Below are 120313 nucleotides of genomic sequence, written 5' to 3'. Positions count from 1 at the left end.
TTCTTTCTCTTCACTTGTTTTCTTTCTCTTCACTTGTTTTCTTTCTCTTCACTTGTTTTCTTTCTCTTTACACCTTTTTCCTTCTGTTCACTTCATTCACTTCTCTGTCGTTTCACTCTTTTGTTTTCTTTTCTTCCTGTCTCTTCTTTCACATCTTTTCCCTCATGTCTTTTTTATTCGCATGTCCTTTCTTTTCACTACTTCTTCTTTCACTACTTCTTCTTTCACTACTTCTTCTTTCACTACTTCCACCTTTTGTTTGTGCTTTTTTCCATGTTTTTTCATGACTTTCAGTTCACTACTCCTCTTTTTTCATTTTTCTTCACTTTCCCTTTTATCTCACTTTTTTCCTTCCTTTCACTTCCTTTAATGTACCTTCTTCTCTTCTTGTCATTTCCTTCACTTTGACTTTTCCCTTGCTTTCTCTCTTTTCAGCCCCTTTTCTTTTCACCCCCTTTCACCCTCTTTTTTAAATTTACGGAACAGCAAGACAGGACCTTTTTTCTCTGGTTTCCAGTTGGCATTACCTATGTTTTAGAGAAATTTCCTTTAAATGAAATATATATGTTAACTATTTTTTTTCATACCTACTATATAGAATAAATTCTTGTCAATATAGATTTTGGTCTCATTAACCAAAAAGAATTATTATTTTTTGTTTTAGGATGAATTTTGTTATTTTTACTCTAAATAAGAAGCTGGAAAAAACCTATTAATCTTCAAAGCAACTTTTAAGAAATCGCTTTTTGCTCATTGCCAAAATAACAATTAGGGGAAAACAAAACTAACAAAAAGCCCCCTCCATGTTTTATAGTACTTTTAGTGCACAGGGCCATTGTTAATATGKTTAGTTTTCCCTCTAGATATTCAGCTTCTTACAATATCTGTCTAATGCTACATTTTGGCATGTCTTATTTCAGATTGGCATATGTAATTGCTCATCTCTAGATAGTAATGGCCTTGCAAGATTTTGCATGATCCTATGCTGGATTCTGGTCTGTGACCTTTCTTCTTTTGTCAGTTCTCTTCCCCTTCATGGTGATAAAGTTCTCAGGCACGTCAACTGACATCTACTTGGCCCTGCTGTTGCTATCTTTTTTACCCTGTTGGAATTCCCTGCCAAATACACACCATAGATAGCTTAGGTAGTGAGTAGAGTATGAAACCAGTTGCCTTCAGCTTTTACTTAAATTTTTTAGGGGACATCACTTGGTTTTATTTAATTTTAGGCAAATATTTGCATTTTATTTTAGATATGTGTGTGTGTGTATTTGTGTTTATATTCATTCATTTTCTCTTTCTCTCTCTCTGACACACACACACACRCRCACACACACACACTACATATAAAATACGTTTTCATATATAGGAATTACTGCATTGATACTAGCTGTGTCTACAGAAGGTGAGATATACCCTCGATGTTGAGGCTTCTTATACAAACCCGAATGTCTGTGGATTTTCTCCTTCTAACTATCCCTGTCTTCCCACCCCACTCTATTTTTTTTTTTTTTAATGCATGGGTTACAATCAAACTAATAGGTAGAATTACTGAGTTTACTGATGAATATTTAAAAGATGTTTTATTGAAATAATTTAATATAGTTTAATATCTGATATAACTTGAGATACAGTAATCTTAAATAAAATTATTTTATAATTTATAAAATAGTTTATATTCCCATCTGCCATCTAATGTCTGATCTAACTGGCACAGAATTCAGTAGATATCTAAGGAAATAAGCTCCCAAATTTGGAGAGGAGTTGGGTAGAAGGAGAAGGAGGGAGGAAAGGGGAGAAGATAGAGTTTGTTGCAGAGACTTTCTCACTAATTTAGAAGGAAAAATCATTCTGAAACATCTAGTCCACTTAAAATTTCAAGACCTAGTTTAACTTTGCTGCTCTGTATTGGAAATTAAGGTTGTGTGCTTTGTTGCTGGTGTACAATTCATGCAGAAGTTCCCTCAGTTATTCCAGTGTGCAAACCTTCCAAATAAATTCAGTACAAGACACCAAAACAGGAAATTTATAGCTCACACCGAATAATGCGTCAGGTGTTAAGTGTTTTTGCTTGTCTGTGACAATGATTTATCACAGGCAAAGAAAGTGTGAATGCAAGCATAAATTCCTTCCTTAAAAAAACTTTTAAAACAGGAGGCATGTTGGAAACTTTTCTACTTCTGATGTCAAACAAACAAAAAAAACACTAACCAAAACCCCTCTAATTGTCTTGCTCAAAGTGTGAAGTTCTATTTGCAGAAAGAAAAAATAGGGGAAATTAATATACCAAAAATAAATTCTTCCCTTCCACATCTAACTGTAGATAGACTTTGTTTGTCTCACGTAACTGAAATCTGAAGTATATGTCCAGTAACCTCATCAAAAACACCTTCTGTGCCATTTGTCGTGATAATCTACAACGTCTCTTTTTCAAGGAAAGGGCCCTTTTTGGTCATTTGTCATTCAAGAATTTGTCATTCAAGTTTCCAGTAATCAACAGTCCACTTGACCTCTCTAGTGGGATTCAGTATGCAGAAAAGAGAATAAAACACACTGATACAAATGAAGTGTGATAATAATGAAAACTTCAACTTTGTCACTTCGATATTTCAAAGCTATTGCCGTGTTTTTCTCTTTCTTCAGGTAAGTTCATTTCACTAACTGGACTGTAATAAGGGGTTGACTCCGTCAGAGTCAGAATGCATATTGTAGTTTGCTGCATAACAGTAATGTTTATAATTACAGATTTTGCAGATTGTGACACATGGGGAGTAAAGGTCTGATATAGTTAATGAACCATTTCATCCTCAAGTAAAGCATTCACCTGAGATTTCAGAGATGTGGGGCTCTAATCTGTCCTGTCCATTTCATAAACACTTACCAACAACTTGCAGTATTGCTGCTGTTTCTGTAATTGTAGTAGGAATGTGATTTATTAGCTGAAAAATAAAATAATACCTTGGTAGGCAGAAATATTTGGACACACTGAAAAATTAATCTCATGCTAGTTGTCTATCATCACAATATTATCATCAGTTCTCTGGTTGCTAGGCTTTTACCATGTTAACATGGTATTTGAGCATCACACAGTGTCTACAATACCCCCGATGTCATGTTCTCAGGTTTATAATTTCTTCATGGGAAAGTAAGGACAAAAGCATTAAGCCATGGCTTCCAGGTGATTTTATGACAAATTGCAAAAAGTAGCCAGCAATGAAACAGCCATAAGATGTATTTGTTTATGCATTATATATATAGATATAGATATACACACACACACACATACATATAGGAAGCAATGGATCAATATAAACATGATATAGGCCTTGAATGATATTAGTGTCAGTTTCAGAGTAAAAGCTTGAATCTGAACCATAAATTGAATGGAAGAAGCATGAGAGACATGAAATAAGGAAAACTGTAAGAAATACAAAGAAGTAAAGAAGCAACCTGAAATGAAGAAAAATGGAAGAATTATTTGTATTTTAAAAATAGGCAACACTACTGGGAAAGTAGGAAGCCACACACAGAACTACAACAAAATGAAAGCATTTGAGACAGAACAGGGTAGAAAAAAGGCAAAGACTCCAAAAAGAGAGAAATGATATGTGAAGAAACATTAATGGGAAAGTACAAGGGAGAAGGAGCTCTGTGAGACCCTGTCTCCACCCTGATTCTTGAGACTCATCAGTTCTTAGTCTTGCAAAAGGGAGGAGCAAAGAACGAAGGGAAAGGAGCAGGACAGGGATGACTTTGTTTTAAATGTCCTCCATTTTTCTCATTGTCTGTCTTGTTACTAAAAAAAAGGCAAGGAGCAAGAGAGGCTTGTCATTACGGATAATGTGTTTAAAATGGAAAATTTTCAACCTGTGGAAGCCTGTGAACTGCTTAAAGATTTGTAAAGTTAACTATTGTCAGTAAGTCAAAATTCACTTTTTCTAGTCTGCAAAAAGTATAGGGATTTGGGGCAAAAGATGATATGATCTAGTATCATCAAAAACCTAAATTTAGGACCTGATTCCCACGGCTTTTTGAAACATGAGATGGAAACATGAGATGAATTTGAGAACTTCAACTTTAATTTTTGAACTAATACCATTTTTTTTATTATGTTTTGCTATGTTGGGTTTATCTGGAAGAGAGCACTGCCAAGTGGTTGTTGAATTATTACTCTAGCTTTCTGCCCTTGAAGTTTAGATTTATAATCTGAATTACTGGTAGAATACACTGGAGGATCCTGTTATATTTCCAGTGAATATTTACCTACCTTACAACACTATCCTGCAGTTTTTCTTCTGATGGGATATCTACCAATGAAGTGTAATGGCCTTAAGAAAGTCCGTTATTTAGGTATATTGGTAGAATAACTTTAAAGGTAATTTTAATGTTTACATTATGAATCGACAGTGCAAGGCTGTATTAGTTCAAATTGTGGTTTGTGGTCTGTGTATTGCTGGTGCTTTGTGCCTTCCACCATCCTCCCTTGGTTTCAGTCTTTCAACGAAAAGTACAGCTTTCAGCAATGCGTGTTGCTGCAATAAGGGAGATGCCGAGATCATGTAGAGTTTTGTGGCCCACCACCAGCACAGAGACATCACTGCAGCTTGCTTAACCTTGAAGGTCCATGGGAGCCTATGAATTCGTAAGGGGATTTGAAGCAGTGTTATTCCTCCCCCCGTCGTGCCTGCCTTCTCTATGTCAGCACAGGATTTCACTCTTTGCCTCCACTTGAGGCGCGTGAAGACTTCTGTCCTGCCTCTGCAACCCTATCCCTGATGAGCGACAGGGTATTATCCCTGATAAGATGAATATTCACACACCTTGTGTGAATACTTGAGCACGTGGTCATAAAGCTTGCTTTCTAGGAGCACCTGTGGAAAGTAATGTGGTTGCTTGGATGTTTGTGAGCAGCAGACACAAAAGTGGCCTCAACACGGGTGGAATGAATTCTCTGCTCCATTCTAACAAACACTGATGAAAAGTCCCTGTGGGATTTATGCAGTTCTCATTATTCTGATTGATTTAAATGCGTTATATCTCTCATCAAAGGCTTTTGGCATCTATGGTAAATCCATTTTATTTTAGATTTTTCTTTCCTCTCTCATCTTTCTGTACCCTCAGGAGGTGAACATATCTTGCCTTTGTCTTTCTGAAAGTGAATCTGCCTATTCACTATTTCTTTATGTTGATGTTTCTAATAATAAATGTTTTTAGTGGTTTTTCTTGGTAATGGTGAAAGGCTGCTTATGCCAAGGTTCTTTACTCTAGCTACTTTACACCACATGCAAAGCAGCTGTAAGACCAAAGTATCCAGAAATGGGATCATACGGTTTTAGAGATCAGCCTCTGGAAGGGATGCCTGCATATTGTTCTCATCCAAATACCGGTTGGGTATTTAATGGTTAAATCCTATAAGTAGTTTCAGAAAGATATTAAAAATGTTTCTTTAAACAGAAGTTATTGATTTAGAAGAACCAAATCAAATATAACACATTTTTAGCACATATTGCTAATATGACTGTAACTTATAACTGTATACTGACAATTTACCATTTAGCACTTGAAGAGATTTTTATTAAAACAACCTTGCTTTTCTTTTCTGATAGCTGTTTTAATCTTCTCCAATGTGCCACCTAGAGGTTGCTTTGGTGAAACAGTCTGGCATACTTTGGGGTGGGGAGTAAAGCAATAATTTCCATGAGCAGAAAGTAGCATTTGACTCTTACCTTCTTTGAGTTGTACAGTGAAAGACCTGGTTGTGAAACAAGAAAATAAATATATTTTTTGTTTTAACTATGATGCACAATTTTCCCCATTGTGTAGCTGCTTATAAACACAAAACTCCTCATGGATTAAAAATGATAACAAAGATGGTTACACAGAAAAGAAAATTTAATGCACTGTAGCATGATCCTCCCCCAAAAACCTGTGCTCTACTGCAATCATATTTCTGCATTCCCATCTTCCTCCTGGTTACTATAATCCTCGGAAGTCTGTCTAGTCCCTCTGTCCACTACTTTGTTCCCTCTCTGCAAAGGATTCCTCTTCTCAAGATTTTCTAGTTCTGGCAGAAGACGAGAAGTGGAAGGGGACAGTGAACCCGTTTACCTGAGTGCTCCAGTTTCGTTTTTAAGGATCAGTCATTGTGGAACCAAAGTTCTGAGGGCAGCACAGGAAAGGAGGAAGAAATCAAGCAGTTAATCATTAATTGCATTATAGCTTATCCATCTAGTGGCCTCTCTTTCATGTTACTGTGATACTGTGTGTGTGCCACACTGCCTGTGTCCAAGATTATGAACTCGTGATAAAAAGTGTGAAGAGACTGACTGATATACCTGAAAACGATCACTACAGGAGGAGCGGTCAGGCAGATACCTGGTCCTCAGGGCCCTTCCCAACCAGCTGACACTGCTGAGGATCTCTGCAGCCCCCTGGGCTGTAACTTTACCCCTTTTATAGCCCAGAGGTCCCTCCTGTCCCACATACAGGTCCTGAAAGTTTTTCTGAAGGCCTTTTGCAAGGCAGCTACCTGCAATGTCTGCTCTGGGGGGAATCTTCTCTGCAGGACATGGCGCACTTGGCATCCTTCCATCTGGTGCAGAAGGGCCCTCTTGAGGTAAGGCTCTTCTCTTGAGACTCCCCATTGGTTTCTTTCAGCATTAAACACCCCTTTGGTAGCCTAGTGAAGAGATTTCTTCAGCCTGTGGAAATAAAAGTCATAGTGTGCTGATGGGGCAGCGTGTGAAAACCTAAGAGCTCTGACCAAAGTCTGCCGGTGAGTCTTGTCACAGCAATTTAAAGATGGTGCCGCCTCCAGCTGCCAACTAGGTGTCTCTGCCAGATGTTACTGCTCCTGGGGCAGAACTGGGCAAAGGGGGTGTTTGCTCCAGAGCAAAGCTTGCACCTTTGCTCATACTGCTGATGCAGGCCTGCTTAAGGGAAGAGCTGGAGAGTAAACCACAGTGGCTGAGGCACGGGCACGTGGTCCCTTCTGCCGTGCCAGCTCTGGCAGAGTTGGGACAGAGAGCCGAGGCGAAGGCACTTTGTTGCTGGTGTAAGATTCTCTGGAATTTAGCTGTTTATCCATCAAAGCTAACAGTTCTACACTGCAGGACCTTTTCCAGAGGAGCTTTATAATATAGTTTGTATTTCTGCTGGCGTTTTTTGTGAGATACTCCAGAAATATGTTAGGAAGTGCTCTAAATGAAGAAACAGATTTTAAGCCAGTACTTCTGGGTTTACAACTGTTGAGCCCATAACAGCTCACTGTGTTATCTGTGACCACATGTGGAAGGGAGTCTAAAAGAAGTCTAAAATAATAGTTTCTCTCCTGCTATAAGATAAACGTGACAGTTGGAGCCATTCAGTATCTTTACAAAGTCTTTTATCTTGAAGAGTGAAAGTCCTTTCTAGTCTTTAAAACCTCTACTACAAGCAAGAAATTGATTTACATTTCTTAAGGTGGCCTTTCTTATGGCTGTTGTCACCAGCAACTTTGCTTTTTGACAAGATCATTGCCAGCAAAAACAATAAAATAAGAATTCTAGAATAAATTTTGAATCCTTCAAATGGTACAAAGTACTTCCAACCAGTCTTTAGAAAAATTGGATTATTAAGCAAAACAAATAGTTTCTTTTTAAATTCATTTGTAATTTCCAAGAATAATTACAGTCATTAAACCACTTCTTAAGAATTCCAGACAGACAGGGGTGAGACAGGATGAGAATTAGGAGGACAAAAGAGGAACAAGTATATCATTCATCAAATTTTAAAGTTAGAAAAACAGGCATGAACACAGTCCCAAATTCCATTTGTTATCAATTCTTTTGAGGTAACATTTTATTTTGCTAAGTAAATAAAAACCCATGGTGGCCATTGTTTTATAAAGTGCATGTTTTCCGTCTTTGTTGCAACTGATTGTTGGACAGAGATGTTGTGGGGAACCTTCCTGTCTCGATTAGTTTGTTTCATTGGTTTTTTTCTGAAAAGGAATTGTGGATGTCAGAATAGAGGCTTGAGTCTTTGAATATGTAGCAAGCAGCTTTGCAAGGGACTGAGAGAAGTTCTGGCTGCAGCTTGTTAAAAATACTGAATCTTAGTTCACAATGGGTTAGTGTCACTATTTATTCTAAAATAAGAATTCATTCTAAATTCAAAAGTCGTGTTGTGCATTATTTTCTATCTGCAGATTATTTTGGGATTATGAATTATTTTCTGATCATAATTATGCCAAAAATAAAAAATATGATCCTTTATGGAAAAAAGGCAGCAGCTGCTCCTCTCTTAAGCAAAAATATCAGCCAATCACAAGAAATTAAGAGCAATCTAACATTATGCTGTCTTCCCTCCCTGTTGCCAAAAAACTGTGTAAATAGTAAGCTTTGCAGTGGACTCTGTAGTGAAAAATGTCAGACTTGACCCTAAATCACATAGAAAGACTGTCAAAAATAAGGGTAGATTCCAAGCAGATTCTATTTGATGGTTATTTAAAGTACTGGATTTCAATGACAACCTACAAAGAATGAAGATCTCTTAATATCACTGAGCTGTGCCTCATCTTCTATCTCTAGCTTCGAGTCGAGTCCATTACAGCGATCTGACAAATCTTGATGCAACCAGATCAATTCAGCAAAATCTGCTTCTGAAAGTACAGATTGTGTTATTGTTGCCAGCCACAGACAGGATAATACATTCTGATCTTACTCTTCATAAGGTTTTCATTAGTGGATTTGCTGCTTTGATCAAAGTCCCAGCATAATTATGGGTCTACAAAGCAAAACTGGGACCTACAAGATCCCAAGGCATTTTGCTTTGTTGTTTGTTTGTTTTTTTCCGTTTTCTGCTTTTATTTAACACATGTGTGGGGACCAATAACATCACTGTCGTATTACAGCTGCAGAACGAAGTTGAAAGCTTGTGTATACTATATGCAACATGGTCTGGCACAACAAACACAAAGTAGCTTGCAATGAGTCAGGTGAGGCAGGTTGTAATGTGTGTCTGTGACCTGTTGTGCATGCTGAGCTGATCAGATTTACTGCATTTGCACAGGTTGTTTCTACTTTCATGTGTATCACATGTGCAGTGCAGGAAGCATCAGCTCCACAGCATGTGCACCATGCAGTTAATTTCTGCACGCACAGTAAAGCTGGGGACATCCAGAATGCATCAGACCTGCTGCTTATGCAAAGACTGACCATATTGCATGTGCTGTGATTGCTTGTGTGCACTGGCTTCCCTGTGCATGTGCTGCTCTTTGTATACGCTTGCCATTTCTGTTGGATTTCTAGAAATTCTGTAGATTACCGCTAAAAGTGGTTGTCTGTCACCCAAATCTGTAGAGTTAAAAGTTAAGCAAAGGCAAAAGTAATTCCTGGAAAGTAATTTTTGCATTGATAACAATCGCTCCATTTCATCACAGTGAGAAAATAAAGATAATAATTACTTATGTACTAATTGTTATCATGAAGCTATCCGAAGATTACTATAAGAAATTCTAAAAATCTTGTTTCTAATAGAATTGTCATGAGAAAGCAAGCTTTGACATCCAGACAAATGCACTTTCCTACTCATTTCTTCAGAGAAAGGAGCAAATGTCCTCTTTTCTCAGTACATGGGCACTTGTGCTGTCCTGAGCTCAACCCTCTCCATGCCCCTGCCTCTCTCTTTTCTGCTCATTAGTTTTCAAGTATCAGAGAGTAGCTGATGCTAGGTGCAGTTAGTCAAGGAAAGAAAATGGAGTGTGGTACCAGTTAAAAAAACCAAAACCCAAACTGATGGAGAGAGGAGGTAAGTGGTAAACCAAATTGTAGTGTTTGGTAATAGAGCGAATAATAATGAAAGTGCTTTGAACTTCTCCGATTAATAGAAAGTTGAGCCACAAGCACCATGTTTTTGTTAAAATGCAAAGAAAACAAGCAGTATTTGTGACAGAGAAGTGTAGGCCTTTTGCTCTGCTCCATTGTCTAGAAAGCAAAGGGAATTGGGTGATTCCTGCTCTGTTTGCCTAACTCTGACCATGTAAAGAAGACTCAGAGCTACCTTAAAAGGTTCTTGGGATATTCCCTTTTCATAAGAGGAATTATGAGCAATCTTGCACCATCTGCTTATTTGGTTTCCTTTCTTGAGGAGGGATGCCATGGGAGCCTGGGGCAGGGAGAGACAGTAGAATGCTGCTTTAGAGGATAAAAGTTGGAGCTGTGCAGATGAAAGCAATAGCAATATTTGGGGTGGCATGTGAAAGGTTAGCATCTAAATCCTTGCTGGAGATTTGGAAACAAGGTGAGAAACACAATGGCAAATTCTGTAGATGACACAGGATGGCAACCCGGGGCAAAGTTCATGAAAACCGTGAGAAGCTTGGGTGGAAGTTCACCAAGCGGGGGAATTCATCGGGGGGCCTGCTGGGTGCAGGTGGGTATCTGCAGCTCAGGAAGAAGATCTGGGGGAAGGATTCAGAGAGGAGTGAGAAGGAGAATTAGAGAATTAAAAAGCTTTCACGGAGGGAGACTGAAAAGACTCAGACTGTTTGGTTAATAAGAAGGGGCAATAAGCATGCAGATGAATAAAAATATGCCTCAGCATGGCACAGTGAACCTTCTATTTACCTTTTTATTTGTAAGGTGAAATATCATGAAATTGTTTTGCTTGGTTAAATCGAAAGTGGCAAAGTCAAAGCTTTTCTATTCTTTGTGCTGCTAAGCCAATATAACTCTTTACTGTAACTTTCATTGGAACCAAGGACTGAAAAGAAAATGTTGGATGATGGTTAGTCAAAATGAAAAACAGATACTTAAAAGGAAGAACCTTCAACCTTAGAGGCATAAATCAGTCCTAATTACTGAAAGTTAGGGAAAAAAATTCCTACTTCTTCTTGGTACAGAAAGCTGCCTGTATTGCTTTCTGCTGTAGCTACTCTCTTTGAAACATTGGTGTTTGCTATAGTTAGGGACAAGATACTGAAGATCTGTGACCATGTAAGGGCTTTATCAAAGCCTGCCTGTCCTGCGAGCTTCTCCTTCATCACCGAATCTTTTTACTTCACTTGTATTACATAAAAAGCTCCTTGTCCCTTTTTTGAATGTTGGCCAAACTCACACAGCTGTGAGTTCAAGAAGACATGTTTTAAAATCCAAATGAGAGAGAGAAGGATTTAGGAGGAGTAATAGGAGAACCAGGAAAAAGTAGATCTAAGCATGCACTTTTCTACTGGTTAGTTTTTTCCAATTTAAAAAAAAAAAAACCCTGAAAAGGTAACAAACTCTTTATAATTCTCTGAAGTAGATTTCAGTCAAACTCGGTAAAACAGCTCACTTAAGAAATATTTGATTTAAGGCAGGTTCTTAATACATCTGAAGTGGTTTGCTCACATCTAATTACAACTGCTGCTCTGTGTGTGTTTGATTTTGCAGCATGAACGGCGTAGCTGTTTCACTTGGCAGTATGTGTTTGTTGGCCTGTAACCCTTCTCTTCATTCACCGAATTTTAACACTATGCTTAGAAGTACCAACTACCCAAATTCTAGAGGGTATCAAACTTTGCAGGCTGCAAAAGTTAAAGCCAATTAAAACAACTGCATCAGTGTTTGATTCTTCATTTTTAAAATTAAATTCAAGATGCTCTCTTAAGGGGAATTTTTAATGAAATCTATTTTGGTGCGGTACACTGAAGATGATTTATTGAATAGGCCTATATTTTTATCTAGTACATTTCTCATGCGTTTGATGCAATTTCCCCTCAAGTACCAATTTAACAGAAAAAGAGGATATCTCTTAAGGACAGGTTTGAGGGGGGAGGGAAGGCAATATCTTCAGACAGGTAGCCTCTTCATTCTCCCATTACGGCTGTTTGGAGCTGTAAGCCCCTCAGGTCATGTGAGGGGAAAGTAACTTGGCGTGTGGGCGGCCCCCTCCCCGCCTGCCCTGCAGCTACGCGGACCCCTGGTTACTCTCTGTAGCGGTGGTGCAAAGGTTAAGGCCCTAAGCCGATTCTTGAAAATTAGGGTCTATAGCCAGCTCTGTGACAGATTGGCATGGTAGCTTTAGACAAGCTGCTTAACTTCTGTCTCTTGGCTGCTCACCTTGCAAAAGTCTGTGATAAAGCAGTGTTTTGTATTAAATCGTTTTGGTGTCTTTCTTTTTGTTTGCTTACAATTGCTTCATGAAGCTTGAGTAATTTTTCTTAGGGGCACAAACTGATATAGGAAATAAGGCAAAATATTGTATTTGTTCTCCTGAATCTCCTCTCTTCATTTGCTCTGGAAACAGGGAGAAAGAAACACTATGTAGTTTGTGGCTAGTCTCAGGTACGCAACCCAACAGGCGTTTAGAGTCCTCTGTCAGCCGAAGAAGTGAGGAAAGCAGTGAAGGACTGGGGAGTTGAGCAGCTCTGGAATTTGTATAGGTGTATTGCGAGCAAAAAAATCAAAAAAACCCTCTCCACTTGAGAAAACTAAATGGATATTTTGACATTCTTTAAAGAATTTTAAAAGCCTTTTGCTAGAAAGCAATGAAGATGAAAATTGTGCTGTATTTCTAGGAGAAAGACAGAAATTCTAACCCACACTAAGATGTTTTGGGAGAACATATTTCAAGGAAGGAAAGATGTATGCTGTAGACTAGATAAAATGCAGAGACTGCAACTGTCAACACAGAAATAACTGAAAGTGAATTTGAGGTAAGAGATATGAAGGATGAACAGCTATTAATAATAGTGGGACATTGAAATAATCCCACAGCAGTCGATGGAAGAAATCTGAGAGCATAATGCTATTAAAAGGATTTGTAAAAATAGTAAGTTATGTTTGCAGGGGATGTTTCTGAGTCAAGTTGGTGGAGTAATGGAACATAAAATGAAAGTTTCTAGAGCTGGAGCACCAGGGATCCATAAGCAAGTTAGAATTCTGGAATAAACCAAAATCCATGCCAGAGGAAAAACATTACGGAAATAGCTGAACTGCTGTATCAGATAACTACAGGAAGACTACATTTGATATAGCACGGAAAGCAGAAACACTTGTACACATCAGTCAGGAGAGGAATGTGAAAAGAAGAAAGTAGAGTGGACAAAGAAAGTAAGGAATTTAGGCTAACTTAAAAAAAGAAAAGAAAAGAAAATGCCCATGGCATCCATCTTCTGTTCTGACGCAATTATCATATGCAATGGGCAGGAACCATTTTTTCCAGTTACTGAGTCTGGACAAGAATATGTTAAAAAAAATAGTGCAGGCTAAGCAGAAAAGGTAAGGCGCAGGCTTTACTTGAGTGGTAACATTTCTTCACCAAGTACAACTGAATGAAGAGCTCACTGATAGCTCCCTCTTTTCTTAAGAGTAAAAGTTAAAGGAAGCTGTACATGTTTGAGCAGCTCTGACCTGATTTGTAGCTTGTAAGAGAAACATTTATATAAAAAAAAGCAAAAACAAAAACCCTCCTGCTTTTCAGGATTACTATAAGAATATATGATGCCATTATGTTAAATTGTTAATCAATAATAGTATACGTAGTTGGCATAGAGTAGCAAACACTGCTTTCCTGCATGTCCCTTGGATCTTCAGTTTTCAAGTAACCTACAGTCTCAAGAAATTTAAATGACATCATGAAGTTTCATGGATTATAGTATCATGACAAAAACAAAGCAAAATGAAAACAAGCTATTAAATGGATTATTTCATATGAACGTATTTGTATTTGCTTCTATTTGGTGAGAACTAGAAGACCCTTAGTAAACCAGTGATATATTTCTTTTTGTTTGTGTTAACTTTCAAACAAAGCAAGTTAGGCTAGAGAGAGTTTGGCCAGCTGTGCTGATGGCTACTGGTCCTCGTGTGTGACCAGCCATCACCTGGAGGGCGATGTGGCTCTCCTGCCTGATCTCTCACAGATATGCTCTTAAACAACACACACAGAGCTACAGATAGAGGGTTAAGTGCATCTCTGGAATTGGACTGGTATGCTTATAATAACTCGCATGCCCTAGTTATTATTGTTCAATGAGGAGTAAATATAACAGCTTTACAGCCCGCCATGCTAAGGGGAATTTAATGATCTGTCATTTACAAGACCAAATGGTTTAATAATGATCCTACAATGTGCTGAGTAGCTCCTATACCATTCATAGATTCTAATTTGGGAAAGATATTTGTGCACACCCATGGCTTTAAGTGCACTGCTCCATTCCTTTGCTTCAAGTTAAAATTTTCCCAAACTGGTGTCACGATACCTTCAATTTTCATTTAAAAATTTCACAAAATTAACCCCTGAGATGAAAATGTTACCCTCTTGCTCTTCTTCTGGCACATTTTATCAAAACACAAACAGCATAATCAGTGCACACCATTGCACTAATAAAATATACATGTTGTTTGGAGGGTGTATTCTTGATTGGTTTGTGTAACAGCAACTGTTTTTTCTGTTTTGTGCAAGGCAATAATTTTCTCTGAAGATTTAACACATGTTTTTATGTTATCCTTAGTCCTTTACACAAGTTATCTAATGTAATGTGAAAGTTGTCTATTGGCATGATACAAAACTATATCTGAATATATTCAGTTCTTTATTGCCAGCATGGGATTGAATTACGGATAATGCTTTTTTTCCTCTTTGTTTCCATAACAAAATAAAATCATAGGAACTGTTTTTCAGTTATTTGCCAACCTAAGAAAAACCTGTGTATTAGAAGTCAGTTGTGGGACTTGGTAATGATTCACATTCCCAGGATTATTTTTTGCTTCTCTATTTGTTTTAGTTCATTTAATTTGCTTAAATTCTTACCTACTTTTTTTCATGATTTATGTAAAACATTTGAATCCATTCATTCAATTTGAGTATTCAGTTTAGAGGGGATATTAAGCTATCCTTGGAGTCCACTTCTCTGTCATACGGTAAGGAAATACGAACTAAACATTTGCAAAAAGATGAAAAAAGACAGAACTTTGGGGAACAGAAGCAACAGCATATGGCCACAGTGGAAAGACCTTTGCTTTTCTTCTTCCCCTTGCCCCAGAAAGGGCTCCTGTCCCTGCTCTTAGGCACATTTCTGTTCCATCTTTCCTTCTATTCTTCTTAACTGCTGTTTTTTGATTTTTTTTGTCACAGCATGAGTGCTCTCCCCCATCTTCCTTCTCCTGTTCATCTCTAACCTCAGTAAATGCACTCTTTATGGTCATAAATTTTTTCTCTTTCTGTCCTGTCAATCTTCTGACCCTCCCACTGTGGCAGAACCACCCTTGCTGAGATTTTGGGAGATTGCTTTCTAGGGAGATCCCAGAAGCTGTTACCCCATCTGCATCCCGCCTTCACAGCCCCTCATCACGGCCTTTGAAACACCCAGCCATGATGTTTTTGAATTCTCCCTTCCATTAGATTTCTTCTTCTGGGGCTCCTGCTATCTCTGGAGTATCTAGAAATGCATCTTCAACACTTCTACAAAGTTTTACCTCAGTCCCTCCAGGATTTCTGTGGGAGTTTAACAGACCTTTGCCCTCGGACCCACTCTCTTGTCCCTATCCATTCTTATTTCTGTCTCGTCTCTTAAACAAAAATTCAGCAATCATCTATGTGAAAAGCTCTGCCGTCTACTTCTCTATTCCAGTGCTGCCATGTCTGTCCCTAGGGTCATTCTCAACTTCATTAAAACAGAGTAATGTAATTTAAATGTATATTTAAATACTTTTTTTTTATTATAAATTTAAGGTTAAATTTTCAAAAGTCTTTTGGCCTTCTCTATGTTTTTTCTTTTCATTTGAGAATAACTCCCCATAAATTGTAACACAAAGGTTTTGTGCATAGCTTTAATTTCCTCTTTGCAGCTTCTACTTTTTGTAATACTTACAAAAACCTTAATACCGATTAACCTACATGTTCACTGATATTGAAGTCTTACCTCACTTAACAGTAATGTTGCATTGTTTCTCTTTCTATTCATATTTATCTGTTGTCTCTAGTTTTACAACTGGGGCTTTTCTAACCAGGAAGTTAATCCAAATTAGCTAAAGGTATAATTTAAAGTAGATTAGTTTGATTGCACTGAATCATTTTATAGCACTCGCTCGAAATTTAGATGGCTTTAATTGGATTCAGTTTATTTCACTCTCCAAGGAGTGATCAAATAAGGTTGAGTTGGAGTGAATGCGTATGGGCTTTTTTCTAAAGTTTTTTCTAAAGAACTTGAACAATGAGAAGCAAGATCTGCCGTGGGACGTGGTGCGATAGGGGTTCAGAATTTGGTCTAGCAAAATAACTTATGAGACAAGGGGCAGGGTACAGAATAGAAAGCTGAGTTGTCATTGAGAAAACTGAATTCTATTAAATTGAAATTTGCTTAAATATAAAACATTTAAAAATCTATTAATTTTGAAATCTGATTATACTTTGTTACATGTGTCATAACATTCAGATAAAGTATAAAGGAATATATTTTGATATAATGTGAAAAAGTGTCACATGAAACTGAAAATACTGAAAAAAAACTTCAAAGTGTCTCATAGACCCAGCATTGCTTAGGAAAACCCCTTATTTAAAATTCTATATTTGCAGTTTATTGGCTGCTTCTCCCACATAAATCAGAGCACAACTCCACAGATACATAAGCTGTCGTAAATACCTTCATTCGGTTGTCCTATAAACTAATAGATCATTGTTTAATTTCTAGTATCCTAGTAATAATAACGAAGCTTGCAGATAAGAAAATGTTTGGAACTGTTCTTACTGATTTAGGAGCATAAGAGCTATTGAAAGGTATCTTACCATTTTAAAACTTTATAGTTTATAAATCTTATATTTTATAAATATTATATTTATCACTATAAATCTTAAATTTTGTAATTTTTTATGCTGTTGAACACGAGTTTCGTAATGCTGGATGATCCAAAAAACACCTTTAGAGACTATATTTTGTCTACTAGAAAGTTACTGCACTCTTAAGTATTAGAGGAACAGTAACAGCTTTTTTTTTCTTTTTACTTTTAAAAACTTTTTTACATTCTTAAGTATTAGAGGGAGAGTGACAGTTTTTTTTTTTTTTTTTTTTTAAGTCAGCAAAAGATCAGTGTTCATCCGAAATGGTAGGACCCCAATAGCTAACAATGAAGAGTTGTGTTCAGAGAAGAAATGCTATCTGGAAGCACGAGACACAAACCTCATCAATTCTGGCCGTGTATAGATTCCTGACAGATAATTTCTGTGACCGAGTATTGGTATCTTCAGTTTTTCGGCTAATTTTTTGCATGTTTGCCATAAAAGTGGTGACTGCTGTATGCCTATATGGCCAGCCTGAGTACTGGGCAAACCACCTGCCTGAACACGTTCACGGAGTCCTCTGCAGTTGGGCAGTTTGTGTTTAAGTCTTACACGCTGCAGGTCCACTAGTATTTGCATGCCAGATTAAGGGGCGATTACTGGCAAATCAGGCATGTTTATTCAGACAGCATTTTGCCAGTTCTCCAGTAGCACAATCGCCAAGTAAAGTGAGAGTTAACACAGCCTACGGGCAAGGACTTTTGTTTGCCTTTTGCCGAGGTGAGTCGCGTGCGACTCCATTAAAGCACCCAGCTACAGCTCACTTTAAAGCTCGAGGTCGAAATGAGATCGGTGTTCACGCACACCTGCGAGGACACGGAAGTGCAGAGCCCGGGAGCTACACCACCTGCAGGGGAAGGCCAGCTTGCAAAGCGGCGGGTTGTTCTGTGACAGAAATGGGAAGAAAACCCAGGTCCAGTCACACTCGCGCCAGGTCTAATTAATACTGCAAAGAGTCAAAGCCCAGTGAAAATAGCATTCAAAATGCGTGCGTGTATTTTCTTCCCCTGGGTCCTAGAACTGTATAAAAATATTCTGGAAAACCAAAGAAGCAAAAATCACAGTTTGAATTCTTGGCCATGAGCTAAGGAAAGTAGATCTTAATTCTAAATTAGTATCAGTGGCCCCTTCTACACAAAAGTAGTCCATTCTGTTAATAGCACACTAGTATTTTAGTGGATTAAATGCAGGCAAATTAAATCAAGACAATGTCTAAAGTTGTTTCTTGTTCCAGAAGAAAGAATTTATTTATTACTCAAATGAGGAAATCTCTTTTTTTAAGTAGGTAAACACTTCTCCTGGAACAACTTTCATATATTTTTTATTTAAGAATTAAGTTGTCTAAATACATGGGTTTTTGTGCCTTTTTAATAATACTTTCACCATTACCCCTTTACAGGCATATTGAGATTGTATCTAGGGAAATACAAGCCTACTTTCAGTGCTTTTGTGAGCCAAACTATTACTTTTGCATACCTACCTCATATTTTCTCCTCTTATCTGATGGAATAATGATATAGACACTGCTAAGAGAGCAAGTAGGTAATTGCACCTTCCACAGAAGTCTTTTTCTGATTCCTTCTTATTTACTAAGATGATTTATGTGTGTGTATGTGCAGTTTTACTAAATTATTCATAAAATTCAACATATGTGTTTTAGGGCAAATTCAATTTCCTCATTTGCTAATCTAATTGTATAATAACCAGCTTCCGAGATCTATGTAGAAATGCAGACAAAATTTGTTTGATATTTGAATAGAATGATAGTGGACTGTGTCTTGCAGTGATTTGGAAAAAGGGTCTTTACCAGTTCTGCTGATGAGTGAAAAGCTTTGGAGAGTTACAAATATGTCTTAAAATGAGGAGGTGTGGGAAAGATTTCACTTTTAACTGAATGAAATTTTCACCAACATCATGAGACCAAAATTGTGATTGTGACTATTATTTCTTACTCTGCTGGGAATGATACAGCAGACTTGAGTTTTTGAAAAAATTGGTATTTGTTACTACTGTTAAAGCAGTTTCTAAACTAAGATCAAAAATCTTCAGTTGTCTTTATCTCAGCCTAGTTGCTTTAATTTATAGTTGTCCATTTGCTGAATTAAATGATTGTCTCTCGAGCTCTAATTCCAGCTGTGATACCAAAATGCAATGTTACTTACAGGAAACTGCAAACCTTCAAAATATTGTCATTTGGTGGTTGGATTAGCAGTTAAATCACTTTAGCATCTTCAGATTCAAAATTAAGTTTTAGTTAATTTCTGAAAAATGTGGAACCTAAATAACAGAAAAGTGATTGTAGGCTTTTTAGTGTGTCAAGTGGACATTGTTGATTAATACCATGAAGTTTTTTTTAGGCACATCATTTTGGAAGTGTTTGCTTTTGTCCTTACCGTAAGCATTTAAAGTTTGTTTTGTGTCATGTGTAAAACTTAACAGTAAGGCAACTTTGAGGGCTTGTCAGCCAGCTGTCTGCCTGCAGTGCAGATTACTGAAGGACCAGCAAGTCTAGAGGAAAATTTTCACTGTTTTGAGAACTCTGTCTATCCAGGGCTTCCAAGAAGAGTTTTGATTATTTGATATTAGTTAGTTGAAATGTCAAAAAAAAATCTGGACAAGAAATTTTTAACTATTGCTGAGGCTTATAGGAGCTTTCTCTAAGGTGCTCTAAGGTTGCAGCATTCGCAATCAATAGGGTGCTCCTTCTGTAGGAAAAGAAGACTTCTCACATTTTTTATCAAGAGCAATATAGCACAATTACCAGGTTAAGTTTTTTCTTTTTTTAAAAAAGTATGCTAGTTAGTTGGATATTCAGAAGGTCATTTGGAGAAAAGGGACCAAGCCTATTTTTGTCCTTTTTTTGGGGGGGATGCACATTCAAAAGCCACTTAGCTTTGCTATCAAAAATGACTGTTCTCCTTGAGAAAAGGATAAAGGATGGGTGGGAATGGAAAAGAGCAGTAACAGCGGAGACCAAAATTCTTTTATCCCAGAACAGCCAGAAGGCAAAAAAGCAGTACCTTGGTGCTTCCTCAGTATTTCAGATGTGACTCTGAAAAGCCATCGCTAGAAGATGCAAGTCCGTCTGTCTCAGTACTCATACAAACCTTCTCCTTTCTCTCACCGCTCACAAGCTGTCAGTTATGGTGATGTTTCTATCATTCATTGCTTTGACTGCTATCCACTCATTCCAGGTGGAAAGATTGCCTTTCAGTCTTTATTGGCATGGCTCCAGTTTTAAACAGTGGTTAGAGAAAGTCTTTGCATATTATTATGAAACTTTTGGTAGATCTGCTCAGAATTTTTCAATTTAACTTGCTTTTTTTTGGGGCAGCTCTTCAGAGATGGCAACAGATTGACTGATAATTTATAACCTGGTGGGTAGAAAGCTGCCAGAGGAGGCAGAAGATCTGGTTTGAGCATTTGCAATTCCTTATTTAAGATGATCTGAGATTAAAAAATTGGGTCTGAGTCAGTTACAGAAGGAACTTCAGTCTGCATTTCCCAAATCCCAAGTGGGTCATTGACATTTTGGTTCAAACCCTTCACAAGTCCGTTTTTGTGAAAATGCTCAGAATGTCATATTGAAAATAGTTTAATTTTAGCTGTAATCAGAGTTGTGACAATAACTGACTCATATTCTAAGGGTGAGTTTGGTGGCAGATCCCTGCAATATTAGACATCTTCTGCAGTGTGTTTAAAAAAAAAAAAAAAAACCTATTCATTTTTACTGTAGGTAAACTGACATTAATTTGATGGTGTGAATTTGTTCATTTTCTGCAAAGATGAGCAAAAATAGATATTTCAACATCCTTCAAGGAAAACTCCAGTAGAATTGAACATTTTCTTGTAACATCAGAATGCTTCATTATGCTATTTTGGAAATGTTCCCTTCAGATTTGTCAAGTGATATATTTTAATTTTTGTGTATTTTTTCTCTGAAGCAGTTCACTATATTGATGTAGTAGTAATTATCAGTACTAATCCACAGATTACTCAGTAATTAATAATGAAGCAACAAGCTAAATTCTTTCTTTATGAAACTAAAGTTCCCTTTGAAACGTCCTATTTTTATGGCCATGCAACTATTCGGCAAATCAGAGTGCTGCTACAAAGAGAGAGCAAGTGCTGTCATTGAAAAAGAAAATTCTTATATAAGTTAATGATATAAAACTGCATTTTCCTCTGCAATTTCTCAGGAAAAAGAAAAAAATCTATGTTTTTCCTTCTTCTGACATTTTTTTCCTTTAGAGAAAGTTGTTTCTTCTCTGGGAAATGAGGCTAAGCAGAAGTTTGACTCCTTTTACATTTATTAGTTGTGATGTTAGGTGATCTTGCTGAGATTTTTCATCAAGTTCATTTTGAATTCATGTAATTCATATCTCTCAAAGGATAAAAGCTTTTGTACAATCAGTAGTGTAGGTAGTAGTAGACACCTAATTTCTTGCTTGCCATTAGGGGAAAAAGGCCCTAAATTGAAGGTGCACAATGATATTTTAACAGGAACGTTTTCGCTCTTTCTTTCAAATTCAGTCCATTTATAAGCAATACCATCTCTTGTTAGTATGACTTTAACACATCTCTCAGGAAAAAAAAGTGCTAAAATGTGATTTAAATGTCAAGTTTTTCAAGCAATGACTTGATTATGCTTTGCTTTATTGTATTTATTGATAATAATTTTCTGCATGTCAAGGAGATGAAACGTGTATAAAAAGTAAAAAAAAAAAAAAAAAAAAAAAAAAGTCTAGCAGCACCTGCTTAGCTTTGAACTCTTGATTTCAGTGGCTCTGTCCTTTGGCCAAAACTTTTTTTTGGTTTCATCTGTATGATTATATACTTATTTGAATTCCTTCCTTTTCCTTTCCAGGAATCTTGTGTGTTTGTTATGAACCATTTTACCTCTTGATTAGAAAGTGGGTTATCTTGTTTTCCTGTGTTTGAGGTAATGAGCTTACAATCGATGAGAATTGCTGGCTTGCCTGCTAAGTGAAGCCTTACTTTTTTCCCTACAGAAGATACAGCACTAGTGCAGCTGCAGCAAGCTGTGCAGGTTCCTTTTCTTGCCCCACTGCTGTGCCTTAACCCCATTTCAGATAAATTGCCTTTGAGAGAGTCGAATCCACTTTCTCTCTCCTTTGATAGTCTTTAGCACATTTGACAGTGCCTTCAGTGTTCACTAGTGCCTACATATGCGAAAATGTGTGCCTAAAACCTACTGCAGTACTCAAGTATGTGAATACTCTCCTTTGGCTTCTTTAAGACTTTAGCATGTATTTGACACTGATGGCATTGCGGTGAGGCGGAGGCCTGATTCCATCATCTCACGAAGAGAATTTAAAAACTGGAGAAAAAAGGAGCACGAAGGTCTTCTGTAGTGACCTCAGCAGATGGTCTCTTTTGTGGAGAATGCCTGCTAATTCCCACTGATTTTAGTAAGAACTGTTACACGTTCAGCAGTTCTGAAAATCACAAATAGAGATTTAGGAGGTTAGCTCCAGCGTCCCCTCCATATAAGCCAATTGTTGCTGTCAAAAGGAAATAACTTTCATCATGGCCTGAACAAGATTCATTCCAATGACTTAAAAGTCTTAACAGTTTCGGTTCCCTACCCCCAGATTTACTGGTATTTTCAAATTAGAGATTTCACATTAAGAGATTTTTTTTTTTTTTTGAAAAGGGTATTTTTTACTTTGACTTTAATTTGATTAGAGTTATGTTCTTGGGAAGATTTCTCATGCATCTAAAGAGCTTTGCTAATGATGCAATATTCCCGCTCCATTTCCTCACCTCAGCAGAAGGGCTGGCTGTGATGTGCTGCACGTGCCAGGTGGATCAAACATCACATTACTGTCATTCCTGAGCTAGAACATGACTGTCTGAAGCACCACATCACACGTCCTTTAATATGGATGTATCAGTGAGGAATTTAGGTCCTCATGGTCCTGATGGTGGGGAAGAGGCAAGGGAGGGTGGATGTGAGGATTGTTGTCTATGTGCTAGGTACTCTCCTTTCCATTAGCTGGAAAAAGTCCATGAAGACTCCAGTCTAACAGGCTGTGGAAAGTGTGTGGGTAAGTGTTGTGGAGTAACAGTTCCCCATCAGTTCGTCTGGGTGGAACCATCCAGAAAAGTTGGTGTGAGTGATTGCTAATGAAGCCTATAATCATTTGAGGGGAAAGAGCTGTATGAGTTAGAAGCCTCGCTGATGAAGACTGCAAAGACAGCTTTTAGCAGGATGGTACTCTCAGCTTTCAGAGGATTGCCCATGAGCTGCAGCTGTGAGTTGGGGGCTCCTGGCTGCTGCCTTTGATTTAGAAAAAAAAAAAAAAAAGATTGGGGAGGTCTATCCCCAGGCCTGCCCTCTGAGAAAAAAATTCAAAGCATTTGGTATAACTTGAAACTCTTGGGTTTTTATTCTGTGCAGATAATACACAGGTTAGGGAGGATGAGGGAAGAAATGTGGTTTATACTTGTGAATTTGCTTAAAAAAGGAAACGGATTTCACACTGGAGATGAAATAGCAAGATATTTAGATCTTTTTAGAAGATTATCTCTGGATATGATGTCTGTAGTCTATCAACATGAAAGTATATTAGAGTATCAGTATATAATAAATAAATGGAAGAGTGGCAAGTGGCAGAATAAATACTCCATAATACTGAAATTACCACTACATTATGATTTTTAGAAATCCAGGGGAGCTGAAAAAATGGAAATGGGTGGAAGTGATCTTGAACTAAATACACTGAATAAAATGTGCTCTAGAATGTCTAACAACTCCCCTCCCTTCCCCCCAAAAAACCAAATACAAGATGTTTAAAATTTACTCAGGAAGCATAAAAAAGCATCATTTAATATGAATAATAAATAGCTTTCAGATCTTGTCTTTAAGAATTATTAACAGCACAAAGCCCAAATCTATGTGTGCTTTACAAGTGAATGCTGTAGAAGGAACATCTGAACATGAGGAAATACTTTTTCACTGTGAGGGTGACAGAGCACTGGACCAGGTTGCCCAGAGAGGCTGTGGAGTCTCCTTCTCTGGAGATATTCAAAACCCGCCTGGATGCGATCCTGTGCAATGTGCTCTAGGTGACCCTGCTTGAGCAGGGGGGTTGGACTAGATGATCTCCAGAGGTCCCTTCCAACCTCAGCGATTCTGTGATTCTGTGAACAAGAGTGTAAGGTAAGTCAACTTTAGTTGTTTTGTCATGCCAGATTTATAGCCTAAACAGTATTTGAGTGAGGTAAAGTCATTGTCAAGGTGGCTGATACTTTGAAAACACAGTTATTTTGATAGATGGAAAGTACAGTAATAGTAAAAAGTTGATCTTGTTTCACATTCAGAACCTCTGCCTTTAGCTACTAAGAAATGTCCTACCCTGGGGTGCTTGACTCTCCCATCACCACATGGGCAAGTTATGCTCTGATTGACATCTGTATTAAATATCTGAAGCAGGTGGTGTAAATTTTCCTTCAATTCAAATCTACAAAAGATGTAAGTCCCAGAAACCCCTTACGTCTTCCAGGAAGTATTTCTGGGTGCAAACATCTGTCCTGTCAGGTCTGGGCAGCTCTGTACCTATCTCACAGAGAAGCTGGAGCGAGATAAAATGACTTGGCGTTGCTCCACCTATACATCCCAGGAAGGTTGCTTTGGCAGATGTGTTCAAAGCACATCAAGCCCAAACCTTACAGGAATCAATTCCCTAGGAGACACAGTAGCTACTTCCATTCAGAAAGATAAGCAAAAGACATGGTGATACACCTTTGCAGCTGACTGCTGAAAGTGCTTGTCCAGGATGTGAGAAACTTGAAATCTGTGCCTTTTTCAGCCTCAGATGTTTTGCACCCATACCTGCCACATAGCAAGAGAGTGCCCCAATCAATAGGATATAGGCTATTATGGATGGAAGGAATGAGGAATTTTCCATTCTTCTGTTAAAAATGCATCACATCTAAGTGATTTAAGGATTTAAAGTTTCTTTGGGCTAGTGGGAGAATTCAAGAGCTTGTCTGATTTTGGCATAATGGTTGGGGCCCCAATGGTGTTATGGCTGGGTTAATATCTTGGGAGAAGTGGGATGTGGCTTTGAACCTCCCTGGGCTGAAGAGAACACTGAATACAAGGTCTCCCATCTCCTCCTAAGTAGTGTAAATACCATGCAATTGAGGGAAATGGGAACTTCTGCCCTGTGGTTGAGAAGAGAAAAGAGATTCCTTCCTCGTTTTTGAAAGACTTGAATGTAGTATTTAACTCCAGTGGAGGAATATGGGGGATGCCAAACTAATTGGGTGCCTCTGTGTACCAGAGTTAGATATGTAAAGCCAGAGCCTGTCTTGAAGTTACCTTCAAACCATCTGTCTTGCATTTTCGATCCACCTAGTTCAACAACTGCTCGCTGGGGACCCTTCTCTGACACCCCTCCTGCTTTCTCTCCATGGTGGAAGATGCTCAGACCTCTAACGTGGGGCTGTGCAATTCATCCTGCGGATGCGGCAGGTGTAGATACCTCCAACTTGCACAAAGGCCTTTCGTAAAACCAAGTATGTGACTGTGATCACAGAAGTTAAATTTATTGGGATGGCTCACATCAGCACCAATGCCCATGGTTTTGTAGGACAAAGTTCTAGATCAGAACTGTCATATTCCTCTAAGAGAATTTTTGCATTTTTGTGATGTTAAATTTTAAAAATTATTTCAAAATAATTTTAATGCTGTTAAGATGGTATTTATTGCTAAATAGCCAGAAGTTGAAGCATTTGCAGAAGGTCAAATTCTCACCTGCTACAAATTTGAGCTGCTCCATTAAAAGTGATATGTCTGTGTCTACTATCACCAGCAGAAAGATCTGGTTTGGAAACTGGAGGAAGAAACCTTAAGTATGCTGTCTTAAAAAAAAAAAAAAAAAAAAAAAAAAAAAAAAGGCAAGAGAAAGATTGGGAGAGAGAGGATTGCATAACAGTGTGCATGAAAGTATCTCTGTGGCAATTCTATCCATTGAAGAAGAACAAAATGAACACTGCAAGGGATTACTGCAAACTCTCATTTATCTCTCAAAATTCTCTTGCTCCTGAAAATCACAAGATACTCTAAGAAAATGACCTCAAAATATATTAGTGAAATATATAGAGATGTAATGGATCTTGATTAATTATGTAGTCAATTATATAAAAATATTACATTATTCATGTTCCTTAAATGTGATTTGTCAACAATATGCCTTCAGGGCCCTGATATTTCCAAGTATCTTGTTTAGGACTAGGAGATAAGTTTTCAAGATAAGATATTTACTCTAATAATGAACACACCACTCGGTATATACGGCTTGAAAATCCATTGTTAATGAACAGCATTCAATTCTTAATTGTCTTTTTACCAGTTCAGTTGAAATCATTTGACACAAAATACATTGTTAAACTGCTTAATCAATCATTGTAGAAAAATAGAGGTGTTTGATAGGGACATTCTAGTACAAAGTTTATGTGAAGCTTCCTGTTGAAAGCTCTGGAGGCTTCTATTTTTTTTTAAGCTTATGTTACAAAAATGAGATTTCATAAACTTTACAGTCCATACTACATTAATACTAAAGACAATAAAATACAGGGGGAGAGAGAAAGAAAGAGACAAACACACACACCTTAAGCTTAAAGTGCCCTATTCACAAAAATATAGCTTACACATGCACATGCCCCAGTGGCGTAAAGTCTATTTTTTTGTGCTAAAGGACACAAAAAAGTTTAGTTAGGGCCCTGAGCTGCTGTTTTCATTAACACCAACTTTTGTTGAACTGCAGCAATGGATTGTAGAGTGGCCCAGGAAATGACAAGAGTAAAAAGCACGTTTATCCTCAGAGGAATGTTTTGCTTTCAGCTCCTGCACTTTCTGCTCAGACGACAGAGCGGCACACGTGGGCTGCTCTGCTCCTGACCAAGCGTTGCCCGTGGGCTCTCTGGTATAAGGCTCTGTCATCCTGAGGAGCTCTGGAGCGATCCTTCCCTTAAAAAGTGCTCCTCACCCCTTTGGGTCTCACGAGTAGCCTCATGGATGTGTTGTGGTGCATGAACTGGAGTCCTCGGCCACCTCTGGTGCTGTGGCAGAAGGCCAAGAACAACAGGCTATTTTCAAAGGTCTGTAGCCAAACGAGTTTCATTTCACAAAAGTTAAGTGTAGGTAACCTTTACTTAGTTGCTAAAATCAGCCATCCAGGTGGAGGGAACCAAAATCCATATGCTGCACCATTACTTACACCGTGCTGCTTTGAGAAAGCCTTTTAGAAAAGTGTGTGGAGCTGAAGCAGAAGACACCTTTCAGCCAGTTCAATCTGTCAGGCCCTGGCGTGCAAACCTTTTTCCCCACACCTTACGCTTCCCGCCTTGATATTCAGCACAGCTAGAGGACCTGCAAAAACCCCACTGATTAGCCACACTCGGTGAAAATTAGCAAGGGGCTGCTGTTTCGGCAAAAAGTAGAAAATAGGTGTGAAATTCATGTGAAAGCTATATCACAGTGCAAAACTTCCACCTGCCCACTAAGTGTCTCCTGAGGTTTTCTTTTTTCTCTTCTATTTTAATGTAAATGTTTCTGTACAAAAATACATTGGATTCTCTTCAGTGTATTCTTCCTGTCCAGAATAGGCAGGCATAAAACAAAATTAAGGCTGCAGCTTGTTTTCCTTTGCTGACAGACATGCTGTTCCTCGTGGGCCCACGGTGAAAAGCTCACGGCGAGCAACACAATCTCTTTTGAACAGGTAGTATTTTATGCGTGCTGGGCCTGCCCGAGCAGTCCTTAGCACTGGGCAACACTGTGCTGTGTGAGCAGCCCCGTACAGAGCATGGCCATGAAATTTTATAACAACACAAATCCGCTCCCCTACTAATGTGAGTTTTGCAGTGTAAGCTACGTAAAATATCACTGTCCTGTTAATTTTAAAGTTGTTAGGTCAGGGTTTACGTACAGGATTTACAATGATTTGCAACAGCCAAGGAGCTAACCTAAGGTAAGAAAATAGTTAGGGAACTGCTCTCCTGAGTAAAGATGGCAGGAACCACGTGTTTAGCTGAGAAACCTGGCTGGAGCATACCCAGGGATGTCACGTGTTTTGTGACTCTGCAGGGCCAACAAAGTACCAGTGCTGCTAACAAGTGAATGTCACTGATTACAGCTTCAGGTGAAATCCAGCTATTTCTTTCCCAGCGGAGTAGGTAAAGTCTACTTACCGTGATACAACATTTGGTTTTCAATGGCTTGTGCTGTTTATGTAGCAAACCACACACTTTTAACCCAACGGTTTGGATGGGGAGAAGGGAGAAGTTTCCTTAGATATTGCACGTAAAGGAAAATACCTCAACATGAAATATTCTTATTATGTTAAGAGTACACAGGACATTCTTGTTTGCCATGAGTTTGCTGCAGTCTAAGTTTAGGTTGAACTGCCAAAGAAATAACCAGGAATGGTTTACCTTATACGTAAACAATTTCACAGTATGTCAGTAATTACGTTACAATTTCTCTACCCTGCCCTCTCCCAGACTTATGGCTTTTTAGAGTCAGTAAAATGATCTGTTTGGGAAACAGTGAGGTACTCTAAATAGCTGCCAGTCTGGTACACTGAAGAAAATGTCATGCACTAGAAGAGCCATAGATATAAGGGGAAAAAAAATCAATATTACACTCCAAGTATTAGAACAGAAATGCCTACTTAATGGGTAGTTTGTTTTTGCATCCCAATATTTCTAGAATTCTGTTTCTAAACCTACATTAATTACACATCTATGTACATTATTTAGAAGTTCTTTACTACAGTACTTTTGTACATGCTGTCTTTATTACTAAATGTAAAGAGAAAGTAATTACATAAGGCATATGTACAGTATCTTGTTGGATTGCAGAACCCTCTGCTCACCTTTGCCTTAAAGCTGCAATGTCCATTTTATGGAGGCTTGTCATCCAGTTTATGAAACTGTCTTGAAATTTATAAAAGCTGGAGCCAAGCCCATTTGCTTGATGAGCATGAATGAGTCTTTCCTTTTAATATCCCAATTATATATCCCAGTTGCTTTTATTTGTTCATTTGGACGAATCTGGAGGTTTGAGCTCAGACATAGGCAGAGGAAGTCAGTAGTTGTTACTGGGGTGGGGACCAGAGATTCCGTTATAAGAAATGGGTATTGCAGCTTTAACCTGTGTCTTTGCTTAGTCTATGAATGTCTTGATTTTAAATTGTGCAGGTTGATATTTCACGTCTTAAATATTTATTTTCCCAAAATTAAGAATTACAAGGAAGAAAAAAGTGTGTGGGAGGGACAGAAAGAAAAGGGGAGCAAAGAGGGAGAAGAGAAAGAAGGTTGCATGGTCCTTATCCCTCTGGTCTTCCTAAACTTTGGACTCATTCTCTAAGTTTGCCACATCACCATTTCTTTCGTTTTGGTCTTCCTGGTTCTTTTCCTCCTCTTCAGTTTCCAGTTCAGCGTGCTGGTCTAACTTGCTGGAAACGGACCACGTCAGGGGCAGTTCTGCTCGGCTGGCCATCTCTGCCAGTTCTTTGGCACTGTAAACTGGTGTGTTGGTCTCATATGTTTCGTGGAAACTGTTGTAGTCAACTTCATAAAATCCATCCTCCAGCGTGAGGACAGGGGTGAAACGATAACCCCACAGGATCTCACTGGTGACATAAGAACTTCGAGCTTGGCACGTCATTCCTGTAACAGAGAAGGAAGAAGGGCTGTAATAAGGACAGATTGCTTTCCCAAATCCCTAAATATTTTTTCATATAGCCAGAGAAGTGCATGTAAAAAGGCACATGCCAGAAAACTAATAGGTAATTTTACAGTGTATAACTTATTGATGCCTTTTCCTTCTATGTCTGTGCATGATAACATGTGGCGAGTCAGTGAGCAAATTCTAAACATCTATTTGTTAAATGCAGTTCTTCTTCCTGTATTTCATCAGGGAGTAATTTGCCTGCTGATGAATCTCAGATTGCTTGTTGAGAACGCACGTGACTTGGGTTGTGTCATCCTTTTGTTCCCTGGTGGATGATCTGTGCAACTAACCCACATTCAGCAATTGCCCAGGCTAACCGAAGGACTTGTGCGAAACCTTTTCTCTAACTCTTGAGCCTGGCGTCCCCAGGTGGACTTTGCTGCCCTACAGGCTGGAGCCTTCTTTTAGTTAAGCTAATTTGAGTTTTGGGCTGATGGTCAATGCACAAATATTAGTGAAACTCCCAGGACATGTTGTGATATTGCAGGGCATTGACTTCAGGTGGCTGTGACTGTCTTCCTTGTTGCCTTCTTCTACAGCTCTGCTGAACCTCACTCTGTGAACTGCTATAGGGAAAAAAACATCCTGTAAGATACTATATGTTAAGAGACATTGAGAGGGGCAGCCATTCCATGTTCAAAGAGTAATCCAGCATGTCCTCTGGATGAAGAAATGCCCGGCCATAGTGGGGAGCTGTGACTTGGAGAGCCTCTCGCATCTCAAACAGGCAACTCAGGGAAGCACTATAATGAAAGATTAATGCTCAGTTGTGGAAGAGGGAAACCCAGCAGACTGAAAAAAAGGTCAGGCATAGTGGATTGAAGAGGCAAAATGGGTTTACGTGGAGAGGATGTAATGGTTTTCCTTTTATTATTTTCACGTTATTAGCTATGTGTTACTAAGCAAAGCTCAGCCAACTAGTATATGTCAAATATTTAATAAATAATGATATATAACCCCTGACAAATCTTCCACACATCAGTTATTTAGGAGGTAGTCATAAGCAATTAAAAAAAACCCTTTAATTTTGGGACATAAATGGCAACCCACATCAGTGCACGTTGTCTCTCTGCAGCTGCTGGCATCATGTGAAGTCACAGTTTCAGGAAGTGAAAATAATGATAGTTTAACATCTCTAATCTGTTTCAGGGATGTGCAAACTGCTTTAGATACTTTTGTCCTCCTTTTCTCCGGCCTTCTCTCCAAGCTCAGATGTCTTGTTTCTTACAGGTGAAAACTGCTGCTTCTTGGCACTTGACCTTTTTTGCTTATACCCTTATGTTTAGAAAGACATTTATCAGCTCTTAGCACCCTGTGGTACTTCAGCACTTCTCCAGCGTTTCCCTCCGCTTACATCAGAAAGAGACTGCAGCACCTCAGGCACTGTGGTGTGATGGCTGGCGGGGAGAAAACTTTCTCGTGAAAACTGCTGCACTTTTGCTACCTCCCTCATCATCTCCCAGTTAGAACCAGACAGAAAAGTGAAGGTATTTTTACTGTGCTTGGTAATTTTAATTTCTCTTCCTTCTCCCCTAATGGAAATTCTCATGCCTCTGTTTTTCTCAGTTTTGTAGGACAGGACATGTTTGTATTTCACTCCTCAAGTAATGCACAAATGGAAATGGAAAAATCTTAGCATTTTTCTGTTCATTTCACAGATGTGAAGAGAGGAAGGACACTGGAAATCATATGACAAAATCATCTCTTGGGAGCTTTCCTGTGCAATTTTTAATCTAAAGGAGATCTTTCCCACAAAATGACAGAGGTAGAGGAACTTTAAAGCTCATGGAGCACTCTGCATGTGCCAAATAAGCTGGATTTGCAGCAGCTTCCATGAAAAGTGTCCTTTGCTCTGCAGATCCACAGCAGACCCTGAAAGCGGGTGCAGGATTTTATAAGGTCTCCCTGTCTCAGAGATGGAGACGTTGCTGGACTGGAGCCAGAGAGGGCAGCCGGCGGTCAGTGCTGGTCATGGTGTCCCCCCAGCTGCCTTAGACATCCCTCTGCACTGGTGTCCCACCAGCTCCTTGGCTTCACCTTGGTGGCACGCTGAGACCAGCCACCCCTGGATGGATTGCCCCAAAGGAGTGTGCCATTCCTTACACTCACGTGTTTCGAATCCCTTTTTTTACTGCGGAAATTTAACTTTGCTGTGAGGGGGAAATTGGGAATTTTCATTACAAAGGCAATAAGATTAAGCTAAAAAATATTGAAGTTCCTTTGAAAAAGTATTACCTTGCTGTGCTCGGACTAAGTACTCAGTGTTCCCGTTGCTTTGGTTAGGAAAAGCTCATTTGACAGGTGGCAGAGAGGGGGATAATTTTCTGCAGAAGTCAAGAATATCAATTGAATTATGTTTGAGTTAGAGCTCATTTAAAAAACGATAATCTGAAATGTTGGCCTGTCTCAGTTTTTAATTTAGGCTCCCACTCAGCAATGATTTACTAATACCTGTTTATTTTCCACAGGTGAATAGAATCCTTTCAGAACTAGAAATGGAAAATTTAGGATTTTTGAAGCAAGTAAATTGAAATTAAACAAAAGACTTTATCTAGTGATGGGTGTGTGTGAGAGTGAGAGAGATTAATAATGCTCTCTAAAGGTTTGTGATAACTAACAGAGGAAAAATTTTTAAGTGGATCACCAGGATTCCAGGTTAAAATGTACCACAGGTGCAGGGACCCTTGAAGCGGTTGCCAGTGACTCTTCTTGGATCTGGAAGCAGAAGAGACATGTTTGTGCAGTTCTGTGTCGTGCGGATTTACCAGCTCGCATCTGTGTTGGCTCAGAGATCCCTGTGCTCTAGAGTCAGCAGAGTTCTTGGACTTTTCTGCATGTACACCCCTGCTGTATATTATGGTCTAAATTACACACGTTTTATATACTCCATGGTTGTATTTTCTCCTGCAAAAGGAAATGTGACTTTTATTATTCACTGTAAGTTCTAAATATACTTTTGGTTGAGAAGTGAGGCTGCACTTTGAGTGAGTTTTAGGCTTTAGGTTTACAAGTGTTGCATGATTTATTCAGTAATTGTGTGGTTTATATGTAGTCACATATCTATTGCACAATGGCTTTAAAAATGATTGTGGTTTGCCATTTTGACTAGTGACTCATTTTAATTGGATCCCTTCCAGGTAGATGAGAGCTGGGGAGCCTTCGGAGCTACTTAAGCTGAACATTAATTGGATTTTTCTTTAAATCAGCAGGAATATTAAGAGACCCAAATAATGCATTTTAAGTTAATTAAAAGTATAACAGGAATGACTCGTGTGTTTAAGAAAGAGCGTCAGGGTCAAATAAAAACCTCGAGGCTTGGTTCTCGGGTCCTGCTAAACCCCCAAGGCTGTGAAGGGGGTGGAGTGAATTCAGTGCAACTGGTGGCGACCGAGAGAGAATTCCTCCCGCGCTGGGCAGCTGCCTGTCAGCGGAGATCACGGAAAGGCAGCTCTGCAGCTCCCTGCACCATCTGTCTCTGCTCCCTGGCACAGGAGAAAAGCAGAGGCAGGATTAGGTTGCACTGCCATGGGCTTTAGCCTGCACCTGTTCACCTCGCTGCACGCTGTATTTTAAATACACCCCGAGCTGATGAGACCTGTGATAATTTCCCGTAGCTTCTGTTTCACTCTTTTAAACTCAAAGCATTTTTAATGAGTGGTAATGAGCCTTTGTACATGTCGTAGCTTTCTGTTAGGTCTTAACGTAAAGTTAATGACAGTGTCCTGGTCTCTTTGTTTTATATTTACACAGGCTACAGAATCATGGCTGAGTGTTGCATAGGAAGTTGAATGCTAGGCAAGCCACCAATGAAATAAAATTAATTGCCTTATTACTTCATTGTGGGATTTTTATTATGTTTCACATTCAGTTATAGCTCTGCAGGCTGTAACCAGAGTCATAAAAGTTGCCACTTCTTCCCAAAGGAAACACACCATCGTGGATACAGTTGGTATCACTCCTTCATACCCTGCTCCTGAGTCACAACTATGCAGAGAGAGTTGCAAGCTGAATTTTGGTTGCTGTTATATTGGGGAAGGTGAAATAGATTATGGCAGTGGGGGAAGGAAGAGGCTTTTTTTTTTTAAGCAGCCAAGCTGGTTTCGTGTATCTGAAATCAGTGGTTATTTATTGTCTTTGGGTAGTCCTTCTACCATACAACCAGTGTATTTTAAAACTTTAATTAATCCTCTAAATTTCTTATTATTCCCACTCAACAGGTGAGGAACTGAAGTCCACAGAGGCTCAAGCAATGCTGCAAAGTGAAGAGTGGTCCGAGAGTGGAGGTTAAGGCTGTTATGCCTCATGGTTCATGTGCTTTCTGCCCACGCTGAAGTCAAGGCATTGCTGCTGGGTTCCTGCCACAGGGTATCTGTGGTGTGATGGGGACCCTGGGTGTCTGCCCATGGATAGAGCTCGGTCACAACTGTGATATAATGTCCAGTTTGCTTCAACAGGAGCTTGGGACCATGCTTTGGCTCCTAATGCGTTTGACTGTCCCCCTTGGGAGAGCTTCGGGCACGGGCTGAGGTGGCCCTGGAGGTTTCCAGCATGGTGAGGTGGCTCCGCRGGTGAGCCCAAATCCACGCCTGCCACCAGCGCAGACGCAACCTGCATGCGTTGATGGGGGCCACGCAGGAAACCTGCAAGGTGCCGAAATTAAGTCTCCCAACTTCGGTGGCTTGATGAATAGCACTGCTGGTTTAGAAACTTTACGCTGAGAAACTGAGAGAGTGAACAGAGCTGTGAGCCCGCTAGTGCTCCCTCCACCTTATTGTGGCACAGGTTCTATCCCAGTGCACCGCATCAGCAATGCCTCCTGCAGCTGGAATGAAAGGTTTTCTCAAACTTCATGTTTACACAATGAAGTCTGCAGAAATGACAAAATAGTTCCCTTGAGCTGTTGCTGATGACGGCGGCAAGGTTACAACCCCACTTTGACTGATTAGAGTGCATAACGAAGTTGATGCCACCTCCAGATTCATACTGTTGAAAAGCAGCCCTGCGCAGTTATTCTCTGGTTGCAGTTTGTTCTTGCTGTCTACTGCTGTTTAGGCTTATGCTCAGCACTGGCTTACAGTGCTATAAGGGTTTGGTGCAGTGACCCAGAGTGACTTGACGCATTTCCTCACAGCGCGCTTAATTTAAGATTTCATGCTAACTTACTTACACAATAATACATTGTGTCATATACCCTTACTGTACGTTATTTCGCTTTGTGATGGGAGCCACCAGAAATAAAATACTATAAAAAAATTAAGACAAAAAGAGTACTCCAGGATCATGGAACCAAATATGCATCTGGGTTAAAATATAGTGACTTTCAGCTCTGGGTCAGCCTACACGTAGGGACATAGGGTAACGTATAGAGGAACACATCTGACACATAGAGTCAGATTACACATAGGGACAGCCTCAGTCAGCTTTTATTTTACCTGGGATAGTCTTTATTACAATAGAACTTTTTTCATTTCAAATTACACTCCTGTGATAAAAAAGTACTTATCAGGCACATGACTATAAATGAAATGAGGTGGGCAAACGTTACAGCCACTTCCTTACTGTATCTTTCTGGCTGGTAGTCACGATATCAGACAGATTTAGAGGTTCTGTTTAATTCTTCCGGCAGTGAACAGAATGAGACAGACCTTCTGGCATACAAAACTGAACCAGATACCCATAAGAACAACACAATTTCAGCTGTTGCATAGGAAGTTTGTCTCACAGCTTAACACGGAGCGAGGATTTAGTGGCGTGGGACTGAAGTGTCCACAGAAAATAATAATGTCCCTGCTTCTGGGGTGAGTGGAGTTTCACTCATTTACAGGAGTAGAGAATTTGGTCTGGGGTCTCTGACCAGCAGCTGAGGCTCCCGTGTGTGATGTTCCTATTCCAGTTCTTTCACCCTGTATTTCTTCATAACATCCTTTCTGAGGTATCGCTGTAGAGATTTCAATCTACTTGGTCAAAAATTTGTTTTGCGTCTTAACAACCTTTTAAAAACAAAACGAAAAATGTATGAAGTTCTCTGCCCCGTGTGATTAATTCCTACCAAGTGATTAATTCCTACAGCCTCATGATGAAATTGTGTTGCTGTAGCAATTGTGAGTGAAGGGAAGGTGCTAACCCGTAGTACTAGAGCTAGCATTTGGCTGGAGCATGTGTGAGAAGATGGAGGGGGGGGAATTTTACTTAACCACTGTGCTAATAACACTAATATTGAGATGGTTAGATGAATGTACACCTAATCTCTTAAATTCCAGTATGGAGCTCACTAAAGCACTGGTGACTTTCTAGGTTTGTATCTGAGGATTGCTCTTGTGTTTGTTACGTCTCACCAAGCAGTGTGCTACAAGGCAGAGTGATGGTCTCTGCCCAGAGGACCCTTTGGTCCTGCAGATGTAGTGGCAAATATATTCTGCACAAGGGATTTGATTTGTCAGTCTGCTATTCTTACACATTAAGGAGAACAAGAAAACAATATGTGCTACTAAAAACAAGCAAAAGGCAAAGAGTCAAGAACTCCTGATTTTAATCTTGGTTCTTCCTACAGACGTGTTGTGTGGGCTTAGGCAAAATTGCTTAGCTTTGCTAGGTCTCTTTTATTTGTGTGCCACAAGGGACATGCTGAAAGGATTAAATGCAGCAGATATGCTTGCAGTATATTCTCTTCCTCATCTAGACTTTCACTGTCAAATTTGTGCTAAACAATCCTCTCTGGTGTGAAAATGATTGCCTCAAAGGAAAAAAAAAAAGACAGAGATTTAGAATAAAATTTCCATATTGCCACCAAGTTATTGCTAGAAACATTCTATATTAGTTAATTTGTTCTCTTTTATAAAGTAAAAAAAAAAAAAAAAAAGTCATGTTGTACTCCCACTTTTTGTAGTTCCAGAAGCACCTGTTGTTTTTGTTGAAAAGTATTGCAGCTAGAATGCTCTGGTAAGATATTTTCCCCTCCTTTTTGTGTTGTGTGCATCTGGCAAGAAATCCTTTCCTTTCTTTTTAAAATTTTCTCTGACTAAAAAAAAATTAAAGTATATAGTCTTTCGTTCAGAGCTAGTAATGACAACCTGGTTCAGAAAAACACCTGGAAATTGGATGCATATCTCATTTTGAGCAATGTCTAAAGCTCTTGAAAGCAGTCCGAACTGGACAGGTGCCTGAGAGCATTTCAACGTATCTATCTTTGTTTCAGCACGCCTGGGGATCTGTGCACGAAATCCTCATGCTGTGGGTTATGAATAGTTTGCGTGTCTTCTCCATGTCTTGGCAGCATGGCCGCTGCTGGCTCTAGTGCAGAGACCTGAGAGAGGAGGGTGTGTGTCAGTGGAAGAGGAAGGGAAGGACAGACACGGTGTTCTCCTATAGGAATGACTGGTTTTAGCACATAATATTCCCCTAATACTTACACACTAAGCCATATATAAAGTAAAAATTGAAAGGAATTAACTTTAACTGGTTTTTTTCTTTTTCCTTTTCCTTTTTTTAAATGTTAAAACAGGTGATTATTAAATCTTTGTTCGTAAGTCATTTGAGTAATTTGGTATTTCTGTTTTCATGTTTCACATTTAATCAGACCAAGAATCTGATCACTGTATTTGAAATTTTATACCTTTGATCTAACTTTTTCTGTGAATTCTGACCAGAGGTCTCTGTGGTAGCTGCTGTCTTAACTTCACAGCTGAGACCGGACTGGGGACAAGCTCCACAACAGAAAGTGTAAGTCACCATGGAGTCAGCCACAGAGTCTGGCCTGATCGCTGAGGACGGTAGTAAAATCACATCTGGTGGGGATGGCATATATTATTAGGTCATGTTCGCACAAGAGGCGAATAAGCGTAGGAAAATAAGCTGATGAGAAGCCATAATTTCAATTCAGTGGGGCTTTCTGGCATTTCAGAATCAGATTTCTTTCTAAACCAGATGAAAACAAATAACAAGTCTAAAAATCAGAATTGCCATTAAATTAATTTCTAAACAAGTTCTAACTTGGCTCAGTCAAAGCATCCTGCTTTCATTTCGACTTTTTTAGACCCAATGCATTCTATAAAACAGCATTTAAATTGGAAGAAGACAACCATTTTTATTCTTTTTCAAAACAGGATATTAAAAATGCACAATTTTTCTCCCAGAGGGAGATTTCATTGTCAATGAAATGATACTTTCCAACAGGAAAATATTCCGTAAGAAAATTTTAATTTATTTGGTTAATATCCTATCAGGGATTAAATATACCTCACAGAGTATTTTGTGTCTTACTTTCTTGCTTTCTATCTGCATGTATGTTAGTCCCAGAAATGATATATGCAAAAAGCAGAAAAGCTTGTCTGATTCAATCTTGAATGTGCTGCCACTTTTAGCAAACAGTACTGTATACATTTTCAATAAGCAGCTTCTCAAAAGAGAAAGTACAATTACTATTCAGCCAATATTTAACCTTCATTTAGCCTTACATTCAGGCCATGCCCAGAAAACCAAGCAGCCTGATGTGTATGAATTTTAATCATTTTTTCAGCTGTGCTTTTCAAGGGGGTGATGATTGCATTTTTCTGTCAACTAAATCTGTGAAATTTAATGTATCAAATAACACAGTGTCTGACCAGAGAAAGAAGCATGCTCCAGATTTGGTACTCGGAGTCCTTGGAAACAGGAGACTCAATTCTGTGGAGCTGGAACATGAAGTACTGGGATTTTGTATCCTACTCTGCATTTGACTGTTGAGATACATTTATAGACTCAGTGGCGTTTCAGACGCTGAAACAGCACCAAGCAAGTGTTTTATTTCTACTGTCAGACCCACCACAGGAGGCTATCAGAGTCTGAAAGCTTTGCTTACAAGAAGCCACAGTAGCGTGGCTGTACCTGCAGTGACTGTGCTTTTAAAACGCGAAGCTCTGATTAAACAGGGCACCTGTCCTGACCTTTCTAAAGTCCATCCCTATTGATCTGCGGGCTTCCTCCTGGATTCTGGCTGGCAGATACAAAACTCTCCTCTGGTGYGAGGCCGGCTTTGCAATAATCTGAACCGCGGCAGGGAGCAGGCAGCGAAAGGCGCTTCCAGATGAGCCGCCTGCTGCCGCCTGGCTCCAGAGGGGTCTTGGCAGGATTTTTTGTTAAGCAGTGTGACCTGACCCATCAGGGCCAATGTACAGCATGGAGCAGAGGATCCTGGGTGGCAGGGGGTATGACGGGAAGGTGCCTGGGAGTGTGTGAAGGCTAATAGTGCTGTTTAGGGGTTTGCATCTACCCAGCTGTCCTGCTAGGTTGCTTCTGTAATAGAGAATGAGCGGCCAGCAAAAATCACAGCCTTTGCGTGAGTTCCTGCTTGCTTCATGTTTCTTTTCCACAGTCATAAGCAACACCTTTAATTCTCATACCAGAGGTCCTCAAAAACTAAATAGTTCATGCACATATTCCAATTTGGTTACCTCTGCATTGGAAAGCACTTGGTACTCAGTCTGTTTTATGGTCTCTGCCTAGTCAGTAGATTCACAGCTGCTGAGGGAAAAAACCTCATAAGCCCAACAGGAGAAGGGAGGATGTGGGTCTTCCAGCTGCACCCTGGTGTGCCGCGGTGCTGTGTCACAGCTGGGTTTGCTGCCCTGGCCGCCTGCCTCATGGTCTCAGGTTGTGAGAAGCTCAAGGGAGTCCCTCCTTCTCCAGCAGCTCTGTTTCTTACCTTTCATGAAAGGGTAGAAGGTTATAGGAGAAACTAGTTTTGGATAAAAGAAGGGTGAAGAAGGAGCTGCCCAAGCTGCTGCATTACTCAACTTGGGGAAGAAAGCAGGAGAAAAGGTCCTGTTTTTCTCAGCTCTCCACAGACCCAAAGGCTAAATGAGATCCGCACCTCAGTGGCTGGTTTCTCTTTCTCCATTCCTTGGTGGGGAGGCAGAAGACGGGAACAGGACAGATATGAATCCCAGATAGGGAATGAAGAAAAGACAAATGCATCCTCTAGCACTTCAAAATTTCACAGTTTGATAAAACCCTATGTCTTTTTGAAAACTCCAGCTTTTATGTGCAATTTGGATAGGAACTGCTTTCTTCTCCAGAATGTTCAGGCTAACATTGCAAGATACAATATTTAAAAGGAGAACAAAACATTCAAGTTTTGCACTTTTTATAAAAATGTCACATTTTACTGTGGGAATGTTTGCGAACCTGGGATTAAAGACAAAACAGTGTGAACAGGCAGCTTGGCATGCTGTAAAATTTAAGAAGTAAGTATAGATCACTAGCTTTTTGACAACAAAAATCTGTGAATCACCCACCAAGTATTCTGGTGGTTGTTTCTAGGTTTGTGGTTATGGCATAGCTGAAGCCTGGTTTAGCTGTTGTGAAATCGGAGGAGGAGAGGAGAGAGAAGATGAGATAAAGCACTTGCTTCTGCCCGACAGATGCTGATGAGACATGATGTTTGGAAATCCAGTATAAAATGAAGAAATGATGTTCCATCCAAAATTACTTGGATTTATGGCAAGCAGCAAATTTTGTCAGTGAGCTTGGCTGGGCAGTTTTATAACAGTGCATCTTTTTAGGTGGGCTGGAAAACAAGCTAGCTGTGGGTAGGTGGTATTTGCTTTTAGAAGAGAGAACTTGGAGAAATCATGTTTTTAAAAAACATCTTTGTTCCAGAGATGATATTTTCTATTTATATTTCATCCTAAAGAATCCCAAGAAGACTTATGTAGACTTAAAGGTGCTCAGCGGTTTTTGGAAGAAAGCTCGACAGAATCACTGAAATGGTCTCGTCTTCCATTCAGGAAGGCCAAGTATTATCAGATGTCAGCCTACAAAACGCAGATGGGAATGGGGCTGTGTGAGAGTTGGATTGGTCCTGTTCTGCAGCGGTGGCTAAAAAAATCACAGCCACTTGCTGGTTCTCTAAGCAAGCAAATATTCCCCTCCCCAGTGGCTTCGCGTGGAGCTTAGCTCCTTGAAGCCATGTCCCTGCATTGGATGGACCTGTGCTGAGTGCAGCTGGCAGCACCTCCTTCCTTCTCGTTGGTGGCTTGTGTGTGGACTTGCCTTGAGCCCTGCTCCAGCCCTCACAGGTCCTGTCCCCATGACCGGTTCATACTAGATTGGCAGTATGGCCCTTGACAAGTGGGGAAATTTTACTCAAAGACATTGAAGCATGTCCCTGGTTTTAGTCTTCAGTATAAGAGCAGAAGGGGGTCAACACTGAGGTCCCATCTGAAAGACCCCCACGCTGTAGACTGCCCAGAGCTAACTTATCTGCTTGAGGAAGAGGAGCACTATCTAGGTTAATTTTGTTAGGATTTTAAATGATGGCTCTAGATAGTAGACGCTATACCCTTTCATTGACAAGATGGGAGAGAGTTTAAGCAACCAATTATTTGTTTGCGCTGTTATTTAGTGTCAGGTCAACTCTTTAAAAAATATTCTTTAAGGGAAACTGCTAAACATATTAAGTTTAAAAATTCATCTGTCATAAAAATGATCTTTGGTTAAAATTTAAATTAGGTTTATTGTTTTAGCCTTTTTATCTTTATCATAACAAATGAACCAGCCAGTCCTAGTCTTAATGTAACTCAGATTCTTGATGAACTTTTACAGGCCTTCTAGCAGTTATGCAAAGCAAATCATCTGTGCTGTTAAAATCCTCCCACTGAATTATAGCAAGTGGGTTTTTTTTATTTTCTTTTTTTTTCCCCTTCAGTTCATAGGATAAGACTTAAGATAAGTTGATGCTTTCAGGTTAATAATATTGGCTATCTGACAACTTTAGCAGCATATTTTGAAAAGCAGGACTGAGCAAAAACTGGCTGCCTCAGGGAATGAGATACAAAGTCTTTCTCTTCTGAACCACTAGTTAATATTCAAGTTATGTCAACATTTGTTGAAAAAATATTCATATTTTAGCTGTTTGACATCCTGTGTGATAATAGGTGCTATTAATATACCTGCTGGTAGATCAATGACCATTTTAGAAAAATTAATATTAGACTTGGCTTTAATTGATTTTGTTTTCATTTGAGGTGGCAAGGAAGAGGAACTGATTCTGATCTTTAATTAGTACCTAGTGTCTAGCAATGAGTCTAAAAAAGGAGAAAGGCAGCACTAGAGTTGGGATTTTAGAAAAGCTTCAGTATTGCTCTCCTGATATTTCTATTCTGGGGAAAAAGTATGAATAACTGACTTCAAGCTCTGGACTTTTCAGTATAGCCCTTTTCTCAGTGATTCAGTTCATTTAAAAGGAAAAAAAGAAGCCAAACACAGCAAAAATGTATTTTGCTCCATTCCTTGTTCATCTGTTGTAAATATTTAAACCAACTGTTTCTAAGAGAAGCATATATAATTAATCCATGAGAATGTACTGTGTCTGGTTTTGCCACAAACATTTCTTGTTGGTGACAGAGCAGAGAAATTCTTAGTTTTAATAATACATTATCTCAGCTGGAAGAAAAGTTAAAGTATTATTAGTATGGGAAAAATGATGAGCTTAAGAAGGGGTAGATAGGTATGGAGTAAGCGCTCTGAGCAAGCAAGGAGAGGATGGTGCTCGTACTCAGAATAGCATGGTTACCAGAGGAGAGGTACCTAAGATACTGCAGAGGAGTCCTGAAGCAAAAGGATTGGGCTTTTGAAGCAAGAAGCACTTTGTGTAAAGGTCTGCGTATTTCTGGCTATGTTTTTACCGAGGAATGAATTTATGTTTAATATTGATGATGGACTTGGTGTTCTGCAAAGATGCTGAGTTTTTTTCCTGGCATTATGATTACAAAGCACTCGTATGGCAAAGGAGCGTTTGGTTCATGGTGTCGTGATACTGGATGAAAGCTTGGTTGGCACACCGGGCATGAGCTGTTCTCGTCCTCCCTGGACTTGGGCATTTGAGTGCTTTCAGCTTTACCTCTGTAGGTTGTTTCATTCCTCTATACCAGTCATGAGGTGGCACTCTTCTACCGGGAGAGATAGCTTACAAAGATTTCAAAGTGTGTATATGTCTAAACTAAGAAAAGCAGACAACACCTTGAAAATATTTTGAAGATATTATTGCAAAAGTTACTTTTGAATTGCCTAGGCAGGCAGGTAGATGAGTAGCCACCAGGATGGTGTGTGTTTGTGTCAGGAATGTAGTATTTGAAGGAGACATCTTGCTGAACTCTGGTGGAGCTAGAATTTAGTGCCTTGCTTGATTTTCTTCTGACTCCTGTATAGATATGAAGCATTTCTTTGCACCAGCTGCAGACTGTATTCTTCCCCATGACAAGCCCAACAATTATACAGTCTCTTTCTTGCGGCTTCTATTCCAGCTGCCAGACCACTGCTAATTTGGAGCACTTCATTGATACATGCTTTGTACAATGAGCACTTGGCTAAAGCTGGACATCCTTCACTTTGATGATATCCTGCCTCTCAGAGAATAAAGCTGAACAGACTCTGAGTTTCAGAGCTGAAAGGGAGAAAAATTATACCTAGTTGCTGCTGGCTAAAGAGATTTGCCTCGTATGGGTATTTAACATGAGGTTAAAAAAAATGTGTGTCATAGCAAATGCAAAGCGCAAAGCCAGATTCTAGTTTCAGTCAGTAGCAGCTCAAATTATTCCTGACTGTGGACCTAACTCAGATCTCCACAGTTTTACACCTCCATGGGATCCTTGTTAAATCCCAAAGGGTTTCACAGATGCCAGGAAACATCTTGCCTGTTTGTGAGGCAGGATCCCCTGGCTCCTGCTGCGTTCCTATGGCATCCTTAACCTCCAGCATGGGGAAGAAAAATAAAACTTGGCACACTGTCTTTGAAATGTTAATGACCCTTTCTTTACTTCACACTTCCAGTGAACCAGGCCTGCGTAGTAGGGGAACACAGGGATGGCTTTAAAGCCAGTAGTGCTTCCCTCAGACAGAGTAGATCACAAAAGCTGAGAGGAAAATGCAGGATCCTGGAGGCAAGGCAGGATAATGAAGGGGAGATATGTCTGGTGGGTGTTCAAGAAGGCATTGGAGGAACGAGGGATCTAACCAGCTTTATGCCATGTGGCAAGCCCTTCTCTCTCCTCTTGAAAAAAGTTTTCCATGACTGCCAAAAGAAATACACAGCAACTACCTCCCTTTCTTACTTACTCCAAGCAGCCTTTTTTAACCAGAGAGGTGAAAGAAGCAAAAACTCCACACAAGGCACTTCATTATCTAATTAAGCCTGGGAGATGCTGCAGGGACAGGTGACAGATCGATAGTGCCAACTTTGCTCCTTCCCCTTCCTTCTCCTGTCAGTACAGCTGAGGTTTGGGGCCCTAATGTGGGTTGATGTTCATCGCCTCCTGACTGGATAATCTGTGAACAGCCCTGGCAGAGTTGTCTCTGACAATGAAGACGTTTTTGTTTTTTTAAATCACATTTTTCTAAAGAGAAAAGGGAGAAAAAACTGTGATCACTTATTCCTAGCATTCATGTGAGCACTGGAAGTGAACTGCAAAATGCAGTCCCCCACCCACAAAAGCCCAAACCCTGATGTTACTTATTGCCTTAGAAGCAACTACAGAACTGACACATGCTGTGTCCTATGCACAGAGAGTATTAGCTGCTATTCATTTGGTACAGCCTTGGATTACTTGCTTCATGTGTTTCCTATCAAATTTTAAATTACATTTTATTCTGATTTTACTGGAAATGGAGGTCAATGCAAATACAATAATACAAGCAAATAATGTATTATGCCAATCGGTTTGCATCAGAATCCAGAATCCCTGTGGAGAAGGAGTGACTGAAGCTCAGAAAGGATAGTAGTAATGTTTGGCTCTTATTTCTCATGACCTTTTACCTGAAAGTCTAAAAGGAAGGCAAATACCGTTGTTTTTGTCTTACCTATGGGGAAACTGAGGTAGAGAAAGGTGACTTGCTCTAAAGCCTCGTAGAAGGTATGTAGCAGAGAAATGTTACTGTAGTGAGGATATACACATTTTGACAGCCATTTGGGGGGCACATAGACTACCTGCTGTCCTTTGATGGGAGCCAGGAAGTCTTTATTGCCTAAAGCACTGATGTGGTTTTCATGGACAGTTTAAATTTTGAAACAGTAATTTTTTCAGATCCTGTTATTTCAACACAAGGCAAACTTCTGGTTACCAGRGTTTCAGCAGAGTTCAGAATCATTCCTAATACTATTTCTCTCCTTTTGTTTAAACAGAGTAGGGTATGGATGACAAACCCAGAGAGATTGTTTTGGGAACAGAAGGCTGATTAGATGGATCAAGTCATAGAATGTGAATGTGTTTTTCTGGAGTAATAACTGTGTTTCCTCAGGCTTTTGTCTGGGCAGTGGAACTTTCTCCCTGTTTTAATCATGATTTCAAAATTTCTACTCAGAATAATTGAAATCTTTCCTGTGGATGTTGTGACAGCATGTTGTTGTCACGCACACACAGATATACAGAGATCAGTGATTTTGCAGTTCTCATGTACCCAAAATAACAAATCTTTGGTGTGTGAGCCTTGGAAATCCTCAGTCCCTTCAAATGCTTAATGAAATAGGTTGATTATCATCAAATGAAAATTGCTTCTGTCGTATGAGGGGAGGAGAAGAGAATTTAACTGTCAGCAGTGAGAGGACAATTAACAGACTTCAGAGAGGCACTGGGACAGTTAAGACATTGTTACAAGAAAATAAGTGGGAAATGATGGATAGATCAGGCTATTATAAGCATATGGTGAAACTGAACAACAAATTACCACAAAATACTGAAGTGTGGTATGATGGGATTAAATCAACCAACACAGTGAGCAAAACTCCCTTGCACCATCACAGCATAGAAATGTTTGGGTTTTACATTTTTGGAAAAGTTTAAAGGTGTTTCCTCCTTCTCCCCACACTTGCTCCCTGTACATGAAAACATTGGTAATGTAGAAAGCTTCACTTGACTTCTTATTTAGGAAAATGCTGTAGCAAAACTCATAATTCTTTTTCTGCATAGTTTACCAGGGTAGTATTACACATTTCAGCTGCAAGGAAACCCTCTGACAAACGATAGCTCTTTCAGCCTGTTGGCAATATACCATCCGGCCATCCGTCTTCTAAATGTTCCCATAACCATTGAAAAGTTGAAATAATTTTGAACTGTGGTGTAAGACATTATTAATCACAGAGCAAGTGTTTGCTCTGATTTCACTAGGCTTACTAATGTAAAAAAGCTATGATCCTCTCAGATGCCAGTACAGGGATAAAAGCACAGCTAATCACATGCTGCTGCCATGATTGAATACAGGCTCCAAGCCCAGTATTTCAGGGAGCGTTCCTCAAAGTTTGGTTAAGTATGAAGGCTTTCATTTAACAAAATCCCTTTGTGAGCCTGGCCAGGTTGTTTGTGTGTCGATGTGTGTGTGAGGGAAGGAGAAGCTGGTTAATATCTTGTTCACGTTCCTGACTGATAATGGCAATGAGAAATGCTATATGGTCCCCATATGAACTGACTGCTCRAGAGGTAATGTGTGCCTTCTGGGCTAATCGGCCACCTCATTTCTACAGGCTTTCAAGCAGCCAGATGATGTGTCCAAAGCCAATAAAAATGTAAAGGCCCAATCCAAGACTCACAGAAGTCAAAAGCATCTTCCTGATGTGTTTCTTGACTTTTGAAAGGGAGTGGGTCTCTATGGCAATGGGGCTGTGCTTCAGCATCCCTTACTTTTGGGGAATTCCTCCAGTTTCTCATGTGATTGCTGAATCACCTGAATATTTCTGAATTCAAGTGTGGTGACGTATGTGGGGTGACAACAAAAGAACACATTCAAAGAAAATCAGCCTAAGGTAATGAGGATGCCATGACCTGAGTTATTCATATCTGAAAGGTATAATTCAGTTTCATGAGCTCTTGTGATACCTAGCAACAGTACCGCAACAGCCTTCCACTACGTACAATGCTGCATTCGAGGCAGAGAAGGTTGGCCTCCTGCTGCTTAGGTTATTGTTGTACCTTGAACTAAAGTGCTGTGAACAAACACCTTGAAGGAACGTAATCAGAGCCCTGGTGCTGCAAAACTCCTAAATAATGCTGTAGCTAGCAGCTCTGTTGCTAACAGGAGAAAACTAGAGATTAAGATGGCAGCTGCAGAGGAAAATTTACTTTGCAGCTTTTTCACACTATCATATTTAAGAGAGAGAGCTACAAGGCTAACTGATGAGGTATGATGCTTTAGAGGAGGACAGTTTGGATTTGCAAGAAGCTTTAATCTTCTCACAACTGCTTCTATCTCTCTGGGTAAGCTAATTTTAAAAGTTAATGGACTAGATCCTTCACCATGTTAGTGCTGTTTTGTACTGCTTCAGTGGTGCAAAAGAGCACTAACGCAGTCTCCTTCTGTCACTAGAAGTTTTCCCCTGTCTGAGGGAACTGCTGGGCACCACGGGTCAGCCAGAAGGGATCTTCCATGAGCCCTGATATGTCTGGAGCAAAGGCTTCTGGAGAAGAAGTTGGATGAGAGAAGCAACCTTACACCCTGATTTTGAGTGACTACTGCCTTGGGGTTGTAGGCTGACAGCAGAGAATGATTTGGGGGGGTTACTGATAGAGCAAACAGACCCATGGCTGGAAAAGTACTGAAAGACCTCAGTGGTGTTTTGCACCACTCCTCTATTCACCTGGTAGAAGATGTGGGTTCGTGTCACTTTTGACTGCATACTTTGTTTGAACAAGGAGCAGAAAACAGTCAGGGATAAATGATTCCTTGCAACTTGTTTCCTGCTGACAAAACAGTAAATTTCTTTTTTGTATCCATTAAGCCTACTGGACTGTGACTGTGGTAGGTGCATGCTGTGCTGAGTTAGAGCACCAGCATTTCTTCATTCTGAGAGGGGATGCTGGCCTGAAGATGGCACAGACACATCCACAGTGCATTCAGAGGGGTGTCTAAATTATAGATAAGTGCTGTGGATTGCACCATCTCCCCCAATCTTGTGATGTAGCCATTTACTAACTCCATGCCTCTACCATCCAAACCAGGGTTTAGCGAAAGTTTTTGTAAAGACCCCAGGAAACCACAGAGTGCAGAAGTGATGGTATCCATTAAAACAGTACCAGCTGTGACAATGTCTATCAGAGAGAAGAGAAAGCTGGCAGGGAAGAGTAAAAACTTTAGCTGGCCAGTTTTAAACTGCTGCCTTAAGTCTGTCTGAGCCCAAGCCAGGGAGAGCCACTGAAGCAGCAACTGCACTGAGAGTGCCCTGAGCCCCGTTCTCTGCTTGCCTCAGAGCCTTCTGGTGGGAATAGAAGCCCACAGTAAACCAACATAAACATGACATCTAAAAAAGGAAACAGCAGTGAATAGGCAATCAAACTGGTCACTGTTAGAACTTGGTGCCATCATATAGGGATAGTTTATAAACTTCCTGCAGCTAATTCTGCTGTCATCGAAGAGACTAGACAAGCTCCCAGCTCTTCCATTTCCGGCTGTTTGTTTCCACAGGAGAGGGGAAGGCAGTTGTTGCTGGTTTTTAAATGAAGGAGTCATCTCATTGAAATTAATCCAAAGCTACAAATATGAACAGGCCAATAGCACAACTGATGGTTCTCCTCCCTTCTAGGTAAATGTGGAAGGTGCTAGGACAGGCGCTATGAAGCCTGTGTACAGATGCCCATTTCTGAGGCAACTACCAGCCTGAAGCTTATGATGAAAAGGAATGGCACAGTCTCCTTTCAAATGCCCTCGGCCCTCTGATGGCACACTCTGTCCTATGAACTCTGAGCAGCAGCCAGTCCGTTTGCCTGGGCCTTGCACACTGTGTGTGGTGAGTGAACATAATTATGTGGACACTTCCGAGACCAGATGTCTCTTACACGTTGCACTTGCTCTGCAGGCAGCAGAAGGTGCCACAAAGAAACCATGTCATGCATGGCACCTTTCTGTTAAACACCTTGTCTTTTCTTTCCTGAGGGGAGGTTTGTAACTCTGCGCTGGTCTCAAGGTGCCTGCATCTCCCAGCTTGCCTACACTGACTCTTCAGGAGACCTGTTTTCCTGGTGAGGGGACTGAGGGGGTAGGAATTACAGCTCAGAGACCACAGCCTAAGGGGAGGTGGGAACTCTGTTGCCAAAGACACCTTTCGCTGAAGCCATATGTTACCCCAGGCCAGTGTTACTCGTACTTCAGGAATACCTCTGGCTGGCTGACTGATATTAGGATCTTGTTATATCTGCAAATAACTCTTCAGTTGGTGAGATGGTTCTGTGCCATCCTGGCAGACAGTGACCTGACTTTAGAGGGCTTTAGCTTATATTTTCCTTCTTCATCTCTTGTTTGGGCTATGCAAGAAAATTTACCTGGACATAAAACCCATCAGTCCAGTTCATACAGAATACTGAAGTGCTGCCAGAAACACTTGTTACCTGTCATTTGATTTCTATAAAAAGAACAAGAACTTGTGCTTATTTTCAAGATACTCATTGCCTGAGACCAGAATAACTGTCAACTGTTTCCATCTCAGAGTAAAGATGGTCAAAATGGAACTTCTCTGTTTTTATAGAGGCAAAAGACTGAGAAATAAACTCCAGTTACCCCTAAGTATATTCCTACAACTTGATAGTTTTCACTTGAAGTGCAAGACAGGCATTTTTTACCTTGTCTTTGTAAGACAAACACAGAATAGTATATATCATAGAAAAGAAAAAAAAAAAGAAAGAACCAAAACAACCATCACATCTGACACATGGTTCTCCTAATGCATGGAAGGAAAGGACAACTTCTGATACCTTTCATTTGTGCAGCATAAAGTCTTTAGAGGCTGGAGCAACAGGGATCTGCCTGAGACTGGGAGAAGAAGGAGCTCCCTGGGCAGAGAGGAATGAGACTGGCAGGGAAGAGTTCTTCCTGGAGAAAGCATCACTTACAAAAGGAGTCTTTTTCTTGGGATAGTCAGGAAAGGCCTATGGAAGAAGATACAGCACTGGGAAATCTGAGGGAAAGAATAGCAACTTGAGCAGTCAAGAGTAAGTAACTTTTTTTACAGAATACATGAGCTGCAGGGGACAAGAGGAAAGGGCAGGTTTGATTTTTCCTTTTCTCTCCCTATTGTGGCAAGTGTGAGGAAGCAGAGGGTCACCTGGGTCCCCCATGAGTGGCATGGGTGGCTCAATGGGACAGGCCCTCAGGGGCCATGACCATCTAAGCAGATGGGGCTGAGGACTGATTCTTTGTTTTGCTTTATGCTTTGATGCTCTAGTAGGGACAAAACCTCCAGGCTAACCCAAAGACCGTTGCTAGCCCACTGCCATGCTGCACTACCTTGAAGGGCTGCAATCAGCAATCAGGCTGAACAAAAATTGTGTGATGAAAAACTGAGGCTGTAGAGATGTGGCTGGCATAGGAGCAGGCAGGCCCCTTCTACCCTGTAGGTTAGTACAGCTTCAAAATACTTATTTTCCTGAGGTTTTATGTTTTTAGCTATTGTTCATTGCAAAGTGTCACTGGGAACTCAAGAATGTCATTTTGATTCCAGACAATGTTCGTCTTAAAACTCAGTGCTATATGAGGACATGGAGGGAGGTAACTTTCAGGGTGTGCCTGTAGGTCATCAGCATCAGAACACAACTTAAAACATGAATAACAACAGCCAGAGAAGTTCTGAACTGTGCATGTCATTATGAGCTGCAAGAACAGAGCAAGTTTCACTTGTTCAGGCAAGATGTACACGTTATCAGTGTCCTGAGCCACTCTGTTCCTGGTGTTGATAACACTTTCTGCTTCCTGTTGTACCCTTCACTGTTCTGAGGTGATCAACTCGAGCGCCAAACAGCAGGGTATACCTGAGCTGAATGTAAATCTGGGCTCTGTGGGGAAGATATGCCCTGGGGGAGGACAATGGGAGACAAGAAAACTTTATTTTTCTTTTTTTCTATCCTTTTCTCTCATTGCCAGAGAATGACAGCTGATGGTATGTCAAACTGACACACCCTCAAGTGTAATCTTGAGCTGAAAGAAGGCTGTAATTTGATTAAGAGGCTCTGACAGGTTTAGAAACAATGGCAGTGCTTTAAGACTAAACACTAACTGGAAGATTTCATTCATCAATAGTGTAGGTACTGTATAAATAGAGTTTTCATAAACCTTTCTTGTCTTAACACCTTGAACCTCCCTGTGTCAGCTAGTCCAGCTGACTTCAGAGTGACTAAACACATCCAAAAGATATTTGTGAATGGAGCAGCTTATGAAGAGAAACTTCAGGGAGGTAGGATTCAGTAAAGGAGGACTTGCAGTGATTTGGTGGCTTCTGTGAGAGCTGTGTGGAAAAGAAGCTGAAACTCTTACAAAATACAGACTTGGTTTGAGATTAATTTCTAAGCTCTCAGTTTAGATCAGTATTAGTAAACAAATTAGTAAACTGACATCATTTGACAAAATCTGTAGGTAGACATGGGGCTAATATAAAACTACTTAAAACTAGGTAATGATTGAAGTCCATGATGCTGTCAGTCCAGATACAAAGTTTGAGGTGAGATGCTGTATGTCAAAACTGAAGAGATATTTCAGTTGTGCTACCTCAGAAATGCTTCCAGAGTTATTTTCCTAAGTCCTCTGTGAGGAGCTTAGTGGCTGGCTGGGAATCAGGCTTGTGGGTCAGACCTAATTGCTGGTAACTGTAACAGATCAGGTTCACTTGGACTCTGATTTGGACATCTTCCAGGGAGGTAATGGGATGGCTTTATGGAGCCTTGCTGAGAAGGTTGGATGCGTATGTTGCACAAACTTTGACTTTAATATTTAGGCTAGAAAACTTTGGACATAAGCTAGTTTGCTTATGTTACAATAATGGAGTATTTTTCTGTACTTCATCCAGCACCATGAACTATGGATGAAGGGCACTTAGAGGAAAGGGGTCCTGCTTCTTCCTGATGGAATCAGATTTAGATCACTGGGCTGATACTGGGACACAGACTCCATTTTTTGGGAGACAGGCAAAAGATCATAGTAAACGAAGGCTCCTCCTGGCCCCAGAGAGAAGGAACACCCAACCCCCTGTTAGAAGGGAGGGAATCTCTTTTTTGTTCCTGAGAGTCTACTTCAATAGCACCCACACACAATTCCTTGTATTGGAAACTTAATAACTTTACTTGAAAATCATGCCTTTTTGATGGCAGTGGAAATAACATGACTTTTAAACAACTAGAGGAGACTGTCATTGAAGTCGAGCCAGTTATGTGGGAGTCAGATGATTAAGGTAGATATGATGTAGGAGGGAAGAAATACTATCATTTGGAAAAAATACTGTATTTTGAACATTTAATGTTCTCTTCCAGGAAAGCAGGGCTGTTAGTTGTAGTCTAGGTGAATTACGTGCTCACTTTTTCAAAGGTAGAAGCAAAGAGGCAGAGGGGAGGTGAGAGAGAGTTGGTCTCCCATCCAGGCCACGCCAGTGTGTCTGTCTGTCTGTAATGTAGTAAGCCTTGCCTGACCTGGGTCCAAGCAGAGTTCCCTAGCTCTGGGCTGCACAATGCTATTCCCTTTCCTTTGGGGAGACATTGCTGCTCCAGCACAGTGAGCTCTCCCCTTCCACAGTTCCTGGGTTTTGAGACTTGTGGGGGTCAATGAGGTTGCAACACAGCAACCCTGGAGAGACTGCTGTGTTTGTGTGTCCAAGCCTTCCCTTGATTTAAGCCTTAAGGCATGCCCTCAGCACATGGACAAGAAGCAGAGCACAGGCAGTCCAATGCCACTGGAGCCGCTGAAGCCAGACACAGCACTGCCGAGGCAGTGTGGTGCAGCATGTGAGATGCAGCACCTGGGCACAGGTTGATGCTGCCAGGTCTTGTCTTGCACTGGAGCAGTTTTGGTCTCTGGAGCTTCTGGCTCTCTGCTTCCCCTTCTGCTGCCCACTGAAGACATCTAGCTTCGTCACTAGGGCTGTCCCTGTATTTGCTCTGCAGGTCCCATCCAAAGCCAGATGAGGCCAACAGAGTTTGAGCAATTCTTTTTTTGTTCTTGAAAAAAACATCACACACAATTTGGGAGTTCAAATTTAGAGACAGGACTTGAAGCATTGCTCATGCACTGCCTTTTTTTTTTTTCTCATCGAATGGCCTTGCATTCAATTACTCTAAACAGAAGAAAGGGGGGATGGAGCAGAAAACCTACACTGAAGAGCTAATAAATACAGCATCTGAGATGGCTTTAATGCAATATCTTATGGTCTGGATGGAAAAAAATCTCAGTGTGATGATTATGCAAATGTAACAAGCCCTTATGACAATAAGGTTAGACTTCACTCAAAGCCAGAGGAAGCTTTCTGTTGATTTGAGCAAACTCAGGGTGTTCTCATGCACACTGGTAACTGCTTAAATCTTAGGGTCTCACCGTTTTAATATAAGCAAATGCCCATTGAGTAGTAGCCTGTAGCAAAATGCCTATTTTACGATCAAGGTGATTTTGTGCTGTAAACAAAGATTTCGCACAAGAAAATTCTCTTTTCTCCTCCTTGACAAATCTGTACAACTTTAAAGCCAGTAGAAAAACAAGAAAAAATGTAATCTCTAATCCTTTATGACAGATTTTAGGATGCAACTACTTTCTTTCTTAGCACAATTACTGGTCTCTGAGTTTATAATGATGGAGCTGGTTGATCCTGAACTATAACCAGAATGACAAACTACTTCTGTAAAACTCAGCCTCTGAGCCAGCAAGATGTTCTGCTTGAACAAATATATTTTGATTTACATCAATTCCTCTACTTTTCTCTATTCTTGCTTCTCACATATGTAAAAGCCGTATCTACAAAATGAGTTATAGAACCCTGTTACTCATTTATTATTTTGCTTGGGATTTGAGTGACCAAGTGCCTTTGAGTGGCCTCTGCCCAAATACTTCCCCTAGTATTTACTGCAATATTATAAACTCAGTGTTTTTGAACAATCTGCAGCTAAAAATTCATTGAGAAAATTCTGTTTCTTCCTTGTCAGATTATAAATCTTTTCAAGGTTCCCTTTAGCACCAGGCCTTCAGACTCATCACAGTGAAAGTTCAAGCTTTTACAGGCTGGAGAACAGGAAGTTACTACCCCAGTACTGTTCTTTTACTTTTTCAAGGTATTTCTAGAATGAGCTCACTGTAATTACACACAGGATATGGAAAATACAGTTGCTGTATATAACCATCACCTGCTTGGAATATCCTCCTTTTATCAGCATGGCTTCATCATTCAGTTATAGTGTGATGCTACAGGGTCTCATGATAAAGCCATTACACCACATGATCATGTACCAAATTGTTGCATACGTGCTGATATGGATTTATGAGCTAACCTGCATTTTTGCTGTACCTTTCACAGCATCAGTTGTATGCTGAATGCTAATCTTTTACCAGTGCAACTCTTGGTGCTCAGTGCTATTTCTTTCTCCTTTTGTTTAAACAACACACAGCTGTTTTATTCATTTTGCCCATAAGTAAGTTGTATCCATCCTCAAATTAAACATTAAATTGCTTTAAATTTGCTTTTTCACTATCTTCTCAAGTTCTGCGTGGCTGCAATAGTGCTGATAAGGCACTCTGTGTTTCAAGTTAAAACCCATGAAAAACAGACTTTCTTTTCAAAGTTCACCTTCTTTTGTGCTAAACATCTGAGAAGAAAGATACAGATTGGCTGAAGGGAGGATGAGCAGAGGTGCGGGTAGGAGTATGGTTTATCCTCACACCGTTCTTTTGGCAGTTCAGCTCGGGAGTGATGATGGTGCTGTGCAGAAGGTGCTGTGCAGAGGCCCCTGTCATAATATCACAGTGTGCCTGGGATGGGGTTTTGCTGAGTGGTGCAGATAAACTGAGGACAGCTTTGGGCTGAGAACGCCTCCCTCCAGGCCACTTGCTGTTCAGTTGGTGGGCCCAGATGGCAGTTCTGAGACTCTTTTAAGAGATTTTAAATCAAGGTTATTAAGAAGGGGAATCACTTTACAAGCCTTGTTTGAGAAATGAAGCTGTTCATTGGCTCAGGGGTTTAAAATGAAGCAACCTCCGGAGTGCCTGGCCTGTGGCATTGGCAGATGGCCCCAAGGATGGCTGTGGAGGATGGTGGCCCTCAGGCTGGGCTTCTTTCCCCATCCTGCCCTTCTTTTTCCCCGCTGCCTCTGGACTGGGGCAGCTTAGAAACTTCTTTGCTGGTGTTTCTCTGTCCTTACACCGGCTGAGTTCCTAGGAAGCAGCCCCGCTTCTGTAGCTCCTGCGAACCATGAAGAGCACACCATCCGGGCTAACCACGAGTCCGCGTTGCTCCAGTGCAGGCTCCAGGCTGCATGGGGATGTCCTGGACTGCTGCAGGGTCCCAAGTCTCCCACATTCCTGTGGGACAACCGATATCTGTTGCCTCTCTCATGGTCTCCTGAGGGGTTCAGCTGTGAGGAGGGAGCACAGTGCTGGGCTGCCTCACTAAAAATTGGGTCGCCCTGCTCTCAGTGTCTTTTAAGTTTATTGCTGAGAGGCAAACTGGTGCTAGAAAGCTTGACTTGAAGAGAATGATGATTTGAGCCTTTATGCTCCTATTGGGACTGCTGCATGCTGCCTTGCTCAGCCCACAAGCCCTTCACCTTTGTGCAACCAGAGAGCAACAAGGGAACAGCAATCCTGTTTTGACACCAACACACCGAGCAAACTCTCTCATGTGTCAATCACACACTCAAAGCAGTGGTTCATATTCAGACCAAAGAACACTGGATATTTATTTATTTTGTTTTTTGGGCATTACCTTTTGCTTTGTCTTCATTTTTCAAAGTTCGGGGGCTCTGAGGTAGGCTTGCCACAAATAAGTGCTGAGCTCGGCAGAAGAAACAGTGCATGCCATGAGCCAGCTGAGCTCAGCAGGTCTCTCACATACTCAGGGACAGACACCACAACTTAACTTAAAGATTTTTTTTATATTTTCATCCAGTTGTTATATATAGATTCCAACCATATTAATGGGGAAGATATGGCTTTGTCATAGTAAGTTAAAGATGTCACTCCTCACCTATGCCTAAATGCCCTTCAAGTGCCATGAGCAATCCCTCTGGGCTGTTGTAGTTCCTCTTCAGCCTCACACCAGTGCTCTCCCGTCACACAAATCCCCTTTCAGCTTGCTGCAAATCAACATATAATCATTCAAATCTAGCTTGGCTGCCGATGCTGCATCATTGAAGCTTTTCATTACTGTTTTGGGTCCCAAGGGATGAATGTGGTCATTCTGTGTGACCTCCACATGGGTTGTTATGTTACAGTGGTGCATTGCATAAAGCCAGAAATCAAAACTGGTTGAAGGCAGGATCGGGAGACCAGAACACTTGCCTATTATCTGCTGGCCATTCTGCAGTCTTCAGGTAGAAGATGCTGTATAAGTGTTGAATAGAAATGACTGTGATTATTTATTGCTTTCCGTGCATTTTATTTTGTTTGCTTTGTAGACATTAGCGAAACTTGGCTGCTGTCTTTTCAGCATCACAGATTGGGCTGCTAGGCTCCAAGGGTTACATTATTATCCAGAAGACTACTTTGAAATGTTCACATTATCTGGCCCATTGGCTCCTTCTAAAAAAAGTTGGGGCATAAAAAAAAAGAAAGAGGAGGAGGGGAATATGGCAAAGCTAGAACAGCGATGTCCAGACCTCATATTATAAACAGGATTTCATGATCAAGAAGTCTCCTTGCTTCTTCAAAGGTACTGAAGTGAGAAAAAATGGAAAGAGTAAAAAAAAATTACAGAGGAACTCATGGAATTATTTAATTTTTTTTCTGTCAGTGTTCTCCTGACCTTCTTGACGTGATACTTAAGTAGTGTACTGAAAAGAGATTCAAGAGAGATCTGATCTCTGTCTTGGCTACCGTAAAGTAAGAGGATCAGCTTGGAGATCCATTTGTGTTTACAAGAGTCGCTAGCTCTCTATTCTGGTTTGGGTATCTTTTAAATAAAATCATTAGCACGTATTTGTAATGGACCTGCTATACCTGGTGAGATTTTGGCTCTTCATTTGTTTTTTTGTAGCAGAGTAAGCACTAAACAATGTATGACCGATGGAAAGTGTGGTAGGAGGTAGTGAATTGAGTACATAAGGAAGGGAGATAGATCAAGGTGTATTTTCATGAACTGAATACTTAGCAGCATTTGTATTTGCCGTGAACAGTTGGTATGATGAAATATTGAAGATTTGTTTTGGGCTGTCTTTGTAGAACAGTGACTGCAGAGAGCAGAGTGACTGCAGGACTACTGCCACATGCTGTACCCAAGGGAAAGATGTCCTGGCAGCACCATTTCTCCAGTAGGTATGGAGTCTTCTCAAATATCCCCTTTTCTTAGATGAAGCTTCAAGTATGGATACTTTATCGAGATTATAAACATTTATCACCTTCTAATCTTCCATTTGTCTTTCAACTAGAGTCCTAATTGCTTCTTCTGTGAGGCCATTAGGGAGCTGACAGGCWCCCTATGGCTCAATTTATCCTTTTAGGTCCTGATTCAAAGGCTACCGGAGAGTGTGATCTTCACAGATTTGGGAGCACTTTGGAGCAGGCTCAAGATGTATAAGAAACACATTGGTAGGGGGTTTCCTGGACTAGATTTCTATTGCTGATCACTTTTGAATTCTTTACCAGCATTTTATATCCTTCCAGAGGGTAGGAAGGTAGACATAACAAGGCTGAGTCCTGTGCTTTGTGTCTTAAACCCATTCTGTCCCTGGACCTTGACTAATTTAACAAGGTTTTAAAACCCTTTTGTGTCTCTTTTTGAACTCTGATGGGAAACTTCCCTTAAAGGGACGTTTGAGCACAGTTATAGAACAAGCTGTTCTGAAGCACAGACAAGCACCTCTCATTCAACTGTTTCTAATTCATTTGTAAGTTGAAAAATGAGTACTGGATCTATTTTGAAATACTTGTCATTTGAAAGAGTGAGATCTTTGCCTTTGCTTCATTATTCTTCACCACCAAAAAAAAAAAAAAAAAAGCAAAGCGCAATTTCAGTGTAAAATTTGAATGGGAGAACAGACCAGTTGTTCGACACGGAAATAGTTAGAGGAGGGAAGTTATGAACAGCCGGCTCRAGCTTGTTCTGAACTAGGTGCTCTGACGCCCTTCCTCCCCTGCCAATGGTGTCAACCTCTTGCTCTCTGTGTAGGCTCCCCTTCCTGCTCTGCCCCACACTGCTGTTCACAGCGAAGACCTGGCTTTGATGGTGGTAGCAGTGCTGTGCGTGACCACTTTGCTGTGGTTTTGACATGCAGCTGTAATGGTGCTTATGACCTGTGTTTCTCAAATGAATACTCTGCAGATTTGCTCTGGAAACACTTGAGTTGCTGTAATAAGGAAGCACTATGTAGGGCTCGATCAATGACTGTCACCCATAAAGCAACAAAATTCATTAGTCAGATGCTGCTAAAAACAGTGGGACTGTTGTGTTGCCAAGGCAGTTTCCAGCCTCTGTACTCCCAAGACAGCCTGCCCTTGACTAGGAGTAGGAGAAAGGTATTTTCCTCTCAGTCTGCAAGGCTAAACATCCTCCACTTCACAACACTGTAGACATAGTTACTGCCCTTGAAGCAGATTTTTGGTCAGATGAGAATCCTTGACTGACTTGAAGCCTTTGAAGCCATGACTGTTTCATGCTTTTTCATGGCATTTGTCTTGACTCTATTGGCAATTAGATACTCTCGTTGCTGTACTCACTATCTGAAAAAAATAGCTCAGTTGTTTTTTCACTGTAAAAAGAGACTAATGGAAACAGAAACAAGAAATTAGGAAAAGGGGAATGAGATTCTTCTCACTTAGGTGATCTAAGTGCAATAAGTTTTATGCAGGGGTGAAAAAATTGAACCTAATGGCTGGTTTAAAAAAATGCCAGCACAGTTTAATTGGGCTGGCTGAGTCTTAAATCTTTTTTATTATGGTGGTGCCTGGCATCTCAGATGATTGATTTTTCTCCTTTTGTTGTAAATCCGTCTCTTCAGTTCATATTAGTCTGCATCAGTCAGAAATGTGGAATAAAAATTGTCAACCCCTAATGTCCCTTAAGGCCTCTCGCCAGGGAGAAACCTTATACTTCTTGAGACTATGGCTAGATACAAGGCTATCAGTTGTGGTGATGAGGATGAGGATAATAATAATAATAATTGGACAATTGCATGTAGTTAGATTTTGTGTTGGCAGCTTGAATGACACAAAGCCTGTCCAATGGAAAGAGGAGCAGACAATTGCAGCAATATTTGGTGCCCATCTCAACCTCCCTCACTGTCTGGAGGGGCAAAAAGCCCCTGTGAGGGGACACAGCCTTAAAAATTTTAATTTTTCTCTTGCAGCAGGCCTCCTGAGGCAAAGCTTGGTTGCAGGCTACTTGCCTGTCCAGAGCTGTGGACTCATGCTCCTTACTCAGTTCTGCCTTCCCTCGCTGAGGCACAGCTGTCTCCAGTGGTTCAGTGGCTGCCACAGAACATCTTTCACATATGTAAAAAACAATTTCTTAAATGGTGACATGGAAGAGCAATGCAAGCTGTCCACTGGGCTGTTGTTTTTCCAAATCCATCCAATTCTTCACAGCCATAAAATACTAGGAGGAGATGTATTTGGATTTATAAATCTAGAATAATTTAGGTTGGAATCATCTGGTCCAAACCCCTGCTCAAAGTGGAGCCAATTATTCCAGGTTGCTCAGGGCTAGTCCAGTCAAGTTTTGGGTATCTCCAGGGATGGGGATCCCACAGCCTTTCTGGGCCCCTGTTTCAAATCTGTCCACCCATATGGTGAAAAAGTTTTTCCTAGTAACTAATCAGAACTTCCCATTTTGCAACTTGTGCCTGTTGCCTCTTGCACTGTCACCCTGCACCTTCGAGAAGAGCCTGGCTCCATCTTCTCTGTATCCTCCTGTTAGGTAGGGTGAGACACCAATAAAGTCCTCCATGAGCTTTCTCTTCTCCAGACTGGGCAGATCCAAATCCCTCTGCTTTTTCTCGTATGTATGTCCTGCGCTCCAGCCCCCCGACCATCTCGGTGGCCCTGTGCAGGACTTGCTTCAGTGTGTCCATGTCTTGTCCTGGGGAGCCCAAAACCAGACACAGCGCTCCAGAGGTGGCCTCACAAGTGCTAAAGAGAGAGGAATAGTCCGTTCACTCAGCCTGCTGGCTGTACTCTTACTGAAACAGTCCAATACGCAGTGGGCCTTCTTTGTCAAAAGGGCATATTTTGGTGCATATCATTCCCTCTCCTAATAGCTTGTGCTAAGACCTGTTGTTTAGTGAGCTGCTTAGGACTGTATTTGCAGAGACTTTTACTCCAGTGAATTTAGTGTGGGCAGCAACATTCATTGTCCGTGTGAACCTGAGCCCATTCATCTTCTTGGAAAGCATAAAACTACAGGCTGAGGTAGGCAGTTGCGCTTGCCAGATTCCTTCCTCATGTTGTCTTTTACTTCTTTTATTCTTACCCTCAATTTGGTGATGTCAGGGACATGCTGGCCTCTTCTGACTCCTTTTAGTAACAGGTGTGAATTCAATGAAAGATCCCTGGGGCTTTGGCTCCCGAATTAGCCTTGGCCAGTGCAGTGACATGGCTACACCGTCCCCTTCCCTTGCTATGATGGTGGCCTGCATTGGCACTGTCATAGCTGCGTGCCACTGCCCTCCCCGCATGCTCAGGGTGCCAGAGCAAAGTCTGCAGGTGGTTCTGTCTGGGGCAGCTGTTTGTACGGCCCATTGCTTTGAAAGAGTGAACTGCTGGCAGGAGCCTGGAAGCTGACAACCTGGGGTCCTCTGCAGGACAGGAAATCCCCTAGGATTACCCTTCCCACTGTTCATTTCTGAGAAATTAGTGGGGCTGATCCAAATGTTCTGTCTGAATTATTTTTCTAAATAGAATTTCGTCACCTCTCAGAAATCTAAAAAAAGCTTTCTGATAACCAGCGAAAGCTTGATTTTGTTTTTCTGTTTAATTTTTGCATTGCTTTCATGTTTTAAATGTTTCTTTAAATCATGTTTCTTTAGTTAGATTAGTTCTAAGAATGGAATCTTTCAAATTAAATGTTCTTATTTTTATGAAAATCCTAATTTTTGAAGAAAAGTTTTGTTCCATTCTGCTGAAATCTCAGCTAATGAAAACTGTCAAAACCTGGAAGAACAGAAATATTGGAAATCTTTGTAATTTGTTTTTATTCTTATTCTGTTGGGAATGAAGGGAATGAGGGAGAGAGAATGAGTGAACAAGAGCATAAAATCCTTATTACAGGAGCTCTTTCTGCATTTCACATTCATTGTCACAATGGCTGTCTGATCGTTCCCAGAAGACCCTCTCTCTTTCCATCTCTTTTGCCAACACAGCAGGTTTGGAAAGGTGAGGAGTGGAGTACAACCAGAAAGATGACATGTGGGTTGCTTGCAGGTTGTCAAACAAGGAAATGTTTTTTCTATATCAAAACCAATCCAGTTATACTAAGCTATAGATGCTCAGCATTGCTTAATTGGAATTCAGCATCTAACATTAAATGACTTGTTAAATTAATCTCACTGTTCCAAGCTGAAAGCATGCTGCATTGAAATACAGCTATTTTGGTAAYATATTCTCAGGTTGGAGCTCTTGACTGCCATTCTCACTTAGTGAAAAAAAGCAGATTAGCTCTTTTATAGGCCTGTTGTTTAGAAGGTGCCAGGCAGGTTTGTTGGCCAGCCTCATTCCCCATGTGCAGCTCAGATTAATGTTGCTAGAAATTGCAGATACGGGTCCTGACAAATGTGTGGCTGCTCAATAGAAGCGGTTCCACTTGTGTACCCTGAAATTAATGTCTGTGCTACCACTTAGACTCAGGTTTAGACTCACTAGCATGATCTAGTTAGCGTGGTCTTGTTAGTTTGCTCCTCTTTAGTGGCAGAGGCAAGCAGCTCTCTGAGCCCAATTTAGCTAAATGGTTAAACTAGAACTCAGTTGCTTTGTACTGGCAGGGTGGTGAGAAGCAACCAGAGCACCATAGTGAATCTGTGCCTGTGTTTGCCGCTTTCTGAAATGCCATAGCTGAGTCTAGAAGAGACCACTGCAATTCTTTGCAAATTGTTTTCGCTGTAATCCCTTGAGGACTTTTATATAGTGGCCTCAGGAAACCCAGAGCTGTGCCGTAAAGGGAGTTTTTAGTGCTGACAGCATCTTGCTAGGATATAAAGCATATAGTCATAAGTCTTCTGTGTCTCTTTCATGTATTTTATGTATCCAGTGGGTTTAACTGCAATCCATAGCCTTGTTCTTTTTAATCTGTCAAATGCTGATTTTGAATTTGTGGTTTACTTAGCAGCTTTGCTTGCTAGTTCTTCAGTCTTTTAGGTCACTTTTCCTTTCTCAGTTAACCGCTCTGTTCAATTCTGGGAAAACCTTTTGCTGAAGGTGAAAGCTTATTTTCATCAAAAACTGATGTAAGTTTTATAATTTAGAGAGGTCTCAGTGTAATCAAGAAGTGTAATGTAACATGATTATCATTCATTACAATTCAGTGAGACAGAACAGGAGGAAACAATATTATATAGTTGGAAGTAAATAAGGACCAAAGGGAAAAGTGAAAAGACCTTTTAGAAATATTGGTGAGAACAGATTTTGTCAAAAAGATTTCCCACAGTTTTGAAATGTGGGCTAGTTAAGTATGCTTCACATCTGAAGATCAAATGCAACCGAACAAGATAATTAACATGGAAGAATCAGTTCATTGAAGCAAAAGTTCCAGGGGTGAGATACTGCCTGGACTGAAATCAATGTGAGCCTGGGTTTTCATCTCAGGTGCTCAGCAGCCTTGCTCTCCAAATAATAATAACCTCAGATGACCAAAAGCAAAAGTCCAAAATTAAAAATGATAGTATTATTCTTCCTTTTCCAAATCACCTGCTTCAGTTCTGGCCCTTCATTTACATTGTTCAAAGACCAAGCGGACAAACTGAACACACTCAGATTAATAGCAGTCATCTTTAAAAGTGCTCAGAAATGTAAACGGCACGTTGTTGTCCTGCAGGACTTCTATGGAGGAGTCAGAACTTGGCTCTCAGCTTTGTAAGCAGGTGAAAAATGTTCCCTGCGCAAATTCTGCCTCGGGAATCCTTTGGCCTGGGTAACGCTGCTATGCCCTTTGCCTAGAAACATCCCATTGATTTTGCAAAGTGGAGATCTTTGTGATGGAGATTGCGTGGGCATGGGGGACATGAAATGCTGCTCAGTGCAGCTCATCCTCTCCTTTCGTGGTCCCCCCCCCCCCCCCCAAAATCATCCCTGATCTGGCTCTGGATACCCAAGGACTCTGCAGTATCACCTTCACAAGCTGTGCTGGAAGCAGCAGTGTTTGCTAAGTTTTGTGCAATTGCAATTTTAGGGAGACTATGCAATTTTAGGGGGACTCCACCAGTGGTGGCTGGTAAGGTCTGTGCAGGTCAAGGTGGAGGGGGCCAGCAGGGTTGCAGGGACAGCAGTAGGGCACAGCGCTGAAGCACAGCTTTGGGATCCTGGCGTCCTCTGGCTGCGGAAACTATATGTGCAGCAAATGATAACGTGTAGCCTCACAAGTGAGAAGGAATGGTGAAAAAAGATAAAATTGTGGGCATCTCTGCTTGTCACTGTGCTAGGAAAGGACGCAAGCTGACGGTGGAGGTCTATGGGCGTGTGCCCGCAACTTGAAACTCTGCCCTTTCCGTGCGCTCAGACTGACCTGACAAGGTTGCAAGGCCACGAGGTACAAAATGAAGCTCTTCTACTGAAAGTTTGATTTGCATTCCAAATAGAATTATTTAATAATATCTATTTAGATATAAGTAAGTGCTTTTTAACATAGAGGGGTCTCAAACCTAGTTTTTAGGGATCTTCTTACCTTTTACCATATAAGTTACTGCTTGAATCTGAATATTATATGAGAAGTTGTAGAGATGAGGAAGGAGCTGCAGCTGTATAGAGCTGAACAACTAACTGGTGAGAAAGGTAGGAAAGATGGATAATGGGCTACTATCAACCCCCCTGTAAAATGTTTGTATAGTACGACATTAATTAGAGGATGAAGCTATTAAACAAAATGTGTAATCCCTTTCCCTTTCCTTCCCTGAAAGTAATATAGGCAGTCCCAGGAAAATTTTGGTTGAAATATGCATAATCAGCATCTCTCTTTTCTCATGCACTTTGCTCCCTGACTTCTTGCCATTTTGCATTTTTTTTTGACTATTGTAAGACTGTAATTGCTTTATTTAAATCTTACAGTCCCCTTTGACAGATAGACTAATCTTTTCCCTCTGTAGAGGAAGCTTCCTGGAAGAAACCTCACAGCAAAATGAGGGTGGCTTTCTTTGCTGGCATTCATAACCCCACCTCATGACCACAATAGCTCATGCTGACATTCCTAATTTTCTGTGTTAAGAATTACCAACAACCCAAAATGAAAATGTGAGCAAGGAACATAAGTAAAAGAGATTGTTGGCAAATACTAAGGAAATGGGGATATATGAGTAGGTTAACCTAGATATCTATGCCTCACACCTTGCAGTATAAATAGAACACCAAGAGAAGATGCTACAACTCTTAAAATAGAAAGAAAGGAAAACTAAGGACTGGAGAGCCACTGTATCCTGTCCGTTCCTGAAATGATGAGATCCAGCTTAGAATAGAGGCTATTCACCCTGGTTAAAATTCACCCTTCTTACCCTGGTCAAAATGCATTTCAGTCCATGTACCTGGGAACAACAACATAATCTACATTCACCAGTTGTCTTGCAGAAACGCCTGCATGTGAGAAATTCTGATTCCTTTCTCCTGCTCTTCTACACCTCCTTAGGAAGTAATCTGAGAGCATAAACATCTCTGAAGAGCAGTAGAAAAAATCTAGTGAAAAGCTGTAGACCAAGCAAGGCTTATTTGGAGAGAGAGCAAAGTCTGCTGAGATGTTTTGAAGGGTTGGAACTGCTAACTTCCTTATCAGAGGGAGATATTTGTTAGGACTGGGCAAGGATAAGAGGTAAATATGGCAATTCTTTAGGATGGGAGTGAAAAAACAATGAAACAGTCAGTCTAAGGGGCTGTAGTGAAGAGCATGAACAGCTTTATACAATGTTTGTCTAGTCGATAACATCACTTAGTATATAAATAACCATCTATGTGAACATTTTATTGCTTTCCACACACGTTTTCCACAGCTGGCAAGTGTATTTGTTTACATATCTATAAACCATTCTGCAAATACTACTCTCTCAAGCTGCCCATGTGTCAGAAATATAAATGCACTGTGTTACAAGTTTATTTGTAAAATTATGCATGTGAACATAAAGGTATCTATTAGCTTTGTTGCTTAATTTTTGATAATTATAAACGTGTATACCATTTCTTTTTCTCAGATACTGCTTCTTTTTTCACGTTTTTATTTCTAGGGAGAGGGAATTGCCAGAGTGTCATCTACTGCACCCTACTGGCCAGATACAACTTTACAGGGTTTGAGGGTCTTGCTGGATAAAGTAGATTGAAATACTTTCTATTACTTTCTGGTCTTCAGAAATGCTGTTTTCTGTAAATTAATTCATATTCAGAGCAGGGATTTGAACCAGGCTACTTGCAATTCAGGAACTGCGTTACTAACCAGGCTATGGGCTGTTCAAGACACTCCTCTTTCTCTCCTTTTTCTGTAAATCTCACTTTCTTGCTCTCTCTCTGTTTCTCAGTTTCTCTCCCCCCTAACATATCTCACTTCCCCACTTCACCTCCCCAGACTCAAAAGATTTTAGTTTTTTTTTTTTTTTTGGTCTTGTCTTTTTTTCCTGTGTCAGAATTATACATTTGGAAATTTCTTTTTTTTTTAATGACTGGTTTGCTTATGATCATAAGATCTCCCTTAAAAATGGATTTTACCAGGAGAAAAGGGTTTAAAAATGTCAAGTATATGGCTAGGAAGAGGCTGTTAAAAATATAATAAAATACATTAATTGTAAATTTTGTAAAAAAAAAAAATTAAACGGATAAAAAAGACCCCAAAATCTAAGTTTTTGTGAGTGCCGTTTAGGGGAGACAGGCTTCAGGATCCTTAGGCATAAGTTTTTTTGTTGGTCCAAGAACAATAATCATCTCTTCCACATCCTTTACAATAAATGTGCATAGTTTAACAAATCATTTAATTGGTCTCCATAAAATAATATGAAAGCAGTGTTGGCACTTTAACATAAACCAAATATTTTGAATGTCAAATATCAGATTCTGCTGAACTCAGAATTGTTGTTAGTCCTATTCTTTCCTGTCAGTACATTTGCCCTTAATGTTGTGACTCTCCGTTAAGGAGACAGTGGGATGCTAGAATCCTACTCTTCAGTGCTTGGTGACTCTGGGACCAGAGTCTTCATTGGTATGGGGCTATTTTTTCAATGCCCCTGGGGTATTCTGACACAAAAAGAGCACAAGTGCTTCCGAAATGGCTTCCCCATTAAAGGTCAATGTACTTTTAGGTGTTACAGAGTTAATATGGGTTCTCACTTCTTGCTTGCACTCCTATCTGCTGTTAGCATAGCAGAAAATGGAAGAGATGCTGTAGAAGGTGGAAGTAACCAGTATGTCCTTCAGATACGGCAACTTTTGGTGACTTTTGCCCACCCCCTTTCCTGAAGGCTCTTCAGTTGCTTCCCAGTAGCCTGACTTATTTCGCAGTGCAGGGCTGTGCAGAGCTGAGCTCATCCTGTACCCCTGAGGAATGGCAATATGGACCTCAGAAACTGGAAGTGGGAGCTGTTGTGTCTTCAGCTGAGCCACCAGCCCTCTATGGTGGGGACTGCAATAACATGTCACCTGTGAGCAGTACAGGACAAGACCAAAACCACTCCTCCACCATTGGGATTTTTAGACCCTTGAGAGATGCACATCCAGTCACAGGAGTAAACCTTTGCAAGAGTGTTATCCTTTGAACCTAGAGGGATGGTTTTTAATGTTGTTGTAAATAAACATGGAAAATTGCATATCAGAAGGATCCATAACACACATTTTTTAAAACCAGTATAATTTTGAGTTCTTGCTGATGCTGTATGAAGTAGTCAGATTGACTTCATGTCTTGTTGGAAGTGTCTTGGTGAAGCTTCTGCCCTCAAAAGTAATCTTCATGGTAGAATAAATGTGAATAAGGAAGGTGTGGTGATATTCCTTAGGCTGATATTTTGGTATATACCTTGCTAGAGACATATCTGCTCCTCTCTCTTTGCATCTCACAAAAATATGGTGATGCTTTCAGGAGGAATTAGGGGGTCATTGATACAATTTTTTTATTGAATTTCAGTTCAGTTAATTATGTTCTGTCTGTCTTCATTCCCTCCATTTCCTTTAATAAGATGCATTATTCTTCAGTTTCTCTTCTAACATGTAGTGGCACCACATGTTCATGTGGCAGTACATATGCAGGTGTGTCTCATAGTAGAGGTAGCTGTGCTTTTGGATCCCTTAAGGTGGAAAGTATTAGATACTGTAAATGTGTAAAATGTTATCACTTGCTCAGTAAAACTTTAAACAGAACAATAACAATAATTAATAAAAATACTAGCAAATGCTTATACCTAGCATTTTCCTCTGTTATGCTTCTCATTTAAGGGATAAGTGGTGTCAGAGTGGGGAAGTTCTGAAAATTGAGAAAGGACTGTTTTCACTGGTCAAACTTGGGGTTACTTTTTTTGATGAATAGCATAAGTTAGTGGTCTCCATATGTTTTTGACCCATGAGTAACAATAGTGAATCATGATATTGCTATAGGCAAGGTCACAGTTTGTTAGCTTCAGCTTCAATATTTTTGTACCCTATGGCTTTGAACAATGTTGGAAGATGTGATGGGTAGCATGTTGCTTGCTCTCTGTTGCTGGAGATTGCTGCTATAAGCAACTTCTGTTTCTGCTCTCACTCTACATCTGGTGTAAGAAGGAAGTGTGAATATATGATGGCCTAAATTTGCCTTCAGTGTTTGCCAGAATTTATCTGGAAAATATTTTTAAAGTAAGAAAGGAAAATGGGTAGTTTTGGTAGGAAGTTGGCTTGGTTGTATCTTCAACAAAAATAAGCCAATGCATGTGGGCAAAACACAGAATGAGTGGCTACTTCTGCACCAACATCTCCTATGAACTGGGCTGGTAATTATGACAACTAGCCTGACATTAATCTTTCTGATGCCATAGTTAAGCAGCATTATTTGATGTCCTCCCCTCATATCTCGTGTGGCGGTGTGCTGGAGAGCTGGCCCAAACAGAACAAAATGGACCTGCTAAAAATTGTGACTGTAGCTATCTATCCAGTGCCGGTGTAATCCCTTTATCCTGAATGGCTTTGACAGGTTTTCAAATCACTGCATCCAGTCTCATGGTTAATAGGGACTGTTTTAACTTGAACTTTGCCAGTCTGAGCAGTCTGAGAGATAGTCCTCTCCAGGGCAGGCTGATAAAGACTGGGTGGAAGAAGTGGTCAATATCAGAGTAATGAAAAAGAGCCCAGAGGCTGCAAGGGGAGGTTAGGGAGGAAGGGTTAAATAGTGAAAAGCCATGGGGCTCAAGACAATGAGGCTGTGTTTGATGCTCTGTGGGTATATTGTCTTTTGATTTTATATGTATTTTTGGTGAGACGCTTTCTATACCTCTACTACTTGAGAATCATTTTTCTGGAAAACACAGTGTTCAGTAAACCTGAAAATATCGTCTGCTCTTTGGGATGTCAAGTTCATTTATTTGCATATTTCAGAAATTTCAGAATGGTTTCAGCTAACAAACTGCAATTCCCTCATCTTCTCACCCAAAGGTGAGGCAGATGTTTGAAACCTCTGTGCCTACTGCATGTATCAGAAACACTAAACATTTCATCTCCGTGATTTCTCTTCAGTACCACCTGCTTCCCAGAAGATTTGGAAGCCTTGCATTTACCACTTCAAATTCTCTGCCAAGTTCCCTTCACTTTCTTTTGCTCCATTTTTGTCTCACACGTTTATTATATGGTGACAAATGCAGTTTTCTTCTGACACCACAAAATAGATGTGTGAACACACATACATGTTCTAGTAAGAGACTGCTCTTTATTTCCTGGCTCCAGTTGCAAAACATGAGTCAGGGTTATGAAGGCTGTACCGCTGTGAGAGATGTGTAATGTGCATTCTCAAACTTTACTGGCTTTTGTTAAGGTAGTGGGGAAAAATGGCAAATCTGGTTTCTTAGATTTTTTTAATCAGTATTTGCTCCTTCCCCAACATATCTTTTTTTTGTCTTCTGATCACCATGCCCCTCCACTGATTGTATTTATTTACTTTAGAGATTGATGCTATCAAGATTGATGCTATCTTGACAAGAAAAAAAATCCCTCCATGTCCTAAACCAAGTATATTAGCACTCTGACTGAGGGAGGTCCAGCACTTTTAGAGAAAGAATCTTTCTTCTGTTTTGGTTTTAATGCAAAGGAGAAACATTACTGGTCTATTTGCTATGATTTCCAAGCATTATTTTCTCTGCGTCAACTGGTATCTGATGTTCTACTGTATAATTGTATATAATGACTGAACAGGCTTCCTACAAGATTCTGGTGACATAACACACCTTATTTATATACACCAGTTTTAAGTTTTCTGTACACGTCTGTGATGTGTAGGGAGCCTCAGTGCAATACAAAATCAGACAGATCTTTTGTGAACCAAGGTGGAACAAGCCCCAAATTACAACAAAAACAAAAACAAGGAAGCAAGCAAGCAAAAAGAGAAAGCTGAACACATTATCACTTCCTACTGAATCCAAACAGTCTAGGAATTTCATGGTAGAAATATATATATGACAAGCAGTTATTCTGCTGTTATCCATAGGTGATTGGAAGCATCAGGAACTATGGTACTTCCATGTAAGTTGTAAACAGAGTTTTGGTTTGAATTTTTTTTTTGTTTTTAGCAGTTTATCCCATAAAGTTCTAATGGCTGAGTTGCTCCTGCAATAGAATGACAAATAACTGGGTGACATGCTGTGAAAAATTTAGAAAATGAGAAATGCTCTCCCATTTTCCAAACAGAGCAGAAACAACACTAATTTCATTAGGCAAGGTGGAACACACAATTAAACTGGACATGCTTTTAATTTTGACGCTAACCAGATAACTGATGCCTTTTGCAAATGTAATGACTATTGAAGTGATTCCTTTAAAGTGAAGCAAAACCATTGGTTTTCCTTTCTAAAATTAAAGCATTTACCTTACACAAAGTATAAGAAATGTTACCTGTTGCCTCCACCATTCCTTCTAGGATTACAACAATTTCTAGCTCCTCTTTGGGCAACTGGGCTTTGGAAATCTCCCAGAAAGGACTCTGCTGGTTAATTTCATGGCTGATGATCAGTGGTGAAACCAAAAAGAGACGATCATCCCCTGTGTAATAACCTACGTTGATATCTGTCTGGTTGAGTGGTATAAATTCCCCCTCCTTTGTCTGTTTGGATTTGATCAACTTGGCTCGTATTGATGCCTCTACAATATGTGAATTCCTAAGGTCTCCTACTCGGAACATCAGACACAGCTTTCCATCCCGCATGGAAATAACTGCATTTGTAGAAAAAACCAAGGTTTCTGCCCTCTTCTTGGGTTGGGATATTTTCACAAACATGCAGCCAACCATGAAAGCGTTGACGATAGAACCTAAAACAGACTGAACTAAAAGTAGAATAATTCCCTCGGGACACTTGTCCGTGATGACCCGGTAACCATACCCAATGGTGGTTTCTGTCTCGATTGAGAATAAAAAGGCTGAGACAAACCCATTGAGGTTGCTGACACATGGGGTCCACGTGCTGTCCCCTATATGATCCATATCTCCTCGCACGTAGGCAATTAGCCACCAGATCATTCCAAAGAAGAGCCAAGTCACAGTGTAAACCATGACAAAAATCAACAGGTTGAACCTCCACTTGAGATCGACTAAAGTAGTGAAGATGTCAGTCAAGTAACGGTAAGTCTCTCTGACATTCCCATGGTGAACGTTGCATTTCCCATCCTTCCTAACATACCTCTGGATTTTTCTCTTGGCACATTCTTTGTTTATATTTTTTGGCAGATCCTCTCTAGCTTGTTTGGGCAACTTTGGCTGATGAATAGTGACAGGGCTCTCTATGTCCTGCTCCATTGAGTCTTCTTCCAGTACGTTAGCTGCCATTAAAAACAAACAAACAAAAAAAGGCAGGCATTATTTTTCTTATTATTTCTCTAAGTCAACACACAATTTCTTCCTGTATTACTGGCATGAAATGGCTATTAATAAATCAAATCATCATCCTTGTTCTTTGCTCCCCTATCAGACGCAAAAGGCAAAAGTGCAACTGATGCCAAGCACCCTCACTAAATTAGTTTATTGCTAAACAGAAATATGTTGAAGGAAAACTCTCTTTCTTGTTTCCTATCTCATTTCCTATCTACACCCAAATTTAAATTTTGCATGATGTGTTCAAACAAATCTTTCCCACCCCCCCTTTGCAATTTAATAAATGAGATTTCTTAGGCACCAAGAAAGATCTTCTGGGAGATAGCACAGATAGAAATGAGGAAATGTATTTGCTTGGAGGCTTCAGTCACCAAGATGAGTAGAGAAAATGAGCAATTGTTGAGCTATTTTTTAATCAATTGCATTGCTATGGGGAAAGTATTAAATAATTATAAGTAGTTTAAAAAACAAACATTTTTTTAAAAAAAACAATTCTGCTCTTGTGAAAGAAAAGGTGGGCTTTAATGAAATATATAGATCAAGAGCAATTCAAGCATATTCCTATATAAAATAAGTATCTTACTGATATTGAGACAGGGAAATGTGTGACCTTCTCCCAGTAATGTAAAGCATACAGTACTTCAGAACCAAATTTAATTTTAATTCAGTATACCCGTGGCCTTTAATTCAGGTGTACCTTTCTCTCTAATGATACAGTGTTCCCCCATAAGTCTTGCAAGCATTTAAAAACCAGAAATGATGGCAACTGCCTTGTTTTTTTTCTCTCAGCCTTTCGAAATAAATGGCTTCATTACTTTATGGGGTTCTTGTTTATGTGCAAGAAAGAAGAGTTTACTGAGGAGGACAGTGGTCTGATCAAATGCATTTTGCATGGAGCTGAGGATGCAGTGAGGTCTAGGGTAACTCTTGTCTCTTTACTGGAAAGCATTCTGCAGCCTGAGGCTAGTTCCTGTAGGAATTTTGTCTCTTGAACTCCTAATTTTCTCCCTTTGAGCTAACTGCTGTTATTCTATTGCCAGGCTGTGAAGGGAAAAGGCTACTTCTGGCTCTGTCTACCTGCCTAGCTTTGAATAAAGTGGCACTGATATGACCTTGTGCCACTGTCTTCCAGAGATGCTCTTCCTGACTAGTCAGGGCCATGACTTGCGCGTTGCCAGTGCATGCTGCAATGACCTCAGTTTACATTTGTTTGCTGCACTAACGGTGCTGGAGGGTGAGGAGTGGGCTGCCAGCTCCTGCTGCAGGGTGTCCTGTGGCAGAGAGCCAGGCGCGCACACCTCGTGACGCCTCAGTGAGGAAACAGGCACACAGATCCACCAGAGTGCTTGCACCAGCAAGAGTGGGTGTCTCCATACGGGACTGCCCGGGGCAGTATATCTAAACCCTGGCAGCAGAGGACTGCTGCTGGGGAAGGCTTGGGCTCTTCTCGAGAGAGGGGACTCACTCCTGGGGGAAAGTCATTGTAGCTCAAAGGGTGGTCTGGTTTCTCTTAGCAATGTGTGCTTTTCAAGATGTGTGGATTCATCCCTATGAAGAAAGATCATTGGTCCCTGTAAAGTTTTAGGGGTGATTCAAATACCCATGAAAACCTGGGTTAAAGGAAAGTTCCTCCCTCTGGCCTGCTCTGCTGACAGCCATGCCTCTGCTCAGCCCCATAGCCTACCCGCTGTTAAAAGAAAGGCTTGGAGGCTGGCARTAGCATGACCCCCTGATAGCAGTTCTGTACTGTAAGACTGTGTACTCCGTCCTGTGTCATTTTTGCAGTTTGCTACTGTGTCTTAAAAGAGTGTTACTGAGGCTGATTGCAGTGGCAGCACTTAAAGACATGTTCCAAACCAGTCAGTTCTGGATAAACTGGGATAACCAGTTGGTGACAGTGTGCCTACTTGGATCATCACTAATGCTATATAATGTATGATGAAATAAACACAATAAAAAGGCATTAAAGGAACTTTGTGAGGCAGACTTAAGCCAAAGCCAGAAAATTCAAAGTTAAGGCTTCACACTTTATGCTTAACTCTCTATAGCGCCTAAGGAAATTTCAGTCCACAGGAGCTATCACATCACTGCAGTAATAGATCCCTCAAACACTCATGAACAGCCTATGAAGCCTCTGGCTATTGAGACTTTAATACAATGTATTTTAGACTAGTAATGCTAGTTTAACATGGTTCATTATATTTAAAGCATTGTGACTATTTGCTTTTCCTTCCCAATTAGAGTCTGGCGTGAGTACAGAGACAGGGTGCAGGCATCTGCTGTTGCCTTTGACAGTATACCTTACTTCTGAGCTTTCTGCTAAAGGGAAGCATGTCCTCGAACTCCCTGCCAGAGCATCTCCCAGGCAGAAACTGCAGAGCGTACTAAAAACCACCGCATCTCCTCTGGGAAGAGACACAGGTGCTGATTTTATTAATGGCATCAGAGCAAAACTGAAGGGATATCCCCATTCAGGGATGCTTACCATTCATATGCTCCATCATCTAGCCTGCTTTGTATAAGGTGTTTTTTCCTGTAGAAGTAATTATTAGCAATTAAGCACCTTTTATTCATATAACAAATTTTACCGATGCTTTCAACGTGCTCTGTATGATGCTTTTGTATCATAACCACCCTTATCTGCCTTTTACCGTACATGAGCTGAACCGCAAGTAGAGGTTAGGGCTGCATTTTCTCAAGGAGCCGTAGGTTTTGTAGCAGGAGCAAGGAGCCTCTGTGTCCCCCAGGCACATGGTGATGGGCTGACGCTGTCACTGTAAGTGCTCTTCAGAGACCTGCCCTTATAATATGTGAGTATTTTCTTAACCTTGAGAGGTTGTGCCCGGGCTGAATCCAATCTGGATATGTAAAAGGACAGCTTCTAATAACCAAGCCCAGTGACAACATTTAACCTAAACCTCTCGCGGTATAGCACGTTGCTAACACTCTTGCAGACATCTTAATCTCTCTGGAGGCATCCGACATTTTGTAAACTCTTCAGGCTCTTTTCAGTGCTGTCGTTTCTCAGATTTTTAGTCTTTTTCTTGTCTTTTTTTTRGGTAAGCTTTTTAGTCATTTTCTGTTTGTCCAAGATGCTATTTTACTCTTTACCCCACCCAATGCCCCTATTGTGAGACCCAACAAATACCTGTATGGGGAGGTTTCTAGATCAGAAATGCAGCCTGTCACCCTCTCCTGCTCTGAGGTCTCACTCCAGAGTGAACCTTGGGAGCAGCAATTCCTGAAATCAGTGATCCAAGGATAGTGCATCTGCATGTTTCCATGGAAATGCCTGATGAACAAGTTTTAAACACATGGCAGGATCCCTGTTCACTACGGAGGCTGAGGAGCAGCCAGATATTGACTTGTGCCTTTGCCACAAAATGCTTTGACTAATTATATTTTTACTTGGTATCAACCCAATTAGCTTCTGCTGTTTATTTCATTTAATTTTCTTTTCAGTTATATAATAGCTGTCATGATTCCAGGAACTGAGGAGTGAATAGCTGCTATCTCACTTGAGAGCTATTTTTTACTCTCTCTGGTTTTCTTCATGGCAAAAATATATACATTTTATTAACCTGCAAAGCAAAAAAATATTCACTCCTTCTGGACAGCTCCCCCTCACCCAGTAAACATTATGTTTGTTTGAACGTAATGGCCAGGTAGCAATAGCGTGCCAATTTGAAGTATTCTGTTCAAAGTATTTGTTCCAGTGAGTCCCTTAGGCAGATCCAGACAACACATAGGGGATTTCAGTGATTTGTTTCATTTTCCAGCAAGTAGCAAGAAGGGGTTTCCCTAAATAAGTCCCTGACTGGTTCACTTGTGTTTCATTGTAGCGGTACATACTGGCTTTGTGTATACTAGTAAGTTAAATATGCCCTGGCCTATTCTTTAGCATAGAGGCTAAATGAAGTAGTACAACCCATGTTCAGACTATTAAACTCTCTTTGTTTCCATAGCAGGGTAGTCTCATGCAAACTGCCTATTGGGAATGGTCCATGCCCCATGCTAACACCTGAAATGTAGCCAGGAATTGTGTGTACTCGGTTCTGTACTGGTCAAAACCATGCCAGCGGCTTTTCTAATAATTTTACTATACAGGCAGTCAGGTTCCAGTGCTCAGGAACGTTTAATATTCTAATAAAGATGCAGCCTGTGATACTAACTCAATTTTGCCTATTCCAGAACAGCATTGAAAAGGCACAATCCAATTTCTACAAGCACGTATTTTTACTTAGAATCTGTGGAATAATGTGAATCCAGTGTCAGCAACAAACTATGAGCTAGCTGTTCAGGAGATGTCTCATGACCTTCATGGCTGTGAATACAAAACATTCATATGATTCCTAAGTGACCATTTTATCATTTGCAATGAAATATTTTTGTACTTTGGTAGTGCTTCAGAGATCTTGTCATAGTGCTATACAAATGAAAAGGAGATACATAAAGTGCATGCCTCTCTAAATGAAATGCTCATAGCCTTTTTTGACTGTACACTATATTAGAATTGTCCTACTAAGGATAGTCTACAAAATATTTGGGAGGTCCAACAGAGGATATTGCAAATTATAACTCTGATCATTTTGTAGTATGAGGCTGCTTGAGTAAATGTTGAGTAAATGTTCTGCTGTAATTTGGTAGATTAATTTTATCTCATTTAACTTGTGAACAGTTTGTATGCAAATGTATTAAGAATTCCCTAATTTCAAAAAATGGCTTATATCCTTCATATTGTTCTCATGGACTTTCTTGCACTTGTATAAATGTCAGTCAGACTTAGTTTTGACTATGATTTCTGTTTGCATGTAATTCTCTACTTTCCTTATAGGATGAGGGCAACCTTTAAATTAAGCAGCCACCAAAGGTGTTTGCATTTGTAAGGTCCAAGCTTTCCTTTTGTGAGTAGTCTTCAGCATTCAACTCAAATTTTCTGTGATCACAAGCCATCCTGACTGTGAACTCATCTGTGGAATATTTGACAGTGCCAGGTGGATATTTCTGTTCCCCATTGTCCCTGTAAGGTTGTTAGCCTTTGACACCAGGAAAAAAAAAGCATAGTACTGCATAGTACAAAAAAATTCCTGCAATGTTCAGTTTCCTGCTCTATGTCTGAGTCTTTTTTTTGTTTCTTTTCTTGTTTGTCATGCAAAAAGAAGTGAGACAGAGGAAGCAGACAGGGAGTTTTTGAAATGCGTTGCCTGATCTCTGGCTTGTTTTAGTCACTGTTTCAGAGCTTTGTAAAATCTCAGCTCTGTTGAGCATTGAGGGCACAGGAGCAGATATTCCCAGAATAGAGGGGGATTTGCTTCTTTGATGAACTCAGCCTGTATTGCTCTCAGTAAGACAGGTAATCTGTACTGAGAAAGAGTGTGTATTATTAGTAAGTATGAGGCTGAAGATTCTTATTTACAGAAAAATGGAGTCTTTTTTGATTTGCTAATAATTGTAAGCACTCATTACCGCAAAATGTGGATTTTCTTCTGAATATTGTTTTATGATCTTGTCCTGCACTGTTGAAATCAATGTGAGATTGTCTGTTCACTCAACTGGGAACATTATCTGGTCTTGGTTTTATGCTCAATAAACACTAACTTGTCAAATTTCTTCAAGTACCAAATTACTTATTTGCACACACAGAATCATAAATATGAAATCAAAGGCAGTATGCGTGTGATTTGAATTTATTTTAGGAGTAGTTTTTACCAGAAAATAAATGCAAATTGAAGTGTGTTTATCATTAGAAAAGTGGCTGTAAGGATTATACCTTGTCTTTTCACATTACCTGCTTCATTACTGCCTTCTAATCCAACTTGATAAAAATAACTTTCTACTACTTTAATTTCTTTTAAGCCTGTACAGCTGCAAGAAATCAGCCTGAGTAACACTTTGCCTCCATGCAGTACAAACATTTTCATTCATTTCTGATTCTTGGCCCTTTCATTACTGAGCATGGAAAATGACGCTGATATATGAATTGAAAAGAACACTATTCCATTTTTGGTAGTCTTTTGACCTTGTAGCTTTTGTCTTGGATTCTAACCAATTCTGATACAGAAATTACCACTAATGGATCCAGAATGCTGTTTTTATATCTGTTTCGCTAAGTGTAGCTACATTTGAAGCAAAGGGAAGCCAGACAGCCTAGGTTTTGTTATGTATATAAGGCAGTGTAAAAAGACTAAAGATTCTGAACCTGCAAAGACGCGTGGAGACATTTGATTATCAATATCTTATTGGAAACAGTGACATACATTAGACTGAGGATCCCAAATTGGATTTGGAAACTCATTTACTACCTGAAGACTGAGTCCTTGGAGTCACAATGTTAATTCAGACCCACCTCTAGTGCAAACGACTGGAATCAAAAATAGGCCTCTGGGATAAGAAGAGACTTCTTCCTGAGTTTAGTGTCACATATCTTTGCTCCTGTCTGATTAGTCTAGTTATACATAACTGTTATTAGACTTTTGATTCCAGAAAAGCTCGAGCTGGAGGTTCAGAGTAGGTAAGGTTCTCCTGAAAGTCTGTGCATCTACACAAATTAACCTATTGTTTTTGACCTCAGCACATATATTGGCTATTGACTAACTTGCATATGTGATGAAGAGGGCCAAAGTCCAGAGTGTTTTCTGAGGGCCCACTTCAGTGCAGTCTAGATACCACTCTTCTGAGAAGACTTGGCAAATATATATAGGCTATTGCTAACACCACATATGTGCTCTGGCTTGTGCCATGCATGTTTTTATTTGTTAGCACAAGTTCTCTCTGTCACAAGCTATGTGTTCAGTTGACAATTCCTTTTGATCCTCTCCGGCAGATGGTCTATCATGCTTGCCTAATGCTCAATACCTCTTCACGCTCACCCTTCCCACTTGTGTTCCCATGCTCTTGTCAGAATGGAAAAAGCAAAGACCTTTTCAGCTTAAACTGGTAATGAAGAGGAGAGTCTGGGAATGACAAACCTGAAGAGCTATAAAAGGGAGATAAATAGTTGTCCTGTCCAATTTTGGAGAAAGCTGAGCAATGAAGTCTAAGCTCAAAGTGATGGAGAAAGCAGTGGCTAGGCTAAAAATCATTGTCCACCAGACAATGGAAGTCTGTGAAAAGGTAGAATCAAGATGGCTGGCAATGATAAGTGTGCAAGGCTGTCATTAAAATCAAAGACTCTTGCATAAAAATGTTCATAGCAATGTACAAAGAACTCAGAGAGGCACCCTACCTCTTTTGAGAAAATCAGACTTTAACCTCCAATGGGAAGGGGATCTACCTCCTTTTCCCAAACACTTATCCTTGCTAGAAGACAAATTGCAAGTTTAAAACATATGCAGCTGGGTATCAGCAGTAGAAAACATAAGAAAAATATCAGCTTAGACCAGATATACAATACAGGACTAAGGAGCTTGAACACAGCCTCACCCTCAGCTCTCTGGCTTTTGAATTGACTCTGGCTAGAAGCTGATGAGCTGAGATCAAGGGTGGAGAAAGACACAGAGAAAAGAAAATGATAAAGGGGAACCAATAAAGGGAAACATTACTGATAAATGAGAACATACCCCTATCCCTTATCCCTGTTTTGTGGTCAAATTCTGAATAATGCGAAGAAGGAAAAGCTGCTGCAATGTTACTTGCATGCAGCATATCAGATGTATCTCAGTAAATGCACCTTCATGTGTTCAGTGTCTCTGTGTCCATCAGTCTTGGACACTGGTGTAGTTCTGGAGGCAGCTGTGTGAACTCTGCCTGTCCACCCTGGAGAGGCTGTGACAGCCAGGTGCTCACCTCTGCTAACTTTTAGCAGACTTATCTGACATCACTTGAGCTCCTTTATCACAGACTGTAACCATAGGCACGTAGTGAAGGATGAGACTTCAAAATGTGTCTAGCCCACCCACTGCCCCCAGGCGGGACCCATGAGACATCTTCTTCTGGGCAGATACACGTCTTGGTCATGACAAGATGCCACAACGTGTCTAGCCAGTTTGTTCCAGTCTTCCTGACCTCAGTCTCCCTTGCTGTAGTGCTTGTCTGATCCACAACCAACATACAAAACAGCCTCCTCAGAAGTATTATTTCTTCCGAGAAGGTAGGAAAGACACAAAGGATGCATTTTTGCACCTGAAAAATGCATACTATTGTTACAGGTGCTGCTAGCAGTGGAGGAAAGTCAGTGGCAGAGACAGCTCAGGTGCTTCATCCTGGGCTGTGCAACCTGGCAACATCACGCTTTATGCCATTTCTACTATTTGCATGTGGCAAAATGACTGGCAACTGGTGTAATACGGATCATTACTGCTTCACAGTGCTGACAGGCCTTACTAGCTGCAAATGCTGGCCAGATGCTTTACATATGAAGCTTCTGTGTCAGATGGATGTCTCCCTGAGTTGCTGTTAAGGATCATTGCCTGATATGCCCCTGGAGAGATTTCTTTTTGCAGTTACCCAACTCCAGCTATTTCTGCCAGTTACTGTCATGTGGTGCTAATGCTAAAATTTTTGCTTGTTGGTTGTTCAGTATTTCCTCAGAGATATTGTAAGAACTGAGGTTTTCATCTCTGTGGGGTGTATCCGGAGAAAGAGAAAGCGTGAAGGAAATATACTGACCTGAGTATTATCAATTTTAAACTGTTTGTGTTTACATGCTCTAGCTGCTGACTATTATGTAAGTGAAGTGTGTTTCCAGTGGTGACAAGATAGCTGTTTTAACTTTAAAATCATAGAAGCATTTGGGTCAGAAATGACCTCCAGAGGTCTCTAGACCAACTCCCTGCTCAAAGCAGGACCTGCTTCATAGTTAGATCGTGTTACTCAACGCCCATGACAGGAGTTTCCCCAGCCTCTCTGGGCCCTGTACCAGGGCTGCACCACTTGCATTGGGAATGTTTTTTTCTTATTATCCTATTGCAATTTCCCTCGCTGCAACTTGTGTATTTGTTGCTCCTTGCTCTTTCCTTGTGCGCCTCTGAGAAGAATCTGGCTCCATCTGCTCTGCAGCTCCTCATTTGTACCTCAGCTGTTGATTTACAGCTCAGCCTTCCAGGGAAGTGATGTGAGGGCTGGTTAATTCATGTTTTCTCCACATATTTTCCCTTCTGATTGTGTGGAAAAAGAATGTTTTTAAGTTTTGTGAGCAGAGATGGGGAAGAATATTTCCTTCCTTTCATGGTTTTTTTCCTCTTAAAATTTTCCCACACTGAAAGCTCTAGAAAAAATATTAATACAGATGAACTGAACATTTCATATAGATAACTCTGAATCATTTAATTCTGCACTGTAATGTCATTGATACCTGGGGAGTGCTCCTGGTTGGTTTTGGAAGCTGAAGTGTAAATAGGAGCTTAGCTGGCCTGTCCGATGCTGACTATCCATATTGCTTAAATGTTAGCATGCTGCCTGCCTTGGCTTTGGCCCATGCCAGCTAGCGCTCTGAGACAATCCTTGGAAATGTTTTGGGAGATAGCGTGTGCCAGGGACTGTTCCCATTAGACAGCACAGCTGAGATGGCACCAGGTTTGGTTTCCTTCACTCTTGTCTGCCAATACTAGCCCAGCAAGCTTTGCTCCCTCAAACACCTCCACAGGCCCTCATGCCACCCTCTGCACCAAGCAACATGTAGGCTTGGTCTGCAACACAGGCCTCATGTTATTTCAGACACTCTGAAGTGTTTGCACTGGCAATATAATAATGATGTCTTAAGACCACGAGACATGGAGTCCAGGCAAGACCCAAAGCCAAGAAGCCAAGTTCTCTGCAGTGTGGACATGGACAATCTGTACTGCTTGCTCTCAAGGCTGGAGAACAATACCTCACCCTGTTTTATTTAGCCCTGTAGATATAGTCAAAATGGTGATGGTCCTGGTGCCTATTCCAGTGTGTGAAAACTTTAGAAATCAAGGAGTATTGCTGTTGCCCTGGTCAAAGTCTGTCTGCCCAGATAGGTTACTAGAGTGGAGACAAATAAACCCTCCCAGAAGTAGTTGCTACTGCCATTTTCCCACCTTCCTGTTGGCAGGAGAAGCCAGCACTTCCCTTGCCCTGCAATCTTCTATCCCAACACTGTTTTTCTCTGTTTCCTCCCCTTCCTGAAGCAAGGATGGTTCCACTCAATTTCTCATCCATGGGGCAGCCAAATACAGTTTTGCCTGCATTGCTGAACAGCCTTGAGACAGCTCTGTGCTTGAATACTCATACAGCCTTTTGGGCAGGTGTTGGAACTGCTGAAGAGACATATCCTGACAGCTTGCTTTGCTTTGATCAATTAACTATCATAAATATAAGGCATAGGAAGAATGGAGAAGAATATTTTTGTCAAGAAGTAAGAACTCGATTCAATCAATATGCAATACCAGTCCACTGAAGTCAGTTACTTATGCAAYGAAGTAAGCCTGCAGACTGAACTCAAGACTTTCTAGTACTTCCCTACAGAAAGGGGCAGGAGATGCTGTATATTGATCCAAATCTTGGAACCTACCAGCTTACAGTTTGGGGATCTGAGGTGACTGAGAGTGTTTAATTTTCCTCTGTAAAACATCACCTATACTCAGTAAACTTTTCCTAGTTCAAAATGACCTTTCACTAGGGAGAACACCTGGCTCCAATGCACTGGGCAAATGCATGTGTGTGCTATCATGCAAAGCAGACAGATTGCTGCTTTGCAGCTGATACTGCCCACCAACAACCTTCTAGTGAAGCCAGACTTTGGAGAGCAGTTTGAATGCCGTTAGTGAAGATGAGGTGTTTGACCTAGAAAAAAACTGTCTGTTGTTAGGTCTGTTGTTTCAAGAAATCTGGACTGCAGAGAACAGAGTGACTTTGAAGCACAGATAACTGATTCCTTCCCCCTTGCATTCTTTAAAGAAGAATGAAAAAATGTCACAAACTTTCTTCCTTAAATTATGATTTTTTTCTCAGTTTCTATCCATCTGTACTCCAAACAGGTTACCCTCAAGTCACAGACATTGCCTAAGTGTGTTGCTGATACTGTTGCATGAAATTACAGAAGGGGCTGGAAAGACTGGGAAAAGTGAAACAGCCAAGTACTTTTGTTAATCTCTAGCAATGGAGATTGCCTTCTTGATGACTTCTTTGCAGTCAGAGGAAGATTTCAGTGGCTTTTGCTTCTAGAAAACAGGTATTTCAGAAGAGCAAGGCACTTCTCCCTTACAAACACCAGGCAGGTTTTTAATTTAACTTTTTGTACCCTTTTGAACAAAAAACACTAAAATTGTTCTCCTAGGTGCTGGGGAAACCACATTTCTGTGACTGCGACTGTCTCTTGTGGTTGTGACTTCATATATGTATATAACTCTTTTGTTGTTTGAGGTGAGTGACATTCTTCTTTATTTTTGCCTTTGTTAACTTTGTTAGCTGGCCTGAGAGCAAGCAAGCTACTGCTGCTAGCTATGATTTGTTATTCTTATTCATTACTACCTGCTATTACTATTGTAGCAGAGCCAAGAAGCTTTAGTCAGGATGGTGTCTGCTTATACACCCTGTTGCAAATGTGTGGAAAGGATGAGCTCCAGAAAGCTCAGAGCCAAGGGGCTGTTGTGTTGCATCTTGTAGGACCACCTAATCAAAGATAGTTGTGCTCCTTCTCTGGTTTAGTAGGGTTTTGTACACTGCCTGTGCTTATCTGGCCTAGCATACAAAGCAGTGCCGAAACCGGGCGTTTGCTGTCTAAACGGCAAGCCAAAGTGAGAGGCGGGGAGAGGAGAGGAGCAGGAAGCTGAAAAGGAAGTAAAGAGCCAAAGGAAGGGGTGGTGGCCAGTACGTGCTGTTTTTATTGCACATCAAAGATTTATCGGGTGGGGTAATGTTTCATTTTCCAGTTATGTGCTTGTTATGTAGCTGTAAATCTGATTGCACTACTGATTCTGGATTTCACTTAACTGCAGACAAAAAGGCCACCCATGTTTTTTTGAGCAGCCTGGTAGGGAATAAGTGCTGCTGCACTGTATTTTTTGCAAGGCAGAGGTAGCATTGCATTTTAAACCAAACTCTTGCATCCAAATGTTACCTCACAAATAACATTGTCTTGGGGACCAGGTGGCCTTCCTCCCTACCCCCCTCCCCTTTTTTTTTACTCAGTTTTCCTTCTTGCAATGACTCGGTTTGTCTGAACAGCTTCCATGTTTTTTTTTTCCATCCCAACCTCTTCCATTTCCATTTTTCCATCCCAACCTCCCAGTTGACCTGGGACTCTGGTTGCTTCCTTTAAGCTAAATAATTAGGCCATCACTAGCTTCATTGGCTTTCCCTGCCTAAAGAAGTCACAGAGAAAGACAAAGATGTATTTTCTTGCTACCCACCTTCCATTTCTACTCCATGCAGTTTATAGGCTGGAGAGAAAAAAACAGCTGAGAAATAGGCATAAAGTGACGTTTAAAAAAATAAGGTTTTAAAGAACTTCATCATTTCAGCTGGGTCAGTGTTTTGTTTCAGGTTGTGATACTTTGATAGCTTGGAATTGGTAAGCGTAGAATAGCACTTCAGCCACTTCCTAAAGAAATGAGCCTTATCCATCACTCTGTCTGGCCTTCTCCCAATCACTTTTAAACTTTTGGCTGGTATTTAGGTTTTTAGATTTGTTTTAGAACGTCAGTTAGAAGGAAAGGTAGATATATCAGCATTTGACAGTGGTGGTGGTGGTGGGGGGGATGTCTCCAAAATACTAAATTCCTACCAGTGTCATGAAAACAGGCTGAGTAAGTTAACTCCGCTACCAGATGCCACAGAATCTATTCAAGATGGAGCTGAAAGATATGGTGTTTTTTTTTTCATGAGTACTGCTGCTCCCAAAGTTACCCTTTCCTAGTCAAATATTTTTTCAAATAGCCATTTCCCACAATGTCCCTGTGAGGTATCTACAGAAACATTGCTCCTGCTTTGTGTGGAGCCAGCAGTGTTGTATGCTCTAGTCTTCAGGCAGTAACAGCACAGCCACAGGCTGCATCTGCCTGAGACATCATATTTGATAGACGGACCTTCACGTTCAACAACTGTTTTGCTCAGTCCAGAGTGTGTGGCTATATCTACAAAGAAAACTGAGTGCAAGAAACTAAAACTGACCACTCATGCTCTTTTAAAAATAAATGATTTAATTAAATCAGAACAAAAGACTAAGTGAGCATTCTTTCTTGGTTTTAATCTAGACTTTTTCTTATCTTTGTTTAATTTGAATAAAAAACCATATACCCTTGCCTCAATGAGCATCATCTATACAAAATTTTATACCCATCCACATATGAATTTGTTAAAAAATAGATTCAGACAAGCACAATCTCAGACCCAACACGACTGAAAATATGTCAAACACACAAAAATGTTTCCATGTCAACAAATAGTAGTTTTCTGTCCTGGAATAAACAATTCAGTAGTGTCTAAACTACCATTTACTGTGTTATTTCACTTAAGCTACATAACAAATGAAATAGGTCTGTAAACTTGTTTGAAAAAAAAGAATCAAAGGAGTTGTTGTGAAATTGCTATAATTGCTATTATCCTATTCTATAAGGAAATAGATAGCAAAAAAAGAATTGCAAGCACTGAAAAATTTTGAAAATTGGGTTCAATTTGGCAAATGGGATTTGCTAAAATACTTAATGAGGGAAAGGACATTTAATTTCAGACTTTTCAAAATGTGGTGTTTTTGTCTGTGAAATACTGAGGTCTAGGAGCTTTTTAGCAACAGTCTTAGAATTCAAATTTTCACTCACTTTTTCCATGGTAACTTTTTGTGTAGCTTTAGAAAATGAATAAAGTTTTTTTACCTTGCTTTAGAAAATTAATAAAGTTGTTCAAATGGATTAAATAACTCCAAAATGGGGTATTACTGAAAGATTTTGTAATAGCTATTTTGAGTTAGGCAGGGGTTTGCTGTTTGTTTTTCTTATTTTGTTAAGGAGTATTTACAAGTTCTCTTGATTTGCTCTTAGATGCTTTTTCCCATATTTCCTTCAGTCTGGCTGAAAAAATCCATCATTCACCAGGATAGTTCCTATGCACAACTCGCTAGATCATCATTTTCGTCTCTAAAACTAAGGTATTTTGAGATAACTTGACTTTCCTGAAAGAACAGGAAGACCTGATGGTGCTGGGTTCTTATGTTATCCCAGCTGGTTAAACTGTAACATCTAGTTTCTGCAAATCTGTTAAGGAATCTTAATGGCATTTGATTCTGGTTGACTGAATTTAGAACCTAATACAAAAATAAAATCCTAATGTGGATTTAAATTTTCTTACTACAGTATGCATGGGTCTTTCTAGAATAGGCTGAACTGGTATTATGTTTTTTTAAATAATTGATGTTTTAGATGGTACATTAGCCTTCAGCCAGCATAGCACATATATCTTTACTGGAGCTAGCAAAGCTCAGCATGAGCACAAATAATTCAAAGCTTTCGTAGCCTTTAGATGTCTTGAGAGAAAGAGTAGTTCTGCTTTACACATATCCCCTGATTTGTATACGGAGAAGATCTACCTCTGAAATGTATGAGCTATCTTGTAGGGATTTGCTCACAGACATCAGAAATGCAGGTTGCCCTTGTTAGAGCTACTACAGGAAGCAATATGCTGGGATGAAATAAGAATTTTGTGTCTTTTGCAGTCAGGTACATGTAGGGGGACTCACTTAAAGGAATGCTTGATAAAGGAGCCAACCTTTTTAATACAAAAGAGCTCCTGTGCAGTAAGCAAAAGTATTGAGCCTGTGTAGTAGAGCTTTTGATAAATGAATAGACTTGTAACAAGAACACACCTTCTGTGCATCCAAAAGCAAAATTAAATGGAAAACTGAAATAGTAAAAATAGACTGCTTCAGAGCTGCTTTTTGTGCATGAAATAAGAGTGGAACATTTGCAAACAAATTAGGTTGTGTGCTTGACAGGCTTCTGTTGTTTAAAACTAACTCAAGGCTCATTTGTGAAGCTGAGGCCAGCGGTGGAAGGGTAACACTTTGCCAGCAATGATACAGAGGTTTGGTTGCCCACCCTGGCTGGGGTCTGAATTCAAGCACAATGGGAGCCCACCTGGCAGATTTAAAGGATGTGCCTAATGGCTACATGTACTTATGTTGATGTCCAGTCTTCTTCTTCAATAAAGACAGCATTTGCAAGAAAGGACTTTCAGATCAGAGCATGTAAAGGAGCAGAAATGCACATGGATTCATTTTTAATGAAATGACAAAAGCTTTCAAGGGCCTTCCCTGGAGGTCCAGTTTGCCCTACTGGTGTGTGGGTTGATGTGGGAGCATCAGAGGCTGTGAACAGGCTGTGAGAGAAATGGGGTCTGTGTGACATCAGAGATGTGAGGGGATGGTAGGTGGGCAGAGCAAAATGTCTGGGCTGGGGCATGTTTAAGCAGGCAGAAAAAGAAAGTGCAGGCAGACAGCTAGGGAGAAAGGAGGAAGGAGGCCCTACAATAAAATATAGAAGGGACTTGATTTGTATTTTGGGGGAGGTGGGAGAAAAAAGTTTGCGATGTTCAGACTTATTTGGGTTTGTGTGTAGGATGAGATGCATTTGCRGCATTACAGAGAATATCTGCGTTTCACTCCCTTCAGTGTTTGAGCTGTATTTTCCTTCTCTTTGTTCATGCATAATAATGGACCAAGGAAAACAAGGCAACGGTTTTGTTCAGTGACTTGCACAAAGTCTTACACAAAGTGTCAGACCCAACCCCTTGACTCTCATCTGGGGCCTCAGCTGATGCTGGATGCCCCAGGACTTGGATATACCAGCTATGAGGACACAGAATCTGCACAGCTTCCCTGTCATCCTATGACAGGCAAAGATGAGCCATAATATTCCTTCCTTCCCATCTGAGACCTGAGCTGCCAACAGCTGTTTGGCTTCCAAAAATAAAACATGAATAGATGGTAGTCGCACCTCTATTTTTTCTTTGGGCCGTGAGCTGCCTTCTCAAAGCAGGTGACATCATATTGTACTGTGTGCCTGCCTGGTCCCTGCATCAGGAGGCCACAGCAGAGCTGGGGAAGGTACAGAGATGGCAACCAGAGAGGTCAAGGGTGTTCACCAGCTGCCACTCGCTGTAAAAGAAGGTAGGAAAACGTGGACTCTTCAGTCGGAACAGGGAAGGCTGAGAGSGGTGACATGGAGGAGGTGAATGTGGGATCCCACAGTACTAGGATGGGCAGGGGGAGGCACTCAATGCAACTAGGAGATTAGTTTAAAGGAGTCACGAGAAAATATTCCTTTAACAGCAGGTAGTGGGCCTTGGAAACTTTGCTGCCTCAGGAGGCTGTGGAGTCAGACAATATCAGGAGGTTAAAAGGATTTGGCAAACCCCTAGACAAGAGGTCTTTAAATAGACAGTCAAAGGACTGGGCAGGGATGCCCCCTTGGACATGGCTAATGCAGAAGCTGGGGATGTGGGAGGAGTATGTGGGGAATGGACTGCCAGGCTCACGTGCTCTCTGTTTTGACCCATTAGGATAAACCCTTTGTTCTTATACTCTCCCAGCCATATAATGTACATCTTTCTCTTTCTGAAGACACTGAGTCATCCTCTGAGGTCCGTGAGGGGTTCATAAGAGGTCAGGACATGCCAGAAAAGATATTTTATTTCTTTTCTGATAGGATGACTTTGTTGTTCATGTAAATGCCTTGATCAGTTGACATCAGAGGTGCCTGGGTCCTACTTTACTGCTACAAAATTGTTCCTGAGTTCAAATACAGAGTCTTAGACTTATTTTTTCCAAGCCTTGCTAATTTCCAAGGAGATCTAACCATGTAGACAGTCTGCAAAGATGGTAATTAGCCAGCAATGAACAAGATGGACAAGAGATGGAAAAGAACCACTATGCAAAAATCAAGATTTTCAAAGCACTTCTGTCTTTTAATGGCTAGTATGCAGAAGCAATCTGATCAGTTCTTTTCAGACTTTGAAAAAACATCCTCATTTGCCTTCACCATATGGTTTTGTAAACACCTGGCTTTCAGATTGGTGGCTGAACTGACAAAAGAGAAACTGCCCCAGATTGTTTTGGGCATGATATTTTTCAGAATATTTAGCAATTAAAAATAGGATCCAATGAATTATTCTGCCTGTCTTTAAATAACAAGAGATGATTAGATTTATTGCTCAGTGTTCAGAAAAGTGATAGAGTTGTAAGGCAGGGAGAAGCAGAGGCGGGTGCCTTTCATAAAACATGTTCCTCTTTTTATACTACACAGATATGGCCATTACATGGGATGGGCTTGGATTTGCCTTCGAATAAGGTAGAGACAGGATTTGAACCTGGGTTGTCCTTTATGCCTGCTGCCTGCCCTGGGTGTTCAGAGTGCGGAAGGGGGAGTGAGAGGTAAGAAGGGTATTATGTCTTCCTGGCTCTCTTAGAAATTGCACCTGCATTTCTTTATTAATCTAACCCACAAATATAATACTGTTTCTGTATATAATAGCTGTATTTTCCTCTTTAGGAAAAAAATTAAAAAATATTTAGATGAAAAATATTTACACAGTTTGACCCCTAACTTTCAGATTTAAAACCAGGAAAATTAAAAGAGCATTTCTTCAATAAATAAGCTATTTGTCATAAAAATGCCTCTTGCCTGTCTATGTTAGGGCAAGTCTTGCAGTTTTCAGACACATATAGGGGAGGGCTGAAAGAGAAGTTTGAGAAGAAAAGCCCTTTGCAATCTTAATTGTGAAAGGGTCACTGTGGCTGAGTTACCCAGACATAGTCCGTGTGTAGAAGAGTACAAAATCTGCCAGTTTACTCTGACCTTGTTATTTTGGGAAGTTGTATCACTATTGTAAGTTTTATAAGGGCTGTATTAAGATTTTGAGCTTGGCTCCAACTTTCATACCTCCCAGGTATCCCAATATGGATCTTATTTGTGTTAGCAAATGTATATTTATTTCCATCTACACAGAATATGTGGGAGTCGTGTGAAATGAATAATGAGGACCTGAGATATGTGGAATACAAAGCAATGAATATGCATTCAGGAAGAGTGGGGGAGACGCACAGGAAACACTTTTTATCCATATACAAACATAAATTTTTCCATCAGGTACTCAGTTCTGAAATGGTGACTAAACCCTTTATTTTGGAGCTGGTACTCCTCCTTCAGTTTGTGTGACATGTCTTTTTCTGGAAGGCTAGTATACATGGCTACCTGAGACAGATTTTTTTCTGGCCCTTCCTCAAGCAGGCAACAGGGAGCAGTAGCAGAGCAAATATTTCCTTCTGGCTGATGTGTTTGGCTGTCAGCAGGCTGGAGATAGTCCAGGACTTACTATTCCTCTGCAGTCTAAGAGAGGAGTGAGTTTATTCCTTACCATTCCCAGAGGAGCCTGAAATGATCAGCAGTACTAAACTAAAGCAGAAAAAGCATTGCTTTCTCTAGTCATTGACCGTATCTCTTGGTGGCGGACAGTGTCAGAGGTAGTGAGTAGTATTGAACTGCTCGTGTACCCAGTAGTGGGAAGGAGGCTTGGAAAAGGGTGTTACAATATTGAGACATTCACTCTTTGGATATTTCTGCTAATGTTGGACCAAAAAAGGTAATGGCATAAATATTTTTCCATGTAATAGGAAATATTGGTCTCCTCGCGTTTTTCTTTGTTGTGTACTTAGAGGGACCCTAAAGAGAACTTCAGCTGCAGATATCAAGAGGGACCCATAAAAACTTCTTTGTGGTTTGGTAAATGGGGGACTGGGAACAAAGGGGCTTGTTGCTGCAAAGTCATCTAAACCTTCCAGTGACTTGGTCATTACTTCTAAAATAGAGAGAATCACTCACACACCTTCAGAAAGAGAAGGAAATGTATAGTTACCCACACTGTGTTACTGGTGCTGGCAACAAGGAAACTGCAACCCTCTTTCTCTTTGTTAATCTTCAGTTTGAGCTCTCACCTGCACGGGGATGTGATGCCATGAACTGCTGTAGGACTGCCTCTAGGGCACAACACAACAGTCACTACACCTTCACTATGTTACTGTATTTATTATCACCGTCTTCTGATACAGACCAAGCTCTGCTAGCAACATCTGGCAAGATGTTAATAACAGCTGACAGTGATAAATGTCTATTAGTTACGACTGATTTCAGCATTTCCAGGCTGACCTGAGCTTAGGCAATCAGACTGTAATACTATTCACATGTAAATCAAGTACAAGTTCCTTTTGCAGGGATGCTGTGGTTAAACGGGCAACCTCTTGTCTTTCATCTGTGATCAGTTTTAACAAATTGCCTGACTTGCTTGCTTTCACTCTCCCTCTTGTTTCTCTTGCAATTTCCTTGATTATTTGTTTTTACATTTAGCATTAGTATACTATGTCTCTATTAAAGCCTTCCTTCAAATCAATAAGGAACAGTGGTTCCTCACTCATCCTGCCCATCCTCCCACTACTATTTAACTGTACTGATTTATTGGATCCAGACAAAATAAATAGTAAGAATTAAAAATGCAGCTGAATGTGCTGGTATCTGTTTGTGGGAGGAAGCAGTGTGTTAGATCCAATGGGTGTTCTATCCACAATGGTAAGGGGAAAGGCAGTGCTAAATGCTGTTCACAAAATGCCCTTTTCTTTGGCAGGCCAAACTCATTTAATCTGTTGTGGTGTTATCCTAGGAATGTCAGTGGAAAGAAGGGTAGTCTGGGATCTCTGGTAACAGAAGTTATGCAGGAATTGCAAGGTGAAATTCCAAGGGCTGCACTATAGTGGGCATCAGATTTAGTAATTTTAAAGGACCTTTTTGACCTTTAAAATAGTAAGACTCCCTGCATTCGTTATCCTCCTCCTCCTCATAAAGCTGCCACTGTTTTCGGTCCTTCTGTTCCTCTTAGAATACTATTGTTCTGTTCTCTTCCTACTTAAAAATAAAATGAAACTGTTGGCCTCCAGTCAAATCACAGAATAGTTGGTGCTGGAAGTCACTTCAATGTAGAGATAAGCCCATATTCATAGGAGGGGAAGTCTACTCTCTATTTTCATACATAAAGCCAGGGCTAGTGGATAAAGTATAGGACTGGTAAATTAAGGAAACGGAGAAGGGAACTAAGATGTGTTTTGTGGGGCCCTCTAGGGCAGTCTGTACCTGAAACCTCTCTGTTATGTGCTCTTTGGCTTTAATACAAGGAAATACATGCGAGTTCCAGCTTTTGACTTGCATTTTGTATTATATTTTGGGGATTATTGGGAAATCTGCTTGGCTTCACTGTGAAGGGCTTGCTGATTCCTGGCAGCCTGACGTTTTTCAGCCCTCGCAGAGCTGTTGGGCTCTGGAGGATGGGTCTGAACTGGGGAGGTCAGAGGTGGGGTTTAGCCTTCCTCGTCTTTGACAGCATTAGACAAATAGGAAGCTGGGTGTTGGGTAAGAAACCGCTGTGCTGGGCTAGGGCTTGACCGCAAACATTCCCACGCTTGGATACGAGTGGTTGTACTCTCAGACACTTGTAGCATGCCTGCACACTGTGGAGCCCCTCCACTGCTGTTAAACAGACTCAGGAGCATCCATGTCTTTAGTTCCTGCTCATCATCTTCCTTCAAAGACTATGAAGGAACTTCCCTGTGTTTCGTGGTGCAAAACCAAAGGGAAATGCCACTGAAGAAAGGTAGCCTACTGTTGATGTAAGTGTTCTGATAGTCTAAGAGGAATAAGTAATAGGGAATAAGCTATTTATGACACCCTATTCCTACTGTGGAGACAAGTAAAAAGATCCTGCTACTGACTCTCCTAAGACCATCACTGTGTCCTGATTCTCTGGGATCTCAGTTTCCTATTGGAACAGCGCTCCAGCAGAAACTGATTTGAGTAGCATTTGCTCCTGTGTTAAGTTTTTGCAGATGCAATTGTTGGAGGGCATGTCCCTGCTTGTGATTTATACAGTCCTGAACTTGCCAGTTTTTAAAAATTATATAAAAGTAAAAGATGATCCACTAACTTTAATGGACATGCTGATATTTAGCTTTAATAGATCCACTTTGATGAAGACAATCAGATTTCCTGCTAATGAAAATTCTAAAGAAACGTCTTCTATGCAAAGAAATTTTAGGTAACTATTGAAAGCATTTCATTTTTTTCCTGAGAAAAAAATTCAAATTTTTTCCTTGCAAACACCAATTTGAGAGAAGTCTACTGATCACTCTGTTGACTAGGGATATTACTAGCATTCGCTTACACTTTATATTTTCTCCTGTGTATGAAGAGGTGGATGTATGATGGCTGTTTGGAGTGGAAAAGTGAGATGCTTTGAAAATGGAGAGTCTGTTGTTATTAATGAAAGGATCCACAGAGGGAAAAAACTATAAGTAGGGTTTAATAGATGTGGGAGATAATACATGTTAGTCGCAATGGAATAAAGCAGCAAAGAAGTCTCAGACAGACTGTGTGCAGGGATTTGTTTTTTATTCCTTCTTACTAGGCTTTTAATCTTCAATAACTTTTCTATCTAAAATACAAGAGAAATATAATTGATTTCCAGGCTGCACTGGGATGTCTCTGAATGTTGAAGCCAATTTGGATGTTCTCTTTTCCTTTTCCCCTGTCATTTTTCTTTGCATTTTTATAGCTCCTTCTGATTTTTAGAGCTTTGTAGCACAGGTTTTGCTTACAGAAATGGTGGAAATGGATGCTATCATAATGTCTTACATTTTCAAGCTCTCTTCTGAGTTGTGCACTATTCACACATGGTTTTAACAGACTTGTCAATGTGCCAGTCTGGCTAATGTAATTTATCAGTGCAAGTGCCTGAACACTCCAAGTTATCAGATGTTAAACTCTCCTCACCAAATATGCTAAATAATCCAGCAACTACTGAGCTTTGTACTTGTGGGTAGAAGAGCAGAGCTTTGAAAGATTTCTAAATCTCTGGGCTGTAGATGGTGTTAATCATACATGAAAAATGAGTAACAGCCAATGTGAAACCAGTGAAGTTATAGCTGAGATACTGGTCCACCTTTTCAAATACGGTTTACTACTCAGACTCTGTCTAAATAATATCTTCCAGCATTCAGGACCTAGTATTAAAATAATTATTCATGCCAAGATAGTTGTTAAAACTATCAATATTACCTCTGCTTTCTATTGTGGAATCTGTCAGCCTGCTATAGCATTTCAGATGAGGTGGTTGGCAGATTTATGTTAAGCACTAGCCTAGCGCACACACTATAAATCCAGATACCTCCTCCTCCTTTAGTACTGTGCTAAGTAGTTATTTTTCAGTAAAAAGATTCTCCCTTCACTCCTACGAGCTCTATCTTCTCTTTTTCACTTTGATATTTTTGAAGCTCAGCCCTGCCCCCAAAAGCTCTGACACTAAGGACTTTTGACTGAARTTAAACGGGACATCAAACAGGCTCAAGTGGACATGCAATGTTGCATTTCGAACTGGGGTAGGTATCAAGGCAGAGGAAGAGGTCTGACTGCAAAACTGTCAGAAACCAAAAGGTTGAGAATTACATTGGAGAAATGGAAAGCTGAGACATTTGGATTTTTGTTTTTGTTGAGATTCCCTCCCTTGGTAAATAGTCCAAAGCAATGGAGAACTTGTGACATATTCTCCATTCTTGAAGCCTCCTTTTTTTGGCCATTACTGTAAAGAAAAGGGGGACATAGGAAAACCCAAATAACTGCCTGTGAAGAGGCTGCTAAGAAGGGAGAGCACAGCCTATGCCATGCAGAGGGTAAGAGCTTAGCCCTGTGGCCTGTGGATAGACACCATATTCAAAATTACACCTGGCCATGTAGTTCCTATTGGGATATTACCTGGCAAGAGCAAGAATGGCATTTGTCGGCAGGGGGCGGGAGAAGTCTTGTGTTCTGAAACCCTTGTCCCTAAAACTGAAGGTTCACTCTAGCATTACTGATTTTTCCTTAACATCTCTCATGTTTCCTCTTTCTTAGGCAGCATTTCATATATTTTTTTAAGCTTTGTCTCATGTGACTTTAAAGAGATGAAGCCTTTCCTACTGTGAAATTAAGCAGTTAATTTTGACATCACTACAGTCTTATTAACTGTGACTTTAATGTTATATTATTTTTCTTCCAGAGTCTTTCCTTAAAGTTTTGTGTTCTCAAGTACATCCAGTGCTTATCTTCTGTTACAGCTTCTAGCACTACAAAACCTAGGTTGTTGTGCAGGTCTACAAATGCATTCACCGCAGAACATAGAATCTGAACTGCAATTTCCATGGTAGTGGACCCCAAAATTATTCTTGGGAATAAATGTATGTTTTCATTGTTAAACCAAAACAGCATTCTATCACTTTGCATTTGTTCTTTTTTTTTTTTTTTTTTTTTTGATTTGGAGGAAAGGACTTGGGTTGAATTGGAGGAAAGGACTTGGGAGAAGGAGGCAGCCCAATTACAGTTTCTCTTGTCTGAGGAAAATGCAGAGCTTCCTCCCTCTAGAAAATTGAGCTTTAGTGTGAATTTAATTATCGCATTCTGCTCCCAGGAGCATTCTGTCTGCAGAACAGCAAGGCAGGCCCTTTTATTTTTTTAAAACCAAGATTCATTATATTTCCCTKTCGTGCACATTTGAAAGTTAAAGTCATATCACTGAAGGAGGACAGTCTGAGGGCTGCGTGCAGGTACCAGCTCTTCACAAGACATTTCTACATCATTTCTGTGTTTTCCGTTCTGCCCTTTCAAGAGCTCTTACATACATGGCTTCATTAGAATTGATTATATACACTGCTTACTGCCTTCTGCTTATTTATTCATGTAGTGCTCTGGCTAAGCCTCTCCTTTCCCATCCAGTGGCTGGACAGTGAAAAAAAATCTGTGATCTGTGTTTTGAATGTTTCTTTTCTACTTTTGGGATAAACTTTTTATGTTGCATCCTTGCTTGGGCTCTTTGCCCATTTGTGGATCTTCTTACAGCTGGTAAGAAAAGCCCCAAATGGGAACTGGATATGCAGTTGAACAAGGAATATGTCATATATGGTGCTTTTCATTGAGCAAAGAATTAGAGTTTCTCCAGAAATACACCAGAGAGAGCACAGAGAGTAATTTGTAGAGAAGGATTTTATCATTTTTCTTTCATTTTCTACTCACGAGCATCTCATGATTTCTTGGTGTTTATTTGCTGCTGGAAAGCATTTGATAAATATTTCTGGCACTTTCTTTACTTTTCACTTTCCCATGATAGAATGGTSCTAGAGAGCTTGCTGCAAATATTCAATATGTTGTATTCAAATTTGGGCTCTGTCTTCCAGCTGGGACTAGTCACATAAATCCCACACTGTTGCTATCCCCTGGTTGGAGGGATGGAAGAACATGAGGAAGCYCTGAATTTGTCACTAGGGCTGTCAGTGATGCTGAAATCCCTGAGCTAGTGCATTCATGCAGTGCAGTGACGGTGCTGTGCTGCATGGGGACATCTGCCCAGCTCCTGAACAAGCTGTTGCTGTACCAGAGCCAAGCCATGCCTGATCTCCTGACCCAGGGAGGCCACCTCCAGTCTCTCTAAACTGATACCAGAAGCTAATGCTTATAGGCTATTAAAAGGAACAGCAAACCAGCCATTCACTGCTGGTAACCAGTGATTAAGAAAACCTGCACAAGTCAGTTTTAAGTGGATTGTTCTGTACTCAGTTATACCTTGCTGCATTTTGCTTCCTGATCCTGTAAAGATAAAGTGTGTTAACTAAATTACATCAAAGATTTTTGTCTAGCCGTTGCAAGCTCTACAGGACCAAATGAAGAACACCGTGTATTAGCTTTACAGATGATAGCACCTGACTATATTCAGCAGACCAACATGCACCTCTGCACTACTTGAGGACTATGTCTCCTACCTCCCCAAACTATGGGCTGAGTACTGTAGGTGAAATCTAACAAGTTAGGACTATTTAATTTAAACAATACTACCTTTCAGTTGCTGAACTTTATCAAAGCATCTTAACAATGGGATTGTTCTTATCATATAAAAATCGAGAAACACAGAGGGAGATAAATTAAAAAGACACCCAGCAGCAAAATCAATTCAGTTGATTTATTCTCTTACTACAGATATCTAAGAATTTTTTTAAAAGCAACTCTTCTATTAATGATTTAGCACATAGTGAGGTTGAGTCTGTTCTGACTATTGGATAAACATCAACATGATCAACCTCCAATTTGATTATGATTACAATCTAAAAAAACTATAACATCTAGGTTTTTCTTCTCTTTGCTTTTTGTTTTTTGAGCCTTTGGGATGCCTCCACAGAAGGCATGGCAGAAGAAAGGAGTCCCTTTTGTACTGAGATTCTCATATAACTCGTGATTCCAGAAGTTGAAAAAAAACCATTATGTTGCAAGACCTGTGGGCAGTATGGAGGAAAGAACTTTTTAGGAGCACTTTGCCTGGTTTGTTGCCTGCCTGGGCTCCCAGCTTGCGTCGAATCACAGAATCCTGAATAGACCTGCCTGACATCCCCATCTAGACTTCCATTTTCATTTGTTCTATAGTATGTATTAAGTAGATGATTGCAAAAACTAGTAGAGACCCTTCATAAAGGTTTATTTCCAATCTTGGTTGGCTTGCAGCTGAAATAAAACGTACCTAGTAGCTATCCAGTCATCACCAAGATGCATCCCTAAATTTTAGCGTGAGCCCAGAATAAAGTCATGGTAACAGGGCTTTGAAATTGCTAATCTACAAAAAAGAGATAAAATGCTTTTATTCACACCTTTGATTTTGCTACCCAGTTGTCAACAAAAAATCAGCAAACCTTCTTCGTAGTATGTTTTATCATGCATTGGAACTTGGCAAGTGTAATTCACTTAGGACTGCTATCAACATACACGTTTAAAATAAGSCCATTGCCATCAAAGCTGCAAATTAACAAGCTTAACACAGCTAGAAATCACAGATTCCATGGAAACCAAAACCTGAGTCAACAGAGATCTAAATTCAAATGCACATTTCTTCCTTTTGATTGTCCCTTCCAAGTAATTGCCTGAGCAATTGAGGTTATACCTGCAGTCTTTGGAGGCCTATAAATGAGGTACAGTTGGCAGGCTTTAGAAAAACAAAAAAAAGAAAACCATGAGAGTGAGAGCTTTAAAAAAAATTTTTTTAACACTGAAAACAGCTGAAGCTCGTTTTACCTCTACCTCTGTCCTCCAGATAAGGAAAAGATTTCCTGGTTGTGACTGTAGTCATGGGCTGCGCTTATAACTGTTCATCTGCTATCTGTCAACACATGAATCACTAAATGCATTGCTTTTCCTGATCACAAAGGCTCAGTCCTGCAAGCCAGCAAAGCACATGGAGTTTCCTACAGCTGCCACAAGAGTTACATGCCTTGCTCTAAATTGTCACATGCTGAACACTCTTGCATGGTGGGTCAGCAAGATTCTGAAAATCAGCTGGATTTCCCTGAAAGTGGTTTCTTCTCAGTTTTCCCAAGAGAAATAGTCTAKTTCTAGACGTATTAGACATATGGTATGAAATCTCAATGTGCAAGGCACTTGCTGACTTTTGTGCACTTTTACAAACCTAAACCTCAAACGACAGCTTCTTAAAGACTTGCAGGTAAAACTGGCTGGGGAACAATTTGTGTTTCATGACAGCTTCTGAGGTTTTTGTGACAGCTTCTGAGGTTTTGAAATTTGTTTTCCTTCTGCCCTGGAGTAAAACCAAACCCTTATGAACAATTTTTATAAAATGTTTCAGTGTGAAAACAACCCTTTTTTTCTTGAAAGGAGTAGGTTTTCAGTTTGGCTTCCCCGCTCCAGTCCCTCTGACAGTCTCCACAATGCAAATTTCCCTGAAATTTCCCTGATTACCTTGCTAAACATATTGGCTTTGAAAGAAAAAGCTTTTTCAATAAAATGTTTTGTCAGAAATGATGCAGCAGGTTCTACCTCCTGGGGAGCCCRGGCCCTACTCCTGTGGCAAGCTGTGCATGGAAGTGGTGCAAAATGCAGGGATGGAGCTGGAGGACCTTCCTCTGACTCTCCTCATGCTCTCCTTTAGTTGGAGCATGAAGCCACCAGAGGAAATACAAACTGGGATAAAGAGTTTGTGCTAACTGTGTAGAAACCACTGAAGTTTGGCAGATCTCTGGTGAGCCAGTCTTGACTCTGAGAACCAAAGGAGAAGTCTGGGAGGTGAGGAGGGGCAAGGTACATGCTTGACTGAGAGAAGTGCACAATGTTTCCACAGCTTTACTGTTCCTATGATTTTTTCTATTTTATATTTAATCAAGCTGTTACTAACATTGAGCTGTTTTGTCTTTTCACATGAGAAGCAGCTTATTATACCATCGTTTTAAGCAATAGGCAAGGTCTATAAGAGATGGAGCAGTGCTTAGAACAACTTCTTCTATCCAAAAAATGCCAGATGTTTTTGCCCTACATCAAGGCTAAACTAACCACTGGGAAGCAAGGAACTGAAGGAAGAATTTTTCTGGGACAAGCAGCCTAATCAGTCAGAGAGATGAGGTTTTATAGGTTATCTCTGATATGAGAATATCCTAATTATTAAGTATTAATATCCTAACTATTAAGTACTGAGCAGCCTTTGATCTGTGAGTCAGAGTTACTCAATATTCTTGGCCCAATGAGGGCACATCTGCTCGTCTTTGATCCACAGAAAGTACTCTGATCTGATAATCTGCTTTCCCTACAGGCATATGACTTGTCACTGTCTGCTAAGTGGACACAAGATAGTTGCCTTAGTAAAGATTGGGTACTTTGTAAAATGCTGGAAGTTTATTGGCCAACAGATGGGTCTGTCAATCTAATTTGATACTGAGACTATCCAGACAACTACGGTGCATGCAGCACATCAGGCATGCTCTAAAGCAGAAAGTTCACACCGTTGCGTTATGTGCAAAGTGTAGGTCAGTCTCTTTTCTGTTCTAGGTGGGGCATCGTGTTATAAAATGGGGTGCCACCCTTTCCCTTTTATCACATCTGCTCTTTCAATCAATTCAGTTGAGGACCCACTCACACCTGCCACCCAGCCCCTGATGACAACATTCAATTTGTTTGACCTGCTTCCTCTTGGCAGTTCAGTTACCCAAATGGACGTGATCCCACTGCACAGTGYGGCCTTGTCCATCCCTCCTAATGCTACTCATCTGTCCTCTCCCCAAAATAACCCCTTTTCTTCTCTCCTAAGCAAAATATAGCAGTTGTGCTAAATAAAGCCTATCCAAATTTGTTCTGTTTGGTCCTACCCTTCTGTGAAGAGGGAATGATTTAAGGGTTGTTTATACCCTGAAATAAAACAGCAGCATTTAATGATTTTTATTGCTTGTACTGCAATGACTCAATGTATTAGGACAAAATGCTATTTAGAGTAATGAAAGGAATGGATACTTCAGTGACAGCATTGATTTTGATCTAACACAGAATAATATCCAGCGCTGGCACACTGCAAATCACAACCAAATGAGATTTTCACTCACTGCAACAGAAAATTATTAAAATGCAATAACCAGTAAATGCATTAACATACGGTGATACGACTGTGATTCTGTCTGCACTCCATAGGGCTCACAGAGAACATTTTAAATGCTCCCCTTCCTCCGCTCCTTAAGAAGAYGTTTCCTAATCAGAGAAGAGCAAGTAAATCAAGACCAGGGTTCCTGTTTCTAACTCTCATGTGAAAGTCCAGTTCTGACTCTGATTCCAGTTACACCCAAGGCCAGAACTGGATCTGTCTTACACATTTCTTTTCCTTTCTCTTGGATACTGCTCAGCAAAATGTCCCTTAGGCAGATTTCACCGGCTCTCCACAATGAAAACACTGTGTTTTCACAACTAAATAAAGATCTTTCACAGGTCCATAAGAAAGATTGACCTAAAGGTCATTTTAGTTCATTGCTACATTTGTATATGCGGGTCATATGCTATCCAGATTCAAGACAGTCAGGATGGTATTCTGTGGTAACTCATGGAAGAAAGCAAACCAAACAATAATGATCAGAAGAGCAGTAACCATATAACCAGAATAGTCCTGACTCTTGACTATCAGTCTGATACTCCAGGTATGAATAAGACTTCTCTGCTGATCAAGACAATGTACAGAGATGTTGCAGTGGGAAAAAAAGATTCTCAATTTTTGGCTACTGTAGTGAGAAATAGGTATTCTTTTGAACATTAGTGTTCTCTGGCATCTGGGTACGTGCATGTGTTTTGTTTTATAGAGGATTGTGAGAGAACATGGAGGGAATAAAACACTCAACGAACTTTAGTTGCATTCACCCAAGCCTCAGAAGTTTGTTGGATTTAATGTTATTTATGTAAAATTTCAGATTTCTGGTGGACTCAAATGCTGATCAAGTCTGTGTAAGTCTCTGTAATCATGAGTAACAGTGATTCAGGCTCTTAGTAACAGGCTCTCAAAACACATGAGAAAAAAATACCTAAAGAGAAAGTAGAACAATAAAAGGAAAGTATTCTCATAGTCAGGAGAGAAAAGAAATAAGTAGACACTTTCATTCTTCTTGGAGCTCCAATCTTAGGGCTTCCTAAAAGAATTACAAATAAAAGAATGATGTACCTCCTTCATCTACAGCAAAAAAAGACTGCATCCTAATCTACTGGAGTTTGCAACAGCCTCTTCAGCTTTTAAGAAAGCCTTTCCAAAAGCACAAGTGAACCTCTATCCCACTCTATTGGCAGATAGATATTTAAAATGAAGTTATAGGTCTCCCAGCCATTGGGTGTTTTTTAGGGGAAATTTCTCCTGTGCACATCAATAGTTCATTGCACAGCTGGAGTGCCTTGGAAAATGAAAGGATTATAATGATGTTGCTGAAGCTGTGCGTTTCCTATGTCTCCATACTACTGGCACAAAGCAGCTCTGAGCGTTCTCCCGCTGTATGAGGATTTGCATACTGCTGGGGTATGGGGAGCTCCAGAAAGGCAGCCAAGGGCATGCAAAACTGTTTGGAGAGGAGGCACTGAGCTCCTGCAGCTGGAGTCTCTCCTAGGTAAAATGAGGATGAGTAGGTGGCCAGGGCCTAATTGCAGTACCTTTATTTCCAGGGCTCATCCAACACAGCTGAGAGCAAAGTCCCAGCTGTCCTGGTCGTTGGTGGTGCATATGGAGCACTACCATCCAAGGGAGCCTTAGCAGTCTGCAGGGCTCAGCCTTGACCTGACATATACTGTGATCTGAGGCCAGGTAGGATGTGGCTGTGTGATGCTGCGGGGCGGCGGATGCTCCCTGTACCCAGGGAAGGATGGAGCATGCCAGCTTCCAGGCTGGGGCTCCCCTGGGGCATAAGTGGGCTTAGCACTGCGTTGGGGCCCTGCTTTTCACAATGTGTAGAGCCTGGTGCAATGAATACAAAAACACATGTCRTTGTACAAGTGTGACAATCACATACCAACCATCTATGCTTGAAATTTAAATAATCCATTGCGTATGCATTTACTAATCCTATTTTTGCTCTGATTCTTACAGTTGGCTAGATCAAAACTCCTTGTGGCCCATCAGCATAATTTCATTAAGTAACGAAGCTGGGGAAAAAGTGTATAGTCATAACATCAAATCAGAAAATAATTGACAACAGAATCATTAAAACTCATGCTAGACAATCAGAAGCTCTTTCCATTGAATATCAATTCACMCTGGGACCTGAAAATTGATGAAATGCCCCCATCTTTCCCACCAAACTGTGCAAAAGTTCCTCCACTGTCGTTTTTACTTCCTTTGTTGTGCATTAGGTTGCAGAGCTGAAAGTGTTTTTTTATCACAAATTAAAAAATAGGTATCCAATATGAAAGTTGGCTCCTTTTAGGTACTACCTGAGTATGGACCTTTATTTTCTGCATAGGTCTTCTGATAACTACCATTACAAAAAATTTTTGAATGGTAAAATCTTCAACAAAGAAAGAAATACTCTTTTCATGAAGATAAGTATTTATATTTTTGTCTCTGAAAAAGATTTTTCCCTATGCTGTCTCTAGTGTTATACAGGAAGTATATGGAAAAGTATTTATAAAGCAATGATTACCGGAGCAGTTGCTTTACCAAATCACCAGCATCTGCTTGAAATATTGCCTGGATTAGAACAAAAATAAATTGATCTTATTTTTTTTCTCTTCTACACTAAAGAAAGGTAAAGTAAGATTTCTTTGCAAAAGTGATATTTTGAGTGTCCTAAGGGACATGATAAGGAAATCACCTTGTCTTCAAATAAACTGAAGAAAACAATTCAATTCATGGCATGACCAAGGTTTCTAGCAAGGAGAAATGTGGTAGTCATTTGTAAATCTGCATCTGCCAGATGCTATCATGAATAATGAACTTTGTTTAATTGAGAAAGGATGTTGTATTGTTTGAAGAAGTAGCGTGATTTTGTTGGAATCTGATCTGCATTTTGGAAATGGATTAAGAGTACCTGCTTTTTATCACTAGTGACCAGATCCTTATGCACCTTGTCTTAGCAAAAAATCTAACGTCTATACACCAGAAGAAACCTGCTCACAGTCCTTTCTCAGATTGCTCAGATCTTTTACCTCTCAGTGGTGCCAAGACTAAAAAGCAAATTAAAGTAAAATTCACATCTTCCATAATGATCACCTTCAGGTATTAGCCCACTGCCATTATGATACTCGAGAACACAACAGACTGAAAACATCTTTAATACGCTTTCTTTAATTTCAGCAACCACAGTTACAAAGAACATGCGTCTGAAAGTCTGTGTCAGCCACTGCTTGCTAGATACCTCTTCAGGATGTAGCTTGAATGAGGGGAGTTTTAAAATGTGGTGAAACGTGACTCTGTCTTTCTCCAGCTGTTCTGAGTCTTTCTTGCTGAGGTGCTGACTCAGCCTCTCATTGCTGCCTGCATTTTTTCAACACTGTTATCCTGATTTGTGTAACAAGCCTCTGATCCCTCTCTTCGCCTTGGGCCTGGGCTACACTATAGAGCTTCCTCAGCAGAAGTCACCTGTTAAAGTCTACGCACATCTGTACGGACATCTGATGTAAGCTGGCAAYGCTTAGCTTGTCTCCCACTGAACACCCCCTCCTCCTTCAGCTGTACAAGCCTGCAGGTAGCAGAYAGCTACCAGCAAAATACCATGGTGGATGTTTGCTGGTCAGGTAACAGGGTCAGCAGCTGTAAACCAAAAGCTCTTACAAACTAGATTCGGTCACTTGTGGGATGCGTTATACAAGGCTGGTGTGTTGTACTGCACAGTGTGACAGTGAGGAGCAAAACCCCCTGCGTAAGCCCGTGCCTGACTACCTTTGGGGGTTTTATTGCTSTTGTTTTATTCCTTGTGCCCACTATGTGACCTGGCAAGCATGTTTCTCTTTGACACGAAGAACCATTTGCTTAATAACACAACTCCATCCTTTGCTTGCTTGCCTTCCCCCACCTCTTTTCCTATCAAAGATATGTTCTTTCCTCCTTTTGTGCCCAGATCTGCATGCATATTCTTTGATTGCCCAGACTTTCCCTCATTCAATGGTTTGATCAGTTCCCAGATGTTTATTTGCATGTATATGTACATCCCAGCACTCCCCCCCCCACTTTTGTAAAAACATATAAATATTTGAAACAGAAAACTATGAATGTAATTTCCCCACTTTTGTTATTTTTAACAAGTACTTCAAGTATTTCTATGTGGGGGAAAAACAAAAACTAAAGCCAGCAGAACCCACACCAAGATGTGGCATTATTAYTTATGCATTGATAGAGGACTGTACTACTAACTTCAAAAGGAGTTTAGTGTTACGTTCCTTCGGCATATGGAGGGTTTGTTTGATGCTGACTTGATTAGGATTCTCTTGGGAGCTATTCCACATCCTGCCCATTTGTTTCCTCAGACAGATATTGTACACGATCCCCCTCCCCTTCCCTTGGAAATGGCTCATTACCCTCTCTCTGAACTGTGCTACAAGGATGGTTGTGGGGAGCACGTGATAGCATCGACAAAGCCTGCAATGCATGCCAAATGCTGGGTGGCTCCTATAGGGGAAAGCACAGCCTGCAGACACCCTGCCTCTGGGCTGACACCAGAGGCAGCTTTTGCCGTTATCTCACAGCACTTACAAATATGCTGTTAGGCATATTTTTTTCGTGAAGTGCTGGATTTGAAAGCTGGGACAGGTGCAAAGAAGGACGAGTTGAACGGGCAATTTAGGAGGTGTGGTACACGTGGGTACAAAAAGAAACATTTCAGCGAAAGAGCTGGCTTTCTATTCTTTTTTTCTTTTTTTTTTGCTTTTTTTGTGTCTCCTTCAATCTGAGATACTACTCAGATGTATTTCTTCTTTGTTCATAGTAAAGGCAACTTTTTCCTGGGCTTGTRCAAAAATAGGGATCAGGAAACAAGAAGAAATTATGGAACTGGCAAGGCTGGGAGCTATAAGAGAAATCTAAATAAGAAAGGAGTCACTTATTTTTAACTGGGTGGGAAATTGTTCCTAAAGTCTTTCTCACATGGGAAGTAGGGACTCCACATTGCTTGTAGAAGGAAATTATATCTTCTAATAGGTCAACTCATATAATTGGGGGCGAAAACAAACAAACATGCTTTTAGGCAGAAGGGCTCTTTTTTAGTTTGGAAATGGAGTGTAGGAGGAATGCTTTAGTCAAATTAATATACTCTCTATAGGGGTAACTGGATGAAATTTTATGGCAGGTGTTGTACAGAACTTTTGGTCCCTTTTGGCCTTAGAAGCAGCAGAGAAAGTGGGAAAAATATTCCCCTTCCAGCATGAAAGAGGATTCCTTGCTGAAGAGAAGGAACGGATCTGCTGAGAAGGATGAGGACAGCGGAGCTATAGCATGACCTGTACAGCACATGTGCTTTCAAGCTGGTCTCACTGCATGACAAGATCCCCCTTTCTTTCCCCTTGGCCCCACTGGGCCTTCCCCCAGCCCCAACCTACCAGCGCCTGAAGGATGCAGATCTGGATCATTACACAATTCTCTCCCCTTTTCTGTAACCAGTTTTGTTTGTTTTGCTTTTTCCAGGATTCTTGGTGACTTTCCTTTGATAGGAGGAGGTGGGTGTCTGTGAAGTTGTTTTATTTTGCTTTTGTGGTGTGAGTCACATGAAGCCTTCTAACTCTGTTCTTTTCTTTGCTGCCTTTGTTACCCTTCCCCAGCTGTCTGCTGAAAGCACTACAATGCAATTAAGACCCTGCCTGGGTGTGTAAGATATAAGAAACCAGTCTGAAAACTCTCTTATGGGTAAAGGGGTGAGGAAGGGGATAGCTTTTGCTGGCTCTTCATGTGCTTTTGCTCTTGCTTTCAGCAAGAGAGTTGCAGTTGTTTCAGCCTTAGTTTAGGCCTATTCCTCCACCATAGACTTGCTCAAGGAGGAGATGTCTGCATTTGGATATGGTTTTGCCATGTGATTTTTCTCATATGAATTACTGCCCGTCTGATGACACATGCCATCCTCCTGATGATTCATGTGATGTACTTTCTATATGAAGATAATGCATATTAGCTGAAGGACCAGGATGTGCAGAGTAGAGTCAAGTGCAGCATGACTGGGTTTGACACATGATTTCAGACTGTCCAAGTCTCCAGTGTAGACAAGTTGTCTGCAAAAGATATTTTCACCTCTGGCTCTAGAGGATTCAATACTTATTCCCATGATTTTCTAGACTACTGCTTGGCTGGATCTTGCCTAAGTTTGGTGCCCGCAATGAAGGTGTCTAATTTTAGATCTTAGTGTCCACAGGCTCTTTTGTATGATCAAAGGAAAGAGTTTGGCACCATCTGGGGATGATTTGGCCCAYACAATGTCTGAATAATCCTTTGATGTGCTGCCTCCTTTCCTTTACCTACAGAATACGACCATACTTTTTCTAACTTAGCCTCCTCTYGTAGATACCTAAAGCAATGTATGATGAATGCAGGTCTAAGAGCTCTGAATTTATAATCTGCACTGTGTAAGTAAGTGGAGTGATCTCCTTTCCTTCCACTCTCTCTTGCCTTGTTGAATTCAGCAGGGTTTGACTTGGATGTAGGGACCAACATGAACAGAACACATTGCAGGATCATCACCCAAATTACTCTTGATATAGGGAGGAAAAGACAGTGGGAGGGAAGAGGCAAGAGGATGTGAAAAATACATGGTTTTAGTGTAATGTAACCAACTGTTTTAGAATATAATTGAGACCTTGATTGGGCAAGGGTGTTAACTGAGAGAGAGAGAGATTCTTTAATAATATTAAGTAATTATCTACTGCCGTTTCTCTTTTTGCTGCTATGCTTTCAAGCCTAGCTCAATTATTCATTATTCCACATAGTCTATTACTAAGGTCAGCCTCTGCAATAGAGTGCAAATTTCTGTCAGTTTTCTTTTGTCTTATTGTGCCTCTGTAGCAAAGCCCATGAGAAAGTCAGTAATTCTGTCTGCTGAGCTGTGGGTAAATGGTCTGCAGGAAGGAGAGTGTAAGACCACACACTGAACAACAAGAACAAAACAAAATACTGGATAACTTCCAGTCAAGTGAGTGCTATGCGAACTTGTGGACTGAATGAGATAGGACCCATGGAAACAGAAGACAGCGTTGTTGTGTAATTAAATGCTCTTGCAAAATGTATGTGCACAAAGGGGTGGGGAGATTAAATTTTCCTGCACCTCCTGAATAGGCACATACACTAATTTCTCTTCTTTCCTCCCTGCCACATCCAGCAAAATGCTTTGTCTGAAGCTGACCCGCAGCATGGAAAATTTCAGGCCAAGCAGTTATTCTGATAGGAGGTAAAACAAGTAAAACAAGCTGAAAATGTCACCATAATGGGAAGTGTAAGGCAGCTTTAACAATAGGCAGTAGGGCTGGCAGTTCAATTAAGTTAATTTGACCACAGTTAGATCTACTGTGAAGCTGAATAGATGTCCTTAACTGCTTTTTGTTTGCCTGGCTGCTAGACTAGGGCTTAGGACTACCTTTGCTTGCCCCTGGGCAAGTAGCAGTGTTACCTTTTGCTGTCCCTTTTGGTCTGAAGAAATGTATAATAGCAAAAAGCAAAATATAGGGCTGTAAACAGATTTGCAGGATCTTATGGCATATATGTTATCTGTGAGCTACGAGTCAGGAACTGCTGCTGTGGAAATTTTAGCTGTCACAGCATCCTGAGCTGCTTGTCAACCTGCTGGCCTTGAGTAGCTTTGGWGAAGGGAGAAAACAGCAAACAAAAATGCCTAGCACAGGTTAATGGAGGGGATGATGGTGACCAAAAGAGATGAATCCTGAAGTCCACTCTGTTCAGATGGGTAATGCAAAGTGGGCTCAGTCCTCCTGTGGCATGGGAATTTGACCCTACTTATATTCCAGCATTAATTAAAGCCCCAATGCTAATAATTAGCCTCCCTTCTGATAGCTTCTTAGCTTTTAAAACTCAGCTGAGTTACAGCTGAAAATCATAGTACCATGCCTGTACTGCACTTCTAGATGAAATGATTGCAACCTTTCCTTCATAATCTGTTGAACTGTCTTTTGACAGGGAGGAGCTGAGAGTGCGTTCTTATAAACCAGGCCTTTTGGAAATAAGTGGAGCTTCTTTAAGTGAGGAAAGGCGCTGTTGGTATGGCTCACTTTTTTAACAACACTTGCGGGGGTGTTTTATTATTCAGTTTATTCAGAGCAGGATTAAGGTTCAAAAAACTGTTGTTCTAAACAATAATGAGTTCAATCTAGACAATGAGCAAAAGCCAGAATTCAAATCTTCAAAGATGTACCCACAAAGATTATTCAAATGAGTAGGCACATTGCATTTATCCTCAAGATGCCTAGAGAAAACAAAGCTAGCAGATTAATAGGTAAATTTGCCATTAGCTTTGCATTTCATTCTACTTACTTATGTATTAATTGTTTTTGTCAGATATGAATTATTTTGGAAGAAGAAAATGATTTTTGATGTGCAAGGTGTTTTAATATGTAAATACAGCAAATTTGCAGGAAGCACAGGAAGAAGGATGAAATAAAGAACTTTATGTGATGGGAGATTTAGCTAGAATATAAGTTGCCATAAGATGCGACCCTTTTGGTCTTACTGAAATGAGAGATGAGGATTATAAAGCTATTGTTTAATGTGCTGTATGCATTTAATACTGTTAATTAGGTTGAATGGGCAGATGCTAGAAGATTCCTAATGGTTCTGCATATTGCTCCTTGTCATTTTCCTATCTAAGCAGCTCTATTTTTTATGAGAGAATCACTGTAGATTTACTTGCCTTGCTGATTTTCTTTGTTTTGCTCCTTTGGGCTTTCTTGAGCTCCCTTTTCCAGTCATTTTGAGACATTAAACACTATTTAATCAATGTTAAATGTGCTCAAGGCTTCATTAGTGTGACTTGGGTCTCGTCATGACTGCCTTTTTTATTAAGAAGTAGCTTCAAATTGCAGCACTTCTTCAAAAAGTGCAAGGGATCTAGGCCCCTTGTGTGCTTCCAGACTTCCTACACTGCTGTCACCCAGAGAACATGGTCTCAAGACTGCATGCAGGTGAAATCTTTGCATTCTCCTTGTTTGCTTTTGGAATGACCAACAGGCCAAATAAAACATATATGGCGGAAAATGGAAGTGGGCTAATCTAAACTGCCAAGATGTGGAGAGATCTGCTCTTCTTAGAAAAAGGAACTCTTCCTATTTGGGAAAAAACAATTAACAAAAGGAAAAAGGAGGCCACATCCTCTTTTTCGGCGAAGATGCARCTAGGAGCATCATATGGCTTTTTACTACCAAGATGTTACGAGCCGTTTATTACTTAATATGCACGAGGCCGCAGCTTACTCTCTCCCTTTTAAATTCTCTCTGCTCAAACAGAGTCTAGCACAAGTACCAGTTACAGTGCAAGGGGTGCATAGTGCTCTGCAGTGACCGTCATTCTCCCTCCCTACAGTAAGCTATGAGAAGGGCCAAGGTAAGACCTTTTCTCCCTGCTCAGCAGCTGCCTGATGCGAGCATGTTGGCAGAAATCTGTGGTAGTGCAAAAGGTAATGAAGCTGAGCAGAGCATCTCTTGGCTTGCCTGCAGGTCATTCTGGTCCCTGGCTGGAAGAAGACCATCCAAGGAACCAGGAAAGATGGAGGAAGAAAGACAGGAAGGACTTAGGGAGGAAGTGGTAGGAAGAAGATTTATACTGAAAGAAAAATGATAGCAGTAAAATGGGATTTTGATACTTTTCACTTCTGATAAAACAGTATTTGGAAGTTTATAAATGTTTATATGTGTCTGGCCAGGCACCCTCTATCCATGCACCTGACTTTTCAATTTTTGAGGGATGTTCACCATTTTAACAGATACCTTGCTGTTGCAAGTTAACTTAACACAGAATACTGGCACCATTCCAAGCAAGAAAATATATCCTCTATATTTTTGGCTTGATGTATCTTAAAGGTTTGTACTGAAATGTCCTGCAATTTGGCTTCCTTGCTGGCTTAGTTCACATGAGTGCGGGGTGGATCCTTTGGACTTCTACCTCCTCATAGGGTTTCATAAGTTCTCCCAGCTGTGTGAAAAGGAATATGCTCAGCAAGACTATGCTGGGGAAGAGAGAGGAAGCATTGCTGTGGGTCTCACACTTGCTATATRTCAAGTGTGATCTGATTTCCTCAGAAAGCTTCCTGATCTCTCTTCTGTCATACCATGCCTGGCAGAAACATCACTCTGCTCACTTGATGATTCTGCTGCCAATGAGCAGTTGTCATTGATGGCTCCTGTTTCTTTAAAAAGGTTTTGTTTTGTGTTGTTTTGACAGTTCATCATCTTGGTGGATTACATAGGAAATTTTATATTAGTTTGCTTGTTTCTGAGGACAGAAATATTATTGCAGGAGTTTTGTTCTCAAATTGGCTTGAGAGGTTTTTCTCTCGAGGTGACTTATYGTCTTCTCATGTGCAGTGACAACTGTTGAAATAAATTTTTTGGACAAGACTCACTTGTGAACAGTAATAATGATAATACAACTTGTATGTGTAATGAAAACCCCTTTCAGGAGCATGCAAAGTGTGGTTTCCATGTGAAGTTGTATATTGTTTACATGTGTACCTAGGGCACATTTGACTTACTTCCTTTGACTGTCAAGTGAAAGGAACTGAAGATGTGGTGTGCAGCTAGGTTTGCCTGCTGTGAATGGCCTTACTAGATGGTCATGAGAGATGGATGCATAGTGTGGAAGGGAGAAACGTGTCAGGCCTAGAGGACTTTCAGCCTCACATTGAGAAAAGGAGATCTCTTCTCATATGAGGACCCTCATGGCACAGCACTGTCAGAAATGTGCATTGCCACACCTGATGCACTCCACGTGGTCTATTTATCAATCAGTCAAGTTTCTGGAGCAGCTTAGATTACATTGCAACAGTCATTTTTTATGCAGCTCAGATGTATGGGATCATGACTGATATCTGTGGAACRTAAGAAAATTTCCATGATATTCCATGACACAAATGACAGCAGAGCTTTTGATCATTTGGAGGAAAAGACAGGAGGGAGAAAGGAGGAAGCAAGGGAAGAATGTGAATAATTAAAGCCATTTGACTAATGCCTTGTTGTAGTTCCAAACTGCTAAGTCTGATATAGCTGTTTAATTTCAAGGCAACTGAACTAAGCTTCCCATTTGTAGAGCAGAGCTTGGAAACAACAAGACAACAGCATGCAAGAGCTAAATGATTGATTTTCTCCCAGGACAGCAGTTAGCACTCAGAGTTAAACATTTTCTGTAGATTATGCTTTTAAATCATTAACAACCTCAATTCACTAGTAATCCTGAAAAAGAAGAAATGGAAGCCCTTTCACTGTACTAAATATTTTAGATTAAGGACCTTTGGAGGAGAAGAATGGATTTGTTCTGCAACAAGCCAGAATCTGCATAAGAGAGCTCTGCTTAGGTGGTGCCAGGGCACATACCAGTCTGGACTGATTTTACATCCACACTCATGGGCTTGGATCAGACTTCACTTCCTCTCCAGCAATGACACTAGGCACAGGAAAGGAAACAATTCCTTAAGAGCACTTTTGTCCCTTCTGTGGAGTCTGGGGTTTAACTCCTGGTCAGTGCTATTCCTTCATGCTCTTCAGCGCTCCCATTACTTGGGACATAGAAATCATATGATGGATGTGAATGGGCACATGTGAATGAGTGCATATAAAAGAAAAAAAGCTCTTAAAACAGATGCCAGTTTTCTTCCCCCTGCACCTCTCTCAGGCTGTAACATGGAATTAGAAAATGGGGAAGCATCTATCCAAAAAAGTAACTTGGAGATAATCAGACAGCTCTTTGATTCCTGAGATTGCAAATGTCCCTGTTGCTTCCAACAACTCCTCCTTGGACAGCAGAGTGGTAATTTAAATGGCCAGCATATTCTTCCACTATGCTGGTAAGCCAAACAAATTTGTCTAGTGTCACTCAGTGGACAATCCTGTTTGCCTTTTCAGTTGGCTTGCAAAACTGGCTCCTGGCTTTAACTCTTGGGTTTGTCTGTGTTTTCTGAAGACCAGCAGAACTTATGAAGCTCTGAGCAAGCTGCCATGCTTTGGCACTGATATAACTAGTGCCAGGGATAGGCCAGCCCTGCTTTAATTTGGAAAATCCAGGGGCTGCTGCTGCTCTTCTCATAATAAATGTTTTTAGGTTGTAGGGGATGGACTAAACTTCTATCTTTCATTGGTGACCAGTGTGAGGAGACAAAGAGGCCCATTAGACTCAAGATGGCTCCAAGCAGGAGCCGAGAGCACGGCTGATGGCACAAGACCAGGGCCTTGGCATTTCCTAATGGAGAAGTTTAACATTCCTTGAACAAGAACATTGATTCCCAAATAGCTGGATAAGTCAGAAAACAGCACCCCTTTCTTTTGCCCAGCYCTTTGGTTTGCCTCATTGCCTTTCAGGGTTGGACACTAAAGGAAATACTTTGCTGCATCTAATGTTGTGCCTACTTACCCAGCTGATCGCATGGACTCCAGGCTAAGCTCACATGCACAGAAGGCAGATGTTTAACTTTTCACTTGTTAAATGTGCACCTTGCATGGAAGCAACAGCTTCAGCATGCAGTGGCCGGGTGACAAACATGGAGGGGACTCTGTTCTGAAATCCCAGTGTAACAGGAGAATCACAACAGCTACAAAAACACTTATCTTCCTGTATGTCAAAGGGGGAAGATAATTTAGGGTTTCAGTATTGCCCCTCAGTTCTGTGTCTTCTCCCTTTACCCTGAGAACTCTGCATCAAGCTGTGGTGCAACCTGTGTTATTAAAATTGAATCCCTAGCTATACGAGTCATGACAGTTATGTCCTGATGCAATGTACATTACCCAAAGAATGTCACGTTGTGTTCTTCTCCCTAGAGTAGTTAGGGTTATAAAAAAGTTCTGGTGTTCTCACATGAAAGACACTGATCCTAATGACTAATGAAGGATTCAGCCAGCAGGCTGCAAAGCTCTTAAAAGCCCTTTTTAAGTGCTTTTTCTTCAGAAAAAAGACTATCAGGAAAATGATACACTTGGATCTTCCTTGACTCCTGCTGTTGGAGTCTTAGCACCTGGTATATCTCCCTCTGTATTATTTAGGTAAAACCTGACCACAAAGCCATGCTGGTGATACTCTTCTTTTATGCAAAGGGAAATGTTGTATATGATTTAGAATAGAAATACTTCTTATCCCACTRTGCTACGAAGACCCAGCATATAGTATGTGGTGCATTGCATTTGCAAAATATTATATGTAACCAAAAGACTTTTAATAGAAGTGTTTTTGAGGTGTTTTTAAAGATTGTTCTCTTGCATTCTGTATTCAGCACCACTAGAAGGTCACACACTATGAAGAACCTGTGGGCTGAGGACACTACACACCCCACAGGCTCTTTTTATTCCTCCACTATATTCCTTTCTCCTATAAGTTTTCTGCAACACTCAAAATTTCCCTCCTAGCCTTCCCTTTCACTCCTCTGGTTCTTTGGTCTACAGGCAACTAAAATGATGGGTAGAAGCCAACAGCTTTCCTGACCAGCTGCCGAAGTGTCTGTGAGGCCTTCATTTCCCCCTTTCTCTTTGCTGATCCAAATATGCTCACTGATGTCCAGGATATTCTGCATCCTTTGGGACTGACACATCCTTTGCATGCATCATCTAAAGGCAGAGAGATGAAGTGAGAAGTGGCTCCATGAAGAGGCTCACCAGTGGAAGCATTGCCAATGTGCTTTACCAAAGGAAAGGTCTAAACACTTTTATCAAGAACAAAAAACCTAGTCTAGAGGTGGGTATCTAAAGCAAGAGGACAGGCACATGATGGTAATTTGGTAGAGCAAGATAACAACAATACACCATGGTATTCTCTGATTGTATAAAAAATCAGAACAGCAAGAGTGTTACTGAGCTGGCTTGCACTCTGTAGTCCTGCCTCAGAACACATTTATTAGAATGATATAATTCCTAGAACAACATAATTTTCTTTCCATTTGGCTTTTTAGTCATTAATTGAACAAACAGGCACAGGGAGCATCTACTGAAGGTAAGCTGGCATACAGTTCAAATGGTTATGAGGGATGTTGGGCTAGCTGTGGGTCCCAAGGCTTAGCACACCCTTCTGTCAGATGTGCTTCAACATTTAATTATTTTTTTGTCATTGTTACTGTTTTTAAAAATGAGAGAATCCCAGCATATGGAGAACACAATTGCTATTATTCCATCAAAACAAACTGTATGTTGGAGCCTAATGAAGGTCCTTAGAACCAAATCTCTTATTTAAAGTTGATTTGGAAGTAATTTAGTAAAGGAAGTTAGTTACCCTTAACAATGTATTAGATGTAACTACTTTGTTTCCTTCTTCTGCTATTTTTCCACTACGTAGCTGCCTTTTCCATCACAATAAGTGAGTGACTGGACAATGAAAGCTTGTAGACATGCTTCTCTACATATCCTACCTATGAAAAAGTAAACTATAGGGAATTGTTTTTTGTTTGTTCACAGTGTTCAGAATTCACTGGTATTGATTTGGAAGACTAAGATGAGTTTTAAAAGCATTTATGTTTATCTGTAAGGGTGACAGAAACAAAAGCAAACCTACAGCTAAACCTGACTGTGTATGAGGACAGAAGCATATTCCTTTGAACCTTGGCTTGCTTGAGTGAATGGCCTGCTTGGGACGTCATCTGAAACATTGCTGCCACATGTGCTTTTACTGCAGATTTTCAAGATGGAGGAATTGCTGTCAGATGTTATAAAAAGTAATGGACTACTACTTTGTTTTTGCAGGTCTATTTTTTCCCCTTAAGCTCAGTCAACTGAAGTGTGGCCTTTTTAAGAATTATGCATGCAGCGGTGAAGGTAATTGTCTTGGGCTTGTAATCTGAGTATGGAAACAGAGTTTAAATGAATATACACAGTGTAGCCCTAGGCACCATCAGCTGGGGTGCTGGTCTCCCCAGCTTCTTTCTGCAGACAGTGGAGAGAGAGGATCTCCTCCAGAGCTCCCTAAATCAGAGCACCTGAAGTAACCTCTGGAGAAACTTCAGGAGAGGACCTTCCTAACATAGTGCTGGAAGTTAGCTGGTGTCACCAGTTACTTCTGATGTTTTGTAAAATGCCTTCTGGGCTACATCAGATAAAGGGAAAGAGCTTGCATTTCTGCAAGAAAAGGATAAAATTAAATTGTTTGGTAAGAAAAATGGGTGGATTTTCCAACTAGCTAGTGTTTGATGGTGCTACATAAGAGTTTCCTGTTTGCCCATACTTTATGGAGGCAGGGAAATAGGTAGAATTGATTCTTGAAGAGGAATGATGGGCCTGAGGGACTAGAGATTCAGTTCTCATTTGCTGGCTCCTTTGTCAGGTTGGATGAGATTTAGCTCATTTCATTAAACACTTCCTGATCTCTAATCTGAAGTCTGGGCTTCAGCATTTCCACTGCAGTACTTGGTAAGAGAGTATGAGAATCTCTCAGACCAAGCTATAGTTTGTAAGGTTATAAGGAATACAAGGGGAAGGAAGAAGGAATATGCACACACACATGCTTTCACTCTAAAATGCAAATTAATGAAAGCGCCTTGTTGATGACACAATCCAAATGACATTTAATAAAAGATGGTCTGTGTTGATGTGGCAGGCTTGGAAAGGATTTCAGTGATAGTTATGAAAACAAGACACCAGAAAACCCTACAAATTACTGATCTCCTTATGAGTATCATATGCCACTAACATAAATGAAGATGATCTACCTCCCGAAAGAAGGAACAGTGTTCTGGAAGGTGGACAAAGGATGAAAGAAATCGCATGATTATATGACACACTGTTTTTTCTTTCAAATAGTAGATAAAGATCTGAAAAGCATCAGAAGATTCATGGAGAAGAGACACAAAATGTGATATAGAATAAGGATGTAGCATTTTGTTTCTAAGGACTTTTTCTGAGTGGCTGAATCATTTTCAGATAAGACTCCCAGAGATCTGAGGTTTTCTTGACATCTCTTGCTGGGGAAATTTGGGAGTGCAGGGTTCTCTCTGGCCACTCTTTGGGATACAGCGAGTCTGAGGGATTTGAGTTCCACTTCTAGTTCTGTGCTAACAGCTGGGGGGGGCCTTCAGGCATATCTATATATGTATATCTATATCTGTATCTATTTGTTCATATGCATGTATGTATTACTTTTCCTGGTAACAACAGGCACAAGATGCTTTCATTTCAACAATTTGGAATACTGACACAAAACAGAATGGCAAGTATTAATAATAATACTAATTATGAGCTGTATTTTATGTCCACTTTATTGGAATCAGCAGACTCCTTGGTATTTTGGGGACTGTAGCTTAGAGTTCAATTTTATTTGCATTTCATGACCATTGATTCAGCTGCAGAAGCTGCACTTCTAAACATCATTAGGTATTTCAGGGCAAAATTGGATTTGGATCTCTTCTTGTCTCTGCCTTAGTTCTAATGTGGTACTTCAAGAGGCTGGTATCTCTGCTTATATGAGTGACACATTTCACCCAGCTGACAAGCACATAGTGCTATCTAGAAGAACATGCTCGCTTTCCTTCAGAAATATTTTCTACTATGAGCTGTCAGTAGCAGACAATTGCGGGCTCTTAAAATACTGTATTGTTTTTCTAGCACTGTAGAGTAAGGGTGGTTGGGCTTTATGCGCATGCATGCCTGTGGGAGAAAGAGAGAGAAATTCCTGGCTCCTCCTGACATGCCATCTACTTGTCAGAGTGACTGCCAGCTGACATGGAGCTGTATTGTCTGCATCCTGAGCCTCCTCACAGAGCTATTCCTGAGTTGCCTTCAAAATAGTTACTCTGTTCGGCAGYGGAATTCACAACACACTAAAAATCCCTGCCTGCACCTAAGCAGTCCTCAGGAATTAAATGAAAGAATCACTCTGGGGCATTTCTTACAGAAGGCAGTAAGAGCAGCTATTTTGTATTTGATGCTCACTGATTAGTTAATGGCAGTTTGGCACATCCCTAAGGGCCTTTTCTAGCACGAATAGAGAGTTCTGCATCTCTGGCCCGAGGGGATCTGCCAAGCCTGCAAGGTGCCTTGGACTCTCTCCCTCTGTGTCAGGAACACAGTTAACATATTTGATGCTGGGGAACTGTGTCTTTGCCTTTTCCCTTCTGCTTGAGATCTTCCTCTGCTGCAAATTTGCACAGAAGTTTACCCACTTGAAATATTCTTGTTGAACAGAACATGCATGTAAACAAGAAAACAGGTGGAGTGCCTGCACCAACCATGAAAAGTAAGGATAAGTTTGTGAATGGTGAGTTTACTGGAATTTGCCATTCTCAGCTTAAAGGTTAAAGTGACTCCATGCTGCTGTTTAGTGGAAAGTTGATCACTCAGATTCCAAATAGTGCATGAACTGTAGCATCTGGTGAATAAAACTCTGTAAAATAAAAGCAGATTTGCTTGTAAATTTGCAAGAATATATTTACCACTGGGTAATATATATGGAGATGTTACCATTTTCATAGGCATAATTCCATTCTACTCGCTCTCTAGTCATACTCCCCCTTTCAAAATAAGATAAAACATAGCTGTTGATGAAGGTAGAACAGAGCAGCCCATTTTTGTGAACTGAATAATAGAATTAGGCTTAAGTTATTAACACTGTATTGGTTTCCTGTTTAGAGTGTATACRAGACCAGATTTCCTCTCAGGCTGTCTGGCATATTTACACTACTGGTAGAGCTATCAATGAGCTCTAGAGGTGGCCTGAGGTATTTCTGTTAGCAGTCTTCTTAGTTAGGTTTATATTGCGATGCGTCCCAGAAAAAGACTGAACTTGTGCCTAAGGCACAGTACCCACAAAATCTGTGCTCTGCTCCCACAGCTCCATAGACATCCTTTGTGATCTGTGGCAAGCCTGATCAGCAGACTTTTTTTTCTTTCTGACGTGGTTACCGACACTGGGGGCTTTGGATTTTGGTTGCCTACTTCAAATACCCACATTTCTGCAGCAGTGCACCACAGCACAGCTGAGACTTTTCAAAAATACAAGTCTCAGGCTCTGTGTGCACCTCAGGGAGCAATACTGCCTCACCTTGAAGTCCTACGGGAAGGTGGAATTAATGTTTCTGAGAGGCTCAAATAATATGGCAGTGTCTACAAATAACAGAAAGTAAAATTACTAAGAATTTTCAAGCAATAAAATTCAATTTAATTGTCCATTTTTCTTTTTGCCCCCAAACAGCTAAAGATGTATTATTAAACCTAAGCAAATGCTAAAAAAATAGTAAGTAATATGAAGAGCTTGACTCAGACCCAGAGTTAAAACTGGAAATAGTTCTGTCCTTAATCCACTCTGTACTGCCCTGTGGTAACATCAGTTGTCCTGCCAGAAGTCTAATAGTCTGTTCATATTCTCCGTGGATAGAAGAACAAACTGGCCAGGGCACATTTTCGCTGCAAAATGCATTGATCTCATTGTGCTCCTAGTTGGCATTTAAAAGATTGYTTAAAACTGTAATTATTATTACCTGATTACTGCAAGATATTTCCCTGTTGCGTACATGACAAACAGAAATGCAAGTTCAGGTTGCTTATGGAATACACAAGCTGGTTATTTTACCCTTGCACACTTACTCAAGTAAAGCTTGAGATAAGTCAGAAGCTTCATGTAACTTACCTAGAAATAATGCACTCAATACATTGATATAGATTTGGGATCATTTTTAAATACACAGAAGGCATTTGGTCACTGAACTCCTCTTCACATATTTCAAAATAATCTCCTTGAAAATTTGTATATAGTATATCATGTGTGTAGAAATGTTCTTTAAAGACCAATTAGTATTGTTACCCCTCCTTATACCTGTGGAAATGATGGCATTGGGTTTGAATGAGATTATTGAAAAGTGACAGATGATAACACATATCAAACACAGACTACCTGTGAGATCTTGTGATTTTTTTTTTTCTGCCCTTTGTGACTCAGTTTTTCATTGATTACACAAATGAAAATAATATCTATGCCCTGGGACTGTTGCAAGGCTAATTGACTGACTTCTCCAAAGCTGACTGATTTTTTGGACTGAAGGTGGTATCTAAAATGTTGCTGTTGCTGGTTGATGACTGGCAGAGCTTTAGACAGCCACTGCTGTCTGTATCAYTATACTGCCCAGCCTTTCATTTTATATTACTTATATATTATTAATTGAGGAAACTGGCTTGCGACCAGTTGGAGAATATTTTCATGTGTCTTTTTTTTTTCTCTTAATGCATTAAATTGGGTCTGTCTACCCTGGCCTTCTGCCAGGACAATTCATCTGCCTGAGGCTCAATTCATCCTCTTGCTGCTTCTGGTTTGCCCTCTCAAATACAGGTGGCAAGAGAGCCAAAAGCCATATATATCTTTCTAGCACTTTGTTATCTTCCTCTTTGAGGGACCCTTCAGATCCTCCTCATTAAGCAATTAAAGGTGTGCATACATCCTCTGATATTGATTCCCATGAGTGTGGCCTGCTTGTCTTGTTTCAAGACCAGCTGTATGGGAATTCTTGTCATGTGTTGAAGGAAGTGTCTCTGTAAGAGATAATCTGAGAAGAACCACTCCTTTAGATATTCCTGGGTATAARTTAACCCAAACACACAGAACGAGTTAAGACTCAGCACCAATTTCCCCATTTCAATCTGTTTTAAGCCTTTAGCGGGACTAAGTAGGTTGGATGCCTTTGACTAATTCTTGAAGCAGATATGAATTTCTCCCAGATTAGCTGACTGCCTACTTACTGTAGTACTGCTTATGATTTTTCAAGCGATAGGAATGAAATAGTTTCACTGGATCTGTAACTTCAATATAAAATAGGCAGAAAATCTGCAATGCATGCAAGAAGTAAGTTAATAATCAATACATAGTATGAGAAATAAAGCCCTGATATATTGCTGCTAAGTTATCTCTTACTCTTGAGTTGCATAAATGCTTTTGGTTTCTCTGATCCTGTGCCTCAGGGCAGGGACTATATTTTCAGCTTTTGCAGAGTATAAGGAACACCACAACCCTTAGCAGACAGCTTTACTAACAAGTTATATTGCTGTTTGTGACTTTGTCAAAGCTGTGAGAGTGTGAACGTCTCAGAATGGTGAGTTTACTTTAAAAATTGCACTTAAAAACATACATCGCTTTTGAGTCACATGGGAGATGACCTTTCTAAGATTTTCGCTGCAGCTGTGAAGTTGCCTCCAACTCTGGTCTGGTAGGGTGTTAGGCAGATGGTCCCAGGAACAGGATCCAATATGGGTCAGGTGCTTGGGGCTCCAGTGGGTCAGTGAAGAGATTGAGGTACCTTCACAGGAGAATCCACAAAACCCCCAGACTGAGCTGCATTAAATGCTGATGGAGGGAAATGCAGCTGACAGTGCTTAGCCCAGACTAACCACTTGACTAAATATTCAATTCTTTAATTGACAATTGGGTACAACCGAGCCTGAGATGTTATGGGGACCAGTGAATATTTGTGTTAACACACCCTGCTGTCAACTGCAGTGATTGCAGAGCTGCCTGGTGGGCAGCTCAGACCTCTGATGCAGGCCCTGAGGCTGACCTCTGGCACAACATCTGGGGACATCCTCCGTTATCTCAGGTTAAGCCATTACCACCCTCTGCCAGAGCTCTCACTTGTCAGGCAGGTTTTGCACCTGCTGTGAACTTCCAGGCTGTTGATGTTTTACTACTAGCCAGGTTCAAACCAGCTAGTTAAAAACTAGCWGGGGAATGCCTGCACAAGCTACTGCCACAGCAGGGACTGCACTGCAGATATATCCTGAGGCCCCAGTTCAGCAGCAAAGCCCAATGCTTCATCCATGCCATTTAGGCTTGTTGCATGATTGGGACCTTAAAATCTGTCCTAGAACACTGGAAACAAACACAGAATCACAGAATCACTGAGGTTGGAAGGGACCTCTGGAGATCATCTAAGTCCAACCCCCCTGCTCAAGCAGGGTCACCTAGAGCACGTTGCACAGGATCACATCCAGGCGGGTTTTGAATATCTCCAGAGAAGGAGACTCCACAACCTCTCTGGGCAACCTGGTCCAGTGCTCTGTCACCCTCACAGTGAAGAAGTTTCTCCTCATGTTCAGATGGAATTGTCTGTGTTTCAGTTTGTGCCTGTTGCTTCTTCTCCTGTCACTGGGCACCACTGAGAAGAGTCTGGCTCCATCCTCTTGACACCCTCCCTTAAGATACTTGGTACACACTGATAAGATCTCCTCTCAGCCTTCTCTTCTCCA

At 40.5% G+C, this 120313-nt stretch overlaps 1 protein-coding gene across 1 annotated transcript; it reads right to left on the bottom strand.

Moving 5' to 3' along the window:
• Positions 1-29176: 29176 nt before the first annotated feature.
• On the bottom strand, positions 29177-73212 carry KCNJ6 (potassium voltage-gated channel subfamily J member 6). The gene is made up of 3 exons (XM_026077745.1): positions 73168-73212; positions 69710-70630; positions 29177-29502 (listed from the first exon to the last, which is right to left on the bottom strand). Exons 1-3 carry the CDS (start codon positions 73184-73186, stop codon positions 29177-29179), a joined length of 1266 nt encoding a protein of 421 aa, XP_025933530.1. The 5' UTR covers positions 73187-73212.
• Positions 73213-120313: the final 47101 nt, after the last annotated feature.

The sequence above is a fragment of the Apteryx rowi genome, unplaced genomic scaffold, assembly GCF_003343035.1.
Source record: "Apteryx rowi isolate R43461 unplaced genomic scaffold, aptRow1 scaffold_46, whole genome shotgun sequence".
Taxonomy (NCBI): Eukaryota; Metazoa; Chordata; class Aves; order Apterygiformes; family Apterygidae; genus Apteryx; species Apteryx rowi.
This window is presented reverse-complemented; position numbering and strand designations above follow the sequence as displayed.

What these genes read in the sequence shown, in the direction of transcription:
- KCNJ6 (XM_026077745.1), bottom strand. An exon ending in AGGAATGGTGGAGGCAACAG is followed by an intron (nt 29,503 to 69,709) that starts GTAACATTTCTT and finishes TCTCTGTTACAG; the next exon opens with GAATGACGTGCCAAGCTCGA.